Source organism: Squalius cephalus (genome assembly GCF_949319135.1).
Source record: "Squalius cephalus genome assembly, chromosome: 13".
NCBI classification, from domain to species: domain Eukaryota; kingdom Metazoa; phylum Chordata; class Actinopteri; order Cypriniformes; family Leuciscidae; genus Squalius; species Squalius cephalus.
The window spans coordinates 29,850,277-29,994,455 of NC_137134.1; the positions used below are offsets into that span (position 1 = coordinate 29,850,277).

The 144,179-nt window shown below is 40.3% G+C and overlaps 4 protein-coding genes and 3 long non-coding RNA genes across 11 annotated transcripts; 4 read left to right on the forward strand and 3 right to left on the reverse strand.

Annotated features, from left to right (window-relative positions):
- Positions 1–7,206: 7,206 nt before the first annotated feature.
- Positions 7,207–17,320, reverse strand: LOC307169864 (uncharacterized protein). Its single transcript, XM_079890740.1, has 5 exons — positions 16,902–17,320; positions 11,864–12,193; positions 10,723–11,055; positions 10,252–10,409; positions 7,207–9,446 (listed from the first exon to the last, which is right to left on the reverse strand). Exons 1-5 carry the CDS (start codon positions 16,951–16,953, stop codon positions 9,429–9,431), a joined length of 891 nt encoding a protein of 296 aa, XP_079746866.1. The 5' UTR covers positions 16,954–17,320; the 3' UTR covers positions 7,207–9,428.
- Positions 17,321–19,387: 2,067 nt separating this feature from the next.
- Positions 19,388–26,761, forward strand: LOC307169860 (SLAM family member 5-like). Of its 2 annotated transcripts, none has more exons than XM_079890704.1 (6): positions 19,388–19,742; positions 20,426–20,746; positions 23,464–23,757; positions 23,856–23,993; positions 24,116–24,177; positions 24,981–26,761. In XM_079890704.1, exons 1-6 carry the CDS (start codon positions 19,694–19,696, stop codon positions 25,020–25,022), a joined length of 906 nt encoding a protein of 301 aa, XP_079746830.1. In that variant the 5' UTR covers positions 19,388–19,693; the 3' UTR covers positions 25,023–26,761. The 2 variants fall into 2 exon arrangements, with proteins under 2 accessions (XP_079746830.1, XP_079746831.1); XM_079890705.1 differs by having other exon boundaries at positions 23,889–23,993.
- Positions 23,840–46,967, reverse strand: LOC307169911. Its single transcript, XR_013823246.1, has 4 exons — positions 46,842–46,967; positions 42,865–42,983; positions 33,369–33,533; positions 23,840–23,970 (listed from the first exon to the last, which is right to left on the reverse strand). It is a non-coding gene; the product is annotated as an uncharacterized lncRNA (long non-coding RNA).
- Positions 42,584–82,317, forward strand: LOC307169868 (CD48 antigen-like). 2 transcript variants are annotated; one of them, XM_079890750.1, is made up of 6 exons: positions 42,584–42,695; positions 77,209–77,526; positions 78,322–78,615; positions 78,684–78,794; positions 78,914–78,975; positions 81,531–81,873. In XM_079890750.1, the coding sequence occupies exons 1-6, from the start codon at positions 42,671–42,673 to the stop codon at positions 81,573–81,575; spliced, it is 855 nt and encodes a 284-aa protein (XP_079746876.1). In that variant the 5' UTR covers positions 42,584–42,670; the 3' UTR covers positions 81,576–81,873. The 2 variants fall into 2 exon arrangements, with proteins under 2 accessions (XP_079746876.1, XP_079746875.1); XM_079890749.1 differs by lacking the exon at positions 42,584–42,695 and adding an exon at positions 76,271–76,331 and having other exon boundaries at positions 81,531–82,317.
- LOC307169904 lies at positions 78,511–79,316 on the reverse strand. The gene is made up of 3 exons (XR_013823238.1): positions 79,149–79,316; positions 78,663–78,777; positions 78,511–78,581 (listed from the first exon to the last, which is right to left on the reverse strand). It is a non-coding gene; the product is annotated as an uncharacterized lncRNA (long non-coding RNA).
- A 6,860-nt stretch (positions 82,318–89,177) lies between the features above and the next one.
- On the forward strand, positions 89,178–98,168 carry LOC307169848 (CD48 antigen-like). 2 transcript variants are annotated; one of them, XM_079890691.1, is made up of 6 exons: positions 89,178–89,295; positions 91,027–91,347; positions 91,547–91,846; positions 91,961–92,071; positions 92,655–92,725; positions 96,656–98,168. In XM_079890691.1, the coding sequence occupies exons 1-6, from the start codon at positions 89,247–89,249 to the stop codon at positions 96,707–96,709; spliced, it is 906 nt and encodes a 301-aa protein (XP_079746817.1). In that variant the 5' UTR covers positions 89,178–89,246; the 3' UTR covers positions 96,710–98,168. The 2 variants fall into 2 exon arrangements, with proteins under 2 accessions (XP_079746817.1, XP_079746816.1); XM_079890690.1 differs by having other exon boundaries at positions 89,214–89,295; positions 92,625–92,725; positions 96,656–98,162.
- An 11,261-nt stretch (positions 98,169–109,429) lies between these two features.
- On the forward strand, positions 109,430–110,608 carry LOC307169905. 2 transcript variants are annotated; one of them, XR_013823239.1, is made up of 4 exons: positions 109,430–109,541; positions 109,724–109,786; positions 109,953–110,047; positions 110,428–110,608. It is a non-coding gene; the product is annotated as an uncharacterized lncRNA (long non-coding RNA). The 2 variants fall into 2 exon arrangements; XR_013823240.1 differs by lacking the exon at positions 109,430–109,541 and having other exon boundaries at positions 109,773–109,790.
- The last annotated feature ends 33,571 nt before the right edge of the window (positions 110,609–144,179 follow it).

A 144,179-nucleotide genomic window follows, 5' to 3' on the forward strand; every position in this document is an offset into this window, starting at 1 on the left:
GGAGTCCTCTCGACTTCTTTTAAGCTGTCCCAGGCTTAGGTGCTACTTTTAGGGCTAAAATGCTTCGTGAATTACTCCTAGTCAAAAAAATTAGGAGTCCTAAAGTTACGAGTGACACGTCCATTATTTTTAGGAGTTGCTCCTAAATTCGCCAGTTAGGAGCTACTTTTAGCCTTAAAATTCTTTGTGAATACGGCCCCTGGTGAACAATACATACATCAAAACACCATTACTGACATTTGACTTATAAAGTAGGTTGTAATTAAGAAAATACTGTTGAGTATCACCTTTTTTTTACTTGCACATATATTAGTTACTTTAACCCAGCTGTGCACTGTTTCGTACACACACAGTTCCGGTTCCTTTTGTTTTTCTGTATTTGTGTTAAAAAATAAAATATTGTATATCTTGCTGAGTAAAGCTCTTAAGCCCTTACCTTGTTGTTGTGGGTAAATTAATATTTTGTTGTCTTATTTTGCCTGAAGGCTTTACGGTAATCAACATTACGGTAATGAACAAACCTTAGAAAATACCGATGAAACTTGCTCCAAACACAAGTTTAGACTCCACTGTTGTCTGTCAGTATTGCTGGAGTTCTTATTTCAAACCCAATGTGACCTTTAAACACTGGACAGGGCAAACATGATCTTGATTGATGGGAATTTCATCACCATTATTTGTTATTTGCAAATATTCAAAAAGGAAAACATAACAAGTCCAGTTTCTACCACACCTGAGCTCCTTTATTCAGTTTTTTAAAATTATGTCAAATATTGTGTCGTGATTCACAGTGTTGATTTGATTGTTTTACTCTAGATTGGTGGTTGTCAGATCGGGTTTGTCACAGGGTAAGCCTGTGACTATGCACGGACTGAATACGCACACACACACGCACATTTCATACATACACCGGCGTCATGTTAACACGATCTGTTTGCTGGCACTGACAATCATGTATACACGGACTTGTGTAGAATTTGATGTTATTGTATGTTTAAAGGTGTGTTGTGGTACGTCCTGTATGTTGGTACCTGGTTTACGTGAGTTATATGGGGAATCAGTGGCTGTAACATCAGTGTATAACATGATAGGATGTTGTCTTATGTACAGAAATAAATCACCTCACCATTATTATTTGGTTTATATGGTTTATTAAGTACATAATAGTGTACTTTTAACTGTACACAGGTTTTTGTACTTTTGTTACTTTTAACACAGTTAAAAGTACACAGGTTCGTCCTGTATGTTGGTACCTGGTTTACATGAGTTATATGGGGAATCAGTGGCTGTAACATCAGTGTATATAACATGATAGGATGTTGTCTTATGTACAGAAATAAATCACCTCACCATTTTTATTTGGTTTATTAAGTACAGTGTTAAGAGTGATACAAATATACTTACGACATTTGACGAGTCATTTGCCAAACCTGTTCAGTTAAAAATCCGGTCTATTTATACATGGTGTTTGCGCCATCTTGGTAGTCCGTGTGTGTGACGTCACCGGGGGTTCCATCCGTCATAGCTGTACAAAAGAAATGTTTTATGAGTTATTTGTTTTATTATTTGTGTGTACATAATGTGTGTGTTATGTGTGTATCTGCAGATATGAGTTGTTGTATGTATTATTGTTATTATTATATGTATATGTGATTTATGTGAAACAATTACTTTTTCAAATGGTATGTCCTGGACCAGGGGAGGAGTTAGGCCTATAAAAAGGCTCCAGAAATTTAGTATGGAAATGGGAAGTGCTGTTTGTGTCGTGCGGCCAGTGGCGGTCTTAACATAGAGGCATAGGTAGGCGGCTGCTTGGGGCCCCCTACCAGCGGTCGTAGTAGGGGGGCCCCCAACCAACCTCAAAAAAAAAAAAAAAAAAGCCCCTTATCATCATAAATGCTTCAAAAGCATGGTACATTTTATTAATATTCTTAAGAAATACGTTGAAACGTTGAAGTAGTAGTTAAAATGTCCAGTTCATGGTTATCTGTCCCTACACATGCACCCCCTACTTTCACAATGAAATGGACTAGTCCGTAATCATGCGCGGCGCGAAAGATAAACACGCAGTGACAGGAGGACTGGGAAACAAACAGATACAAAGCAAGATGAGTCTAAACGCTAAAATGAAACGAAGTCAGAGCTGCCAACTCACACGCATTCACCATGAGACACACGCAATTGACACTTTTCACACGCTCTCATGCCACACATCCATTTTCTCACGCACAGAAAAATCGCGAAGAAAAAGGACACGGAGACCGACAGACTAGACAGAGCAGGTTACTTATGATAAAAAAAAATCTCAGCTCTCAGATTCTGTCAATTTTATTACGAAATTCAAACAAAAAATACCGTTTTGGCGCTTGTAAATGTTACGTGACAGATCCCTAGCGCACGTGAACCGATCATCTCTACTAGCTAATAGTTATAAAGACCAATGAACACTGTTGAAAGATACAGTCCAACTTACCAAATTGTATATTCCTCATACATAATATCGACCAATCAGTGTTTTTCAACTGCGGAAAGGGGTGAATAAAACAGCTGGAGAACAATAATTATTGAATGACAATATTGTCACATATAACATTTACCTCAGAAAAGCCAAAAAATGACCATAATATAGACTATAGCATGTTTGTTGGCTATAAAAAAAAAGAGCTATAGAGTATTTTGCTAAATATGTGTAGGCCTACTATATTACATATTTAGTATATTTTTACTTAAATCAGTAAATAAAAGTTGTTGTTATAATAAAAACGCATTGTTTAATTTGAGTTATTTTTAACCTTAAATAATACTAAAAGCTGATAGGCCTCTCTGTATGTTTACAGCATTGTGAGGTTTTTTTTTTTTTCTTGAGAAAAAATTACGCCTATCTTGTGTACCTAATATTTATCCAAATGAGTCAATATTGAATCAAATCACAAGCATTGAATTGAAATCGTGAAATTTGTGTCAAGCAATAATAAAAAGACGTAGCTCAAGAGAGGAGATCCATGGGGGCAGGGTAGCTAGATTTGCCAACTGGACACAAGCTGGGGTCTGATCAGCCACAGTTGGGTCACCTGGATGAGGGTGTATGATGTTGAAAGACCCGAAACACCCAATGATTCCAGGAACATCACTGAAGATGTGTCCAGTAACATCAGTAGATGTATTTGCACAGCTGATGCAAGATTTTTCAGGTGACGTGTTATCTGAAACCTTATTCTCTGTTGGGTTCCATCGTAACTAGTTTGTGTAGTGCTACACTTCGTGTGTTATCTGCTTTCCATCTTCATTTTGGAGTAATGAAGTGCATGCAGGGTTTAAAGGGGAAATTTTTTTTTTCCTCTCCAACCTTTACTTCCCCGTAGATTAGCTTTACCTGCCTATCCACCATTCATTCTGTAATTTTTTTTTTTCCTGTTCTCTTTTAAATGTACAGGTCAGAGTTTGTCTTGTTAATATAATTTATTTTGATTATGTGTCTGGTGCAGTTTGTATTTTGTTGTATTAAGTTTTGTTTTGTTTTTGTGTTTTTTTTTTTCCAATTATTGAGTGACTCATCGTGTGGCAAATAAAATGTAATCTTGAACCTGACCAACGGCTTCCTCTGTCACTTTGGGCCTCCATCTGCTACTGCTATCTTAACAGGGTTGGATCAAATTGAATTGTCACTCGCATGTAGACCATCAATTCTTGCTGTTCACAATCAATGTAAGAATGCAGAAAATGCAGTAGGGTCTAATGATTAGACACACAAGGCTATAATAAAACTTTGTCAGAAAGGAGATTTAGAACATCCCAAATGTAAAATATTATTTACACAGTGGGGTGATGTACCACATGAGGGCGCTCCACATTATGAGAACCATTTGCTCTAAATACACAAAATGTGATTCTTAGTTATAAAACAATTCTGTTCATGAATATTGATTTATCCATGATTTATTGATCTCAATGTATGGACATGAAAATGAAACAAAATATCTAAGTGCTGGCATGACTGTACTTCTCACTTACACTTTTAAAGGGATACTCCACTTTTTTCGGAAATAAGCTCATTTTACAACTCCCCCAGAGTTAAACAGATGAGTTTTACCGTTTTAGAATCCATTCAGCCAAACTCCGGGTCTGACGGTACCACTTTTAGCATAGCTTAGCACAGATCATTGATTCTGATGAGTCCAGTAGCATTTCTTTCAAAATGACCAAAGAGTTTCAATATTTTTCCTATTTAAAACTTGACTCTTCTGTAGTTAAACCGTGTACTAAGATCGACGGAAAATGAAAAGTTGCGATTTTCTAAGCCTATATGACTAGGAACTACTCTCATTCCGGCGTAATAATCAAGGAACTGTGCGGCTGTACCATGAGTGCAGCAGGCGTAATGATATGACGCAGCGCCTGAAAATAGTCCCCAGCTCGGTAACTTCTTCCAACGTGACCGGGACTAAGTTTGTCTAACCTATTAGACCTATTTTCAGGCGCTGCGTCATATCACTACGCCTGCTGCACCCATGGTACAGCCACACAGTTCCTTGATTATTACGCCGGAATGAGAGTAGTTCCTAGTCATATAGGCTTAGAAAATCGCAACTTTTCATTTTCCGTCGATCTTAGTACACGGTTTAACTACAGAAGAGTCAAGTTTTAAATAGGAAAAATATTGAAACTCTTTGGTCATTTTGAAAGAAATGCTACTGGACTCATCAGAATCAATGATCTGTGCTAAGCTATGCTAAAAGTGGTACCGTCAGACCCGGAGTTCGGCTGAATGGATTCTAAAACGGTAAAACTCAACTGTTTAACTCTGGGGGAGATGTAAAATGAGCATATTTCCGAAAAAAGTGGAGTATCCCTTTAATTATAATAAAACTAAACAAAATGATTTTCAGTGTGGATGGATGTCCTTCTTACCTCTGTTAAGTGAGACGAAAGTCACTGTGCGGTCCCGTGGTGAAATGATGTCCAACCTAGTGGTCCTGGAGCGAACCGTTCCTATGCTTTGCATTCGGGGACGGTCACAGCTTCCCATTTGGGCTGTCCATGTCGCCCTGCCACCCTTACCCCTCTGTGGGAAGTGGGTGTTCGCATCCTCAACTATATTGATGACTGGCTCACCCTGGCCCACTTGCGAGATCAGTTGTGTGAACACAGGGACCTGGTGCTCAGTGCTGAGTTCATTCAAAAGCAGGACAGCGGTCCCACTGAAACAATTTCAGAGGCTCCTGGGGCATATGGCATCCGAAGCCACGGACACACTGCTCGGATTGCTTCATTCAAGACCATTTCAACAGTGGCTACACAACCGAGTCCCACGAGATGGGCATGGCACTGTGGCACAATCCGGATGACTATCACTTTCAGCCTGCGGTCAGACCTTGCTTTACTACGGGCCAGAGTTTCTCTACAAGTGTCCAGGAATGTTGTTGTCTCAACAGATGCCTCCACCACCGGCTGGGGTGCCGTGGTTAACTTGCATGCAGCCTCGGCCTCCTGGGCGGGACCTCGACTGCAGTGGCATATAGATTGCCTCGAGTTAATAGCAGTATTCCTTGCCCTCGGTCGGTTTCTCCCATTGCTGCAGGATGCATATACTGGTCCGGACGGACAACACAATGACCATTGCGTACATCATTCTCGAAGGTTGTCTACGCTCCCGTCGCATGTTGTAACTCGCCCACCATCTCCTCTTCTGGCTTTTGAGCTCAAATGTGCAGCTGACGCGCTCACAGCAGCTCACACTCCCAGGAGAGTGGAGGCTCCACCCCCAGTAAGGTCGCTTAAAGGCGCTTTGGAGTTGCTCAGGTGGACCTGTTTGCCACTACGGACACGTCCCACTGCCAGTTGTTCTATTCCCTGACTGAGGGGATCCTCAGCAAGAATGCACTGGCACACAGTGGCTCCCAGTTAGCCTATACTCGCACAGACCCTGTGCAAGATCAGGGAGGATTGAAGAGCAGGTCTTGATGGTTGCACCATACTGGCCCACCCGGACCTGGTTCCCAGAACTCAAGCTCCTTGCGACAGACCTTCCTTGGTGGATTCCCCTTTCTCAGGAACGGAGCATCATAAGGTGCCCACGTTAAGACTTCTAGAACCTCTACGTGTGGTCTCTGGAAAGGACGCTGAGGTTTTTAGTGACCTACCCTCAGTGGCAGTAGACACTCTCACTTCAGCTAGAGCCCCCTCTACGAGGCGTGCTTATGCTTGGAAGTGGAACCTGTTTGTTGAATCGGGCTCTTCTCACCAGGAGGACCCCCGTAAATGTCCAATCAGAGTCATTCTTTCCTTTCTGCAAGAAGGGTTGGAGTGAAGGCTGTCTCCCTCCACCCTGAAAATGTATGTTACTGCTATCATCTTACATCACAACGCAGTAGAAGGTGAGTCGGTGGGAAAGCACGACCTGTTAATCAGGTTCCTGAGAGGAGCGAGAAGGTTGAACCCTCATTGACCTCGCCTCATCCCCTCTTGGGACCTCTGTCTTACCGGCCCTGCAGAGAGCTACCTTTGCAGTCAATTGAGATTCATATCCAAAATATAAGTAATACAAATGTTAGTAGTTAACTGCATGAAACAAGTTGACTGTTGATTAACCAAGCTCTCCATTAAACGACCCTAACAGCCCTAAAATTGAATAAAATATAAAATATTATAGACACTTCATATTTGATAGTTTTAGATGATAATTGCATTTAACAGATTACACCTTCAATAAAACATTTGCAATTGTTTTGTAAAAAGTGTTTTTTTATGCATGTTTGGACTGAGTTTTCCCTGCATTTACACTGTTCTGACCAGCAGGGGTCACCAACAGTGAATCATTTTGTGAAGCAAAATGAAAAGCTTTGTTTCTCCCATCATAGCAACAGATGGCAAACTGTCTGAGGCAGGACATTGTGAGAAGAGAAACCTCCAAATCTCTGCTTGCTGTGCTTCTTTGGCAGCAGCACAGAGGAAAACAGAATAGAGAGGGAGAGAACAGACAATAAAATAAACTCAGCCGCCCATCGATCATGACATTACAACATGTTGTTGACGTAACAACAACCATTATAAAGTTGCTATAAAGTAGCATCAGTGTTGAAATCATTTATAACGCAATGTATTATATATTATATATATTATATATTATAACTTATATTATATCAATATTATCAACAAAAATATTTTAAATACATACAGATTCCAGCCATTATGAATGAATTATGTTTTAAATAAAATGTATCACATATTCATGCAAAGATTTTCAAGGTCATTTCCTTGTTTCAGAAAAGAAAACCATCCTCTATTAATTCTATTTACATATTTACAATGAGCACCAGAAAAAAGAAAAAAAAAAAATCTAAAATTTGGGACAAGAATGTTGCCAAAAGAAAGAACCAAGAAAAACTTTAAGTCTAAAGCTAAATGCTAGACTGAACAGAGTATTTAAGTGAAGGCAATCGTCTCAAAACAGGGATAATAGTCTAGAAGACAAACACAAAATACAATATTTAAAAAAAAACAATCACATGTCAATCTTAACACAATAAAACAGCACCTCATAAAATTTCACGTTATTTTCACAACTTCAGGTATAGGAAAACGGAACGTTGCACATTTCAACGAACAAGTCTATATTTCTACCAAATAAAGACTTTAATTTAATTACAATCTTTTATCAAGTATACAAACATTTGTATGTTACTATATTGCTGTAACACTCCCGACAAACGTCACATCAAGTAGGCCTATGTTTCAGGTTTAATGCCAAAGACATTAAACTTTTAACAGTCTGTATCATATATGCATTCAATTACAGGCATTTATCAGAATAAATACATTTAGTGTTTTACCAACTTTTAAATAAACCAATGAATTTCAAAGCTTATTAAGTCTGTTTTTTGGTTCCAGTTTAGCTGCTGGAGAGTGTTTTCTGATGAAGTTAGATAAGTACGAGTTAATGTTAGTGTTTAAAACATAAATATTAGCAACATTTTACGTCAGTCTTTTCCAGGAACAGCAACAATACCAGTAAAAACACCTACAGAATCAGTTGAGAATGTCCTTGTGTTATCCTGGTCATAATGCCCGCCTTGAGGTAATTGTAAAAAAACATATGCAAATAGCCCCGCCTCCACTCATTCACACCAGCTCACAGATTCTCTCTGCCAACTTACTGAGGTAAACGCTGCACAATGATATCGCTCTCTACGTCGGACACATAAGAGTCATTTATATGATTCGCCTTTTGCTTGACTCTGTTATCAAACAGCTAATAATGTGTTGCTAATGCTACACAAACCATGTTCCCGTTTCAAACTGCATTTTTGAGACTGTCTTCACTGCAGTTTTAAGCAGAAAATACTCAGCAATCCTGTTGACTTATGAATTTACACGTTTTTTTCTTTTTCTTAAAGCATATTAAAAACACCATATAGACATATTGACAAAATTAAAAGCTGGATTTTCAAAACAAAGGTACTTTAAATCTTTTTTTTTTTCTTTTTTTTTATTCTAACAAATCATTTTTGGATGTGATATTTAAATTGGTATGTAGGTGAAATTTGACTGGTATTGGTACGGACTGCTGAAATCCTGGAATCGTGACAATTACTCCATGAGCGACAAGAGTTTCAGCTGATCCTCTTTACTTTACTAGTAGGAAGTTTAGGAACTCTTTACAAGTGAAGTTGTGGAATCTTTGACGGCTAACATTGCAAGGATGATTCTAAACTAGAACTGATTTTGGAGAAAATTCAGGATGTTACAAAAGAAGTGCAGCGTACTAATAACTGAGTGAAAGAAGCGGAGCAAATAATCCTAGTTCTTGAAAATGCGGCTACTGGGACTGAGAGTCGAGCTATACAGATTGAAAAGACAATCGATTCCCAAACCAAGCGATTAGATGGTCAGGAAACAGAGGGCACGTCGTAATTTGAGGATCATTGGCCTTCCAGAGAAGATCTGGCTGTGGTTAACTTTACGGAAAAATGGATTTAGCAAGATTTTAGGAAATTTTAGGATAGCACGCATTGCAATTTATGCGCGAAAATGAGTTTAGTAGTGTTTAGGTTTAGTAGTGGTGTACTGTATGTATCTAATCTACGCTTGGCTAGGATTAGTGGTGTGGAGTGCGTGTGTAATAAAGTGCTTATCATACGCACGCAAAAACTCATTTTCGTTTATAAATTGCACGGAAAACAATGCATGCTATGCATTTTCATGCGATCAGGCTGGGAGACAAAGCACAGGCAAGTTAAACTGGAACAAGCACACAGGATTGGCACCATAGGGCCAAGAGGTATAACTTTACTCATTTCCTAATTCTCTTCAGTGTCCCTTTCAATGAAAGTATTAACCAGCTAAACTATGTTTTACTAGCAGCCTCAGCCTGAATCTGAAGTATGTGTCCTCCTCCTCACAGATCAGGTGGTAAGCAATCAGGAATCAGATCAGGTATCATCACCCTCCTGTAAGAAAACAGATTCACAGAAGGTTAAAGTGATGAGATACACAACAAACACAAACACACTACAGACTGAATTTTGTTTTTTCCTGTTGCTTGTAAGAGGTTTAAATTTCCTAAATATTGTGTCAAAACACTGTCATAAGATGCATTACATATTTTGTTCTACAGTAATATAAACCTGAAGTATTATGATTTCAATATCACATTGAAAATGCTTAAAAAATTCTGTCATCCTATACTCACCCTCATGTTGTTTCAAACCTGTATGATTTTCTTTCTTCTGCTGAACAGATAAGAAGATATTTAGAAGAATATCAGTAACCAGACAGTTTCTGGTCTCATTGACTTCCATAGTATATATATTTTTTTTAGTATATGTTTTTCCTACTATGGAAGTCAATGAGACCAGACACTGTCTGGTTACTGACATTCTTCTAAATATCTTCCTTTCTGTTCAGCAGAAGAAAGAAAATCATACAGGTTTGAAACAACATGAGGGTGAGTATATGATGACAGAATTTTCATTTTAAAGTGGAGTATCCCTTTAAACTGTTGTATTGGCGTTTTATAATAAGACTGAATAAAAATAATAACTTTGGTAGTTATTGGTGTTTTTGATTGTTTAGTTGTTTCACTAGTGAATATTTGCTTCTGTACTATTAAAAAAGATCACTTTTCAGTGTACATTTCTGCTACACATATAATTCTAATAATATAAAAATATATTCATACCACTGTTCTTTTAAAGGCATTTTTGCCCAGTAAATTTCTTATATCTTGTTAAATCAGCTGTATGTAATACTTACACTCTGTGGTACTGCTGCATGGCTCTTGCGGTGACGATAGTAAATCACAGCAGCAGTTACAGCAGCAGCAGCAAACACCAGCAGAACAGCAACAACTATTCCTGCTACAGCTCCTGAAGACAGACCTGAATCTGAAGATAAACCTGAACCTGGAACAGCTACAGAGAAACAGACATTATTACGAGAGTGAATGATACTACATCCAGTATTTAACAAAACAGTAATGATTTAATTGATAAATGACACCATAGCAACAGCAGTTAAAACAGCATCAGCACTGAGAGATCAACTGGAAACACTGTTCACAGGAAAACTGCATTTTCATGGTAATAACATTAGTTAAAGTGCCATTGAGTCAAAACTTCAGGTTTTTAAACAGTCCAAATTTATTGGGTTGACTTAAAAATACTGAACTGTTTTTTTAAACTCCTCCAAGGAAAAATGCATTGAAAGATTGAATTATACACTCACAAGTGACAGTACGATTGAATCTCTTCACACTAGTGATGCTGAAGCTGCTGTTGTTGATGATGATCTGTAGTTTATAGAGTCCAGAGTCTGTGTTTGTGGTGTTTGTGATGGTCAGAGATCCAGTCTGAAGATCCAGCTTCAGTCTGTCTCTGAATCTCTCTTTACACTGAACATCTGTACAGATCTCACTCTGATTTCCAGTGATTTCAGCGACGAGAATGTCATTAAAATACCACGTCATCACATCATGTGTGTTTTTTATTACACCAGGATCTAAAGTAACAGATTCTCCCTCGTTTCTCTTCACTTCATCTATTTCAGCAGCAGGAACACCTGAAACACAAACCAACAGATGCTGGAGGATCTTTTGCTGATGAAAAAAACAACAACAAACCCTCCACAACATGAAAGAACTGTGATCATGAATGCGAATGCACAAGCTCTTTCTTGACTTTCACTCTGAAATAGAAAGTTTGTGCTTTTAAAACAGATTTTACATCCTTATTTGATACCAAATCCTCATTTAAACATATAATAATAGAAGTCAGAGATGGCATGATTATACCTGACATCTCTATTTGAACTCAACTGAAGCTTCCTGTGAAAGCTAATATATTTATCATCATAGGTCTTTATAGTTATTGTTCTTGTGAGAATGGGCCTTTAGTTTTATATCAAACTAAGCTATTTAATGATGTAAAGTGAGATAATTCTATAAACTGCACTTGTATGTGTCCAAGAGTGTGAAGAATGTGTAGAATGTGAAGTTTTAGCTCAAAATACCCCACAGATATGTTTATATAGCATGTTAAAATTGTCACTTTTTGAGTGAGTAAAAACACACCATTTTGTGTCTGTCCTATAAATGCAAATGAGCTTCAATAACGCAGACACACACTGAAACCTGGAGGAATGTCGTGTAGTCCCTACCAGCTGTTTGTTGTATTCCTTAAAAAGCCATTTCTTCAAAAGAAAATATCTCCAGCATTTGCTTTGAACTTTGAGCGCTGGAACTTTGCAGATGTTGTTTGTGCTCACACAGCAACATTACACACTAACTAAAGTTAGAAAAGTGAAATCATAATCAACCACCCCTTTAAACATTTATAAACTGTATTTAAACATTCATTAAATGACTCACCAGTGACAGAAAGACTGAAGATCTTGTCACTGCTGCTTTTGCTGCTGATGATCTTCAGTTCATAAAGTCCAGAGTCTGTGATATTTGTGATGGTCAGAGATCCAGTCTGATGATCCAGCTTCAGTCTGTCTCTGAATCTCTCAGTACCTTCATTACACTGAACATCTGTACAGATAAAACTGAGATCTCCACTGATTTGAGCTATACGAGTGTCCTTAAAGTACCATTTAATATCATCTTGTAGGCTTGTTTGAACACCAGTGTGAAGAGTGACTGAATCTCCCTCTATCACTGACACTGACACTTCATCTGATCCAACACCGAAAACACCTGAAGAAGAAACACAAGCCACACAAAAATATACAATAGTGCTGTGAATTTTTTCTACATATGACGATTTTGATTTAAGAAATATGTCTGAATAACTTTCTGACTGTATCTTCCTAACCCTTAAAGGTCCCGTTCTACGTGATCCCATGTTTCAAACTTTAGTTAGTGTGTAATGTTGTTGTTAGAGTATAAATAATATCTGTAAAATTATAAAGCTCAAAGTTCAATGCCAAGCGAGATATTTTATTTAACAGAAGTTGACTACAAAAAACGGCTGGATTGGACTACACCCCTCTACTTCCTTCATTAGTGACATCACCAGAACCATGTTTAGACTAACCTCCGCCCACAGGAACACAGGCGTATTGATGGCGAAATGTCAACAGATGGTTGATGTTTATCTATAATCGGATACCGCAAAAGTTTAATTCGAAGTTGTTAGTTTGCTCTGTCCATTTCACCACGGACTGTTTTTCTAACCTGGGATAATATCAAGCAGGCTTCTCTCAGTGTTTCATACTGACGAAGGGGACAATTTCAACTATATTCCAGCAAGCGGTAAGTACAAGTAGTGATTTAATATGGAAGTAGCAATCAACTTCACATCGTTTCTCTTAGTAGGATGAAAATAATCTAACTTAAACTGTGATTAATATACAGAAAGCGATCAAAGAACAATCCCTTTCCAAACGTCCAAGCTGTCAATCACACAGCCCGAGTTTATGGACACTTGCCAACACTCGTTATGAAATCAATGACGCTGTTACACTGCACAACGAAGCTCTTACTGTATTTATATGCCTCATGTTTGCATTGGTGAAATCATTAGTGAGTGCAGAAACTGCGTTGCAATGATAAGATCTTTTTTCACGCGATCAACAGGCTGTCATCTGCTCAATGCTCATCACTGCAATTTTTTATGTGATTGAAAGAGATCTAAATACTTAAAAAACTTCTCACGATTCGTTAATCCCGATAGCTGTAATAGTAAAAACGTATAATAGCTGTAATAGTAAAAGTTTTCCAGATAGTTCCACATGTAATGCCAGATATTTCATATGCAAGCATTTCAGCCAATCACAGCAGAGGGCGTTTACACTGAAGTCTCACAGCAGACACGCCCCTTCAAACAGAGTGTTCAAACCAGGGAATGAAATCAGGCTAGGAAATATGCCTTTTATTTCTAAATTATAAAAAAATTTGATCTAAAAAACATACTAACATTATAAGGGCACCCCTGGAAACATGATAAAATAATAAAAATAATCCATGGAATGGGACCTTTAAGACCATGATTAGCTTGTTCAGGTGTGTTTTATTAGGGTTAGAAACCTTAGTGTTTACACAACACCTTTTTCAACTAAAATCATAAAACCTTTTATGCGTTTTGGACGTTAGTTTACACTACAACTGCGTTTTGGGTGCCTAAAAAACACAAAGTTTTGAAAACGGTATCCGTGTAAACAGCAAACATACGAATCTCTGAAGATGATGACGTCATGCACATGCGTATTACGTGTTCAGATAGTGTTTCATCGCCATCTAATGGCCTGGTAGCAGAGTACTTAATCGGTTTCACGGATCCGTGTGAATGGGGATTGTTTAGACAATGGTTTCGTCTGGCAAAGACTGAGCTTCTCGTCCTCCCTGCCAATTCATCTCTACAGCACGACTTCACTATCCAGCTAGATTCATCATCAATCACCCCATCAAGGTCGGTCAGAAATCTTGGAGCAACATTTAATGACCAGCTGAACTTCACAGATCACATTTCAAAGACAGCTCGATCATGCAGGTTTGCACTGCACAACATCAGGAAGATCAGGCCTTTCCTAACTGAGCATGCAACACAACTTCTCGTCCAGGCCCTGGTCATTTCTAGGCTTGACTACTGCAATGTTCTTCTGGCTGGACTTCCATCATGTGCAACTAAACCTCTGCAAATGATCCAGAACGCTGCAGCTCGTCTTGTCTTCAACGAGCCCAAGAGGGCCCATGTCACTCCTCTGTTCATCTCTCTGCACTGGCTACCTCTCGCTGCTCGCGTCAAGTTCAAGGCATTGACGCCTGCTTACAGATCTGTCACAGGCTCAGCTCCCTCCTACTTTCACTCACTCCTACGAGCCTACATCCCTACCAGAAGCCTACGATCGGTCAACGAGCGACGTCTCATGGTTCCATCACAGAAAGCCACAAAATCACTTTCCAGAACATTCTCATTCACAGTTCAATGCTGGTGGAATGATCTCCCTACAGCCATCCAGAATGCAGAATCCCTGACATTCAAAAGACAGCTGAAAACCCATCTCTTCCGTGAGCACTTAACCTTATGAAGGGGGTGAATTGGAATCCACTGCTGCTTCAATGTATATGTAATGAGTGATTACAATCAAGGTATTAATCAATATTTTTCCTTCTAAATATCAAATGAGCTGAATTACTTCTCTGGAGATTTTATTTTGTTATTGAAATTACCAGTGTGATAACTGAAATGTTATTTTCATGTATTATTTTTGATGTCAGTATTTGATATCTGAATGCAGTAACATTGCTTGCCTATTTATCCCAGCTTCCAGAAATTAAATAGGAACTGATTTTGTGTTTGAGAAAGGTCTTCAACATGTTAAAACACATAGGGGTCATTGAAGTCTATAGTTTAAGGGACCATTTGTCAGTTAAAGCCTATATTTTCCATTTAGACCAAAGTGTCCTATCCTGAGAGAAAGAACTTGTTATCTTGATGTTTTGAGATGAGACTCTTGTTTATAGTTAGAGTCTGGCCAAATCCAACCTTGGAAAAGATGTGTGTCGGTGTGTGTGTTAGTCTTCTTGCTTACAGGTTAAAGGGATACTTCACTTTTTTTGGAAATAGGCTCATTTTACAACTCCCCCAGAGTTAAACAGTTGAGTTTTACCATTTTCGAATCCATTCAGCCGATCTCCGGGTCTGGCAGTACCACTTTTAGCATAGCTTAGCATAGATCATTGAATCGGACAGGACCATTAGCATCTCTCTCAAAAAAATGACCAAAGAGTTTCGATATTTTTCCTATTTTAAACTTGACTCTTCCGTAGTTACATCGTGTACTAAGACCGACGGAAAATGTAAAGTTGTGATTTTCTAGGCTGATATGGCTAGGAACTATACTCTCATTCCTTCATAATAATCTGCTCCCATACCATGAGTCCAGCAGGCGTAATGATATGACACAGCGCCTGAAAATAGGTCTAATAGGTTAGACAAACTTAGTCCCGGTCTCTCGTAAATCTCATAAATCTCTCGTCTCAGGGGGATATGAGGGTGGAAAGCATGGTACTTTCTACATGGTATTTTCTACTAATACAAAGCTTAATGCTATATCCTGAAGTATCCCTTTAATATTGTGTGTTGCTACCTGGATGATCAAAAGCTGCAAATGTTCACTGATGCTCTAGGCAAAAAAATAAAAATAAAACCACAATAAAGGGATAATTCACCCAAAAAGTCAAAATTAGCCCATGATTTACTCACCTTCAAGCCATTCTAGGTGTATATGACATTCTTATTTCAGATGAAAACAATTGTAGTTATATTAAAAATGTCCTGGCTCTTCCAAGCTTTAAAATGGCAGTGATCGGGCTGTATATTTTTTGAAGTCCATCAAAGTGCTAGGCTGGATGGCAGTCGAACTTAGCCCCGCCCACAACACTTTTAGGTCGGGAAGTTCGGTCTGGACTTGATCCGTTGTGGTGCTATTATGTCCGAACAAAAGCTGTTCGGACCAATCAAATTAACAGGGTGGGCTTTATACGATGATGGACAGATGATCAACAGTAACATAATCATCCATGTCACCAACGAGTGCTTGGGTTGAATTCGTTTACAACTAAGATGACTGCCGCTGGAGAATTGAGATTTCACGAGTTCACACTTACAAATAAGTCAGATAGGATAAATGCATATTTGGCGTGCTGTCCGAGGAGAGGCTGCGGGCTCGGTATTCGGCCCTAAGCCAAAGTGGATGGATGCAAAACAGAAACAACCACTGCCATTTTAAACCTTGTTTTTAATATAACTCAGATTGTATTCGTCTCAAAGAAGAATGTCATATACACATAGGACGACTTGAGGGTGAGTAGATCATAGGCTAATTTTCATTTTTGGCTGAACTATCCCTTTAAAAGCCAGTGGGTGAAAACCTTTGAATAGGAGGATTGGAAATTGTTCTTATTTAATTTAAAGATCTTATTTTTTAGTACTGCCCAGCAGAAGTTACATAAAGTACTTACAGATTTTACAGAAGACAAAATAAGAACAATTTAACCCCCTACCCTGAAAAGTTTACTGTAAAATTTTGACCTATATGTAAACATCTGTTATTTAATAAAACATTTGTTGCCGTGCTAAAATAAACACAACATGTAATCTATGATGTCTCATTTATTTATTTTTTAAATTATTTATATTTTTCAGATTCTGCAAGGTGTAACTTATGACTTCAGCTATTAAGAGAAACAAAGTGCTATATGCTGATAAAATATTATAGAGCTGAGCATGTATAAGCAAAACAGGAGAGAGATCAGTTAACAGGTGTTACACCCCATTCTGTGACTTTAGGCGATAGTAACCAGATCCATAATCCCAACAATAACCTGAATCCCTCCATCTCTCCAACGTCTACATTCACACAAACACCGGAAGAAAGATTGTAACAAGCAAAGGTCTTACCATTGTCGAGTAAAAACAAGATCACTGCGAGCAAATTAAAGAGAAACTTCATTTTCCCAACTTTTTCCCTCAGAAAATGAATGCAGATTCTGATTCATTGGAGACGTAGTTCTTTCGCTGTGTATTCCATTGCTTATTCCTAACTATCAGGAAGGCAGAACTCAGATGAAGAAGAAGAGGGAAAACCATGAACAGAGTCCTGATGGAAAAAAGATAGAGTCTCCTTTTGTCCCATGCGCATCTAGTGATAGATATTTAACTATACTCAATGTTTTAACTACACACTCTCACTTTGGGAAGCATCATTCTTATTTAATTTCACGATTCACTAGTTCGACTGCCCATTCAGACTTGAAGGTTAATAGTAAACTAACCTGTTTAGGCTAGGCTACTATTAGTCTCCCTCCCCACCCCCACTGTTTAACTCCACACACAGAGAGAGAGAGAACACAAAACAAACGCCACCTGTCAACCAATGCAAATAGGGGAATAAAAGCTAGGCTTTGTGTTGCTTAAGATAGGCAGGATATTTCGGACCCTTTGGATACTTTTGCACTGAACTCCAAAAGATCTCCAAACCGATATTCTGATAAATAGGCTGCACAAATGAAAGAAGCATACATAATTGCAAGTGCAAACAGCAAATCTAGTGAAACGGGGGAAAAATATTCCGATCATCAGTCAAAAGGAATTGTTGTCCAAACCGGTTGACCAGAAAAACTTCAGGATAGTAATTCATAATAAAGATGAAACATTACTAATATCAGCAGTACAGGCTTAATTCAGTTATTTCTTGTAGGGGAAGATATTTTTTCATGTAAAAAATACATTACTTGGGTTTATCTTCCACAAAAGTGTAAACATTGAGCCTCCCCCAGCACCATCTGTGCTGCGCTTCGCATAGATCTATCAGCCGATAGCATGATTTTGTGGTGTGTGTGCTTTAACAGGCGGAGCCAGACAGTGTCAGCCTCTGTGGTTACAGACGTGCAAGACAAAATTAGCTGCATTTAGAGCTTCAAAGATTAAACAGGTCATAAACATGTTAAAGCAAATGCAGCATTATGATGAAATGTGCAATAAATGGATGCTTCAGTATCAAACCGCATCATCCTGTTCATAGTGTTTTGACGTGTACAGTGTAGATAGACTCAAATAGTTGTGGTGCCTATGCAATGTTTGAGTTGGAGGTGCAGTGTGTTAAGTCAACTAAACTGAAACTGAGTTATTAGATAAATCTGCTACACCTTGTAAATGAGTCCTGTTGTCCTATACTGTACCTGCTCGATCACTGGTAGATGCCAACTGAAGCAGGAAAGAGGAAGAACAGAAGGAGAGAGAGGTACTTCAGTGAACAGCGATATTTCAACTTGTTTATGAATACTGTTGTTTAAAGCCAGAGACACACCAACACACAAAGCTGAGTGTGTTGTTGCCTCTCGTCGGCTGCGTCTCGGCTAGAAAGCTGTGTTTGAACACACCAAAAGAACTAAAGGCCCTGATATACTCACAGCGAAACTCTTTCGAAATACGTGACCAGAGATATACTGTAATCGAACATCTGATGCAACCCACACTGCTGAGAATGATGGTTAGATGAATATGCAAATATGTGCTGCGCGCTTCTCTCTAGATAACATAAACATACATACAACAAAACTCAGAGAATAAAAGCACCTGATTATCATAGCTTTCATGTAGCTTAAACAGCAGAGTGTTGGTGCTTGCAACACCAAGGTCATGGGTTCAATTCCCAGGGAAAGCAAGAATTGATAATAATGTAAATGTGTACCTTAAAATGCAATGGAAGTCGCTTTGGATAAAAGCGTCTGCCAAATGCCAAATAAATGTAAACGTATAGCAACGTGGATATGTTTGCACAAGCGCTGCAATTCACCACCCCGGTAAAGTCACGTCACGTTTTTTTATTTAGCACTTAAAAACGAACTCCAAACGAAGATAGTTTTGGCCTGATTTTGTTCGAAATGACCTGATTTCGTTTGAAGTATATCGGGGCCTTAAAGGCAAATATACTTGTGTATAAATGTCTATATCAGCAGGTAACAATAGTCTATATTCACCACTCAGAAAGGTAACCTGACACTAGGTCTGCAGATATACAAACCTTAAACAAAGCAGTACTTGCTAATCATTTTGACTATCAATCATGCAGATTTTTTTAGCCGACTGACTGTGCTACTAGTCCAATAACAATCTGATTATTATGGTCCATGTGAATACAGCTACTGTCTCTCTCTCTTTCACTCACTGCTTACAGCTCACAGCCAAAAAAAAGGTCTGGTGTATTATTTAGCGTTTTGTTTAGCTGTCAATATGTGTATACTGTAGCAAAGCTACGTGATTGTTAAGAGTCTAGTTTAAGAGTCTCTGACACTGATTTGACTGTTTTTGATGGATTCAGCACTTTGGCCAACCAAGGTTGATTTTAATTTGGTCAACCATGATCAACCAAGGTTGATAATAAAACTTGATTTAATTTTTTAATTTTTTTTGTGACTAAAAAGCTATTTTGTGAAAGCATTAACTGTGAGATTCTTTGTGAAGGCAGTAACCGTGAGATTCATTAAGCAGGACAGGAAGAAGCTCTTTCACCTAGAAAATAAACACACGTGCACTGAATACCCACACTTCATCTCGGAAGAAAACCCACCACAGCAGGTTTCAGTTTAACTTAGAAGATGAGCTGCTAGAGTCACAATGTGATGTAGCAGACATTAACTAGACTTTAACTAGACTTTTTTATCAGACTTTTCACTGAACAATTGAAGAAAATGATTCACATGTTTGTTTTGTTCTGTTTGTGCTGGTGGCCTCTGACTGGTGAGTTATTTATTTATTTATTTTTTTGCTTAATATCAGTAACATTCTTCACAGATGTTAATTAAAAGTCATGGGAAATATTGTAAATGGCTGTGATGAATGTAGCTTCATCCAGTGGAGACTTCTCCATTATGGCACTTTTAAATCTCTGGCCAGGCCCAGCTTGCATGACTTGGGATGGGGCCCGGAAATCGCAATGTTTAAATTACCTGATATTTGCAGGTTTTCCCTGATAGTGTATCAATGCATCAGTGATGCTTTGACTAGAGCCTCAAGCTAAATTTTGAGCCAGTTGCTTCGTGTGAGAGTCAGTGGCCGTTCTGAGAAGCGATCAGACACGAGGTGATCGGAAAGCCTTAGAAAACTGTTTAAAAAAGAGACATGAATGTAGAGCGGAAGCAAACCGTAAAGAACGATGAAAAGTGCGAAGCATGAGAGGGAGAGTTGTGAAGACACACGCCACAAGGCAGGCTAAAGAAATGTGCCTTTTATATATATAATTAAAGATATTTTTAATATATTTAAAATATTGTATGCTATCAAAAATTAAGCATCCTACGAATGCTTGAGCATCATATGAAGCTCATAGCTTCATACAATTATTGTGATCTAGATAGCAGATGTTTAAAACTCAAGTTCATATATCAGAAGTATCAATCTGTGTAAATCTGTTTGTTCTCCAGGTGTGTTTGGTGATTCATTGTCAGTGATGGAGGGAGATTCTGTTACTCTAAACACTGATCTTACTGAAATACGTGAAGATGATGATATACTGTGGAAATTTGGAGCTGAAAAATCTCTAATAGCTAAAATGAATAAAAAGAAGCAAATCTTCTCCACATATGATGATGTTCCTGATGGGAGATTCAGAGACAGACTGAAGCTGGACGATCAAACTGGATCTCTGACCATCACAAACACCAGAACTGAACATGCTGGAGTTTATCAACAAGATATAAGTGGAGCGAAAAAATCATCAAAAACATTCAGTGTTTCTGTCTATGGTGAGTAGAGACGTCATTTTGTCCAAACATTCATATTCTTGTTTTATTAAATAAATATTCAGCATGAATTAAATTCAATCAACAGCATTTATGGCACTGATTATAAAAAAATGTAAATACAAAAAAATTCCTTTAATTTTTTTTTAAAGCAAAACTCAAGGTTACGTCAATGGGATTTTTGGAGGACTTAAAAAAAGGCCCTTCCATTAATTCTTGTGTTAAGCGTTGTGCATCAGGTCTCTTATGAGGCTGCTGAGAGCGACGAGCCGGTCCCCAATCTTAGCGAGGGGGAGCGTGACTCGCCACACTCTGATTCTGCGCCTCATGTCTCTGAGCAGGACTGGGTTTGGGCCGGGTGGTCGACAGCCCCTCCCCTTGAGTGGGGCGAGAAAGGAACTGGAAAAACGCTTACTCATGTCTCTTCACCTCTCATAATCTGATGGCAACTGTGTTAACCGATTCGTCAAACATCCCAGAAGGTGAAAGAGGGGCATTGAGCAGAAGCGTCCTTTCTCAGTCTTTGATGCCGATCGGTTCAACCACAGATGTCTCACTGTGGCGACCAGACCACCATTAAACGGTCGCTTTAGTTGCATGGAGAGACAAATCTGTGGCTCAGAGAATGACTCTTCGTCGATCGAACCACCCGCTCTCAAATCCTTCAACAGGTCAGCCTGGTACAACTGTAACTGTGCAGTGCAGCACCAGCCTGACCTGCCACCTGACCCGTCTTTCCCCACCAGTGTAGAGGTTGTTCAGCACGGCTTAAGTGGGGAGGTGGTTTCTTTGATGATACTGCAGACTCTACTACCTGAGGCATCATCATATAACCGCGTGCATTCACACCCACGCTAACCGAATATGTCGACTTCGAAGGCACAAAGACACGCGATGTGTAAGGTTTCCCCCAATAGTGAGTTAACTCACTATGAAGGTCCTCAAAGAAGGGAGAAGCTGCTGAGCTGGATGTCTAGCGAGGAGCCACAACTCCATCCCTCCACCCCATTGGACGTGCACTCTGCAGTGAGTACCATGTGAAAGAAGGGGAGAGCCCGAAGTTGAGGTCCCTCCTCCTGGCCACCAGACAGAAATCTGTTCTCCAGTCTAGAGTGTTTGGGGGGCTCTTGTTCCCATGGCTTGTCTAAAGGTGTGTTCACACTTGTAGTTCGGTTCGATTGGTTCACTTGGTCCAGACCAAAAAAGGCAAAGGGATTCATTCATAACCTGATTGGTCGGCTTTTATTACTAATTGCCTATTTTAAGACGGAACTTACCGGACATCCAAAACTATGCTGTGTGCTGGGATAAACGCACTCTTTGTTTGTGCGTGGCCTGCATATGATGGTATTCTGACCAGCTGAGAACTCGTGAAGAGCTTATAAAATGTGTAAAGGAGTCAAAACAGCAGCAGGAATCCCTCCGTCACACACAAACGAAGATCTGCTGCGAGGATGCCTGTACCGAACTGTGGTGGGAAACATCGCAACTATGACGGGAAAAAACAGGTATTCTTGAGCATTCTGTCCTTTTGGGGTCTCATCTTCCTGTTTTTGGTTTGTTTACATGTATCTGGTCCATGTTGCGTTGATATTTCAGTCGAACCGAACCAGGGTTTGTTTGGAAGCTGATCGAGACCCATCTTTTCGATGGCCTCGGTCCGCTTGTTTGGTGGCACCAGGATTCAGATGGCAGCGTTCACACTTATTTAAATGAACAGCACTAACAGAGCAATCGCACCAGGTTTCTTTTAAATCCAACCAAACACAACCTAATGGACACTGCATGAGTCACAACCTCAAGTCATTCCTTTTGCACTTTATCACATGAGAAACAAGAGATTTCTCCAGTGTCCTCCCTCTGAGCCGATGAGGTGCCAGGGCATGCTTTGGAGTCCGGCAAAGGGACATCCCGATCTGGAGAGAGAGAGCGGGCAAAAGGGACAGACCCGTCTATTCGCCTCTCGCCCAGAATGACACACAATCGCATTGTGGGTGCTAGCACTTGGAAATAAGCAAATCGAGCACGAAGCACTTTAACTGTAAACGACAACGTTTCACAACGCAACCTTGCTCAAACGCAAGGGCAGCATGCTCTTCTCCCAAAGAAACTAATTTATTTAAAACTGGTGTGTGTCGTATTCAGGCATTAGCCGTTAACACGGAAGCACACACCGTTTACCTTGAGTGACGCTCATTTTTTGTCTTCATGCTGTAGATGCAAATAAATTTCTGCACACTGCAAGCTGGAAACTAACTCCTGTCAAGAGAGTGACAGAATGAGTGTAACAAACACACACACTCACAGGACAGTCTATGAAGACAAACAAACCTGAAAGCCGCACATGTTTCACATCTATTTGTAGCCTCTGATGAGCAACGCATTCCAATGGCGTCACCGTCAGAGGTTCAAGCTCAAGGCTGATTTCATTGGTGTGTTTGAACACACTCTTCATAGCCGGTCACACACAAAGTGTTCCCATAGCGCTACAATCAGCACAGCATAGAGATACGTTTTTGAAAGGGAATCGCTCCGTTGTTTTGATGTGCGGCTCGCTTAAAATTGTAGAAATGGCGCAATCATGTCCCACGGTTTGGATGGAACCATGGCGATCTAACATTTGAATATCACTGCCCTAAACACTCACTCAAAACATTGAGTTGGAAATAAGACTTGTGTAGATTTATCAATACTCCTCTTTATTCTCTCATGTTTTCCAGCTCGTCTGCCTGTTCCTGTCATCAGCAGTAACTCTTCACAATGTTCCTCATCCTCTTCATCAAATTGTTCATTGGTGTGTTCATCAGTGTTGAAAGTGTGTGATGCGACTCTCTCCTGGTACGCAGGAATCAGTGTATTGTCCAGCATCAGTGTGTGTGATCTCAGCATCAGTCTCTCTCTACCTCTGGAGGTGGAATATCAGGATAAAAACACCTACAGCTGTGTGCTGAACAATCCCATCAGCAACCAGACCACACATCTGGACATCAACACACTCTGTCACACATGTGCAGGTACCACAGCACTGATGATATATGTGTGTATTTACTGACCTGATCTCTGGCTTCTGTTGTAGATCTGATTCAAGTCACTTACATTAATCTCTCTCTAGACATTACAACACAGTCTCCTTCTCCTCCTCCAGTGTCAGTGTCTCTGATAGTGTTGATCTCTGCTGCTGCTGCTGGATCTCTGATGATTGTAGTTGCAGTCGTGATCTGCTGCATCTACAGGAAACATAAAAAATTAGGTCAGGAGATCAAACACTTAATGCAAATGCTAAAATATTTAACTTTTATAAGGCAACAATTTCAATATAGATTGGAAAATGTGTTGTTTTAACATGCATGCATTATGTTATTGTTAATGCAGTTCAGACCCGGGAGAAAAACATGAATGATTCTGCATTGTGTAAACCAACAAGACGAAAAAAGGTAAGATCATTCTGTGTTGCAAGAAGTTGTTCCAGTCAGTTAATCTGTTAGAATTTTTGTGTTCCATTATGCATCACGGTCAGTGAATAGATGTGGATGGTCAACCGTGTTAATTATTACTTTCAGTAATTTTCCTCCATAACAATAAAATATTATTATATTCAATGATTTTAAAAAAAGTCTTAATTTACTCACCGTACTGTTATGAGTTTCTTTTTGGCAATATGACAGCTTTAGTCACGATTAACTTTCATTGCATATTTTATTCCATACAAAGAAAGTGTACATTACTCCGTTTGCAGTGCGTATATGCGGTGCGTTTTGCAGTGCTTGTGTTGTTGCAGGAGCAGCACGTGCTCTTTCACATATGCTGCGTTTGCAGCGCGCAACCGATTCGCGGCTGTACCACAAACATTTATTCACTACTTTTATTTAAAATCCAAAAGTTTTTTATCAGCAAAAAAAAAAAAAAAAAAAGTTGTCACCATTGCGATTCTCTTTGTACAGACGTAGGCCTATTTAAACACAATTTCAACAACACATTTAAAGCAGCTTCTTTATATTAAGTTTATCTCCAAACTTATGCAAATGATGGGCGATACCCAAAGGTTAGGTCACCTTGGCTACAATCAATTAAAATGTTCAAAACTTAAAAACTGCCCAGTCAAACAAATAATTTTACAGAAACTTTATAGGGTCTTGTGAAGCCTACATAAAATTGTATTATAATAATAATAATAATAATAAATAAAAAAAAGTATTTAAACTGTTGCTCTTGATTGACTGTCTATTGTTCCTTGCAGAAATCAAAGGAGCACGTGTATGGAAATTTCACCTCACAATAGTGATCAAATTCAACATCTCTGCCAGGATGTTTTTCTTCGGACTCTGTTTTGCTTGCTTCACTCTCATAAGCACTAATGTTATGTCTGAAATTGTGTTGTTGTGTATTAGTTTAATTTAGTGGTGCACAAAAAGCACAGCATTCAGAAACTTAACTAAATGTTCTATTTTTAGCTTAACACACATAGAAACTTTATTACATTTTGATCTCAAGATTCGCTGTTCTGAACCACTTGGTCTACTCATATGGAATACATATAGTTTACAGTATCACAGATAATAACACACATGTTCTGGATATTCAAATTCAGCACAAGCACATCATCGCTCTCTGGTGTCCAATTCATAAAATCACTTCTCTCTTATAATAGTGCTACTTTTACCCGAGAGAGTGCGGCTGAGTGCGCTATAAATAAATGTTTCTGTTCTCACAGAGGAAGATCTGAAAATATGAACTAGTGATGGGAGCTTTCGAAACACGCTTCATGAAACTTCGAAACCTTTGTGAATCATTTGTTCCGTATAATCAGGATGCCAGTCTGTCACCTTTTTTTTTTCTTTTTTTTTTTTTTTTGCTGCCAAAGTCACATGATTTCAGTCAACGGGATTCCGTGACGTCATAACTGTTCGGAAATTTCAGTGGTTGTCTACATGATTTTTACCTGATCACGGATCGATTTTATACATTTCTATACATTTAATTACACATATGTATAATAAAAAGAAAGAGTTGTAGTTAAAAGTCTCATTGCTCTGATTAACCAATCTCTCCATAAAACAAACAAAACAAGTTTAATAAAATAACACATATTATAAAGACTCTTTTTATTGAATGCTACTATATAATTTGTTAATTGCCTTTAATAGATTACACCTTCAATAAAACGTTTACAATGGGGTTGTAAAATGTGTTTTTATGGATGTTTGGACTGAGATTGTGTTGCATTTCCACAGTTCTGACCAGCAGGGGTCGCCAGCGTGTGGAGATTCGAGCGATTCGAAACAGTGAATCATTATTTCGAAGCAATGGTTCAATTGATTCAAAGTTTCGAAAAGCTTCGTTTCTCCCAACACTATACCGAACTAAATAAGACATCTAACTGATCACTGCGCTGACTCATGATGCCTGTTTATAATAATAACTCACTCAATTAAACACAGATTGCTTTGGTTTATTAGGATAAAAATAGCCTATTTCCACATGTTGCTGCAGTGATAGTCAATCACCCCAGAAGAACAGCAACACATTCCAGCTATAGGACCAGAAGACAGACCTGAAGCTGTAATGATAAATACATACAATTATTGTTATAACAGATTGACTGTCTTTGACTCATATTTTACTGTCATCACTTTCATTCTCGATATTGAGTGGCGCCATCTGGTGGGTTGTGAAATACAGCAGCTAAAACAGCACAATGCTACAGTTTATTTTAAGATCTAGAGTCATGTGACATAATGTGAAAATTGTGTCACTTGATGTACATGTGAAGGTGATAGAGATGATCTCAGTTATGCTTTAATACTGAGTCAGAGCTCACGTTTTCATTTAGTGGGCCGATTTAACTAAATATTAAACTGTATTTTAACATCCTCAAAGGAAAATGCTGTGAATTACTAAATTATAGCCTACTCACTATGACAGAAACACTGAAGCACTTAAAAAACTGTGAAATATTTTGTTTTCTACATAAAGATTGTGAGTAAAGAAATATGTCTGGAATCACAATGTAACATACAACCAAATAAAAAGAACATTAGTGATTCACACATTCACTCATCAGACAAACTTAAATTAACCTAATGGATGATCTTGTGAAATGTAATGAACGTCATATAAACCACATCCTGATTCACACCCCCATACAATCAGATGTTCAATAAACCACAATAACAGTTTTTTTTTTCAACAGACTGTAAGAAATTAAAATGGCTGACAGTCGAAAACAGGGTGAGACAGTTAAAACTGAGATTAACACGAAAGATTTTGTATAGGAATGAGCCAAGGTATTTTAAAGATTATTAGGAACTCTCATAGTTCCTTGTAGATTTAAGAGCTGTTCTGGGCAAAACACCTTTTTGTACATGGCAGCAATGGAATGGAACAAACTCCCAGTTGAGATTAAGTTAAGCCAGTCAGATTGCTGTTTTAATAGAGCATGTAGTGAATGGTTGCTAAATGAAAATTAGATTTAATTTTTTTATGTGATCTTAAGGAATATTTATTATTGCAGTGTATGTATTTGTGTTTATTTTATTTTGTATTTGGATGTGGTTGAATGTACAAGGTACCTTTAGTCATCTGTAGCTTGCTGCCTGGCCATCTTTATCAGACTACAACGAGGACCACAATGGAAATAAGTTTGTAACTTTCTTGTGTTATCGTCGACAGTTCTGATAAATGTATAATGTCACTGTGATGGCTTCTTGTTATGCATTTATTTTTGATACTGTCTAATAAATCAAATAAAAAAAAATAAATAAAAAAACAGCAGGCTCCAGCTGTGTGTGTTCTGTTGCATTCAGGACTATTATGTTGAAGTTACTCAAGGACTTTTAGTTTGAAATTTCTCTCTTCCTGTGTTTTCTTCCTGTTAATCTGTTCCTTTCTTACCCATTTCACTCACTGGTGTCTTGTTTATTCTGTGTGTAAATATAGTTTTAGTCCTGTAGTTTGTCACATGGTGTTTCCTTTTTTTTTTTTTTTAACCAGTTTGATAAATACCATTTTGAAAATGGATTCACGCTTCAACTTTCTCCCTCCAACCAAGCTCTGACAAACATTTTTTTTTTTTTTTAGGTGGAAGTCTGAAAGAAAGAAACACATTCTAAACTGTTGAGCAGTTAAATGTGATAATTGTGTTACTGTTTCTCTCCCTCTGTGTCAAACAGTTGCTCATCTTGTTTGTAAAGTGTCTAAAATCTATCAGGACAGGAAGAAGCTCTTCACCTACAAGCTAAACACTCATGCACTAAAAACACATTCTCACCTGCAAGATGTTTGTCCACCCAACAGACAAAACCACATTTCTGTACAAAACCGGCCGCAGGAGTTTCAGTCTGACTCAGAAGATGAACTTCAGTGAAACTGGCACTGTTAAGTGGCAGACGATTTTATCTATGTACTTTGGGTTTTTCCATTCACTAAAAAATTAGAAAAAATGTACATAATTTTAAAATCACTAGTTAGGCTTTCTGGCATTTCCAGGAAAGTTGCAAATAAAGTCAAGAATCTGTGATTTGTTAATTCTCCAGTCAGATGATTTTTTTTTTTTTTTTTTTTTTTGTCAAATTCTATTTCTTAACAGCATACAATTAAATAATAAATGAAGAGTAAAATTAAATCATCCATATTCCATAAACAGGATTACAATTTTAATAAAGAAACAGCGTAAAATGAACAGTTACAATTACTTTTCAGTTCCTCTTTCCTCTCATATCGAGCAGGCACTAAAGACACAAACATACTGTATGTTTTCACACTCTGAGGTGTTAGCCCGTACAATGCAAGATGTTCAATAAACCATGCAATACAATGCATTTGTGGTCTGCCTATTGGAAACTTACTGTCTTTTGCCCTCATCTAAACAGCAAGAGCAAAAGTGCACCCTAAGCCAATCAGCTATATTCGAGGCATAAAGATTAATAAAATAAAAGTATGAAACATACATTTCAAATGATAATAATGGTAAACACATCAAAATGGTAGTAATGATTTCTTAAAATATGATGATATTTGATTAAATGGTAAAACATAAGCAACTGATAAAACACAAATATATATATTTTTCTTTTTCTGATTCATCAACCTTCATTTTAACTGACAAAAGTACAAAGAAAAGATTTCCAATGCTTTCATTGAACAACTTAATATTTATTTTGTAAATAAGATTTTTTTTTTTTTTTTTTTTTTTTTTTTGATGGTTGCAACAAACTCCAAAAAAAGTTAGGACAGACGCATGTTTACCACTGTCACATCACCTTTCATTTCTTGATGCATTAGCAGATCAGGGGTCAAAGGTCACACACATTCAACAGAGGTCTCATGCATTGCACTACGCGGACTGAGATTTCTCTGTATCTTTTCACAGTATTATGTATGGTAGATGCTGAAACACCAAAACACTTTGTAATCCTGCATTGAGAAATGTGATTTTTGAATTGTTAAGAGAATTCTCTTATGATATTTGGCACAAAGTGGTGAACCATGACCCATCTTTTGCGAACACTTCTTTTTATACCTAAATACGATACCCTCACCAATTACCAGTTCACCTACTTATTGTGGGCTGTTTTTAAAACCATTTAACTTTTGTTGCTGCTGGAAGAGGTGTTAGTGAGGTCAGCAGGGGCGCTCACCCTGTGGTCTGTGTCGGTCCTAATGCAAAGCATGTAGAGGACTGTAATTTTTATCATAGGTACACTTCAACTGTGAGTGACGGAATCTAAAACAAAAATACAGAAAATCACATTGATTTTTAAATAATTAATTTGCATTTTATTGCATGACATAAGTAATTGATCACCTACCAACCAGTAAGAATTCCGGCTCTCACAGACCTGTTAGTTTTTCTTTAAGAAGCCCTCCTGTTCTCCACTCATTACCTGTATTAACTGCACCTGTTTGAACTCGTTACCTGTATAAAAAACCTGTCCACACACTCAATCAAACAGACTCCAACCTCTCCACAATGGCCAAGACCAGAGAGCTGTGTAAGGACATCAGGGATAAAATTGTAGACCTGCACAAGGCTGGGATGGGCTACAGGACAATAGGCAAGCAGCTTGGTGAGAAGGCAACAACTGTTGGTGCAATTATTAGAAAATGGAAGAAGTTCAAGATGACGGTCACTCTTCCTCGGTCTGGGGCACCATGCGAGATCTCACCTCGTGGGGCATCAATGATCATGAGGAAGGTGAGGGATCAGCCCAGAAATACACGGCAGGACCTGGTCAATGACCTGAAGAGAGCTGCGACCACAGTCTCAAAGAAAACCTTTAGTAACACACTACGCTGTCATGGATTAAAATCCTGCAGCGCACGCAAGGTCCCCCTGCTCAAGCCAGCGCATGTCCAGGCCCGTCTGAAGTTTGCCAATGACCATCTGGATGATCCAGAGGAGGAATGGGAGAAGGTCATTGTGGCGAGGGGGGCGTGGTTTCGCATGGTGGCGATGATCTTCCTCCTTCCCGGGTTTCGGCACCACTGTAATAAGGTTCGTAATGATGTAGATGTAGGAAGGAAGAAGACAGGGGTCGGCTGACTGGGACGCTCACTTTATTAACTCTTTTCAAACAAACAAAAAGATGCGCACAAAGCGCCTTCACCGTGTCACAGCACAGCTTTCAGACAAAACAATATTCTCAGCACAATTCTCTTTCCACTCTCCAGCAGCGTCCTTGTGAGGTCCCAGTCCAAACTCTCTCTCGCTCTCTCTCGCTCTCCTCGGTTATATGCGGTCTCTCCACGCCAATTACTGCAATCAGACACAGGTGTTCATCATCTGCACTTGACCTACTTACTCACCGCTCGGCCCCCACCTTTCTCTCCCGCTCCAGACTTCGCGAAACCACGCCCCCCTCGCCACAGTCATGTGGTCTGATGAGACAAAAATAGAGCTTTTTGGTCTAAACTCCACGTGTTTGGAGGAAGAAGAAGGATGAGTACAACTCCAAGAACACCATCCCAACCGTGAAGCATGGAGGAGGAAACATCATTCTTTGGGGATGCTTTTCTGCAAAGGGGACAGGACGACTGCACTGTATTGAGGGGAGGATTGATGGGGCCATGTATTGTGAGATCTTGGCCAACAACCTCCTTCCCTCAGTAAGAGCATTGAAGATGGGTCGTGGCTGGGTCTTCCAGCATGACAACGACCCGAAACACACAGCCAGGGCAACTAAGGAGTGGCTCCGTAAGAAGCATCTCAAGGTCCTGGAGTGGCCTAGCCAGTCTCCAGACCTGAACCCAATAGAAAATCTTTGGAGGGGGCTGAAAGTCCGTATTGCCAAGCGACAGCCCCGAAACCTGAAGGATCTGGAGAAGGTCTGTATGGAGGACTGGGCTAAAATCCCTCATGCAGTGTGTGCAAACCTGGTCAAGAACTACAGGAAACGTATGATCTCTGTAATTGCAAACAAAGGTTTTTGTACCAAATATTAAGTTCTGCTTTTCTGATGTATCAAATACTTATGTCATGCAATAAAATGCTAATGAATTACTTAAAAACCATACAATGTGATTTTCTGGATTATAGTTTTAGATTCCGTCACTCACAGTTGAAGAGTACCTATGATAAAAATGACAGACCTCTACATGCTTTGTAAGTGGGAAAACCTGCAAAATCGCCAGTGTATCAAATACTTGTTCTCCCCACTGTACCATTTCGGTAGTAATATGTACACTTTGGGCACTTACATGTACATGTACGATACTAATATGCACCCTTAAAGGAATAATTAACTTTAAAATCAGACAGTTGATATACCCCATTGACTTCCATAGTCTGAAGAAAAAAAAAAAAAAAAAAAAAAAAAAACCCTAATAATATATATATATATATATATTATTATTATTATTATTATTTTACTACTATGGAAGTCAATGGGGTCCATCAGCTGTTTGGTTACTGATATTCTTCAAAATATCTTCCTTTGTGTTCAGCAAAAGAAAAGGAATTCATACAGCTTTGAAACAACTTGAGGGGGAGTAAATGATAACAGAATTTTCATTTTTAAGTGAACTATTCCTTTAATGGGTTAATAAGGTACCTTTTGAAAGCGTACCACCCCAGTGACAGCTTTTGTGCCTTTTTTCTGAGAGTATCTTACAAAAAGCAAGTTCAATGACAAGAATAAGGAATATTTCACCCATTAAGAACAGTTAAAGTCTTAATATCAGCAAGATGAACTAGTATAGTATATAATGCAAATGCAGGGTTATGAAACTAGGAGGGTCAGACTGTGTCGTGGGAGGATTCACAGAATACATAACACTTCTGCTGTATGTTTAGCAGGAAGTTTCATTAGATCAGACTCAAGAACATGTTTCACATGTTTGTTTTCTGTCCATGCTGGTGGAATCTGATCGGTGAGTTATAAAAACATTTATTTCAGAGTAAAACTTTTCAAATGAGATTATTTTCAACTGCTGTTATGTATTGATGAATCATGAATATTGTGAAATCTACTAACTTTGAATTCAGTCTCAGGTAATCCGTAAGCGCTTCTGCAATGTTTTCTCTGTCTGCTTGATCTGTCGGTCTCTCTGTTACAGTAGCATTTGGCAGTTTACAGGAGCAGTTTATGAATACATTTTACACATTTTATTTTTCTTTATCTGAATCAAAGGAATGTCCATATTGCCGTGATATACAGCTATAAGATATATATTTAATTTAGTTCTTATTGGTGCAATATTTAAGTGATCCAATCAGTGCTAAGTATATTTGAATATAACCATCAGAAACCTTAATCTGTGTAAATCTGTTTGTTCATCAGGTGTGTTTGGTGATTCAGTGTCAGTGATGGAGGGAGATTCAGTCACTCTAAACACTGATGTTACTGAAATACGTAAAGACGATGATATACTGTGGAAATTTGGAGCTGAAAAGTCTCTAATAGCTAAAATGAATAAAAAGAAGCAAATCTTCTCCACATATGATGATGTTCCTGATGGGAGATTCAGAGACAGACTGAAGCTGGACGATCAAACTGGATCTCTGACCATCACAAACACCACAACTGAACATGCTGGAGTTTATCAACTAGATATAAGTGGAGCGAAAAAATCATCAAAAACATTCAATGTTTCTGTCTATGGTGAGACGTCATTTATCTAAACATGTACATATTCTATTTACATACATTCATACATAGATAAAAAAAAAATTATAGTTTGAGCTCACAGAAACATTTAGTGACTGTTAACACACTTAACACTCACTCCACACAAACTACAATTCACAACACCTAAAATAGACTGATTGTTGTGTTCATATTTCTGTTTATTCTGTCATGTTTTCCAGCTCGTCTGCCTGTTCCTGTCATCATCAGAAACTGTTCATCATCATCATCAAATTGTTCATTGGTGTGTTCATCAGTGTTGAATGTGAGTGATGTGACTCTCTCCTGGTACGCAGGAATCAGTGTATTGTCCAGCATCAGTGTGTGTGATCTCAGCATCAGTCTCTCTCTACCTCTGGAGGTGGAATATCAGGATAAAAACACCTACAGCTGTGTGCTGAACAATCCCATCAGCAACCAGACCACACATCTGGACATCAACACACTCTGTCACACATGTGCAGGTACCACAGCACTGATGATATATGTGTGTATTTACTGACCTGATCTCTGTCTTCTGTTGTAGATCACACTGATGCATACACTTCTTTCTTTATCATTACAGCACCAGTCGGACCGTCTTCTGCTCCTTCAGTCTCAGTGTCTCTGATAGTGTTGATCTCTGCTGGATCTCTGATGATTGTTGCTGGATTTGGGATCTTCTGGATCTGCAGGAAAAGTAGATCAATTGAGAAAGAAGGCAAGTATTACTGCTTTTAAATAAGTAATATAACAAATACTATTGTTGCCTTTGGCTTGCTCAGTTGGGGATATTTTGGGGATATTTAATTTGATTTTATCAATCAATAAATTCCACTAGAAACAAACCTTGTTGTATTATTTTAATTTAATACTGTGAAGCTGCTTTGATACAATCTGTATTGTGAAAAGCGCTATACAAATATACTTGACTTGACTTGACTATTTTGAAAATATGCTCTAAACCAGTCAACTGATTTGATCATTTAATTAAAAGTATTCTCGTAATTTTGTAGTTGAACTTTATACAAAACCAAACTAATATGTGTAGTTATTCTCTGTAGATTACACTCATAACATAATGTCTATTTCTATATAATGACACGGAACGTCTTTCATCTCACTCGAACAAAAAGAGATTTCTCAAACTGCATCAACACAGCATTAAAAAACTTAAAAAAATCTTTCTCAATTGTATTAACTATCTTACATGCTGGTGCTCAAATTAAAATCTAAATGAATGATGACTTTTGTTGTGCTTGTTGAGCCTAAAAGCTGATCAAACACAAATAATGTAAAAGACTTTACTTTTGTCAAACATCCCATAATTTTATGACGAACACATTTTTTTTAAATAACTTTTTGTGTGTGGAAAAAGTTATAGGCCTAATGGTAAATTCAATTTGGTAATGCCGATTTTAAAAACTGCAATGTTAAACATTTATTTATTTAAGTTTGAAAGCCCTAATAATAACATAAATATTGTGAAGAACCATCTTTTTTAGATTGAATTTTGCGATTTTAATGCATCGATTATTGTTTAAACAGTTGAGACAGTTGAAGATGAGTCCATCATTTATGCTGAGACGACATTCGACAACAAAAGCGCACAGAAATTGGTGAGACCATTTATGAGACCATTTATTGTTCATTTGTTGAGTATTTGTATAATTTCAGCAGAGAGTCAGATGTAGATCAGTGCGTGTGTTTGATTTTGTCTTTATAAAGCCCATTGCCACCACATAAGAAAAAAATGTATGATCTGGTTATTCATAATTATGACAAAAAGCCGAAATTATGACATACTAAATCGAAATTATGATATGAAAAATAAAATTAATGAATTAAAAGGGTAAAAAATATCACATACAAAGTTGAAATTGTGGCCTTTTTTGTCGAAATTACAGTATGACATACTAATTTTGACTAAGTATATCATAATTTTACATTTTTAATGTCATGATATCGACTTTCTATGTCACAATTTTGACTTGTGTTTTAACTATGATTTACCAGAGCATTTTTTTTCTTATGTGGAGGAAATGGGCTTCCATATAATGATGATATAAATCTCAAACACAACAGCACCATCAGATGTTTATAAAAGTCTTGTTACTTTGAAAAAAAATACGTATTATTATTATATCTTGTCTAATGCATTTTTTCACAGAAAGTTGAAGAGGAGGAATGTGTGGATTATGCACCAATCGCAATAAGATGATCAAACTTCAGTCTTTTTCTGAGTACAAGACCCAGATTGTGATCATTTCACAAGGAAACTCCTACAACGGCCTCAGACTCTAAGGGCCCTATTTTAATGATCTAAGCGCATTGGTTAAAGCGCACGGCGCAAGTGCACTTAGGTTGTCCAAATTCACTTTTGCTAGTTTAACGAGGGGAAAAATGGTTGCCGCTCCCGGCGCATGGTCTAAAAGGATTGTCCCTATTATCTCAATGAGTAATGGGTGTGTTTTGAGTGTAACGGGCAATAAACCAATTAGAGTCTCATGCATCTCCCATTCCCTTTAAAAGCCAGTTGCGCTCGCAATTTGCAAGTGGAAAGACTGAAGCTTGTCCAGAGAAGAAAGAGATCGGCTCGTGCGCAAGGTTAAAGTGCAAGCAGACCATCTAAGGGGAAAAAAAGTGTACGCACGTTGTGGACCCGCCTATAGGCACACATTACTAAAGCGCTCTATAAATAACAAAACAAATTATATTTTAGTCTATTTCAGTTGCCACAAAATAGCAACGCGCCAACAGACCAGACCAGCACGTCCATGGGCGCACAAATAGGCTCAAATGCATTTGCTATTTAAACAACGTGGCGCAGCACGTGTAAATGATAACTGCATCGGGCTGAAACTAGCAAAACACACTTGCGTCGCGCCTGGAGTTGCATTGTGTCGGGTGTATGATGGGGCCCTTAGTCAATGGTTGAGTTTTGGGATTTGGGATGTTTCATCAGGAAATCACAGCAGACGTGCAGTAGCATCAAAAGGGCTTTAAAGAAGGGCTTTAAATAATGACTAACCCTTCTTTCCAGAAGGGCTTTAAAGAATGACTAACAGTGGATTAATTAAAAGATCTCATAAAAACTTCAAAGGTGAAGGGTCATTTTGTGTTACTGCTCCTATGGAACTCACTACCCCTCACTCTCCATAACATTTAGTGTACTTTCAAGACCCAGCTAAAAACATAACATCTGTTTGATATGTATTTTAAATAATGTGGCTACATGTGGCCTTATGTATGTGCATTATATGCATATTCGTAATGTACTAAGTAACCTTGAGCAATGTAAAGGCGCTATATAAATTAAACTTAACCTTGAAATGCAAGGACTTTAAACAAATTATGTTATCATAAGTATCCAATAGTGTGTTTTCATTTTTTACTCTTCCAGTGCAAAATGTAGATGAAACTAAAGGAACGGACACCTTGCTGGGACCTCAATTATTTATGTCTGTACAGAAATGTGGTTTGATCTGCTGGATAGGTGAACAGGTTGTGCACGAGCACATTTCTGCTGCTGGACATTTGTGTTTGATGTCAGCTTGTGATCGTCTCTCTCTGAGGTGTGAAAAGTGTGTCTGTGAATAGCATGTGGTTGAAGGTTTTTTTTCCATTCGTGCGTACATGAAACCATTTGATTTCTGCTCAACAGAGAAACCACTTTGCAACACACCAGTGATACTGATCCCATCCATGCTGATGTTTGACATAAAGATCTCAAATCAAACAGAGACATTGAAATATGAAAATATATACCTTGTGTGCATATGCATTATGATCTTATATACTCATGCAGTGATCGTGCAGTTCAGCAGTGCCAGTTTCAGTAGTTTTTCCAGCTGTGACACTTCCTTCTAAGAACTATTCTTGATACCTTTTTTTTTTCGTTTTTTTTTAGAACCATAATTTTTTTTTTATGCTTTCATAAACTTTTTTTTTGTCCACAGGTAAACAAATAAGGTCAAAACTTAGATTAAATAGTTTTGTTTGATGTAATATGACACTGGTGGGTGTGGCCACACGTCAAAGCAAAATTCGCTCAAGGTTAAATATAGAAAAACCCTTTGAGATTCAGATGTTCATTTCTAACTTGAACACTAAATGTAAACTGTACACACTATAACACTGCAAATAATAAAAAGTTTTAAAATTTGTCTTTTTTTGTGTATGGTGTTTAAATATTGCTGGCTCACTTTGGCTGAATGTGTTTGATAAAGTGGGATTCAGGTAAAGTGGGCGACCTTTAACCTCAAATTTATTAAATAAATGGACATTTACTGGTCATTCAGATTAAAAAAAAAAAAAAATTGTATATGTGTTGTACTCATATTTTAATGTTGTAGGGATCTTTTTCATCCCACAAAATGTTCTATCAGCTGTTTTGAATTTTACACATGAATTGAGTGATATAATGAATTTCACTCATGTTTTCGGTTTACATGTAGAAATAGGCCTTGTCCTATACATAATGGTGTAGTTAAATCTAACAGCCTCTGTATAGAGCGCCATCTAGTGTTCAAAATAAGACTTCACATCTGGAACAATAATACTAGGGTTCTTTCTGTGTTTGTTTATCAGTCAAACGAGCCGACCTCGAGTCTCTGTGATCTTCTGTCTCTATATAGCTCAGGTCCCTCCTTTAATGCAAGTTTGTGGGATTTTTTCCCCCCACCTGTTTATCATCCAGTAAGTGAAAATGGTGAGAAGTACACACAATGGATGATAAATAATATATAGTATAGCACAAGCCATATGCATACAGCATGATCTAGAATCATAACCAGGAATCAGCTCCACCATCTAATATAAATATGTTAAAAAAAAAGCTTTTAAAGTGACAGTTATAATACAAGCTGCTGCTCTCAGACTGGCAACTGGGGGAAAGTGGACCTCGACTGAGGCCATACAGCAAGCGAAATCTGCTCTCAGGCATGGAGACATTGTAGGACAGGTGCAGCAGGGAAGAGGGGTTTTTGGACTCGGGACAAGCTGACCCATATGGTACAAGGCAACATCAGCCCAGAGAAGAAAGCTGGTAGTAGCCGAGGTCTGGCAGCAAGAGGAGGCAGAGATGCACAAAGCCAGTCTTGCAGTCCAAACAGGGACAGTGGAATAACTGGGAAAACCTGGAGAAACGTAAGCTCACCTGGAAGGATCTTTGGGAAATGGAAGGGAACAGACTGAGCTTCATCATCAGAGCAACCTATGATGTTCTTCCCACATCCAAGAACATAAACCAGTGGACTGAAGAAGATCCATTATGTCCTCTCTGTTAAACCCCAGCAACGCTAAGGCAGATCCTCACCAGCTGCAAAACCAGTCTTTCCCAGCCTTACACCTGGAGGCACAATCAGGTCCTGGGACAACTGGCGATTATCCTGAAAGGAAGGAGAACCACCACCAATGCCCTTCCTCCTCCAAAGCATGGATACTCAAAATCCACTGCCTTCATAAGAGCAGGACAACTACCAGTGAAGCCAACAAGCATGCCGCACAAGTCCTAAAAAGTGAAGCCAAAGTGTCTCGATCGCCCCCAGGTGGCTGGTCCCAGTATAGGTCATAAACCCCGCCCTCCCCATGAAGTCTAATGGACGCGATGGAAACTAAACAATCTAATTACACTTCAAATAAATGTTGTTTATTTAATAAAATAAAATGTTTTCTGTCATTTTAGGTAGTTTTTATCATGCAGATTTAACTTTAAGTGATCGTTTTTTTAAATAAGTTTGGTCTTAGTCAGTTATTTGATGCTATAAAAAGGGGAATGTGACGTCATGATTGACAGCTTCTCTAAATGAAGTAGTCCAACAGACTTTTTGGGGGATTTTAAGGAGGAGATTGGAGCTTCAACTTTAATTTCTACATCTCCATAACTGTTTATTTCACACTGGCACAACAAGTTGCTCTGCAATAAACTTTGTACTAACCGTTTCTGTGGGAGTGAGAGCGGGACCTTGATATCACGGCTAAACTTCACGCTCACTACTGAGCAGAATCAGGTTGAAAAAATAAGTGCAAGATGTCAGCGCTATATTAGGACTTTGGCAGCTTCACTTTTCACCTGTGGTCAACCTTGTAAAAGTCCCTGTTCACTGTGGAATAAACTGTGCCATGGGAGGCTACAATTGATAAGAAACCATGAACATGTCGGGAAACAGTAACCCAACAGTTTAATCCAGGTGAGCATTAGTCAGGTGAGCTGCTTTACTTCCTCATTAATTTCAAGGTTCAAGGTATTTTATTGTCATTCTGTACATGTTGACACGAGAACGAAATATGTACTCAGGACCAGCAGCGTAATAAAAAAAAAAAAATATATACAATATACATTCAATAAGTAAAACATAGTTTAATGGCCCAATTTTAGAAATAACTTAGTAAACTAAAAATACCTGAAGAGTATAACCTATATAATAAATAACTAAACAGCAAGTTTTTAAAAGCAGTGCGTCAAATTCACATATAAGCCAGAGCATACTTATGACACAGTGAATAAGAGGTGTAAATGATAAGGAGAGATCAACCCCTAAGGCAGGGAATTCATGAGTCTCACAGCTTCTGGGAAGAAGCTGCATTTTGAGTCTTTTAGTTCTGGCTTTAATACTTCCTGAGGGGAGGGGATCGAAGAGTTTGTTTGCCGGATGAGTGGGATCATTCATAATACAGGATGCTCTGCTTCTGCACCTGCTGGTGTAAATGTCCTCAACACAGGGAAGGCTGCTAGAAGTAATTTTTTGGGCAGATTTGACCACCCTCTGCAATTTCCTCTTGACAGCAGCAGAACAGTTTCCGTACCAGGCAGTGATGGAAAAGGTGAGTGTACTCTCCACCAAACATCGGTAAAAAGCGAACAGAACAGGAGTGCTGAGACCAGCCCGCTTCAACCTCCTAAGAAAATAAAGGCGTTGTTGGGCCTTTTTTATAATGCTGGCTGTGTTGATGACCCATGTTAAATCAGTGGAAATGTGTATTCCAAGATGCTTGAAGCTCGATGCCATTTCCACAGCCACTCCTCCGATGAAGAGGGGAGAGAGGAGGTGTAACCTCTCCTCCTAAAGTCCATGACCATTTCCTTGGTCTTCCCACATTAATGCAGAGGTTGTTTGCTCTGCACCAGTCCTCAAATTCTTCAACCTCCTGTCTGTAAAATAACTCGTCGTCGTAGGATATCAATCCCACCACAGTCGTGTCATCAGCAAACTTCACAATATGACTGCCCAGATATTTAGCCGAGCAGTCATTTGTTAATAGCGTGTACAGCAGCGGTCTCAGGACACATCCCTGGGGGGAGCCGGTGTTAAGGATGATAGACGAAGATGAAATGCCATGGACTTTGACAGTCTGTGGCCTGTTCGTTAAAAAGTCATGGACCCAGTTACAAAGTGATGGTTTAAATCCAAGTAGCAGCAGTTTATTAACTAGAGTCTGTGGAAAAATTGTATTAAAGGCCGAACTGAAGTCCAGGAAGAGCAGCCTGACATAGGAGTCCCTGCTCTCCAGATGAGCGAGAGAAGAGTGGATGACCGATGAAACTGCATCCGATGCAGACCGGTTCTCCCTGTAAGCACACTGATGGGGGTCCACATTAATGTCAATGGTATCCTTCATGTGGGCCATAACCAGCCTTTCAAAGCATTTCATAATTATCGGAGTGAGAGCCTATCGGTAGTTATTCATGCACGTCACGGCCGAGCTTTTGGGTAGGGGGATGATAGTAGATGTCTTGAGACACACAGGCGCCACAGCCTGGGAGAGAGAGGTGTTAAAGATGTCAGTCAGCACCCCATCCAGTTCATGAGCACAGTCTTTCAGAGCCCTGACCGGGATATTATCCGGACCTACTGCTTTGCGTGTGTTAATTCTCAGCAATGTCCACCTCACATCCTCAGGGGACACACTGAAAGGCAGTTCACCTGGATGGAGTGTGAGTCCAGAGAAGATAGAGGGATTGGATGTCTCAAAGCAGGCATAAAATGTATTCAGGGCATCGAGAAGCGATGGATCCTGAGGGTAAACAGCATCTCCTTTGCTGTACTCACGGATGCTCTTGATGCCCTTCCACATGCTCCGGGGGTCATTGGTGGAAAAGTGACCCTGTATTTTGTGTGCATACTTAGCCTTTGCCCTCTTGATCCCCACCTCTAAATCTCTCCTCGCCATTCTCAGTGAAAGTGCGTCTCCTGTCCTAAAGGCTAAGCCCCGTGCCTTCAGAAGACACTGCACCTCTCCATCAGACCAGGGTTTCTGATTTGGACAGATGGTGATCTTCCTGTTAGTAGTGACACCATCAATACATTTACTTATGTAGCCACAAACAGATGATGTATATTCCTCCAGGGCCACCCCACCAACGCTGGTTGCCGCTTCTCTGAAGATCTGACAGTTGGTGCGCTCAAAGCAGTCCTGGAGCATGAAGTCAGCTCCACTTGGCAACACCGTGATGGCTTGGTGTCTTTCAGCAAAGGACGACGAGCAGGATCCAGCAGGATGGAAATGTGGTCGGGGCACTGCTCTGCATGCTTCCCGTCTGCTAGTATACACACGGTCCAGCATATTGTTTCCCCGGGTTGCTATGGAGACTTGCTGGTGGAACCGGGGCAGAATATCCATCAAATTAACATGGTTAAAATCACCTGCTACCACAAAGAAAGCCTCTGGATGTTTGTTCTGTAACGCATAGATATGGTCATGAAGTTCCCCGAGAGCCATGCTAGCATTAGCACTCGGGGAGATGTAAACAGCCACAATAAACAACTGTGAACTCCAGAGGCAAGTAGTATGGTCGGCATTTCAATGTCAAGTATTCCACCGCTTCAGAACAGTGGCTGCTTACCGGAGAGCAGTTTGTGCACCAGTCTTTGTTTATGTAAACACAGAGTCCTCCTCCGCGAATATTCCCCGAGAGATGGTTTTGATCGGCTTGGAAGAGGAGTAACCCGTCAATATGGTAAACTGAGCCTGGGATGTTGTTACATAGCCAAGTCTCCGTTAACAGAAGTACACAACAGTTTCTCATTTCCTTATAGCTGCTTAGTCTGAGTCGCATTAAGTCCATCTTGTTGTCAAGCGAGCGGATGTTTGCTTGTTTGTTATTAGCCTTTAGCCTGGCTATCAGACCCGCCCGCTTACCCCTCTTCTGCCTTCATGCACACCGCTTCCTCCTTCCCTTTAGCCGGTGTGTATCGCTCCTCCACCTCGCTGTGCTCAGAAGCCTTAACTTGCCCAACGTTGCTTTAATCACTGTGTTACGATTTTTAAGTGTAAAGCGGGCCACACACCGGACGCGCAGCTCAGCGCCGCGCCGCGCCACGTCTAGGACAACTCTCACCTGAAAATCCATTAGCATCAGCAATTTTCTGATTTCTGTAAATAAATTTAAAACTAAATGTACATTGCAGCACGGGGTTAAGTCCGTATATACATTAACTACGATTTGAGACACATAAATGTAAATTTAATATAAAACTATGTAAATGGCGCTCTGTGGCGCGGCAGGATTTTGAACACAGTCCTGAGCCATTGCTGGGCGCCGCGGACAGACGCCGCCGGTGTGTGTACTCTCATAGAGAATAATGTGTTCGAATTTAAAAGATGTGGCGCTGCGCGGCGCGGCGCTGAGCTGCGCGTCCGGTGTGCGACCCCCTTAAGAAGTCCAGATAAACTGTTCTTTAACTGTACTTGTTGCCACAGCAACAACCAGGGTACTGAAGGGGTTGGGGGTCAGAGGACAGGCCTTCCGACAAGCTGTTGGGTCACTGTCAGAGACTGATGAGCAAAGCAGAAACTGGCTGTGGCTAAATCGGAAGAATCCCAAATGGGCCACAAAATGACCAAGAGGGGTAAGAGTAGAGGGGAGCGCACCTGGGACACCAGTTGTTGCTTTTGAGCCCTTTGGAGGAGTCATGGGCCTATCAACGAAAACCCCAAGGAAGGAGGGTGAATCTTGTGAAAAGGGGCAAAAAATATCACCTTTAAAGAAAATGCAGTGAAAGACTAAATTACACTTACTAATGACAGAAACACTGAAGCTCTTTATAATTCTGATGATCTGTAGTTTATAGAGTCCAGAGTCTGTGTTTCTGGTGTTTGTGATGGTCAGAGATCCAGTCTGATGATCCAGCTTCAGTCTGTAAATGTAACACAAGCAAACAAACAGCAGAAGATCATCATTGATTCATACTTTCACTCTCAGACAAACATGTCTCATGATCTTGAACAACTTAATGCACATTCAACACATCCTGATTTCTAAGCATCCCAGTACAATCTCTAGAATGTGAATGTTTGTTTTTTTTTAAACAAAAGGATAAATAACTTTTACAGACTAAACTTGTGAATGGTAGTGTTAAATATCACTGTGTTTCAATTGTTTTCCTGTCTCTGTGTGAAACAGTTTCTCATCAAGTTTAAAGCTGTTCATAGCAGGACAGGAAGAAACTCTTTATCTACAAACTACCACAAACACACACGCACTGACTGCCCAGTCTCACATATAAGATGTCCGTCCAACCAAATGATCAAACCACAAAAAAAAAGACAGAAATAACCCGCAGCAGGTTTCAGCTTGACTCAGAAGATGAACGTCAGTAAAACTATGAGATCAGATACGCTTTTAACTTTGTACTTTATTTTTATTCATACACTAAATTTAAGAACTGAATAAATATACGCAACCATTTTAAAATCAGTTATGCTCTTAGCCATTTAACACAGTTACAACTACTTTTCAAAAAGTATGTTAAATGATAAAAATAAAGAATATCTCACCCATTAAGAACAGTTTAATTCTTGATAAGGTCAGATGAACTATAACATTACGTCATGTGCAAATGCAGCGAGTGAAACTAGGAGGGTCGAACTGTGTCATGGGAGGATTCACATATAGACTGAGTGTTTTCAGTGGATAGATTCATCAGACACTGAACTACTGAATAAAATGTTTCACATGTTTTTCACATGCGTCTTGTTCTGTCTGTGCTGGTGCCGTTTGATTGGTAAGTTATAAAAAATATTTTATGGTTTATTTTTTGATGGTGATACAGTGGCTGCTACACACTTTTTTTTAAAAAAAAAAGCTGTCACTGAGGTGACACACTTTCAAAAGTAATACACTAATTTAAGTACTAATATGTACCTTTATGATACTAATATGTATCCAGGAGGGATTAATAAGTGAAAGGGTCTCGCTCCAGTGACAGCTTTTGTACCTTTTTTCCTGACAGTATCTGTTCATTACTTTCATCTACAGTTATGTGTGAAATTAAGTTATGTGTGTGTGGGGGGGGGGATTCAGGAGAGAGACAGGAAGGTCGCCAAGATCACTTGGTGCAAACACACAGGCTGCATCCGAAATTTGAAAAATTACAGACAGGATACGGAGGTAGGAAGGTAACAAGGCCCGAATCCAATGACCGTGTGACATCCATCAGGAGACCTTCATCTGATTGATTTTTGAAGGCAGCATAGATGTATCCTTCACTGCCTTTGATATCCCACAATCCTGTGCATTCCTTTCAGTTAAATAAAGATGGCGTTTGAAATTTGAGGTCGGGGGTCAGTTTGTGTGTAAAGTGTACATTTTGACCAACTTTTCCCTCTTTTGATGACATTTCTAGTGAGAAGGTCGTATTGTAGTAATCAAAATATTCAATGTGTTGTCACCAAAGCTCTCTCTATTTTGTCATCAATCATTAAATCGTTACGCTGCCTCAGAAGTCTGTCTGAAATCAGTTTGGTGAGGTATCTTTATACATAAACGCCGTCTACTAAGTCATTGTCTGACAGGGCAGGGAGCCAACAAGTCACTGTCTAGGTTTTCAGATGCAGCCACAGTTTATAGCCTATATATTTACAACACTAACTAACTTTATGAACATGGAAAACAGTGATAAATCAACCTCTCAACCTTATAACTAAGGAGGAAATCCAACGCAACTTTGAGGAGACCAAGCGAAACATGATCAGCTAGCGACACTGGATATCAACCACACAGCAAACCCTAATAATTTTTCATATACTGTCTACTTTCTTTGTATAACAGTTCTATCTAATAACGTATTAGACATGTCTGTTAAACAGATTGTAAACTATAGAGGGAGAATAAGAGTGCTGTGTTATCAGGCTCTGGTGTTCTCAGCACTGTCAAAATAAAAGTCACAACAACAAGCACGGCTTACGTCACTTCAGAGTTCCTAATGGCGTTGCAACCAGGAAAATGGCCATAGCTTTGGGAACATTTAGTTCTCGGGGAACCACCCTGGTGGCTAGTTTCTAGAACTACCCCGTGCGAAAGCACCTAATATGTGCCATTTCGGGAGTAATAAGTACACTTTATGTAGTAAAGTATGATAAATAATTATCATGTATTTGTTTTTAATAAATATGTAACGTCATACATTGATACTGAATTCCGTTCCTTCACATTTAAGAGCAGGGTCAAAGTTATTCTTAAAAGTAAACTCCTTATTAAAGTCGTATATGATGGAAAACGTTTTTGTTGTTTTTGGAAACCTGTCTGCTTTGAGTTCATATCTGGAATTAAGCATTTATGTTTTTTACTATATTAAATAGCCTGTAATATTTAGAATGACAATCCAATGTATTATGGCTTGTTGGATCATTTGCTTGTTTAATATTTATGGTACATCTGTACAAGTATGAATACAAGTATGTACAAGTATGAATACAAGTATGTACAAGTATGAATAATGATCATGATAATAATAATAATAATAATAATAATAATAATAATAAATATTGCATAAGAATAGTAGCATTAAGCCATTATCTCTAGCCTGGCTCCGCCCTCTTACGTACTTCCGCTCAATTTTAATTTTCCTTCAGTATGATTTATGTACTCAATGTACGAGAGTCTGGTTGACCAGGCTAATCATCTCCTTTTTTCCATAAATGATGCTGCTGTATTAGTCCATTAATTGATACTGTAAATATTTTTCTTTTTTAACATATTTATATTAATTTATAAGCAATTCATAAGCACTGCTGCAATGTTTTCTCTCACTGCTTGATTCAGACAATCTCTCTTTAACGGTAGCGGTTAGAGGTTTACAGTAGCACATGTAAAGACAGTTGATATTTCAGGCTTTGTAAACCATCAGAAACCTTAATCTGTGTAAATTTGTCTGTTCTCCAGGTGTGTTTGGTGATTCAGTGTCAGTGATGGAGGGAGATTCTGTTACTCTAAACACTGACGATACTGAAATACGTGAAGATGAAGATATACGGTGGACATTTGGAGCTGAAAACGATCTTTTAGCTATAATTAAAAAAAAGAAGCAAATCTTCTCCACATATGATGGTCCTGATGGGAGATTCAGAGACAGACTGAAGCTGGACGATCAAACTGGATCTCTGACCATCACAAACACCACAACTGAACATGCTGGAGTTTATCAACTACTGATAACTAGAGCTGAAAAAGGATCAAAAACATTCAACGTTTCTGTCTATGGTGAGCAGAGATAATTTGTCCAAATGTTCACATGTTAATTTTATAGTTAGGACTGAAAGACACATTCAGTGACCGTTAACATCTAACAAACACCAACTTAACACAAAATTCACAATAACTAAAATAGACTGATTGTTAATATTTCTCTCTATTCTCTCATGTTTTTCAGCTCGTCTGCCTGTTCCTGTCATCAGCAGTAACTCTTCACAATGTTCTTCATCATCATCATCATCATCATCATGTTCATTGGTGTGTTCATCAGTGTTGAATGTGTGTGATGCGACTCTCTCCTGGTACGCAGGAATCAGTGTATTGTCCAGCATCAGTGTGTGTGATCTCAGCATCAGTCTCTCTCTACCTCTGGAGGTGGAATATCAGGATAAAAACACCTACAGCTGTGTGCTGAACAATCCCATCAGCAACCAGACCACACATCTGGACATCAACACACTCTGTCACACATGTGCAGGTACCACAGCACTGATGATATATGTTTATATACAGATTCACTCACACTAATGACTCTCTCCTCCTCCTCCTCCAGTCTCAGTGTCTCTGATAGTGTTGATCTCTGCTGCTGCTGCTGGATCTCTGTTGATTGTAGCTGCAGTCATTGGGATCTTCTGTATCTGCAGGAAAAAATTAGGTTACGAGATCAAACAATTAATGCATATGTTGAAATATTTATCTTTTATAAGGCCAATTTCAATAGATTGAATGTTGTTTTTAACTTGTATGCATTATGTTATTGTTTATGCAGTTCAGACCCAGGAGAAAGACATGAATTATTCTGCATTTTATAAACCAAAAAGACGAAAAAAGGTAAGACCATTCATGACTTTGTTGCAAGAAGTTGTTGTCTGTTTGAATTTTTGTAACACAATATGCATCAGACGGTCAGTAAACAGATGTATTGTATTTTTCCTCAATAACAATAAAATATGATTATATTCAATGATTAGTTCATCCAACAACAACAACAAAAAATATCTTCTTTTGTATTCAACAGAAGACAGTAGCTCATACAGGTTTAGAACAATTTGAAGGTGTTCAATTAAATGATAGAATTTTCATTTGTGGGGTGAACTAACTCTTTAAAGCTAGTGTGCTCCAAAACAATGACAAGATTCACATTTAGACAATATAAGTTCAAAACTAACCATCTCTCACTTCTGCCAATATTTATCAATGATTTTTGAAGACATCACTCTGCACTTCAGCTTCACATCAGATTTACTGTCCTATCAAATGCTAGAATCTGAAGTCCCGCCCCCAACATTAGTAACTGGGCTGAAATCAGTCACTTATTCACACAAGTATTATTTTCTACATGGTGAATGGCATACAGTGCAATTGGGTCAAATTAAGTCTGGTTTCAGCACAAAACCACAAAGTATCCTTTCACCACACATAAGTGTTGCAGATTTATTAGTAAATAAGATTCTCATAGATGCAAAGCTCTGAATAAGCCTACTAGTTACAAGTGTGTGATTATCAGTGACAAAGCGATCGGACATCATTCACTTGGATAGGCTGATGACTTCTGCCGATACGGGACAGTGACCGTGATCAACAAGAGATCAAACTTATGCAATTGATGGGCAATACCCAGGTTAGGCCACCTAGGCTACAATCAATTAAAATGACTGTATATTGATTGACTGTATATTTTTTCTTGCAGAAATCAGAGGAGCCCGTGTATGAAAATTGATCAAAACAGTGATCAAATACAGCATCTCTGCCAGGATGTTTTTCTTCCGACTCATCTAATGTTTTTTTTTTTCGTTTTTTTTTTTCTTTTCTTTTACACATGCAATATCATAAGAACTATTGTTAAGTCTGCAATTTTGTTGCTGTGTATTAGTTTAATTTAATGGTGCACAAATAACACAGCATCCAGAAGCTTAAAGGCACAATATGTAACTTTTTTGCTTTAAAAATAACAAAAATCACTATATCTATGTTATATATATATTTTTTACTTGTGTACTTACATTATCCCGACTGTTTCCAACAACTTTCAAACCAGGAGAAATTTGTAATTTAATTCGAGAAACGTCCCGTTTCTTTATTTCCGTTTTGTCGCCGTCAATGGCGTCATATCCGCATTGTCCCTGGTTTCCGCTCGTACTGCCATAGCAACCAGAGCTATGAACCAGAGCTGATAGTAACCAAAGCGAATGACGCGGACAACTGTGTAGTTCGCAATGTTTATTTGCACGCTGTTGTTGTTTCGTTCAAACATTATGGACCATGGCAAGCAGACTTTGGATAAAAAAATGAGAACTAAAACGAGAGTCAATATCAGCGCAGTGTTTTCGAGATGCCGAGAGCTCCCATAGACAGTAACGTTATATAAACGAGAGCTCCACGTCCGAGACTTCGACCTCTCCTACATGTACTTTATTAAACAGGTGAGCCCATTTACATAAAACTAATCAATGTTATATAGTTCAACAATGATAAAATGTCAGAATATGATCTGTATGTTATTCTAATGATGATCTAGCTTACTGCTAGTCTCATACAGACAAACTAACACATACATTTCAACACATTCAGATGCAGTTTAATGTGATAAGTGTAATGTTAGACCAAGTGAAACAGCGCTGCGTTACCTCACAAGTTTAATTTGTCTAATAAACTGACCTGTGAGTAGTAATTCTGCACGTGTAGTTCGGTAGAATGAAATGTCCATATTCCTTTTATATCCGCGGGAGCTCGCGTCGCGTGTGGAGCTGATAGCTGTCTCTTAGCAATCCCGAACTGCTTCATATAGGCGGCGAGCTACATAGGCCTACCGTGCACCCCCCCCACCTCCCAACAAAACCATACTTTTTTGAAAGGTCTGGATGTGTAGAATATGAATCTGAATGTTAACATTGAAAATTTTGGGTTGCACTACCTGTTTTAGCCCTGTGAATAGGGAAACCCTAAAAAACGATTTTAAGCGATTTTAACACATCGAGATTGTCCTAGTCAATCAGAACAGCTTTTAGGTGACCCAATACACACTCAAACTTAACATATGATGACTTAGGTCAAATACCTACCATGCTGCTTATTGGTAGGTGTCTAAAATTAACATAGGTAAGGCTTTATGTCGATATAATGAGCCCATTTCAAGGCCACGACCTAGATTCGCCTATCATGCACCCCAACCCCCTCCCCTTAAAAAAAATCATGCTTTTCTGAAAGGTCTGTATGTGTAGAATATGAATCTGAATGTTAACATTGACATTGTTGGGATACACTAACTGTTTTAGCCCTGTGAATAGGGAAACCCTAATAAACGATTTTAACACGTCGAGATTGGCCTAGTCAATCAGAGCAGCTTTTAGGTGACCCAATACTCTTACTACACTAAATTGATAATTACTTTAAATAGTTGTTTTTAATTATTTTTAATTTAATATAGTTAAGGCCTTGTATGGATATAATCGATCAAGGACCATTTCCATAGCATCAGTTAATATGCTAACGTGCTAACATTCCAACATCCCAACATTCAAACTCCTCACCCTCCCCATCTTTATTTAATATAATTGACCCCTCTTACTACATTGATAGTTACTTTAAATAGTTGTTTTTAATTATTTTTAATTTAATATAGTTAAGGCCTTGTATGGATATAAAATAATATCCTTTATAAAATATATTATGGATATAATGCAAGATTAGCCAGAATGAAAGAAATACGTGACAAGAGATTAACTGAACCACTGGAATCTGCTCACAGAATGAATGTAACCTGTGAACTTATACCAGACACCATTACAGAAGGTGATGGATATCACAGAGAATGCTACCAAATATTTGATACAGAAAATAAATACAGTGGGGCAAAAAAGTAATTAGTCAGCCACCAATTGTGCAAGTTCTCCCACTTAAAAAGATGAGAGAGGCATGTAATTTTCATCATAGATACACTTCAACTATGAGAGACAAAATGAGAGAAAAAAAGTCCAGAAAATCACATTGTAGGATTTTTAAAGAATTTATTTGCAAATTATGGTGGAAAATAAGTATTTGGTCAATAACAAAAGTTAATCTCAATACTTTGTTATATACCCTTTGTTGGCAATGACAGAGGTCAAACGTTTTCTGTAAGTCTTCACAAGGTTTTCACACACTGTTGCTGGTATTTTGGCCCATTTCTCCATACAGATCTCCTCAGCAGTGATGTTTTGGGGCAGTCTCTGGGCAACACGGACTTTCAACTCCCTCCAAAGATTTTTTTATGGGGTTGAGATCTGGAGACTGGCTAGGCCACTCCAGGACCTTTAAATGCTTCTTACAAAACCACTCCTTTGTTGCCCGGGCGGTGTGTTTGGGATCATTGTCTTGCTGAAAGACCCAGCCACGTTTCATCTTCAATGCCCTTGATGATGGAAGGATGTTTTCACTCAAAATCTCACGATACATGGCCCCATTCATTCTTTCCTTTACATGGATCAGTCGTCCTGGTACCTTTGCAGAAAAACAGCCCCAAAGCATGATGTTTCCACCCCCATGCTTCACAGTAGGTATGGTGTTCTTTCTCCTCCAAACACGACTTGAGTTTTTACCAAAAAGTTCTATTTTGGTTTCATCTGACCATATGACATTCTCTCAATCCTCTTCTGGATCATCCAAATGCTCTCTAGCAAACTTCAGACTGGCCTGGACATGTACTGGCTTAAGCAGGGGGACACGTCTGGCACTGCAGGATTTGAGTCCCTGGCGGCGTAGTGTGTTACTGATGGTAGCCTTTGTTACTTTGGTCCCAGCTCTCTGCAGGTCATTCACTAGGTCCCCCCGTGTGGTTCTGGAATTTTTGCTCACCGTTCTTGTGATAATTTTGACCCCACGGGGTGAGATCTTGCGTGGAGCCCCAGATCGAGGGAGATTATCAGTGGTCTTGTATGTCTTCCATTTTCTAATATTTGCTCCCACAGTTGATTTCTTCACACCAAGCTGCTTACCTATTGCAGATTCCGTCTTCCCAGCCTGGTGCAGGTCTACAATTTTGTTTCTGGTGTCCTTTGACAGCTCTTTGGTCTTGGCCATAGTGGAGTTTGGAGTGTGACTGTTTGAGGTTGTGGACAGGTGTCTTTTATACTGATAACAAGTTCAAACAGGTGCCATTAATACAGGTAACGAGTGGAGGACAGAGGAGCCTCTTAAAGAAGAAGTTACAGGTCTGTGAGAACCAGAAATCTTGCTTGTTTGTAGGTGACCAAATACTTATTTTACAGAGGAATTTACCAATTAATTCATTAAAAATCCTACTATGTGATTTTCTGGATTTTTTTTCTCATTTTGTCTCTCATAGTTGAAGTGTACCTATGATGAAAATTACAGGCCTCTCTCATCTTTTTAAGTGGGAGAACTTGGACAATTGGTGGCTGACTAAATACTTTTTTGCCCCACTGTACCACAAATCCTGTAGAGTCCAATATACACAAAATTTAGAAAAATTGAGAAGTGCAAGCACAGAAAACAAGGCCAAACAAATCCAAATAGTAGAAGCTCACGGTGAGACATTTGGTGCTGTATCTCGAGTTATTGACAAGGAAATCATCGGCAGCAACAAAATGATGAAATTGACTGATCTGACCAAAATCTACATAGCTCATCTAGGATGCACAAACTTGCCTCAGCACCAAATGCCTCACCGTGAGCTTCTACTAGTTGGATTTGTTTGCTTGCACTTCTCCATTTTTCTAAATTTTGTGTATATTGGACTCTACAGGATTTGTGGTATTTAGCTTCTGTAGCAAATAGATCCTTTCCTCTAATTCTGCGAAGCAAATTTTCATCAAATTTTTGTTCTGCAACTTTGAGGACTGTTCTCCACCCATCACACTCAAACTCTCTTAACCCCTCATTCGTCCATATCCCTTTCTTTTGTACCTTCTTCCGTGTAATTGAGTTGCAGAATATACAGTCAGGTGTGAAGAGCACCTTGTCACCAGTTGAGGCCCTCTGACTTTGCCTTGAACTTGCTGCTAATAGTTCAGGCTTCTGGTCGAGTCTTTTGAGATTCATGGTGAATCTTTGGTAGCATTCTCTGTGATATCCATCACCTTCTGTAATAGTGTCTGGTATAAGTTCACAGGTTACAGTCATTCTGTGAGCAGATTCCAGTGGTTCAGCTAATCTCTTGTCACGTATTTCTTTCATTCTGGCTAATCTTGCATCAGAATCTACGTTTGCCCATAATTGCAAGAGTGGTCTATATACAAGACCAGGGACATGCACAATGCATCTGGACTTTGGTTTTGTCCCATGACATACCCTATGCCTTGAAGGACCTGCAGTCACTTGGCCCACTGACTCATGTCTTTACTCAGGCATAACTGAGCAGTTCAACTATGTTGAAGAAACCAACTACATAACCGACTAGATTATCTATGTGTGTGAGGTGTGTGTGTGTGTGTGTGTGTGTGTGTGTGTGTGTGTGTGTGTGTGTATAAGCTACTGGACGTCTAAAATTTCCCTTTGGGATGAATAAAGTATATATCTATCAATCTATCAAATGTAATCTAAAATAATTAAAAACAAATATTTAAAGTAAGCATCAATGTAGTGTAGTAAGAGGGGTCAATTATATTAAATTGTAAACTAAAATATTCAAACATCGAGCAATTCAGTGAAACAAATTTCTTGCTGTATAGGCAGAGGATGCAGACTTGGGGTATCTGTCTGTGTGAGTAAGAACAGTCTTTCAGGACAGTCTGCCTGACACAGAGGAAACTGTTAATGAAAATTAAAAAAATATCTTATTTTGTCATTGGATGAACAACCCAGACAGGTTTCTGATTTGTCAATGAAATTACTTCGATGGAAAGGGTAATGAGGGTTGGAATGTTAGCACGTTAGCATATTAACTGATGCTATGGAAATGGTCCTTGATTGATTATATCCATACAAGGCCTTAACCATATTAAATTAAAAATAATTAAAAACAACTATTTAAAGTAATTATCAATTTAGTGTAGTAAGAGTATTGGGTCACCTAAAAGCTGTTCTGATTGACTAGGCCAATCTCGACGTGTTAAAATCGTTTATTAGGGTTTCCCTATTCACAGGGCTAAAACAGTTAGTGTATCCCAACAATGTCAATGTTAACATTCAGATTCATATTCTACACATACAGACCTTTCAGAAAAGCATGATTTTTTTTCAGGGGAGGGGGTTGGGGTGCATGATAGGCGAATCTAGGTCGTGGCCTATACATGAAATGGGCTCATTATATCGACATAAAGCCTTACCTATGTTAATTTTAGACACCTACCAATAAGCAGCATGGTAGGTATTTGACCTAAGTCATCATATGTTAAGTTTGAGTGTGTATTGGGTCACCTAAAAGCTGTTCTGATTGACTAGGACAATCTCGATGTGTTAAAATTGCTTAAAATCGTTTTTTTAGGGTTTCCCTATTCACAGGGCTAAAACAGGTAGTGCAACCCAAAATTTTCAATGTTAACATTCAGATTCATATTCTACACATCCAGACCTTTTAAAAAAGTATGGTTTTGTTGGGAGGTGGGGGGGGTGCACGGTAGGCCTATGTAGCTCGCCGCCTAATATCACAGTCATGATAAAAGCATCGATGTATTCAGTCATCCATAAACATTATTAGATCGGTCGGCTTGACGTTGACGACAAGATCCATAATTCTTAGCAAATATTGCGTCATCAAACTACGCCTTTGTTATTGTAAATAGGTTAGCGACCCCTAGTGGCGAAAAATGCTATACTGTACGTTTAACTAAATGTTTTATATTTAGCTTAACATTAACACATGGAAACTTTATAAAAGTTTGATATCACCCTTCACTGTTCTCGATCACTTGGTCTACACCTGTTTAAATAAATAGAACATTCTCTCTAGTGTCTAAAGCAGAAAATCACATCTCTAATACGTGCTACTTTTACCCGAGACAGTGCGCTATAAATACAGCTGCTGGTCTCACAGAGGATGAGCTGAAGAACAAATATGAAATAATGATGGGCACTTTCGAAACATTTTTTCATTTGTTTTGAAACAATCAGAAAGCCAAATTCGATTTTTTTTCTGCCAAAGTCACATGATTTCAGTAAAAGAGGTTCCGTTACGTCATTACTGCTCGGAAATGTCGATGGTTTGCTGCCTAGGGGGCGATGATCTCTGTGAACCCATGAACCAGTGGTTGTCTACATGATTTTTACCTGATCTTGGATTTTTTATACATTTCATAAATTTCTTATACATTTTATTTGATAAAATTCTATAAAAATTTTCTATTACAATTTTACACATTTCTAGACATTTAATGACACATTTGTGCAATAAAAAGGAAGAGCTTCAGTTAAAAGTCTCTAATTGTTCTGATTAACCAACAATCCAACAATTTAATAAAATTACAAAAACACTTTTTATTTAATGCTATTGTATGATTTGTTAATTGCCTTTAATAGATTACACCTTCAATAAAACCTTTACAATGGGCTTGTAAAAGGTGTTTTATTCATGTTTGGACTGAGTTTGTGTTGCATTTCCACAGTTCTGACCAGCAGGGGTCGCCAGCGTGTGGAGATTCGAGCGATTCGAAACAGTGCTTTTTTTTTTCTTTTTTTTTTTTTGAAGCAATGTTTCAATTGATTCAAAGTTTCGAAAAGCTTTGTTTCTCCCATTACTAATAAACTAAATAAAAAAGACATCTTACTGATTACTGCGCTGCCTCATGATGCTTGTTTATCACAGATTACTTTGGTCTATTAGAATAAAAACACATTTTCACAGAGTTATTAGCCTAGCCTACTACTTTTATTACTTAGCCTATATAGTAAAACACACCAGCAGTCAGAAGAACAACAACATATATATTCCTGCTATATGAACTGAAGACAGACCTGAAGCTGTAATGATAAATAGATACAGTTATTGTTATAACAGATTGACTGTCTTTGACTCATATTTACTGTCATCACTTTCATTCTCGATATTAAATGGCGCCATCTGGTGGGTTGTGAATTACAGCAGCTTAAACAGTATTACAGCACAATGCAACAGGTTATTTTAGGACTAAGAGTCATGTGACATAATGTGAAAATGGTGTCACTTGATGTGCATGTGAAGGTGATAGAGATGATTCAGTTATGCTTTAATACTGAGTCAGAGCTCACGTTTTCATTTATTAGATCGATGTAACTAAATATTCAACTGTATGTTAAAGGGGGGGTGAAATGCTCATTTTCACTCAATCTCCTGTTAATCTTGAGTACCTATAGAGTAGTATTGCATCCTTCATATCTCCAAAACGTCTTTAGTTTTATTATATTTATAAGTTAAAGATTGGCTGTACCGAGTCTTTCCGGAAAAAAACGAGCGGCTGGGGGCGGGCCGTGTGGGCGGTGTGCTATAGCTGTGCTAACTGATCTAACAACAACACAGAGAGACATTTGAAGTAGTTTACTCACCGTGACTGCTCGATCCTTAAGCATTAGACGATCTGCAAATAAGTCGATCTGGGCTTTGTTTATAAAACAATCATCGTCGAAATGCAGGGAACAAAGAGTCGTGCACAACCTCCGTTGATGCTTCGAAAAAACAAACTCCATCCACTATTCCCTTAACGCTGGGTTCTTTGGGAATCTGTGCAGGGTTGTCTTGCCCTGCCAACCAAAAACCCACTTCTTTGGTGACATTGACTTCCCTAAAGCCGAGCAGAGTGCTTTGAGGTAACGTACTGCTTTTGCTCTCTTCTCTCTCTGGTCTGCGAATGCGCGCGCGGCCGCGGAGAAGTGCCCTTAGGACCCATATAAGGAAATTCCGCTCTATCTTACGTAAGACAGAGCCATACTCGAAAAAAACTTTCCGAAACTTGTGACAAACCGGAAGGAGTATTTTTGGAACAAAAATACTCCTTCAAACGTACAACTTAACTTTTGAAACTTTGTCCATGTTTAGCATGGGAATCCAACTCTTTAACAGTGTAAAAAACTCAGTATGCATGAAACAGCAATTCACCCCCCCTTTAACATCCTCAAAGGAAAATGCTGTGAATTACTAAATTATACTCACTAATGACAGAAACATTGAAGCACTTAAAACTGTTAAATAGTTTTTTTCTACATAAAGAGTGTGGGTAAGAAAAATGACTGGAATCATATCAACTTTCTCCTTCCAACCAACCCATTTGAAACAAAGAAAAGAAAAAGAAACACATTCTAAACTGTTGAGCAGTTAAATATGATAATTGTGTTACTGTTTCTCTCCCTCTGTGTCAAACAGTTGCTCATCTTGTTTGTTTTTTCTCCAGTAGATTAGGCCTAAAGAGTTTTAACAAATCTGATAGTATCAGGACAGGAAGAAGCTCTTCACCTACAAGCTAAACACTCATGCACTGAAAACACACTCTCACCTGCAAGATGTTTGTCCACCAACAGACAAAACCACACTTCTGTAGAAAACCGACCGCAGGAGTTTCAGTCTGACTCAGAAGATGAACTTCAGTAAAACTGCACTGTGAGGTGGCAGACGATTTTATGGACTTTGGGTTTTTCCATTCTCTAAAAATTTAGACAAAATATACATCATTTTAAAATCACTAGAGTTTGGCTTTCTAGCAATCTCGCCTGATATAAGACAGCCACTCAACAGTCTGTGGTCGTCATTGTCTGATTCTCCTTTTCATGATGGGCCATATATTATCAGCAATAGACAGATCTGGACTGCAGGTGTAGAGTGTGTAAGAAACCACTCTGTTGTAACACGTGCAGAATGATTGTCTAACCATAGACTTCCCAGGAACAATGTCATCTTGATGGCTGTATGTGCAATACCAACACCTCTCCTCCACGTCAATGATACCGTCACGAATATGCACTGATGCACCACAGTACCATTACAGATGTTTGCTTTTGCCTCTGTCTCTGATGAAAGTCTGGATCGTCACTTTTGTCTTTGGGACTGAGAACTCAATGTTGTTTTTTTCTAAACATCTTTGCAATTTAGCCATGACAGTAATCTTTTCACTTTCATTTTGCCTCTGTCCCAACTTTTTTTGGAATGTGTTACAGCCATCAAAATCAAAATGTGTTTATATTTACCAAATACAATTAAGTTGGTCAGTGGAAACATTGGAAATCTTTTCTTTTTGGCAGTTAAATAAAGGTTCAAGAGAATTAATAAAATCACATATTTTGTTTTTACTGCATTTTACAAAATGTCCCATCTTTTCTGGAAATGGGGTCACTGAGGTGGTATCTTTTCAAAAGGTACTAATAACTTCAGAAATTGAAGTAAAATAGTATTCTTATGATTGCTTTGAACAATTTAGACTGAGTTCAACAAACAATAAATTACTTTTTCATAAACTTAAAAACATAAACAAACAAAAACTCTCGGTTACTAACGTAACCTCGGTTCCCTGAGAGAAGAGAAGTTTTCCCATAGCGTAAGCTACTTATGCAATACGAGAGACCTCTTGAAAGGGAAATGTTGGTGTGACAGGTTTGAGACTAGGGTAACAGGGTGGAAGATGTTAACGGGGTTGAAGAGACAAATACAGCTTAACATATAAATAGTTGTTTTTTTAACTCAAATTCACAGTAAGATTTTCAATAAGCACTGTATTTCATTATGTAACAAAGAAAGACAACAGATATAAATTGCAATTGCAACGGAGTTTTATTGAGCCGATTGCAGGAAAAACAGCAATAACACAGTATACATTAGAACATTATAAAATGACTGAATAGGACCTCAAAATAAAACATAACTTGTGTGCTTTTTTGATGTGTATGTGTGTGTGTGTGTTTTTCCCATGTACGCTCGCTTCGTGGCAAAGAAGTAATGGGGTTGAGTATGACGGGGTTGTTATTTTTTGCTCAGAATGGCCACTGCTCTACATGTAGTGAATAACAGGAGAGCACATGGCATGCATGATATTAAGAAATCATGTATATTGTTAAAATAAAGATAATTCACAAGTAATAGATTTATATGTTTATTTGATGTAACAGGGTTAAGTCGTTGAGCTTGACAAACACAATATCCCAATTCTAAATAAGTTATAGTTACAAAAGAAGGTGGTAACTTGCCTGTGTCTACACACAATGTTGTTCAGAAGACTTCTATGATGTTAATTCCTGTTATTGAAGTCACACAAGGATATACGTTCATTATTTTTATGGGGGGAGAATGATTTGTTTAACGGGGTTGAGGGGTTACTGAGGTACAGAACTAAATAATGTGATTTTAATTAATAATCATGAATTTAATTAGAGAAAAAAAAAAACATTACCCGCAAAAAAGCACAGACAGATATTCATGGGAAAGGCAAAATGTATGGACTTTTTTATTATTACTAATTTTATTATTCATATCCCAAGTACACTTTCAGAAGGCCATGAGGGACATGACAAAGTAGGTGGTGTCAACTGAAAAAAACAAGATCATTTAATATAAAGATATGTATGTCATTATTTTTAACCCTTTCACACGTAAGTTTAAAATATTCTGGCTGACCCCCCAGTGTGAGTTTTTCAAGGCGACCGTTATTTAGAGTGTATCACTTTATGGTTTCCATGGTCATTGCTTGTCACGTGACACACCGCAGCAACAAAAGAGCTGAATTAATGATGATCTGCTTTTAATGTCATTTTCCCTTTTTTATTCAAAATATTCACAAATTTGTTAGATGTGGCATGAAATATCTGATATTCCGATGTGTTTTGTTGTTTGACCTGCCCAACATTGCTTTAATCTCTGGTTTAATCACTGTGTGTTGTGATTATTTAGTGTAAGAAGTCCAGATAAACTGTATTTAACTGTACTTGTTGCCACAGCAACAACCAGGGTACTGAAGGGGTTGGGGGTCAGAGGACAGGCCTTCCGACAAGTTGGGTCACTCTCAGAGACTGATGAGCAAAGCAGAAACTGGCTGTGGATAATCGGAAGAATCTCAAATGGGCCACAAAATGACCAAGAGAGGTAAAAGTAGAGGGGAGCGCACCCGGGACACCAGTTGTTGTTTTTGAGCCCTTTGGAGGTGCCGTGGGCAAATCAACGAAAACATCAAGGAATGAGGGTGCCAACCTGATGACCCAAATGAAGTGATTACCCCTACCCCCCACTCAAGATGTTAAGAAAGTGCTGATTATTCTAAGGGATTGAACTACAGTATAAAGTCCTATACGCTCAACACACAGTTGAATGGCTAGTTGGTTTGAGTTAAGGTCAAAAGTTGAGGTCCATTGATATGTTTGATACTTGATATTTTTCTGGATTAATCATTAGTTGTATGATATTGTTTTACGGTGTATACTTTACTCTTAACACCTTTTACCTATTTATTTATTATTCTCAGGTAAGTTAAAGAAAGTCTAATCTGACCTAAACCGTAAGCATTCAAAAGGTACTTACAATTTGGTCAGAAGACTCCTCTGTGGTATGTTCTCATTAAAAGTCTTCCAGCATCATAAATCTCAGTAGGCAGATTTTGTAATTAATTAAATTTCTTTTAATTGGTTACTTTTCTTTTTATTATAAACAAAAATATAAAGGCAAATAGAACTTCATCGTTTAAGTATAAAATACAATAATCACGTCTTGAATCAAAGGTGTAGTAAGCTCTGGGCTTCTTCTCTTCTGCTTGGGGTTTCTTGTCCTCAGCTCTGGGCTTCTAGGCGTTGGGTGCACTGGCGTATCAGTATCCCCAGAAGCAGTCAGTTCATCAGTCTTTTATACTCCTGTTGTTTACAACAGGCGTTAGGTTGACACTCCTCCAAACTCCTCCAAAGCTTCCCAGATCCTTCTCCAGGCAGGTGCAAGCGGTCCACCTCTTCATGTCCTTCAACTACAGTAAACTCAACTAAGATTGCTGAGTTCATTTACAGTTCTAGGAGTCCTCTAGCGCACACACATAATCACACTTTTCTGCTCCTCTCAACATGGGTTGGCACAGTCACATATACATACATAACCAATTACTGTACATCTATGCCAAAACAATATAAGCCATCTTTTACAAACAAAATAAATAACAACATTGAATGCAATGCATTATATCCAATACATTGGCTAAATATGTGTAACAAAAAGGCATCTACAATAAACAAGGAGGCAGGTAATTGCATTTTCTTGATATTATACAACAATATTGATATGATATTGAACTGATTAATGGCTCATCTGGTGTGTTGTGGAAGAACAGCATCATCATCACTGTGAACTCAACAGGAAACACTATTATAGTGATGATATGGGTGACCCATCACGATGTGCGTCCAACACTATATTGTTGGATTTTAACATTCCTTAAAGGGTACATCTAAAGGGTACCGGTGCATCTACCAACCCAGAAAACGTGAAAATTGACGTCAACTTGTGTAAAAGTTAAACATGACGGTACATGCAAGTCGATGAGATGAATCAATGTAACTCCACAACAACTACATAAATGTATCCACTAACCATTCAGAAATGTCCAGGTGTGTCTAAAAGTTAAACCTCTTCCTGAGTCTCTCTGTAAGGCTGCACTCGCAACTGGTTATCTCTGAGATTTTGGAAAAGTGAGATTATTTGCGTGTTTTGTCATTGCTGGAGTATCCGAAGCTTGTGTAAAGGATCGGCATTCTTCTGAACGGAGGCGAGGAGCAGCAGCTCATTTACATTTAAAGGGACACACGCGAAAATGGCGCGTTTTTGCTCACACCCAAAAAAGGGCAAATGTAATCAGCTATAATACGTGACCTGTGGGGTATTTTGAGCTCAAATTTCAAAGACACATTCTGGGAACACAGTAGATTTATATTACATCTTGTGAAAAGGGGCAAAAAATTTCACCTTTAAAGAAAATGCAGTGAAAGACTAAATTACACTTACTAATGACAGAAACACTGAAGCTCTTTATAATTCTGATGATCTGTAGTTTATAGAGTCCAGAGTCTGTGTTTCTGGTGTTTGTGATGGTCAGAGATCTAGTCTGATGATCCAGCTTCAGTAAATGTAACATATGCAAACAAACAGCAGAAGATCATCATTGATTCATACTTTCACTCTCAGACAACCATGACTCTTGAACAACTTAATGCACATTCAACTCACATCCTGATATCTAAGCATCCCAGTACAATCTCTAGAATGTAAATGTTTTATTCTTTACCCAATTGATATAAAAATATATATTTTTTAAAACAAAAGAATAAATAACTTTTACAGACTAAATGTGAATGGCAGTGTTAAATATCATTGTGTTTCAATTGTTTTCCTGTCTCTGTGTGAAACAGTTTCTCATCATGTTTCTGTAGATTCAAGTTTAAAGCTGTTCATAGCAGGGCAGGAAGAAACTCTTTATCTACAAACTACCACAAACACACACGCACTGAATGCATAGTCTCACATATAAAATGTCCATCCACCCAAATTATCAAACCACAAAAAAAAGAAAAAAAGAAATAACCCGCAGCAGGTTTCAGTTTGACTCAGAAGATGAACGTCAGTAAAACTATGAGATACGCTTTAAACTTTGCACTTTATTATTTTTTCATACACTAAATTTAAGAACTGAATAATTATATGCAACCATTTAAAAAACAGTTATGCTCTTAGCCATTTAATACAGTTAAAACTACTTTTCAAAAAGTATGTTAAATGATAAAAATAAAGAATATTTCACCCATTACGAACAGTTTAAGTCTCAATAAAGGCTTGAAGTACTATAAGATTATATGATATGCAAATGCAGCGTGTGAAACAGCGTGTGAAACTGTGTTGTGGGAGGGTTCACGTATAAACTGAGTGTTTTCAGTGGATAGTTTCATCAGACACTGAACTACTGAATAAAATGTTTCACACGTTTTTCACATGCGTTTTGTTCTGTCTGTACTGGTGCCGTTTGATTGGTAAGTTATAAAAACATTTTTATGGTTTATTTTTTTTCCCCATTTCAGAGTAATACAGTGGCTGCTACAAACTCAGAAAAAAAAAGGTACAAAAGCTGTCACTGGGGTGACACTTTCAAAAGTAATATAATAATTTATGTAACGAATTAGCTCTATGAAATATTAATAATCAATAATAACTGGTTTTTATTGATTATAAATATTTGGATCCCTTAATATAATTAACTTAATGTAGTAAAATTAATATTACAATCAAACCACCTGTTCATCTTGTGAACAATCAGCGTTAATTGTTTATTCATTCTAAGAAATTTGTATTTCCGGGGAAGGGAAATGTCTTTCTTACTGTACAGTACTAAGAGCCTGTAGTCAAAATCTAAATCGTAAAGTAAACTTTGTTGCAAGCAGAGAATCCGAACCAAATACTTAGTGTGCACAAATTTTATTAACTAAATCACAAACATAACTAATCTAAACACACACATACAGTGGGGAGAACAAGTATTTGATACATTGCCGATTTCGCAGGTTTTCCCACTTACAAAGCATGTAGAAGTCTGTCATTTTTATCATAGGTACTCTTCAACTGTGAGTGACGGAATCTAAAACAAATCTATGATTTTTAAGTAATTAATTTGCATTTTATTGCATGACATAAATATTTGATACATCCAAAAAGTGGAACTTAATATTTGGCATTGAAACCTTTGTTTGCAATTACCGAGATCATACGTTTCCTGTAGTTCTTGACCAGGTTTGCACACACTGCAGCAGGGATTTTGGCCCACTTCTCCATACAGACCTTCTCCAGATCCTTCAGGTTTCGGGGCTGTCACTGGGCAATACGGACTTTCAGCTCCCTCCAAAGATTTTCTATTGGGTTCAGGTCTGGAGACTGGCTAGGCCACTCCAGGACCTTGAGATGCTTCTTACGGAGCCACTCCTTAGTTGCCCTGGCTGTGTGTTTCGGGTCGTTGTCATGCTGGAAGACCCAGCCACGACCCATCTTCAATGCTCTTACTGAGGAAAGGAGGTTGTTGGCCAAGATCGCATGATACATGGCCCCATCCATCCTCCCCTCAATACGGTGCAGTCGTCCTGTCCCCTTTGCAGAAAAGCATCCCCAAAGAATGATGTTTCTACCTCCATGCTTCACAGTTGGGATGGTGTTCTTGGGGTTGTACTCATCCTTCTTCTTCCTCCAAACACGGCGAGTGGAGTTTAGACCAAAAAGCTCTATTTTTGTCTCATCAAACCACATGACCTTCACCCATTCCTCCTCTGGATCATCCAGATGGTCATTGGCAAACTTCAGACGGGCCCGGACATGCGCTGGCTTGAGCAGGGGGACCTTGCGTGCGCTGCAGGATTTTAATCCATGACGGCGTAGTGTGTTAGTAATGGTTTTCTTTGAGACTGTGGTCCCAGCTCTCTTCAGGTCATTGACCAGGTCCTGCTGTGTAGTTCTGGGCTGATCCCTCACCTTCCTCATGATCACTGATGCCCCACGAGGTGAGATCTTGCATGGTGCCCCAGACCGAAGGAGATTGACCGTCATCTTGAACTTCTTCCATTTTCTAATAATTGCGCCAACAGTTGTTGCCTTCTCACCAAGCTGCTTGCCTATTGTCCTATTGCCTAGCCCATCCCAGCCTTGTGCAGGTCTACAATTGTATCCCTGATGTCCTTACACAGCTCTCTCCTGGCCATTGTGGAGAGGTTGGAGTCTGTTTGATTGAGTGTGTGGACAGGTGTCTTTTATACAGGTAACGAGTTCAAACAGGTGCAGTTAACCCTCTGGGGTCTGAGCTGTTTTCTGGGCCCTGGAGGTGTTCTGACATGCTCTGACATTTGTGCTTATTTCTGTTACTTGTGACATTTTCATGGCTAAAGTCTGATTACACTGTATTCAGCACAAACTCTGCTACAATAATATATCAGCAGCATGTGTGTAAAAGTTTGTTGTTTTGAGATAATGACATTTATGCGTGGTTTGTGAAAATACAAAAAAAAATTCTCACTGAAATAAGGTCATGAAATCCATACTGATTATTTCTTCACAAGACTTTTGAAAATTGTATGACGTAGCCTAGAATATTTGCTCTAAAACTATGTGAAAATCACCCTGACTGCTCATTCAGATAAGACAATATATTGATTTAAAATTTTTACGACGTGTTTTGTGTGAAAAAGCTTTATGCGGAAGCTCATTAATATGTACTCAGGTGTGTAATTTTCACACCTGAGAAAGACAAAGACCCTCCCCTAACGGCCCTATTAGGAGCTATCAGGCCCTATCATTCTGAGCAATCTTGCACAAAGAATGAGGAGATTTAAAAAATAATGGCTTTTAGATTTTTTGGATTTATTTACAACACAACATAATCCAAAGATACACAACAAATGACAAAAAAGCACTCATTGAAAACAATGATCCAAAGACAGAGACCTTTGTGCCATTCCTAAAAACATTGTACATACCTTTCATTTCTAAGGTGTTTGATTTTCACTTTACCATGTTCATGTACAGAGACTCATGTGAATGTTGAATTCAGCAGTACTCAGTGGCATCTGGGCCCTGAAAGAAAAAAAAGTGAACATACTGATATCAAGAGAAAGGCCTGCACGATTTTGGGAATAAATTTTAGATTTTTCTGGTTAAAATTGCTTTTTAAAATTCACAGAATACACACACACATAAATGTTTCCAACAATATATAATATAATGAACACCAGGTTTGTTGTGCCTTGTAGGCATAGGCTATGCGCAGTGCTGCATAAAATAATAATAACAATAACCTATAGCAGCCTATAAATCTTCCAAAATATTTCAGTAACAACTAAGCTAGAGAAAAATATATTGATTATCATGTTACTTCAAATGTTTCCATTCGTTATGATGATATGAAATGAGATAATAGTAAAAACATGAAGCCGTTTGGTGCTTTTCAAACGCGATCGCGATCCAAAATATGATACATTCAAACGCGATCGCGCTCAAATATAAAACATTATGGTTACCATATACATATCTACATTTGAGCAGATATCCACAAACACAGTAACAGTAAACACGGGTCTAAATATTATAATATTCACCATATATCTAGCAACAGTTCAACTGCAATGTGAAATTTATGCAACAATAACAAACTAATATGTAAGAATTTCTTACCTTACATCTTTCTTGTCTTCAAATCGCGTTCTTCTTCTTCTGAGGTAATTCCAATGTAAGCTCAAGGCGCGTCTTTCAAACTCGACGAAAAGGCAGAGACTTGTGAAGTGTTTTGGTGTTTTGTTTTTGAGGTAATGAGCGCGTTCGCGTTCCATGTGGAGATTTGCATGTCAATCTCTTTTGCGCGAGTGGGCGTGTTCAAATTAAAAATAATTAGGAAGCGTTTGAGAAGCTGGGCATCTTGTTGGTTTTATACAAATTACTTAAACAGAGAATCCGATCATTTAAAAGTACACACTTAAATGTTTATAAAGGTATATGGCTCATAAATGTGTGACAAGTATTCGCTAAGTTTTGTTTCAGTTTATAGACGTGCTCAAGAAAAAAAAGTTCACCGCGACGGAGAGGCAGAACGCACACCCTGTTTATTTTCTTTATTTTACAAAAGCACAATGTTTTGATTTGATTGTAAGTGGACACATACAAAAGTAAAAATATCACAGATTCTTTTTTTATATTTCTTTTTTCTATATGACCATAAATGACGGAGTAATTTATGTTTATAGTGCTACAATGTGAAGAAAATCCAGCAAAACGCGCCGGCGCAGGAATCGGAAGCAGGAAATGGAACTATGGGAAAGATCCATTTAACTATGAAAAGAACCATCAGCTTATCTCACCTCATTAAATTGATACTTGCATGTCTGTGCAGTGGACACAATTCTTAAAGTTGTTGAAAAGGATGTTGATGGTTTGGTAAGTGTCAAATGTTAAAGTGCAATCGTTTTCTTCTCCGTTGGATGAAGAAGATATGATGAACTTGCATGGTTAGTTCGACTCTGTTATCATGGCTGGAGTGCAGATTGTGGCCTGCAGGCCCTGGGCCAGAGAGGACACGCAGAGCAAATGGTGGGAGTTGCGATGGACTTCTTCTGCATTGAATGAAGACGTTGTCCAGAGGTTGTCCTTGATTCTGTTGTGGTTGAGAGAGTCCTCTCTCTCCTGAATGAGCACATGGCTGGTTGTGAGTCGAGGCCTGCTGCCCTAGGGCCTGCTGAGGCCACGCTGGACAGCACGGCACCCTGAACGTACCGAGAAGGCCAAGAGTGGATCGTTGCCCATTCAGTGATGGTAAGGTTACAGTTTTCTTCTGAGTTGGATTGAAGAAAATACAGTCTGACTCCTTTGGGAGAGTGAAAGGGTCGCAGGCGGTGGTCATGGCCTGCTGGGGCCCTCTGGAAGCAGCAACCTGAAGAAGCAGCAGTAGAGGTCAGAAGAGAAGAGGGGGGGGGGGGGGGGGGGTCTCTGTGAATTTGTCTCTAATAAAGCCTGAGAAAGGCCCCACCTCTCCGGGTTTGCTTGACCAATGAGAAGGGTGGAATTTCCAAACGGGAAAATCAGATCCCAGAGTGAGTTTTAAATATAATTTGTTAAACTGTAACAAACACTTGTGTCTGACTTGTCTCAGTCGTTACATTTAAGTACTAATACAGGGATGGGCAACTTCGGTCCTGGAGGGCCACTGTCCAACAGAGTTTAGCTCCAACCATGAAAAAATCACCTGCCTGTTATTTTCTAGTAATCCTGAGGACCTTGATTAGCTTGTTCAGGTGTATTTGATTAGGGTTGAAGCTAAACTCTGTAGGACAGTGGCCCATCCCGGTACTAATATATACCTTTAAAGGGGTCATATAATGCCATTTTTGTACAAGTTAATATGATTCTTTAGCGTCTAAATGAAAAGTTTGTAATATACTTTAATTAAAAATTCCCATTAGTATTGTAAGAAAACACGAATTTTACCTGGTCAAAAACAGCTCTGTTTTCAGCACACCATTTAAGTGCATGTGTCTTTAAATGATAATGAGCTTTGCTCACCCCGCCCCTCTGTTCTGTGGGGCTTTTTGAAACAACACACTCCACGTGACAACTCCATGACAACAGTTGAGGGTGTATTTTGGAGAAAGAATGGCAGCGGGAGTCTCTGAGGAAACATCTGTGCAACCGTATCTGTGCAACAGTATCAATTTGAACTGGAGTCGGACCCAGAATAAGATGATGACCCCGAAAAAGTTTGACAATTAAGGCTCGAACAGGACGTTTCTGAATGGTTGGTTAACGTAATGTCACTTTGATCTATCTTTGTATGTACTGGCAGGGTAGAGTAGTGAGATACGAACGTTATGTGTTTACTGATGTATACATTAGTTCATTGACAGATTGATGTTACAGCTAATGGTCATGAAAAACTTTTTTTCGGTAAATGTAGGCTTGTCAGTGATGCGTAACGTTATCTATGCAGTGTTAGGTACAACTGTCAGGGCTGAAGAACTGACATGAGGTCACGGCAGGAATGTTTCTTAGCAAAACCAGCTTTATACTGACCCTCGTTTATAAAGCAGTCTGGTGAGAAATGATTTGTGCAAACATGAAAGCATTGACGTTGATCGTGGGGAATATTCCCTTCGAAGACAAAACTCAGCCACTGCGTCTTCAGCGGTTCGGATTTAGGAACATCAAAATGACTGCTGTGTTCGTTATTACACCCAAGAACAGAAGAGCACAATCGCTTAGACGCCATTCTGCTCCAGCGTATCAACAATGCGGACTATGATGACAGCTCGCTCAGGGCGGGTCTGTGTTGAAACGCTGCTGTCAATTAACAATCGTGGGAGGGGCGTCCGACCGTGTGACGTCACACGGTCAGACGGCTCGATTTGAGACAGTGGAAAATCTATAAGGAGATTAAAAAAAAAACACTGGATGTTTTTTTTATCATTATATGATGGTTGTGTACAGGCACTGCCAACACACACTTCAGTACAATCAACTTAAAAAGTAAAAGTGCATGTACCATTATATGACCCCTTTAAGATACTAATATGCATCCATTAGGGATTAATAAGTGAAACGGTCCCGCTCCACGGCTCCAGTCACATCTTTTGTACCTTTTTTCCTGACAGTATCTGTTCAAATGATATTATTTTCATCTACTGTTATGTGTGAAATGAATCATGAATATTGTGAAATCTACTAACTTTGTATTCAGTCTCTGTTCAGAATTTTAAACTGAAATTTTCAGGTCTGGGAAGGTCATGAAAATAATGGTAATTATTGATTGTTTATTGGTGTTTTTAATACTTCTGCAGTGATCATAAACATCTAGAAAGGTCATACAAATTCATTAATCAAAATGTGCACAGAGAATGTGCACTTAAACACACATTTTGTATTAACACAGATTAAATATTAAGGATCTGTTGCACCATATGTATTAAGCTTTAATTTATATTAAATCAAAGTTTATCTAATAATAATGCTGCACCAAACATTAAACTTTCTTTAAAAAGTACAGACTTACAGACTAAACCATCATTTTTATCCAGGTTTTACTTTATTTAAAATATATATTCTTTACACATAAGAAACACTTTCTTTACATAAAAATCCATAAGCTGTTTTCTCTCTCTGCTTGATTCTGACAGTCTCTCTGTAACGGTAGAGTTTTAAAGACATTTTACATATTTATTTCCTTTATCAAGAGCTACTGATATAAGAGAGAAGTTTCTGGTAGTCAGTCAAAAAGGAAAAAAGCTGTACAAACCATAGAGTAGACTGTAAAAAAATGAAATGTTATGTATTGTATAGTTAGTATTGTAGTAATTAAATATTCAATTTGTTGTCACCAAAGATCTCTTTATTTTGTCATCAATCATTAAATCGTTACGCTGCCTCAGAAGTCTGTCTGAAATCGTTTGGTGAGGCATCTTTATACATAAACGCTGTCTGCTAAGTCATTGCCTGACAGGGCAGGGAGGCAACAAGTCACTGTCTAGGTTTTCGGATGCAGCCACAGATTACAGCCTATATATTTACAACACTAACTAACTCTATGAACATGGAAATCAGTGATAAATCAACCTCTCAACCTTATAACTAAGGAGGAAATCCAACGCAACTTTGAGGCGACCAAGTGAAACATGATTATGTATTTCAGCTCAGCTAGCGACACTGGATTTCAACCACACAGCAAATGCTAATACTTTTTAATATACTGTCTACTTGTTCCCCGGCATGTGGCTGACAGACACACACTGTGTGCCGCCTGCCTCTGTCCTGAGCTCGCTGAGGCAGCGCTCACTAAAGGCGGCTGTCCTTCTTGTGACAGTATGCTCATCTCAGCGCTTCGTTCCAGACTCGCTCTCGCTACGTCAGAGGGTAAGCCCGCCCATCTTCCGTCTCCGGCACCTCTCAAGCCCCGAAGGAAGAAGCGGCGTGAACAGACACTTCACGAGTGCAGTGATCTGAGTGCGGGTGCCTCGCCCATACCAGAATCTGACACTTCACCGGTGCTGTTTATTAAGAGCGATCAGCGCCCCTCTCTTGAAGCGGCCAGCCTCGTATCTTTCTGCGGATCGGTGGAGGAACTGGATGATAGTGTTTCTGTGGCGGCATCCAAGGGTGAGGATTGGTCGGGCTCCGCGGACCCCGCCCCTCCCTTTCAACCAGAACAAGTTGACACTAGAGCGAAAATTGACGCCGAACTTCTTCGTGTCATTATTCGCGCTGTCGACGAACTGGGACTTGACTGGTTACCACCAGAAGAGCCCACCAGAAGCCGCAGCGATGAGTGGTTCCTGCCGGGGCGCCAGCAAGCCCCTCGCCATTGTTCGCCTCCATTTTTCCCAGAGGTTCACAAGGAGCTCACAAAATCATGGCGTGCGCTCTTTTCAGCACACACACGCTCTTCTGCTTCTCTGACGCTCTCATCTGTTGACGATGCTGAGGAGAAAGATTATGTGAAGCTCCCGCCACTGGAAAAAGCAGTCGCCGCCCATTTGTGTCCTCCCACTGCTGGCAGTTGGAGAGAAAAGGCCACACACCCTTCTAAGCCGTGCAGAACGTCCTCAGCACTCGCGGACCGTGCATACTCCACCGCTGGACAGGCTGCTTCTGCTCTACACACCATTGCTGTTCTCCAGATGTTTCAGGCAAAACTCCTCCGCGCTTGGACAAGTCAGGACCTGATCCGGATGCCTTCAGAGACCTCCGCAGCGCCACAGACCTGGCTCTGCGGGCTACAAAGTCCACCGCTCAGGCTATCGGCCGCAACATGGCCAGCCTAGTGGTGCTGGAGCGCCACTTATGGCTAAATCTGACGGAGATCAGGGACACGGACAGAACCGCCTTCCTCAACTCGCCAGTCTCCACTTCCGGTCTCTTCGGCCCTTCTGTTAAAGGGTTTGCGGAACGCTTCACGGAGGCTCACAAGGCATCTACTGCTACTGTATGAAGCACTTCCTCCCCAAGTGCTCCGGTTCTGCTTCACGGTGCCCCAAGAGCACACCTCAGCCAGAGAAACCAGCGCCATAGGTTCCCCAGCCCCGCCCAGTGGCTGAGACCAGTCAGCGCTTCAGACCAGCTAAGCGTTACCCGCTTCCCAAACGCCAGGGCCCACGGCCAAAGCTCACGCTGGACCATGAGCCTAGGAAGCCATCCTAGCCAGCGGGAAAAGGGGGCCATTTCTCACTGCGACCGGACCACCCCCTAAGATCACTCGAATGCCTCTTACAGCTCCCTCTTCAGTTCAGGCGGCTGGAGATTGTTAATTGCAGAACATGGGCCCGTCTCTCGTTATGCACCCCTGCACCCAAACACTGTTTTAACAGTGACCCACACAGAGCACAAATCGAGCAAATTTCTTCACAAAAACATCTGGGAGGTCGGGCCCCCAAGTCTTGGCATTACGCCTCCAAATGCAATCTGACCCCTGGCCTTTCGGGCCCAGGCCTGGCAGGCCATCCCCGAAGTGTCAGGCTGGGTTATGAAAATCATAAAGCAGGGTTATTCGCTTCAGTTCGCCCGCAGACCCCCGCGCTTTCGCGCTATAGTATACACTTCGGTAAGGAGCAGTGTGTCTCATGTCCTCCGCTCCGAAGTGATAAGTCTGCTGGCGAAAGGGGCTATCGAGATAGTTCCCACATCTCAAAGCGAGTCAGGCTTCTACAGCCAATATTTTCTCATTCCGAAGAAACGGCGGCCTGAGACCCATTTTAGATCTCAGACACCTGAACAAGGCCCTCATGGTACAGCCATTCAGGATGCTCACGACCAGACACATTCTGGAGAAGATTCGCCCAGGAGACTGGTTCTTCTCAGTAGATCTGAAAGACGCTTGCTTTCATATCCAAGTAAACCCCCGTCACAGGCCATTCTTGAGATTCGCCTTCGAAGGGCAGACATATCAATACACAGTCCTACCATTTGGACTGTCCCTAGCGACTCGTAAGTTCACAAAGTGCATGGATGCTGCTCTCTCCCCCCTAAGACAGTGGGGAATGCGCATTCTGAATTACCTCGAGGACTGGCTCATACTGGCCCAGTCGGAGGCGGAGTCTCTTACTCACAAAGCCTGGCTCCTTGGCCATCTGGAACGCCTTGGGTTCAGAGTGAACTTTACCAAGAGTATGCTGTCCCCCAGCCAACGAATCACGATCCTGGGAACAGTTCTCGACTCCATGCATATGAGAGCATGGCCCACACCAGACCGGGCTCTCTCAATTCAGCGTCTTGCTGCTTCGTTCAAAGTGGGCTCTCTCACGCCCCTCAGTTTCAAAGGGCCCTGGGCCTCATGGCCTCTGCATCGTCAGTACTCCAACAAGGCCTACTGCGTATGCGCACAGGTTCCAGCTCATGCGTGGCGCTCGGGCCACTTACACATAAGGGTAAAGCAGTGCTGTATCAAAGCCCTGGCCCCATGGAAAGACACCAACTGGAACCAGCTGGGTGTGAGCATGGGTCTGGTTTCGAAAAGGAAGGCTATTTCAACAGATGCTTCCAACCTCGATTGGGGAGCCCTGTACCAGGGCAGGCCTGCCTCCGGCCTCTGGTTGAGCTCGGAGAGACGCCTACACATCAACTGACTCGAATTGAGAGCGTTTTTTCTAGCCCTAAAAACCTTCCTTCCACATCTGGTGGGACACCACGTCTTGGTCCGAACGGACAACATGGCAGTGGAGTCCTACATAAATTGCCAGGGCGGTCTCAGGTCTCTCAACCTGTACACCATGGCCGAGCAGCTCCTGTTATGGGCTCACATCAACCTACGCTCACTCAGGGCGGCTCATGTGCCGCTGAACCAAGGGGCAGATATGTTATCTCGAGACAATGTTCGGTCAATGGTCAATGAACGGATCAGGGACACCACGGTGCAGTCCTTCTTGTAGCCCCCCTCTGGCGAACCCAGATCTGGTTCCCAGAGCTGATGCAGCTGTCAGAGACAGCTACGTGGCCTATCCCACTGAGGAAGGATCTCCTCACGCCGGCAAACAGGACAATCTGGCACCCCCGTCCCGACTTGTGGGCCCTCCACGCATGGCCCCTCAACGGGTACCCCAGGACCTCGCAGAGGGAGTCATGAACACTATAATGGAGGCTAGAGCACCGTCTACCAGTGATGCGCAGGTCAATGTATAAACAAACCGCACCCGACCGACATTTTCAACTAACCTGCCCGCAACTCGGACCGCAAAAAAGAAAAAGAAAATATTGTACCAGCGCCTCTGCCTCTCAGCGCCTCTGCCTCGCGAGTGGATGATAGCCCTGAAGACGCATAGCAATGATATACCTTTAGTGGTAGTATACCTTTAGTTAAGTTATACCTTAAGAGTCTTCGTAGCGCGCTAAGAGACAATGTTATCGGAAAATGCAGCCCAGGTATGATGCGTATGATGCGTAATGGAAATTCCAAAGCGCTCTTCTTTGGTCAGAACCATGGAGAGCGATCGCGGATTTACTTTTAACAATGCAACAAAATATTTAAAAAGCATCAAGCTATTTAAATCTATATTATGTATACGCACAGATAATATAACAGTAGGCTATATTAGTCAATATTTTTTTATTAGGTTAAGCAGTGATTGGATAACGTTTTTTTTGTTTCATTTAATGTTTTTAATTTAAGGCCCACCCACTGGCCCATCCAAAACTGGAATCCTGGCGCCGTGCCTGGTTGGTCGTGCCAGTTTTGTGGTTATCAAATGTGTAAATAGCATCGCAAGAAGTACACATGACAAAGCCAGCACTTTGGTCATCATCTTTCATTATTTCGGCAAATGTCTCCCACACTTTGCTCTTTCTATTTGTGTATTTGCGGAGCTTCCACTCCCCAGTCTTCACCTTTACTCTTGCCGCCTCCATCTCTACCTGCAGACTGAGCTTGTGCGTCATCTTCATGCCAATTATTCAGCCAATACAGTGTAGGCCTATGTACTTCATAGAAAATTGTGTCTAGTACTATATAAATTACAAAGGTTTAATTGGCATCTTTATTTCAAACGGCCCGACCGACCGCGACCCGAATATCATTAAAAATATTTTTGGATGACTCGTAACCGCGGGTAACCGCGGGTGACCGCAGGCGCCCACTCATTTTGGATCAACCCGCACATCACTGCCGTCTACTAGACACCTCTACCATCTCAAATGGTCAGTGTTCACAAGCTGGTGCTCAGCTCGGAACCTGGACCCACATAACTGTGACGTAACAAGGGTACTTACGTTTCTCCAAGAGGTGCTGGACGCGGGCCGTTCCCCCTCCATGCTCAAAGTGTATGTAGCAGCTATAGCAACTTTCCACTCCCCGGTGGCTGGTTCTTCCCTGGGTAAGCGACCTGATTGTTCGTTTCCTAAGAGGAGCCAGAATAAGGCTTAACCCACCTCGACCACCTTCGGTGCCGGCTTGGGACCTGTCCACGGCCCTTCGGGGCCTGAAAGGACCTCCCTTCGAGCCACTCCAGTCGGCTGATCTGAAGCCCATCTCTCTCAAAACCGCTCTCCTGCTAGCACTAGCGGTGGTTAAAAAAATTGGGGACTTACAAGCACTCTCCACGAGCGCTTCCTGTCTTGAGTTCGGGCCTAATGACTCCAGAGTCGTCTTTAAACCAAGGCATGGATATGTACCTAAAGTGCTCTCAACTCCGTTCAGAGCCCAGGTTATCTCCCTATCTGCTCTTCCCTCTTCAGAAGACAATAGTGATGCATACATGCTCTGCCCCGTTAGGGCTTTGAGAATTTATCTGGAGCGTTCTGCCCCATTCAGGCAGTCGGAACAGCTCTTTGTCTGTTTTGGTGGCCACACCAAGGGTTCTCCAGTCACGAAACATAGACCGTCAAGATGGATAGTGGATGCTATCTATCTGGCCTGCGCTTCCATGGGCCTTCCGTGGCCCATAGGTGTAAGAGCCCACTCCACAAGAAGCATGGCTTCCTCTCGGGCATGGTCCAGTGGAGTTCCTATAGAAGACATTTGTGCGGTGGGTGGCTGGTCTGCTCTAGGGCTTCACTTTTGTGAAAAAATCCTGTTTGATTTTTGAGACATAAGTGTTCATTGAATCGATTGTTGTTTCCATTTTAAACGCCAAATATGGGCAAATCCACGAACAACTACAGGCATTAGGACAAACATAAAGAGGGCGCTTGAGTTAGCAATATTCCTGATGATTTATTGGCGTGAAGTTTCGTGCACAATGACAAACAGGAGTGCAACATTCTCGAAAAACAATAAGCAGAGTGGACTGCCATAACATCAATGAAAAACATTAATTTGGCTGTGTTTACGATTATAAATGTCAAACAAATTTTGCCTACGTAGGCGATTGTAGACCGTAGCCCGAATCTGTATCTTTATGCATGAGACTGTCTGAATACCGGCAGAATTCACATTTTTGTAGTAAAAAGAGAAACATTATGCAGAAGTATAATTTGCTGTTATGTGTGTTTGTCAGAGCCTGCAGTTGCTGTGTGACGCGCGTTCGCTGCGGGCGTATCATGACGAGCTGGACGCGCTCCAAAAAAAGACTGTTAAAGTCGATTCCCTATTTTCGTTTTCGAAACTTGTGTTGGTTGGTTCGATCGATTGTGCAATCGATTTTCGAATGTAAAGTGACATCCCTAGTCTGCTCCGTCCACATTTGCAAAATTCTACAACTTAGAGGTTCCTGCCTTGCAGGCACGAGTCCTCTCCATTTAGGGCCCAAGCACCAACGGGTCCAGACCTATGTATATCTGAGGCTCCCCCACGGTGGCCCTCTGCACAAGTATGCAGTATATAACATTCTAGGACCCGACACTTCTGGTCTACGATGATTTGGACTACTCTGTTATAAGTCTCGGGCCTCCCTGGACAACTTCAGAGCAGTCATCTGCTAATAGCATGGCGTTTTAAAATGGGTTCCCATAGCGTTTGCAACGCCGTGCTATTTTGCTCATTTCAGGTGCTTCGCTTCAGACTATTTAACCTGTCTCTATGGCGAATTCTGTCGAATTCATACCCTTTAGCCACGCCCATATTGGCGCGCTCAAGGCGAGCAAGTGCTCTGATAGTATCTTTATCTCTCAGGGAACCGAGGTTACGCAAATAACTGAGTACGTTCTCAGCGCTGTCAAAATAAAAGTCACAACAACAAGGCGGCTTACGTCACTTCAGAGTTCCTAATGGCGTTGCAACCAGGAAAACAGCCCTAGCTTGGGGAACATTTAGTTCTCGGGGAATCACCCTGGTGGCTAGTTTCTAGAACTACCCTGTGCCAAAGCCCCTAATATGTACCATTTCAGCAGTAACATTTACAATACTAATCTTTCCCCCCTAAATAAGGTACCATTTAAAAGCTTTTGTACCTTACAAAAAGCTAGTTACATAACAGAAATAATTAATATGTTGCCTATTAAGAACAGTTAAAATTGAGATGAACAAAAATAGTAGGCGGCCTACATCATGCAAATGCGGGGTTGTGAAACTAGGAGGGTCAAACTGTGTCGTGGGAGGATTCACACACCACATCAACACTTCTGCTGTATGTTTAGCAGGAAGTTTTATAAGATCAGACACTGAACAACTGAAGAAAATGTTTCACATGTTAGTTTTGTTCTGTTTGTGCTGCTTGAGTCTAATCGGTAAGTTATAAAAACATTTTAATTTTAATTTTTCGTTTCCCATTTTAGAATAATAAAGCTGCTCAACTTTTTAGATGAAGTTAGATTCATCTGCTGTTATGTACCAGACGAATCACGAATATTGGGAAATCTACTAACTTTGAATTCAGACTTTGTTCAGAATTTTAAACTAAAATATGATGTTGAAAGACATGGAAATTAATGGAAATCTCTACAGTGAATCTACATATATTTCTGTAAATCTCTGTTTTCTTAATCTTCTAATACATTTTTAATGGATTCACATCAGAAGTGTATATATGCAAAAATAAATTTGCACATTCAATCTGCAATAGTTATCATGTATTTGTTTTTAATAAATATGTAACTTTATACATTAAACAGTTTAAAGTTTGAGGATCTGTTCCACCACACGGGTTCATCTTAAATAAAGGTTTTACTAATAAATCTGTTGCGCCAAACTTTAAACTTGAAAATAATCAGATTTACATTTAAACCATAATTTTGATCCTGAATCCTTTACATGAAAGAACAGGGTGAAAGTTAATCTTAAAAGTAAACTCCTTAAGGAAGTCATATATGATTGAAAATGTTTTTTTTTTTTTTTTTTTTTTTTTGGAAACCTGCCTTATATTCTTTAATATTAGTCCATTAATTGATATAATAGATATATTTATTTACATTTTTTAACATGTTTATATTTATTTATCAGCAATTAATAAGCGCTGCTGCAATGTTTTCTCTGTCTGCTTGATTCTGACAATCTCTCTTTAACGGTAGCGGTTAGAAGTTTACAGTAGCACATATTAAGACTGTCGATATTTTTGGCTTTGTAAACCATCAAAAACCTTAATCTGTAAATCTGTTTGTTCTCCAGGTGTGTTTGGTGATTCAGTGTCAGTTATGGAGGGAGATTCTGTTACTCTAAACACTAATGAAACTGAAATACATGAAGACGAAGATATACGGTGGACATTTGGAGATGAAAACTCTCTGATAGCTAAAATTAAAAAAAAGAAGCAAATCTTCTCCACATATGATGTTCCTGATGGAAGATTCAGAGACAGACTGAAGCTGGACGATCAAACTGGATCTCTGACCATCACAAACACCAGAACTGAACATACTGGAGTTTATCAACTACTGATAACTAGAGCTGGAAAAGGATCAAAAACATTCAACGTTTCTGTCTATGGTGAGCAGAGATAATTTGTCCAAAAGTTCACATTTTAATAATTTTATAGTTTGAACCAAGCGTGCCGCACAAGCCCTGAAAAGTGAAGCCAAAACGTCTCGATCGCCCCCCGGTGGCTGGTCCTAGTATAGGTCATAAGCCCCGCCTCCCCATGTTATTCAACGGGACTTGAGACCAACTAAACAATTAAATTACACTTCAAATATCTTTTTTCCAAAGGCGGTTTCTTTTATTTGCTGTCGTTTTTATCACGTGGATGTAAGTTCAAGTGTCTGTTTCAAAAAGTTGTTTTTTAGTTAGTTACGTGATGCGTTGGTGTAACGTCATGATTGACAGCTGTGATTGACAGGTTCTCGAGCGAAGTAGTCACTGAAGCTCCAACGGACATTTTTTTCGGGATCTTCGGAGGACTGAAGAGATTGTATTTACTTTATTGTTGTACTGCAATCATTTTTTTAAAAAGTGTGCAGAATCCACTCTCCCTGAGTGCATTCTGCGAGAGTGAGGGCGGAGTGTTGATTTTCGCGGCTTTACTTCCTGCTCACTACTGCGCATGTCTGGTCCCGAGATCGCTACTGCGCAGACTCAAGTTCCAATATGTCAGCGCCATATCGGGACTCTAGCGGCTTCAGTTCTCATCAATGGAAGAGAGCGAAGGGGCGTCGTCCATCTTTTTTTACAGTCTATGGTTTGAACTGAAAGACACATTCAGTGACCGTTAACACACTAAACACTCACTCAAAACTAAAATAGACTGATTGTTCATATTTCTCTCTATTCTGTCATGTTTTCCAGCTCGTCTGCCTGTTCCTGTCATCATCAGTAACTCTTCACAATGTTCTTCATCATCATCATCAAATTGTTCATTGGTGTGTTCATCAGTGTTGAATGTGTGTGATGCGACTCTCTCCTGGTACAAAGGAATCAGTGTATTGTCCAGCATCAGTGTGTGTGATCTCAGCATCAGTCTCTCTCTACCTCTGGAGGTGGAATATCAGGATAAAAACACCTACAGCTGTGTGCTGAACAATCCCATCAGCAACCAGACCACACATCTGGACATCAACACACTCTGTCACACATGTGCAGGTACCACAGCACTGATGATATATGGGATTGTGTATAAATTCACTCACACTAATGACTCTCTTCTTCAGTTCCTCCAGTCTCAGTGTCTCTGATAGTGTTGATCTCTGCGGCTGCTGCTGGATCTCTGTTGATTGTAGCTGCAGTCATTGGGATCTTCTGCATCTGCAGGAAAAAATTAGGTAACGAGATCAAACAATTAATGCATATGTTGAAATATTTATCTTTTATAAGGCCAATTTCAATAGATTAAAAAATATGTTGTTTTTAACATGTATGCATTATGTTAATGTTAATGCAGTTCAGACCCAGGAGAAAGACATGAATGATTCTGCATTGTGTAAACCAACCAGACGAAAAAGGGTAAGACCATTCATGACTTTGTTGCAAGAAGTTGTTGTCTGTTTGAATTTTTGTATTCAATATGCATCAGATGGTCAGTGAACAGATGTATTGTATTTTCCCTCAATAACAATAATATATTATTATATTCAATGATTAGTTCATCCAAAAAAAAAAGTCTTAAATTTACTCACCGCACTGTTATGAGTTTCTTTTAGGCAGTAGTATGTCAGCCTCAGTCACCATTCACTTTCATTGCATATTTTTTTTAAAAGTGAACTATAACTGCCAGTCTCTGCCTACCACCACCTTTTGTGTTTCCCGGAAGAAAGTTTATCTCTATCGTGGGTTGTAACGGTACGGTAGACTTTCGTGTTTGTCGTGGTCGGGGAGACTTGATGAGGAAGAGCTGCATTATTTGTCTGTCCACACTAGACAGCCAATCAGAACAGCGTGTGGGCGGAGTCTCGCGGCAAGTGCGCAGCACCAGTGAGTAATCTTGACGGCATTCGCAAAAAAATGGATGTAGGATGATCAAATTCACAAATATTACACCATTTAAACATTTTTCAAATACATAGGCTACTGAGTTACTAAAACAATCTTTGTCAAAGAATGCACTTGAACGTTCTTTACATTTGTTTAATTTCAAGATCTGAGGTGAATTATCCGTTGTTGGTTTACATCTACAAAGCTGGGAGCACTAAATGATATTCAAAGTCACATTACACGCTTTTAAATAAAGCACATAAACAGTTCCTAAGATTATCATTGCTGCACTTTATGTTTGTTGTTCCAGCGCGACGTCGCAGAAAAATATAACCGTTTCTAAAATAGAATCGTCTCGTCGTCGCGGTTGGTTATTTATAATTCTATTTTAGAAACGGTTTATTTTTCTGCGACGTCGCGCTGGAACAACAAACACAAAGTGCGGCAATAATCTCGGGTACTGCTTGTGCTTTATTTAATGTTAAAAGCATGTAATGTGACTTTGAATATCATTTAGTGCTCCAGCTTTGTAAACAACAAAACACATCCACTTGCATATTTGACAATCGGAATATACTTCATGCCATAGCTAACAAATTTTTTAATATTTTGAATAAAAAAGACATAAAAGCAGATCATCATTCATTCAGCCAGAGAATGTCTAATAAGGGGAGAACTTCCACTCTCAGTACACTTCCGGCTTCTGAACTGGTTGCAGTTCCACTCTGATTCCATATGAGGGCGCTCACAGGACGAGTGCAGAATGAATGGAGGTCTATGGCGCTATACCCATCAAAATCCACTTTTCTCAGGATATAATTTTTTGTCTAGTAATTTGAATATTGTATTCGAAAGGAGATGCAAAGAAATTACACATTGCTGGGTGTTAGATTTTTTAGAGTCACTTATTTGCTTTAAAAAGTCTTTTAAAGTGTCAATGGTGTCATACATGTACGTACGACCAGAGATACTGCTTTACAACAATCCTTAAGTCACTCTGGTGCTTTCGTGCTGCACTTTCTTTTCTCTCGAGGCATCGACAACACAGCTGACACAGGTAAACACACGTGCTAGAAGAGATTTTGTTTTGTTTGTTTCTGGTCCCGCTTCGGATGCAATTGATGCCATCAAGCGGTAGGCCTATCTCTGGTCGTAATCAGTCCTTCACTGACCAATCAGCGTTCATTAGCAGAATGCTAGCGTGTTATGCAACAACAACTCAACCTGTAAGAAATCGAAAGGACATAAGTGCTCGTTCATTCAACTTTCAACCTATAACCCATGTTGAACTTGCAAAACCTACTATCGAATCTGAGATTTCTCAACAGCAATCGGGTGAAAGAAACAAATTTAGCCGTCTAGCTCCATAGACTCCCATTCATTTTGCACTCATGGCGATCGCCCCCAGTGGAACTCTGGTGGAACTACAACCAAAATTCGGTACAATAGGACTTAATAGGGAGTGGGCAGGCTCTCCGTAGATGGGCTCTGATTCAGCGCTGTTGTAGCTGCGGTGTGTCACGTGACAAACAATGACGCGTCACCATGGAAACCATAGTGACCCGTTCTAAATAACGGTCGCCTTGAAAAACTCACGCTGGGGGGTCAGCCAGAATATTTTAAACTTACGTGTGAAAGGGTTAAGGTTATCTATAAGCTAGTGTGCTCTAAAACAATGACAAGATTCACGTTTAGAAGATATAAGTTCAAAACTAACCATCTCTCACTTCTGCCAATATTAATCAATGATTTTTGAAGACATCACTCTGCACTTCAGCTTCACATCAGATTTACTGTCCTATCAAATGCTTTCTAGAATCTGAAGTCCCGCCCCCAACATTAAAAATAGTTACTGGGCTGAAATCAGTCACTTATTCACACAAGTATTATGTTACAAGTGTGTGATTATCAGTGACAAAGCGATCGGACATCATTCATTTGGATAGGCTGATGACTTCTGCCGATACGGGACAGTGATCAACAAGAGATTAAACTTGTACAGATGATGGGCAATACCCAGGTTAGGCCATAGGCTACAATCAATTACAATGACTGTATATTGATTGACTGTATATTTTTCCTTGCAGAAATCAAAGGAGGCCGTGTATGGAAATATCACACCAAAATGGTGATCAAATACAACATCTCTGCCAGGATGGTTTTCTTCTGACTCATGAAATGTTTTTATTTGATTTTTTTTTTTATGTGTATTTTATTTACACATGCACTCTCATAAGCACTATTGTTAAGTCTGCAATTGTGTTGCTGTGTATTAGTATAATTTAATGGCGCACAAATAAGACAGCATCCAGAAACAACTAAATGTTTTTTGTTTTTTTTTTAGCACATGGAAACTTTATAAAATTGTATCACCCTTCACTGTTCTCGATCACTTTACTCCTGTTTGAATAAAAAGAAAATTCTCTGTCCAATGCATAAAATCACATCTCTCTAGCCTACTGCTACTTTTACCCGAGACAGTGCCCTATAAATACAGCTGCTGGTCTCACAGAGGATGAGCTGAAGAACAAATATGAAATAATGATGGGCACTTTCGAAACATTTTTTAATTTGTTTTGAAACAATCAGAAAGCCAAATTCTTTTTTTTTTTTCTGCCAAAGTCACATGAGTTCAGTAGAAGAGGTTCCGTTACGTCATTACTGCTCGGAAATGTCGATGGTTTGCCGCTAGGGGGCGATGATCTCTGTGAACCCATGAACCAGTGGTTGTCTACATGATTTTGACCTTATCTTGGATTTTTTATACATTTCATACATTTCTTATACATTTTATTTTATACATTTCTATACAATTTTTCTATTACAATTTTATACATTTCTAGACACATTTGTACAATAAAAAGGAAGAGCTTCAGTTAAAAGTCTCTAATTGGTCTGATTAACCAACAATCCTACAATTTAATAAAATGACAAAAACACTTTTTATTTAATGCTATTATATGATTTGTTAATTACCTTTAATAGATTACACCTTCAATAAAACCTTTACAATGGGCTTGTAAAAGGTGTTTTATTCATGTTTGGACTGAGTTTTCGCTGCATTTCCAAAGTTCTGACCAGCAGGGGTCGCCAGCGTGTGGAGATTCGAGCGATTCGAAAGAAGCTATCTTTTTTTTTAAGCAATGGTTCAATTGATTCAAAGTTTCGAAAAGCTTTGTTTCTCCCATTACTAATAAACTAAATAAAAAAGACATCTTACTAATTACTGCGCTGCCTCATGATGCTTGTTTATCACAGATTACTTTGGTCTATTAGAATAAAAACACATTTTCACAGAGTTATTAGCCTAGCCTACTACTTTTATTACTTATATAGTAAAACACACCAGCAGTCAGCAGAACAACAACATATATTCCTGCTATATGAACTGAAGACAGACCTGAAGCTATAAAGATAAATAGACACAGTTATTGTTATTACAGATTGACTGTCTTTGACTCATATTTACTGTCATCACTTTCATTTTCGATATTGAGTGGCGCCATCTGGTGGGTTTTGAATAACAGCAGCTAAAACAGCATTAGGCTACAGCACAATGCAACAGGTTATTTTAGGACTAAGAGTCATGTGACAATGTGAAAATGGTGTCACTTGATGTGCATGTGAAGGTGATAGAGATGATCTCAGTTATGTTTTAATACTGAGTCAGAGCTCACGTTTTCATTTATTAGATCGATGTAACTAAATATTAAACTGTATTTTAACATCCTCAAAGGAAAATGCTGTGAATTACTAAATTATGCTTACTAATGACAGAAACATTGAAGCACTTAAAACTGTTAAATAGTTTTTTTCTACATAAAGATTGTGGGTAAGAAAAATGACTGGAATCATAATGTATAAACTTTCTCCTTCCAACCAACCAATTTTTTTTAAAAAAGAAAGAAAAGTAAAAGAAACACATTCTAAACTGTTGAGCAGTTAAATATGATAATTGTGTTACCGTTTCTCTCCCTCTGTGTCAAACAGTTGCTCATCTTGTTTGTTTTTTCTCCAGTAGATTAGGCCTAAAGAGTTTTAACAAATCTGATAGTATCAGGACAGGAAGAAGCTCTTCACCTACACACTAAACACTCATGCACTGAAAACACACTCTCACCTGCAAGATGTTTGTCCACCAACAGACAAAACCACATTTCTGTAGAAAACCGACCGCAGGAGTTTCAGTCTGACTCAGAAGATGAACTTCAGTAAAACTGGCACTGTGAGGTGGCAGACGATTTTATGTACTTTGGGTTTTTCCATTCTCTAAAAATTTAGACAAAATATACATCATTTTAAAATCACTAGAGTTAGGCTTTCTAGCAATCTCGCCTGATATAAGACAGCCACTCAACAGTCTGTGGTCGTCATTGTCTGATTCTCCTTTTCATGATGGGCCATATATTATCAGCAATAAACAGATCTGGACTGCAGGTGTAGAGTGTGTAAGAAACCACTCTGTTGTAACACGTGCAGAATGATTGTCTAACCATAGACTTCCCAGGAACAATGTCATCTTGATGGCTGTATGTGCAATACCAACACCTCTCCTCCACGTCAATGATACCGTCACGAATATGCACTGATGCACCACCATTACAGATGTTTGCTTTTGCATCTGTCTCTGATGAAAGTCTGGATGGTCCCTTTCGTCTTTGGGACTGAGAACTCAATGTTGTTTTTTTCGAAATATCTTTGCAATTTAGCCATGACAGTAATCTTTTCACTTTCATTTTGCCTCTGTCCCAACTTTTTTGGAATGTGTTACAGCCATCAAAATCAAAATGTGTTCATATTTACCAAATACAATTAAGTTGGTCAGTGGAAACATTGGAAATCTTTTCTTTTTGGCAGTTAAATAAAGGTTCAAGAGAATTAATAAAAATCACATATTCTTGATTTTACTGCATTTCACAAATATCCCATCTTTTCTGGAAATGAGGTCACTGAGGTGGTATCTTTTCAAAAGGTACTAATAGGGGCTTTTGCACCAGAGAAACCTTTTCACAGCTCCTAGAACTATTGGCAGTAGTACCCAGTTTTTGGTGTGGTCACACCTCAAGAACTTTCACCACCACTCAAAACCAAAATAAATAGTGTTCCAACCAATCACCGACAGGGATGGATGTTGTGAGGTTTTGCGCTCATGCACGGCTGCCTATGACGGCTGCACGCGAAAACCTCACAACATCCATCCCTGTCGGTGATTGGTTCATGCTTATGGGGCGGGCAGCTAGCGGTTCGTTAGGAAAGATAAGATGAATGTGATCATTTATGTTTGGGCCTGAAATCGCTGATACAACCTTTAACCCCTACTTCAGATTAGGGTCAAAACCAGCGCTACAGAGTGGTGAAGGTATGACGTCACCTTGTAGGCCAACCAGTGTGGTGAAGAGATGAATCCAGTTAGCATCACACTGGTTCCCTCGACAAATCCCACAATCCTGTGCATTCCAATCCCTGAAAAATAAAGATGGCATTTGAAATTTGAGGTCGGAGGTCAGTTTGTGTGTAAAGTGAATTTGACCAACTTTTCCCTCTTTTGATGACATTTCTAGCGAGAAGTTCGTATTGTAGTAATTAAATATTCTTTTTTTTTGTCACCAAAGCTCTCTCTATTTTGTCATCAATCATCAAATCGTTACGCTGCTTCAGAAGTCTTTCTGAAATCAGTTTGGTGAGGTATCTTTATGCGTAAACGCTATCTGCTAAGTCATAGTCTGACAGGGCAGGGAGGCAACAAGTCACTGTCTAGGTTTTCAGATGCAGCCACAGTTTGTAGCCTATATATTTACAACACTAACTATAGATATCTAATCTATATCTAACTATAGATACTAATAAATCGACCTCTCGACCTTATAACTAAGGAGGAAATCTAACGAAACTTTGAGGAGACCAAGAGAAACATAATTCTGTATTCCTGCTCAGCTAGCGACACTGGATATCAACCACACAGCAAATGCTAAGACTTTTCATATACTGTCTACTTTCTTTGTATAACAGTTCTATCTAATAGCGTATTAGACAGGGCTGTTAAACAGATTGTATACTAAAGGAGTCATTCCACGAAACCAGTACGATTTGGTCATTCCACGAAGCCGGTTCGTTTTAATATCTATAAACTAGGACCAGATATATGCATTGGCCTTATAGTTATGTGCTTAACACTTATTATATTGAAAGAATCTTTGCTTGCAAAGCGGGAACTTCCATGTTATAATATCACGAGGAGGCCCAGCCGGCTTTCAATCTTCAATTGGTATTCCACTCGACCATCCCCAAGATGAGACCATACCTCTCGTGGAATGAGCTCTGACGCTTATGGGACACTGGAGGCCCTTAGACTCATAAGCCAGCAAGATAGCGTCCACTATCCAGCATGATAATCTCTGCTTTGTGACCGCGAGTCCTTTGGAGTGGCCGCCAAAACATACGAAGAGCTGTTCTGACTGACTGAACGGGGCAGAACACTCTAAATAAACTCTAATGGCCCTGACAGGGCAGAGCAAATTCGCATCTCTTTCATCCTCTGACGAGGGAAGAGCTGGCAGTGAAATGACCTGTACTCCTGTGGAGAGCACTTTAGGAACTCTGGAGTTGTTAGGCCCGAATTCAAGGCAGGAGGCACTTACTGAAAGCGCTTGCAAATCACCTACTCACTTGACTGACGCTAGCGCCAGCAAGAGAGCAGTTTTGAGTGAAAGAGGCTTCAGGTCAGCGAGCTGAAGTGGCTCAGATGAGGCTCCTTTCATGGCCTCCAGGACCATGGAGAGGTCTCAGACAGGCACGGAGGGGGGGTCGAGGTGGGTTTAGCCTTCTGGGCCCTTTGAGGAAGCGCACAACCAGGTCCCTTCTTCCCACTGATTGCCCAGCCACATGAGCGTGAAATGCTGCTATTGCCGCTATAGAGACAGAGCGCCACACGGGAAAACAGTCCAACGTTCTCCATTGACTTTGCGTTGCGAGAGGCTGCCTCCTTGTCATTTCTTGCTTCTAACAAAAGACAGAAAAATGCCTAAAAGCTGCTGTGTGACAAGGTGTACAGCAAACAAAACCCAGAAATAAGTTTTCATAAGCTGTCGACCCCAAAAAACGAGCGTTTGAAGACATAAAAGTGGATACAGGCTGGAACGAATGGGTAAATTGTGGGATCCTGACACTCAATATGCACTAAAAATACACTACATGTGCAGTAAGTTAAACATTTGGTCACTGGTGAGTCAAATATCCAAATGTCAGTTTTATATATTATATTTCTGTAAGATAAACTATCCTGTGTTGTCGATTACGGTTTCCTCCAGCGGGCGTACGTTAGTTCTCAGAGTAATGAGACACGTGACGCTCTGTCTCAACTGCCTGTATCCACTTTTATGTCCTAAACACTCGTTTTTTGGGGTCGAGAGCTAATAAAAACGTATTTCGGGTTTTTTTTAGCTTGTTTGCTGTACACCTTGTCACACAGCAGCTTTTAGGCATTTTTATGTCTTCTGTTAGAAGCAAGAAATGACAAGGAGGCAGCCTCTCGCAATGCAAAGTCAATGGAGACGGTTGGATTGTTTTCCCCCCGGGTGTGGGCATGGCCTAAATACGCTATGTCTCTATATATACTTTGAGCGTGGCGGGGAACGCCCCGCGTTTAAAGAGCTCTTGTAAAAAGGAGAGAATTTTCTGTACTCCACATAATAAGGTGGGCAAGTTCCGAGCTGTGTACCAAGCAACAAAGTGAGATGCAGCTGTTCATCTGACTTGCAATGGTCGAACTTCAGGTCTTATACATTTTCTTATCACTAGGTAGCCAATCAGCAATCTTTCTCTTTTTGCTCCGCCTCGAGATCTCGCTACCTTTAGAATCATCTTTCCCGGATACATCTTTTAATAGGTGGAAAAATCTTTTTAAAATCATTTTTAAAAAAATCTCAGGAAACATGACTTTCTGCACCTGCAGTGTTCTAGTGCAATCCATCATTTTTAATTAACATTTTTAGTACCATCTTATCAACTAACTATACACATCTTCTCTCTGAGCTAGTTAGGTACTTTTCCATCCTCACAGACCCTTTGACCTGATTTAACCTGATTTATCCTGATTTAACCCGGTTTCTGACTGAGACACAGCAATACAGACTTTTATATGAGGCAAAGGAAATTCTCCAACACATGTAAAAGGATATAGCGCGGCAAATGGCACGGCAGAACAGCGGGCTGAAGGTGGCGTCGAGTTGAAACAGGAGCCGGCATCCTCAGACTGCTTTGCAGGTGCTTGTTCGAGGCGGCGAAGAAGGTTTCTAATACGGAAGTCAGCGAAGTGGAGACTTGCTGAAGAGATTAAATCTGTTTTTATGGCGAAAATAGGGCCTTATATAAGCCATGCCCATTCTGGCGGGCTATGACACGCCAGGGCGCGAAGCAGCCTGATTGGTTTGCGTGCATGAGCTGCCTCGCCATAGGTTCGTGAAGTTGTTGCAGCACAGCCAATGACCGCTCTAGTGCTCAGCTAGGTGTCTGCTGTGCAGCTGCACTGCGTTTTAAAAACCTCTTGAAAGGGAAATGTAGGTGTGACAGGGTTGAGACTATAGGGTAACAGGGTTGAAGAGACAAATACAGCTTAACATATAAATAGTTGTTTTTTTTAGTGTGTGTGTGTTTTTGTGTTTTTTTTCATGTACGCACGGTTTGTGGCAAAGAAGTAATGGGGTTAAGTGTGACGGGGTTGTGATTTTTTGCTCAAAATGGCCACTGCTCTACATGAAGTGAACAACAGGAGAGCACATGGCATGCATGATGTTAAGAAATCATGTATATTGTTGAAATAAAGATAATTTTCACAAGTAATAGATTATACCTTTATTTGATGTAACAGGGTTGAGTCGTTGAGCTTGACAACCACAATATCACAATTCTAAATAAGTTATAGTTACAAAAGAAGGTGGTAACTTGCCTGTGTCTACACACAATGTTGTTCAGAAGACTTATATGTTACTTCCTGTTATTGAAGTCACACAAGGATACGTTCATTATTTTTATGGGGGGAGAATGATTTGTGTAACGGGGTTGAGGGGTTACTGAGGTACAGAACTAAATAATGTGATTTTAATTAATAATTATAAATTTAATTAGAGAAAAACAAAACATTACCAGCAAAAAAGCACAGACAGATATTCATGGGAAGGGCAAAATGTATGGACTTTTTTCTAATTTTAGTATTCATATCCCAAGTACACTTTCAGAAGGGACATGACAAAGTAGGTGGTGTCAACTGAAAAAAACAAGATCATTTCTAATAAAGATAAAATGTATGTCTATACTATATTTCTATACTTTATCAAAGTAGACATTTATAGATTTTGGTGACCCAATAGGTAAAATGCATTCAGAGTTCCTAATGGCGATGCAAATTCAACCAGGAAAATGGCCCTAGCTTTCGAAACATTTAGTTCTCACCCTGGTGGCTAGTTTATAGAACTACCCGGTGCGAAAGCCCCAATGTTCCATTTCAGCAGTAACGTACACTTTATGTACATACATTTACAATACTAATATGCACCCCCTAAATAAGGTACCATTTGAAAGCTTTTGTACCTTACAAAAAGCAAGTTAAATGACAAAAATAAGGAATATATTGACTATTAAGAACAGTTAAAGTTGAGATAAACTATAATAGTACATCATGCAAATTCAGGGTTGTGAAACTAGGAGGGTCAAACTGTGTCGTGGGAGGATTCACACATCACATCAACACTTCTGCTGTATGTTTAGCAGGAAGTTTTATTAGATCAGACACTGAACAACTGAAGGAAATGTTTCACATGTTAGTTTTGTTCTGTTTGTGCTGCTTGAGTCTAATAGGTAAGTTATAAAAACATTTTCTTTTCCCATATTAGAGTAATAAAGCTGCTCTGCTGTTCAAATGAAATTATTTTCATCTGCTGTTATGTACCAGACGAATCACGAATATTAGGAAATCTACTAACTTTGAATTCAGTCTCTGTTCAGAATTTTAAACTGAAATACAATGTTGAAAGGCATGGAAATTAATGGAAATCTCTAGAGAAAATGTAAATTTCTGATATTTTCTGTAAATCTGTTTTCTTAATCTTCGAATACATTTTTAATGGGTTCACATCAGAAGTGTATATGTGACCCTGGACCACAAAACCAGTCACATGGGTCAATTTTTTAAAATTGAGATTTATACACCATCTGAAAGCAGAATATGATGTATGGTTTGTTATGATATGACAATATTTGGCAGTGATACAACTATTTGAACATCTGTAATTTGAGGGTGCAAAAAAATCATAACATTGAGAAATTGCCTTTAAAGTTGTCCATTTATGTTCGCGATTGTGCTGCATTCACTCACAAAAATATTTTTTATATATTTACGGTAGGAAATTTACTAAATATCTTAATGGAACATGATCTTTATTTAATATCCTAATGATTTTTGGCATAAAAGAAAAAACAATAATTTTGATCCACACAACCTATTGTTGGCCATTGCCACAAATATACCCGTGCGACTTATGACTGGTTTAGTGGGTCACACATATATGCACAATTAACTTGCATGTTCAATCTGTAATAATTATCATGTATTTGTTTTTAATAAATATGTAACTTTATACATTGATATTCCTCAACAGCAGATCATTTTAAAACAATTTAAAGTTTGAGGATGTGTTGCACCATATTAAATTAAGGTTTAACTAATAAATCTCTTGTGCCAAACTTTAAACTGTGAAATAATCAGATTTACATTTAAACCATAATTTTGAGCCTGAATTGCGTTCCTTTACATTAAAGAACAGGGTCAAAGTTAATCTTAAAAGTAAACTCATATATGATGGGAAAAGTTTTTGTTGTTTTTGGAAACCTGTCCGCTTTGAGTTCATATCTGGAATTAATGCATTTATGTTTTTTACTATATTAAATAGCCTGTAATATTTAGTACGACACTCTAAAGTATTACGGCTTGTTGAATAATTTGCTTGTTAAAAATTTACATTTTTAAAAGTATTAATAAAAATAATAATAATAATAATAATTCTTGCATAAGAATAGTAGCATTAAGCTATTATCTTGCCTTTTTTCCACAAATGATGCTGCCGTATTAGTCCATTAATTGATACTGTAAATATATTTCCTAGCAACCTGTAAGCGCTGCTGCAATGTTTCACTGCTTGATTCAGAAAATCTCTCTTTAACGGTAGCGGTTAGAAGTTTACAGTAGCACATATAAAGACTATTGATATTTCAGGCTTTGTAAACCATCAGAAACCTTAATCTGTGAATTTGTTTGGTTCCACTTTATTCTGATAGTCCACTTTAGACATTCTACTAACTATAAGTAACTTTGCAACTACATGTCAACTAACTCTCATTAGAGTATTAGATTGTTAGGTTATGGTTAGTTGCCAAATTACTAATAGTCAGTAGAATATCTGTTGAGGAGCATCAAAATAAAGTGTTAGCAGATATAGAGCAGACAGTCTACTAATACTCTAATGACAGTTAATTAGAGATAACTTCTAATTGTTTATTGAAAAAAAGTGTTGCCATCTGTTTGTTCATCAGGTGTGTTTAGTGATTCAGTGTCAGTGATGGAGGGAGATTCTGTTACTCTAAAAACTGATGATACTGAAATACGTGAAGATGAAGATATACGGTGGACATTTGGAGCTGAAAAGTCTCTTATAGCTAAAATTAAAAAAAAGAAGCAAATCTTCTCCACATATGATGGTGTTCCTGATGGGAGATTCAGAGACAGACTGAAGCTGGACGATCAAACTGGATCTCTGACCATCACAAACACCAGAACTGAACATACTGGAGTTTATCAACTAGAGATAATTAGAGCTGAAAATTCATCAAAAACATTCAATGTTTCTGTATATGGTGAGTAGAGATCATTTGTCCAAACGTTCACAAATTCTATTTACATATTCAAATGTTTAATCATTTTATAGTTTGAGATTACAGATACATTTAGTGACCATGAACACACTAAACACTCACTCAACAAAAAATGTATTACTATTCACTTAATTGTTGATTGTTGTGTTCATATTTCTGCTCATTCTCGGATGTTTTCCAGCTCGTCTGCCTGTTCCTGTCATCATCAGTAACTCTTCACACTGTTCTTCATCATCATCATCACACCAGAATTGTTCATTGGTGTGTTCATCAGTGTTGAATGTGTGTGATGCGACTCTCTCCTGGTACGCAGGAATCAGTGTATTGTCCAGCATCAGTGTGTGTGATCTCAGCATCAGTCTCTCTCTACCTCTGGAGGTGGAATATCAGGATAAAAACACCTACAGCTGTGTGCTGAACAATCCCATCAGCAACCAGACCACACATCTGGACATCAACACACTCTGTCACACATGTGCAGGTACCACAGCACTGATGATAGATGTGTGTATTTACTGACCTGATCTCTGTCTTCTGTTGTAGATCAGACTGATGCGTTCACTCACACTAATGTCTCTCTTTTCCTCTCCTTCAGTTCCTCCAGTCTCAGTGTCTCTGATAGTGTTGATCTCTGCTGGATCTCTGATGATTGTTGCTGGATTCGGGATCTTCTGGATCTGCAGGAAATGTAGAAAAATTGACAAAGGCAAGTGTTACATACAACTTTTAAACAAGTATTATAACAAATAATACATTGAAAATATGCTTTAAACAAGTCAACTGATAGCCCTATTTTATCATTTAATTAAAATGATTAATTTTGTAGTTAACCTTTATATGAAACCAAACTAATATGTGTAGTTATTTTCTGTACAATGCAGTCATTTTGGAATTTGTGTCTTTATAATGGTCCTCAACATCGCTCTTTACTCGTCTCACTCGCACACAGCACTGAAAATTCATAAACAGAAATGAAAAAAAAAAAAAAAAAAAAAAAAAAACTTTCATGCAGCTGGTGCTCAAATTAAAATCTAAATGAATGATGACTTTTGTTAATACAAATAAACAACCCAATTGGTTTGATTTATGTTTAAATGTCTCTCTAAATATGACAAACACATATTTGTTTAAGAACTGTGTGTGGTGAAAGTTAATGCTATTTTTAAAATCGGCAGTGTTAAGTTTATTTCTTTACGTTTGAAAGCCCTAATAATAACAAATATTGTGAAGAACCATATTTGTATGATTGAATTTTGCAGGTTTTAATGGATCTATTATTGTTCAAGCAGCTGAGACGTCTTGTTCAGAAGAGATCATTTATGCTGAGACAACATTCGACAAAAGAAACACACAGGAATCGGTGAGACAATACATTGTTATTGAGTATTTTTATCATTTCAGATGTAGATAAGTGTGCGTTTGTTTCTTCTGTATAATATGGAAGCCCATTTCCACCACACAAGAAAAAAAAATAATGGTCTGTTAATTTATAATAATAATAATAAAAAAAAAAATGTATGACAGTCAAAATGCTGATAATAAAAAGTCAATTATGACTTAAAAGTTGAAAATATCAACTTTTGTTATGAATATCAACAAAGTTTTGAAATTGTGACTTTTTGTCGAAATTACAGTATGACATACTAATAGACTTAGTATGCCATAATTTTGTTACGACCCTCCTTTGGCTCTTAACAATCTAGGGGTTGAGAAGGGGAACATTAAACCAGTTCGGCCCCGGTCACCAATAATCACTGTGAATGGGTTGAGAATAACGAGAGACACAAGACAAAAATTCGAATGAACTTAATTTAATAAACGTAAAGGGATAACTATTTTACATATGAATAAAGAAAATCTATATTTACACAAAGATAAATAAACCAACCACAAAAAGAAAACTAAACACACCGGCAAATTTGTGCCAAATAAAAGACAATCAAAAAGGAACTTACTAAACCATTTCAATCTAACCATAAACTAAAAAGAAAATTTCAAAGAAAAAGTCTTCAACGACCATGACGTCGTAACTTTACTCTAACCAAACAAAAATAAAGAGAGTAGCACAAATCCCTAACCTAGTGTGTATAGACAAAATTCAAGCTAAATGTTTGCCATGCATGTCACGTGACATTCTTACCTAACCCCTCTCCTCCATCCAGCTTAACCCAGCTTTGAAGAGCTGCTTAAAGGTGCTCTAAGCGATGTTGGGTGACGACGTCACTTCTTGTTGACGTTCAAAGTATTGTCAAACAAAATGGAGGCTAGCTCGACCCTCCATCCTCCTCATCCCGTCCCCTCCCCCTCCCCCTCCCTTCCATGCTTCCTGAAATAGTCATGAACCATTTAGAAAAACTAAACTGGATTTACCCACCTGTCCAGAAAAACAGAGCCACCTGATTGGATTGGAAGCCCTTCTGCCGGCGGAGTTCTCGCCACCTTTTGGACGCTTTTCCGATGTAAATTCGGGACTTTGCGTGTTCCTTCTCCTTTTCCCTATTCTTTGTTATTTGTTCATCAGAACATCGTCTCTTTGGTCGTGTGTCGGCCATATCAAAATTCTCAAGAATATAAATTTTTAACGTTAGTCATTGTCCAGGACATCTCTCCTCTAGCTAACCTCCCTCTTCATGCTTCTCTCTCCTCCACTCTCCACACCCCCCTTCATGTGCACGCGCACTATCCCCCTAAACCCCACCCCCAAATCATTCTTGTCGGTTATTGGCTGGTTATGTTTCGTGGTCCAGGCTGGGCCAGTTTGTGGAGCCTGGGCTGTCTACAGAGACCATGTTTTTTTACAGTGTGTTCAGGACACAGGCAGCTAGCAGATAGTGAGGAGATGTTTGCTGGATGTGACAAAAAACGCTTAGAGCACACACACGAGAAGTTTTTAGGGCAGTCAAAATAGGAAAGATTAAAGGGGTGGTTCGGGATTTTTGACATCGGACCTCATTTTTAAGTCAGCCTGGTTGTTATTCATCAGTGGAGAATTTTTTTTTTTTAAATGATCCAGTCCTTATATTTGCATAGTTAGCCGATGCTAGGCTAGCGCGAGTCAATGGTATATATGTTAGCCAGCCATTAAAAACCGTTTTACCCACTCCACAGTGCACCAAACGCAAATCAATTATAACACTAGACTATCGATGTATATGTCCGTTGAGAGAATAATGTTAGAAATCAAACTTACCTTTCATCACATTGCATTAGTTATAATTTGTTCCCTGTAATCATAAGCCTTTTCTACAGCAGCAGCGGAGTGATATTGATTACCTAGGCCAGGGGTTTTCAAACTGTGGGTCGCGACCCATTTGTGGGTCGCAGATTGGCAAGAGGTGGGTCGCGCAGTCATTGGCTGCAGCTAAATTTACGTTTCATGAAGGACACACACACAAACATTTTGCACGATGTACCAAGTTACATAGAAATCACTATGAGATCGCATTACACAGGAGAATTCAAATGTCACGAAAGGCGCTGCGTTTCCCAAAAGCATCGTATGCCTAAGTAGATCATAAAACCGTTGCCACTTATGGTCTCTACGATCAGCTTAGCTCCCGATGCTTTTGGGAAACGCAGCGGAGACCTGAATCAGCCTTTCGTGGCATTTGAATTATCCGGTGTAATGCGATCTCATGCAGAATGCAGAGCAGTGATTGGAGTAAACGAGTTCAGCGTTTCCCACAGATTTTAGTTATTAGTTATCATTAATCAATAATCATTAGTTCGCGAATCGGACGTGTCATAAGCGGACTTGTACAACGCGTGTGATTATCCTGGCACTGGCAGTTAGGACATCGCACAAGATTTGTCAACACAGAAAACATTTCATCATTGGATAGGTTTTGTTTTGTTTATTTAAAGGGTTTTTTATGTCAGCTGAATGTGCGGAACGCTTTTCAGAGAAGATAAGGCAACGGTTTTTTTTTTTTTTTTTTTTTTAGCACAACACCCAGCAGTAATTCAGGAAAAAAATACCCGAATGCTCCACGTGAAACTTCGGTCTTCCGATATTTTACCATCGTGTCAATTCTCAATTGATTTTGATTAATATGCGCAAAGGAAGCGAGAGAGAGCGCGCAAGACAGTTTGAAGACGGTAAGGGTGCGCGCGCGCGACCAGGGCTCTCTCTCTACTCTTTCTTTCCGTTTATATACTGTCTATGGTTCTTTCAGTAATATTCGCCCTATCGCAAGCGCAGCTCTCATGTACATCACTCAGCGATCAAATAAGGCTTTGGCGAGACACAAAATTGCTTGTGAGAAAGACGCGTGAGTGACAGAGAGACGGAGGGAGAGCAGGGAAAGGAAATGCAGCTGAATGAATACGCTGCGTGTTTTAAATTGCGTATTTTTTTTTTTTTTTTATATAACGAAACGCTTATGTGGGCGGCCGGTGTTGATTCTGTTGCGCACCGCCACGAATTAGTCTATGTGTGGGAAACAATGGAGTTTCTTCTTGTTAATAATGCGCACCGCAAATGAACCGCGCCGCTCTGAGGCTCTGAAATTGTTAACACAACATGTCGCAAGCGCGCGCTTCATGAAACAAATCGCACTGATTTCTCTGTCGTCTGTTCAACACAGCACTGTTGTCTTTCAGAGATATGGTCGTTGTACTCATTGATAATAGTAAGAACAAGAAGTTTCTTAAGTACTATGTAGCCTACAGTTTTTTCTTATTTGAGGAGGCAGTTATTTATTTATTTTATTATTATTATTATTATTTATTTTATTTTTTTAATGTTTTCAATGCAGTGCTGTATATTGTATTTCTTTGTTAAAGGAATTTCAATTAAAAAAAAAAAAAAAAGAGAAGCTGCGCTGGCTGAGTTCTCCGGCTACTCTCGAATCGCTCTCGCGGTATTGATGGCACACGTCACAGTCACGTGGCATCGGCGCTGCATCAAGTCGGACAAAATTTCTAACCGGCATGCACTGCTTCAAGTCAGCCGCCGATCGGTCTGCGCAGAGCTGCATGAAGTCGAACAAGCCTATGAGACACAATTAAGGAACCGAAAAGAGAAACACACCCAAAAACACTCAAACGTCCCTAAGGACGAAACACTTTCTATGTCACAATTATGACTTGTTATGTCTTAACAATGATCTACCAGAGCATTTTATTCTTATGTGGTGGAAATGGGCTTCCATATTATAATGATCTATCACATAAATCACGAAACACAACAGCACCATCAGATATTTATTAAAGTATTGTTACTTAGAAAAAACTATATATCACATTTAATATTATATCTTGTCCTATGCATTTTTTTTTTTTTTTACAGAGAGTTGAAGAGGAGGAATGTGTAGATTATGCACCAATCGCAATGAGAAGATGATTAAACTTCAGTCTTTTTCTGAGTACAAGACCCAGATTGTGAACATTTCACCTCCAACGTCCTCAGACTCCGAGTCAATGGTTGAGTTTTGGGATTGTGATAATCATGACGTTTCATCAGGAAATCACAGCAGTGTAACGACTGAGACAAATCAGACACAATTATTTGTTGTATTTAACAAATAATCTTTAAAACTCACTCTGGGGTCTATGGACCCATCCGCCAAAGGACCAACTAGGGCAAGAAGGGCCTCAGTTATCATGACTACCAACTGATAAGAGTTTATTGCTCTAAAAATGTGGTCATGTGGAAAAGCAGAGGCCATAGGAAAGACCCACAGACTTTCCTGCATTCATTTATGGACGAACTGATCTGTACAGTAAATGAGCATGGACCCCAGGACATTGTACAAATGATTACTACTGTCTTGTGTAATGTCTTTTGATACTATTATTTTTTGATACTATGTATTTTATGATTTAACCTCACCTATACCATGTTTGGTCTCTATAAATTGGTACTTTGAAGATCGAAATTGTCGTGTATATGATATGTCGATGGCTGCGCAACATATTAGTATTACAAAAATCTTTAATAGTTTCTTCCTCAGCAACCAATCATTGGCCATTGGTCAAGCAAACCCAGAGAGGTGGGACTTTTCTCAGGCTTTATTAGAGCCAAATTCACAGTGACCCCCTCTCTTCTGGCTTCAACTGTGGCTTCTTCGGGTTGACGTCTGTGGGGACCCTCACCGGGGCCCTTGGGCAATGGCAGGCTTTGAGCTCAGCCTGCTATATCTTCACTCACCCAACAGAGTCAAGCTGTATTTCTTCAGAGCTTCATTCCCTGTTTACGGTTTCATTCTGTCACTTTGCATTTTACCCGTGTATGTGTGATTGTGTGATTGTGTGTATGTGTTTATGTTTAGATTAGTTGTGTTCGTGATTTAGTTAATAAACTTGTGCACAATACATATTTGGTTCTGAATCTCTGCTTGCAACAAGTTTCAGTGTCAGTTTGTGATCGTCTCTCTCTGAGGTGTGAAGTGCGTGTCTGTGAATAACATGTGGTTGAAGGTGTTTTTTCCATTCCTGCTTACATGAAACCATTTGATTTCTGCTCAACAGAGAAACGACTTTACAACACACCGGTGATACTGAACCCATCAATGCTGATGTTTGACAAAAAGTCTCAAATAACAGTTTCAGTAGTTTTTTCCAGCTGTGACACTTCCTTCTAAGAAGAACTATTCTTGATACCTTTTTTTCGTTCTATCAGTTGTTTTGAATTTTACACATGAATTGAGTGATCTGATGAATTTTACTTATGTTTTTGGGTTTGTTAAATATGTTGTTGAAAATGTTTGTTTAATATATGTTACAAATGATGTGTTTTTAATTGCAGGTGAATCACTGATGAAACATCTGCTATAATACTATAAATAAATAGTTTTAAATGTAGAAATAGGCCTTTTCCTATACATAATGGTGTAGTTAAATCTAACAGCCTCTGTATAGAGCGCCATCTAGAGTTCAAAATAAGACTTCACATCTGGAACAATAACACTAGGGTTCTTTCTGTGTTTGTTTATCGGTCAAACGAGCTGACCTCGAGTCTCTGTGATCTTCTGTCTCTACATAGCTCAGGTCCCTCCTTTAATGCAAGTCTGGGGGATTTTTTCCCACCTGTTTATCATCCAGTAAGTGAAAATGGTGAGAAGTACACACAATGGATGATAAATAATATATATTATGCATACTACAAGCCATATGCATACAGCATGATCCAGTATCATAACCAGGAATAAGCTCCACCATCTAATATAAGTATGTTAAAAAGCTTTTAAAGTGACAGTTATAATACAAGCTGCTGCTCTCAGACTGGCAACTGGGAGAAAGTGGACATCGACTGAGGCCATACAGCAAGCAAAATCTGTTGGGGGTATTTTGTAGGACAGGTGGAGGGGTTTTTGGACTCGGGACAAGCCGACCCATACGGTACAAGGCAACATCAGCCCAGAGAAGAAAGCTGGTAGTAGCCGAGGTCCGGCAGCAAGAGGAGGAAGAGATGCACAAAGGCAGTCTCGCAGTCCAAACAGGGACTAACTGGGAAAACCTGGAGAAACGTAAGCTCACCTGGAAGGATATTTGGGAGATGGAAGGAAACAGACTGAGCTTCATCATCAGAGCAACCTACAATGTTCTTCCCACACCCAAGAACATAAACCAGTGGACTGGAGAAGATCCATTATGTCCTCTCTGTTAAACCCCAGCAACGCTAAGGCAGATCCTCATCAGCTGCAAAACCAGTCTTTCCCAGCCTTACACCTGGAGGCACAATCAGGTCCTGGGACAACAGGCGATTATCCTGGAAGGAAGGAGAACCACCACCAATGCCCTTCCTCCTCCAAAGCATGGATTCTCAAAATCCACTGCCTTCATAAGAGCAGGACAACTTCCAGTGAAGCCAACAAGCGTGCCGCGCAAGTCCTAAAAAGTGAAGCCAAAGCCCCTCGATCGCCCCCAGGTGGCTGGTCCCAGTATAGGTCATAAACCCCGCCCTCCCCATGAAGTCTAATGGACGCAATGGAAACTAAACAATCAAATTACAATTTAATTTTTTTTTCAAAATATATTTTCTGCCATTTTAAGTAGTATTTATCATGCTGATGTAAGTTTAAGTGTTCATTTTGTTTAAAATAAGTTTGGTCTTAGTTAGTTATTTGATGCTATAAAAACGGGAATGTGACGTCATGATTGACAGCTGTGATTGACAGCTTCTCTAAATGAAGTAGTCCAACAGACTTTTTGGAGAATTTTCGGGAGGAGATTGGAGCTTCAACTTTAATTTCTACATGTCCATAACTGTTTATTTCACACTGACACAATGAGTTTCTCTCCAATAAACTTTGTACTAACCGTTTTTGCGGGAGTGAGAGCGGGACCTTGATATCACGGCTAAACTTCACGCTCACTACTGAGCAGAATCAGGTCCCAAATCAGTGCAAGATGTCAGCGCTATATTAGGATTATGGCGGCTTCACTTTTCACCAATGAAAGAGAGTGAAGGGGCATCGTCCATCTTTTTTTACAGTCTATGGAAGCCAGCAACAAAAATGTCTTTTGACCCTGCTGGACGCTGTCCGGGAATGGAAAATGAAAGTTGACCTAGACTGGAAGCTCAGTTAATCACAACTAACCTCAGGCCGGACCTGATCCTGTGGTTAACCTCGCAAAAGTCCTTGTTCATTGTGGAATTAGCTGTGCCATGGGAGGCTACAGTTAGTGAAGCGAATGAAAGAGGCTGAAGTACTCAGACCTAGCAGCCGAAGCAGGACAACAGGGCTGGAAAACCCAGTTGCTCCCAGTAGAGGTTGGTTGCAGAGGTTTTGTAGCCACAGGGTACTGAAGGGGTTCAGTCAGAGGACAGGCCTTCCGACAAGCTATTAGGTCACTGTCAGAGACTGATGAGCAAAGCAGAAACTGGCTGTGGATAAATCGGAAGGATCATGTGGATCATACAAAATGACCAAGAGAGGTAAAAGTAGAGGGGAGCGCACCTGGGACGCCAGTGTTGCTTTTGACCCCCCTTGGAGGTATCGTGGGCCTATCAGCGAAAACACCAAGGAATGAGGGTTCTGACCTGATGACCCCAATGAAGTGATTACCCCTAATGAAGTGATTACTCCTACCCCCCACTCAAGGTGTTAAGAAAGTGCCGATTTTTCAAAAGGGATTGTACTATTGTTATGATGAGACAAGGACGAAGCAGAGAGAGAATCCATACGCAAAACTAATTTAATGAAACAAACAGGAACTCCAGGGCAAACAAAGGAACACAGAACTCAGGACAGGAACATGGAAACAGCTACAACGACCGACAAACAACAACTGAAGCACAGAGGTTTATATACACAGGCAAACAAGATAAACAAGATAACAAGGGGGTGTGGTTGATGGGAAACACCTGGGATGACTAATAGACAGACACAGAACCACTAAACATGACAGGACACAAAACCACATCGTGACAACTATCAAGTTCTAAACGCTCAACACACTGGGTTGAGTTTGGACTGAGTTTAACAGTTAGTGGCCTTTGTTTGTAAAGCCATCTAGTTGGCTTCTACATTGATCATCAATTGTATGATATCGCTTAAACTGATTAATGGCTCCATCTGGTGTGTTTTTGAAGAACAGCATCATCACTGTGAGCTCATCAGGAAACACTATTATACTGATGATATATGGGTGACCAATCAGGATGTGCGTCCAACACTATATTTACATGAGTTAGGGCTTGAGCTTTACACTTTGATGTACGATTTTGAATAAATTTTTACAAGAAATACTAATTCTGTCTTTTCTAATTTATATTTCTCTAAGTTATTTGCTGATTATTAGTTATTATTTGTGGCATTTACTAGCAATTTCTGAGTGAAATTAGTTTTAAAGACAGTTTCGGCAAAGACAACATTAAACAACATTAATCTGATTATCAAAATACTAAAGTGTATTTTAACATTCCTTAAAGAAAAATGCATGGAATGACTAAATTACATTTACTAACAACAGAAACACTGAAGCTCTTTATGATTCTGCTGTTGATCTGTAGTTTACAGAGTCCAGAGTCTGTGTTTCTGGTGTTTGTGATGGTCAGAGATCCAGTCTGAGAATGTAAAAATGTGTTTTTATGCAGTGTTTTTTTTTTTACTAATGTGACATAAAAGTATAATTTATTTGAAAACAAAAAAAAATAATAACTTTAACAAGCTAAACTATTGAATGGCAGTATAATATGATCATTGTGTATTTATTGCGTTTCTCTCTCAGTTTCTCAACATGCTCAACATGTTTGTGTGTAGATTAAAAGCATGACAGGAAGAAGCTCTTCACCTACAAACTAAACACACCAGATCTGAACGGCCATTTTCTCACCTAAGATGTTTGTCCACTAACAGATAAAACCACATTTCTGAAGAAAACGACAGCAGCAGTTTCAGTTTGACTCAGAAGATGAACGTCAATAAAACTGTGAGATCAGACACGCCCCAGCTGGCATTCGACTGACCTTAAACGTTTAAATGTGGTTGAAATAATGTCAGTTTATGGAAAAACATTAATTCAACGTCAAAACAATGTTAAACACCAAATGGTTGAAATGGTGTTGTTAACTCACTATGGATTCAACATAGAAATATAAATAAAATTTGAGTTGTACGTCAAATCAACATTATTTTTACAACCATGACTTTTAAACATTTTGTTGAAATATATCAGTAGAAAAATAACGTTGTTCCAACATCCAAACAATGCTGATCAATTAACTGTTGAAAAAGTGTTGATGCATGAATAATGATACAACGTTGAAAGATCAACTCTGAATTAAACGTTTGTTAAGTAACATTAATTCAACGTCAAAACAACGTTGAACACTAAATGGTTGAAGTGGTGTTGTTAACTCACTACGGATTCAACATAGAAATAAAAATATTTTTTTTAGTTGTACGTCAAATCAACATTATTTTTTTACAACCATGACTTTTAAACATTTTGTTGAAATATATCAATAGAAAAATAACGTTGTTCCAACATCCAAACAATGCTGATCAATTAACTGTTGAAAAAGTGTTGATACATGAATAATGATACAACGTTGAAAGATCAACTCTGAATTAAACGTTTGTTGAGTCGTGATAAAAGCGCTTTCTAACGTTACATCTTTTCTTTTTTTTTTTTTTTTATTGCATAACACATTTGTTACAATTTGCCGAAAAAAGAAATTGATCTTGTAATACATCATTTAGATACAATTCATGTTTTCATAAGGAATAAAAAATAAAAATAAATACACATCAGCCAAAAGAGAATTGAGACGCTTTCTACATCTCCTGGCGTACTTTGAGAGCAACTCCAGTCTGATTGATCATTTTGGAATATCGTTCAACACAAGAGCTTGATTGGAGGACGGCGGTTGTCCATCACACAACTGTGATTCTATTGGCTCTGACGGTTCCAGACAACACCCGATTGCGCATGCGCGAAGTGGGTCTGTGTTGTCATCGTCAGGCAGATTCTGACCTGGACGGGTTCGGAATGAATTTGGTGGTAACATCCCAGCAAACATGCCAGTGTGGGCCCACTGTGGGTAAGTGTGGGTTTTCTGTGGGACAGTGTGGGCAAGGGCAAACCCTTTCGGGCCCCATGTGGGCTTTCTGTGGGCAAGCCCACTGTGGGACTGCCCACAGAAAACCCACACGGGCCCCCAGTGGGTTAGCCCATGTGGGGCCCATAGCAGTTTTGCCCATTTGGGCCCCCATTAGGATTTACTGTGGGCAAGCCCACTGTGGGACTGCCCACAAAAAACCCACACGGGCCCCCAGTGGGTTAGCCCATGTGGGGCCCATAGCAGTTTTTCCCATTTGGGCCCCCATTAGGATTTACTGTGGGCAACCCACTGTGGGACTGCCCACAGAAAACCCACACGGGCCCCCAGTGGGTTAGCCCATGTGGGGCCCATAGCAGTTTTGCCCATTTGGGCCCCCATTAGGATTTACTGTGGGCAACCCACTGTGGGACTGCCCACAGAAAACCCACACGGGCCCCCAGTGGGTTAGCCCATGCGGGGCCCATAGCAGTTTTACCCATTTGGGCCCCCATTAGGATTTACTGTGGGCAACCCACTGTGGGACTGCCCACAGAAAAACCCACACAGGCCCCCAGTGGGTTAGCCCATGCGGGGCCCATAGCAGTTTTACCCATTTGGGCCCCCATTAGGATTTACTGTGGGCAACCCACTGTGGGACTGCCCACAGAAAAACCCACACAGGCCCCCAGTGGGTTAGCCCATGCGGGGCCCATAGCTGTTTTTCACTGTGGGGCCACCATGAGGGTTTACTGTGGGCAACCCACCATAACATACAGTTAAATCATTGTTTTAAGATTAGAAGCTCAGGGTTAATCAAACTATTTTAACGATCCTGTAATGCTGCGTTCACACCAAACGCGAAAATGCGTCTGGCGCGAGTGATTTCAATGTTAAGTCAATGGTAAGACGCGTTTACGCGCGTCTGGAGGTCTTGCGGCGCGAATGAGGCGTTTAGCGCGGCGCGGTAGACGCGAATTCGCCTCATTCGCGCGTCTAGTTCGCGCGAATGACGCGAATTGAGCGTCTGGCGCGTTTCGCGCGTCAAGCGCGAATTGTGCTTTTTGTGCATCACGCGTTTGACGCGAATTCGCGTCTGCCGCCTGAGTTGAAAAATCTGAACTTCTGCGTCAATTCGCGCCGCGTTAACCAATCAGGAGCCTGCCTGCTTGCTACTGTCACGTGGTGAACTGACAGTTTAATGTTATTTTATGTTTGGCCTCAATAAATTATTTAGTAATATGACTAAAATGCACAACAAAGCAAATCTTTCACATAAAAACTCGATTTCAATATGAGAGATAGCCTACTCATTTGTATTGAATGCTATTTATTCCATATCTATTCTAGATTAGCCTATATGAAACTTTATTAATCTAATGTAAAGACACCAAACACAATTAAGTGTATAAAAACTTTTCAAAAAAATCACAGGACAGGTTTCACTTTTGGAGGCTGGCTCCATTTATTATCAAAACAAAAATAAATGACAGATTAGGTGCGGGAGAGGGTGTACCTCGCACCGGACTGTACAGCGCGGGCTCGTCATGCAGAGACCACTCGAGGCCGAGGCTTTATATGGCCTACGCTGTCCTCGTCAGCGTCCTCACCGTTAGGTCCACCAAACCTACCTCCTGGAGCAAATTGTGAAACTCCTGAAACCCTCCGGAGGTTTTGGTGGACCCGAGTACAGCGACGATGTCCCCTACGCAGCTGTTTCTGCTCTTCAGAGCATATAAGAGCGGTGACTCTCTCGATTAATGCTAATGCTAATGCTCGATAAACATCTAAAAAAGATGGCTGCCAACAGCTTTCGAAACTTTCGTCCCCGGACTTCGCCTTTGACGCGCGTGACGCGCGTAAATTTCGCTTCAAACTTTTGATTTTACGCGCGTTAATTTCGCTCTTGACGCGCGAATGCACACAAAGTGGTCACGCGTATAACTAGACGCGGCAGGCGCGAATTTTGACGCATTTTCGCGTTTGGTGTGAACGCAGCATAAAATGTCATAAATGTTATTTCATTCAACAGTCAATCCCATACTTAACTAAAACTGCACACAGTCAACAAGACAGCAAGACAAGTACTATCTTTACCTGTTTGCTTGTTGCAGCTGTTCCCAGACAGACTGATAAAGTCAGACAGACCACCCAGTTAACACAGAACATTCCCCTAACGTTAGTGTTTGATTCCCGTTTGGTTATTTTTTTGGGAACCAAATACTAACGTTAGGGGAACATTCTTTTTTGGTTTTATTTTTATGTAACCATAAAATAGTGTTCCCAGAACGTTGCTGGGTACTTTTAAATAACCTAAAAATAACTTATAGAGAACGTTTCCTAATGGTTATTTTTAAGTTATTTTGCAACCATAAAATAACGTTCCCAGAACGTTGCAGGGTGGTTATTTTTTGAATAACCTTAAAGTAACTTATAGAGAACGTTCCCTAATGGATATTTTTAAGTTATTATGTTGCATAATTGATCTCTCTGAGGTTATAATTAAACAGGTTTTATTAAAATAGGAACAAATGGAACAAACCAAAGTTTTCAAGATATTTTATCTGATTATCAAATAATTCCCTCCATCAATTCTATGTTTATGTAAATGCTGCGTGACTTTTACGTGTTTTAATGGGCGCTCGCGCTGAACATTCGAGCCGCATTTGAACCGAACTGGAGCGGAGGCCGTTACCATGGAAACGGGACGACAGCTCAACTGACATAAGCAGTAACTCCGTCTCTCACTGTTGTTTTCACTACTTTCAGGTAAGTTTAGTCCCCAAACTTACACAAATAGTACATACAAATGCTTCTGACACATTCTTTCATGTAAATGACACGCTTCCGTTGAATATTTACTTTATAGAAATGATTTAGTGTCTTCAGGAAAAGTCCGCTAGCATCTCATCCGTTAAGTTAACAGTAGCAGCTAACTGTTACTAGCTAGAGGCAGGTTAACTTGTGCTGTAATTTAGGCTTTTAATCACATTGTACGTGTACAGTATATGAGAGATTTTGATAGTATTGTAAAGGTTTTGCTGACAATTTCCAAATGTGTGAATGAAAGTAAACTCATTTATTTAACTTAAAAATATTCACTGGACGGTTAATTCATTGATTTCACGTGACGTCACATGACTCACACCATTATAGGAACGCCCACCTGGAGGGCAAATGAAAGGAGTGCTATAATGCCATTTGTGCCTAGTATTAACATGAATATACAATACAGTAGCCTAGTTTGAACCAGTTTAAGATTCCTATTAATTCATTTTATACTCATATGGCCAACTCTCTCATTATTAATAAATGGTAACACTTTATAATAAGGTTTCATTTTGTTAGCTTTAGTTAACATGAAGCAACAATTAGTGAACAATTCTACAGCATTTATTAATCTTAAAGTTAAGATCAACATTAAATACTGTATTTGAAATGTTGTTTGTCCTCTCTCTTTTCAGTATTTATTGCAATCTAATCCTGATTGCAGAATTGAGCTCCAACCCCAGTTAAGCAGACCTGAACCAGTTGATCGAGGTCTTCAGGATCAGCAGACACTACAGACAGGCTGGAGCTAAACTCCTCCATGACCAGGACTGGACACCACTGCTGTAAGTGATCGATCTAGTCATGTTCCGAACATTTTGGGACCTCAGCTCTGGCCCTTGAGGACCACTGTCCTGCAGACTTTAGCACCAGCCCTGGTCCAGCACGCCTGGACAAGCTAATCAAGCTCTTTTGGTTAAAATAGCAAGTGAGATTGATCAGGTCTGAACATAAACTGCAAGACAGTGCACTTCGAGGACCAGAGATTAACTATTAATTAGTCAATAATCACTGATGAAAAAAGAATCATTTTTATTTGTATAGATTTATGTAATATTTGACTAATATTCAGTTGTCTTCTCTCTTTTTTCCTTAATTGTGATGTGTCTCAAACAGCTAAATAATAAACCCAAAAGAGCCACTCAGGCACAGGTCACTCTTTTTCTGTGTAAGTACTCGTTTGACCGTCAGACACATTCCCTCTATTTTTTTTTAATAAAAATAACATATTCAGGCTGCAAGTTAAATCTATCAATGATTTATTGATAAAGACATTAAAAGGTTTTTTCTTCATGTTGTTCCAAACATGTATTATTTACTTTTTTCTGTGGAATGTAAAAGAAGATATTTTGAATTATGTTTAATCTGTTTTGTTCATACAATGAAAATCCCATTGGATCCCATTGACTTTTTGAGTCATTTTTCAAAATATCATCTTCCACAGAAGAAATCATGCAGGTTTGGAATGACATGAGTGTGAGTACAAGTTGACAAAATTATTCTTTACGTTGTGTTGATCATTTTAATAAATTGTTCTCATGCTCTTATTTCATCATGCCCTCAGTTGGTTCACTCTCGGTATGTTTCTCTTTCAACAACACCGCCTAAATTTGTTTTTAATAATAATAAACACCTGTAACTATTTTTCCGGAACTCAAATTATTCTCAGGTTTCTCGAGTCATATATAAATTACACTTGGAACAACCCTTGTTTTTGTTTTTTGTAAAAAAATTTATGTTAACATTTCAATTGTTGTTTTTTTCTCACTTTAGAGAAAAAACTGACACAAAAAACAGCCTGGCCGCAGCATCCGAAGGGGTTGATCCTGATCCTGTTAAATCACAATGCAAGAGACTGGGATGGTGGAAGGAGCAGAAGAACCAGAAGACTTGAGGACTCTGAAGACAAAAGACTCAAAATCTATTTAAAATAAATGCTGCTCTTTTGACAGTTCTGTTCAAACGTTCCTGATTTTTTTTCCACGATTTACATGCTGACGACTGGATGCTGGCTACTGTAATAAATTATTAACATAATTTTTTAACATCCCAGGAATAATTACTTTGTAAAATAGATTAAAACAGAAAACAGTTATTTTAAGTTGCAACAATATTTCAGAATATTGCTCTTTTTAATGTATTTATTAAATAAATGCAGCTTTGATGAGATGAAGGGATTTCTTTCAAAAGTATTTAAAAAAAATTACTGACCCCAAACTTTTGAACGGTAATGTATGTGTATATATATATATTATATATATATATATATATATATATATATATATATACTTTTTTTTTTTTTTTTTTTTTTTACATGACTGTGAATAAATGAAATTATTTGAAACATATAACAAATAATGTACTACTTCAACTTTCAACAAGTGCAATTATTTTGCATGTATTGTGGCAAATGCAAAGTACAACCAAACTAATCTTGTTGTTTGTTAAGGCCACAGGTATATTACAATACATCTTTGCATTGTCCACAGTATGCCCACACGTTTCCCAGTGTACCCACAGTATGCCCACACTTTTCCCAGTGTACCCACAGTATGCCCACACTTTTTACAGTGTTCCCACAGTATGCCCACACTTAACCCAATGTACCCACAGTATACCCACACTTTGCCCACAGCGTGGGCTTGCTGTGGGCCCACAACTGGTCCCAATGGGGGCCCACTCTACTTAGTGTGGGCCAGCCCACAGTCAGCCCACACTTTGGGCTGTCCCGATGGGGCCCTACCTGGGCCCTATAGTGTGGGGCCCACATGTGCCCCGCATTTTACGCTGGTATCTGGGCCCACAGTGGGCTGCCCACAGTGGTCCCACACGGGTCCCTAAGGGGTTTGCTGTGGGCCCACAACTGGCCCCAATGGGGGCCCACTCTAGTGTGGGCCAGCCCACAGTCAGCCCACACTTTGGGCTGTCCCGATGGGGCCCCACCTGGGCCCCATAGTGTGGGGCCCACATGTGCCCCGCATTTCACGCCGGTATCTGGGCCCACAGTGGGCTGCCCGCAAGGGCCCCATTCGGGCCCCAAAGGAGCATGTTTGCTGGGATCTCAAACGGTAAGCAAAGTTTTTGAAGTCACATTTTATAACTAGAAAATTCCTAAATAAATGTTGTGTGTGCCTGACTCTGTCACATATATTAATATGGGCGTCGTGACGTCATACTTGGCGTGGCGGCCATGTTGATGGCCTCGCGAATGTAAACATACAGCAAGTCGAACGAGGAGAAACAGAGTAGGGAGAAGAAAAGAAAGAAAAAAGATGCTAGAATCCCGAAAAGTATGTGGAATTTACCGGGATACGTTAAATGGGGAAACCAGGGACCAGTATGTGGACAAATTTTCCTGTAAAATATCCCGTATTTTAATACCTTACTCTCATAACATTAATGTTAGCCCTTCCATCGGACCTGTCAGTCTCTGCACTGTTGTCCTGTTTCTACCCCCTTGCCCTTTCAGCGAAACAGATGTTTTCAAAGCATCGTTTTGCTTACTTGAAGTCAACCTTAGCGTGATATTGGCCTTTTTAAGATAACAGCGTGGTTGTTGTGAGAGCACGATTTCATGCCAATCTGTAAGCAAAGTCACGTTAGACCTAGCTTCACAACTCGCATAGTTAATGCTGCAGTTTTGTAGTACGAATTTTTGCTGTCAGCAGAGGGATAGCAACAGAAAGATGAATGTTGAAATTTTCATTTTTCGGGATATTTTATAGGAAAATACTATACGGGAAGACAGCGGGAAAAGAGCTCTGCTGGAACAAGTTATGAAGTGAAGCCGGCAAACACTGAAGAAGAGCTTGAAGCTTTAGAGAATCACTTGGAGGACAAGAATGAGGGAGTAGAACTGGTAAGTTTTAAATAATTAATCTTGTAAAGTGCTGGCAAAGTTTCATTATGACAATTGGCTTGTTCACTTTGGTGACCACTACAAACTCCTCGTCCTCATCATGTGCCTGCTTTGTGGAGGTCTGACTCTGACCACATTTTCTGGTTATAATTTTAATTTCTTGTTTCTTGTTCTTTTCCGAGTAAACAACTGAAGATGTTGGGAGGCGTTGATGCTGCAGACCATGTGAAGAAGTCAATGGCTGCGTAAGTAACTTTATGTTCCTTTTTTGCATTAGTTTACAGTGATGTTCCCTGTCATATACTGTCATGCACTCCCCCCACACACCCACTTACTCACTCTCTGCTACATTTTCATAATGAACTTGATTGCAATATAATATTCTAATATAAATCTGTTTAACCATGGCAGAACTATGACAAATAAAATGATGGCCATAATGAGCCTCAGAGGAAGAAGTGGGAAGGTTGCCTTCATGAAGACCCGTCTCTACAAGATAATCTGTGGTGAGTTTGCTTTAACATAGTAGTTTTGTAACAGTGTTTTAAATAATTGAATATAGTAAGCAGAATAATAATTCATAAGAAATGAAGAAATCATTTTAGTTGGAGGACTCTACAGAGCATGGTCAAATATTATATACAGTACTCCATTCTGGGCTCTAGACTAACTTCTCTACCAGCAGCACTGGTTACTACCAACTGCCTTTTGTTGCTTGCCCAAGCACATGATTATCAATGACCTTGCACATTGATCAATACTAATTTATATACTTGAAACATTGGCAATTCCACAAAAGTTGATATTTGCAAAATATTTTAATTTGAGAGGTTAACGTTTGCTAATACTGATCTGTTTCCCCCCCCCCCCCCCCCCCCCTCATCAGACGCTGTCTTGAGCTCATTTGATACAACTACAACAAAAGCAGACGAATACATGGCCAAATACTTGAAATATGCACCAGAGAGGATAGGTGGCGGTGGCAGAAAGAAGTAACAAGAAGGGAAGATTTAACCAGCCGTGTTCAATGTTGCCCAATGTTTGGGCCGTTTTTCTAAAGGTTAAAGTTCGACACGTGTAAAATGATGTTGTGTGAAATTTTGGCACACTTGCAGCCATGCAATAAAGCATGTTTCTTACGTCAGTGAAATGTCTTTATTAATCTTCTTCCTGGTCTTGCTTTGACCAATTGGCTTCTTCCTAGCTGACTGTTCAACGTTGATTAGATTGACGTTGTAATGACATTGCTATTTCAACGTTGATTAGATTTGCAAAATCTAAACTAAAATCAATATTGATTCAACGTTGGCAAATTCACCTATGTTGAGAAACGTGACGTTGTAATGACGTTGCTATTTCAACGTTGATTAGATTTTCAAAATCTAAACTAAAATCAATATTGATTCAACGTTGGCGAATTCACCTATGTTGAGAAACGTGACATTGGAATGACATTGCTATTTCAACGTTGATTAGATTTGCAAAATCTAAACTAAAATCAATATTGATTCAACGTTGGCAAATTCACCTATGTTGAGAAACGTGACGTTGTAATGACGTTGCTATTTCAACGTTGATTAGATTTTCAAAATCTAAACTAAAATCAATATTGATTCAACGTTGGCGAATTCACCTATGTTGAGAAACGTGACATTGGAATGACATTGCTATTTCAACGTTGATTAGATTTGCAAAATCTAAACTAAAATCAATATTGATTCAACGTTGGCGAATTCACCTATGTTGAGAAACGTGACGTTGTAATGACGTTGCTATTTCAACGTTGATTAGATTTTCAAAATCTAAACTAAAATCAATATTGATTCAACGTTGGCGAATTCACCTATGTTGAGAAACGTGACGTTGGAATGACATTGCTATTTCAACGTTGATTAGATTGACGTTGGAATGACGTTGCTATTTCAACGTTGATTAGATTGACGTTGGAATGACGTTTCTATTTCAACGTTGATTAGATTGACGTTGGAATGACGTTGCTATTTCAACGTTGATTAGATTTGCAAAATCTAAACAAAATCCAACGGTTATCCAACACTGACACCTGACGTTGATTCAACGCTGACTCTACGTTAAAATGCCAGCTGGGGCTTTTAACTCTACCTATATATACTAAAATTGAATAAAAAACAATTTTAAAATCCCTAGACTTAGTCTTTAATTTACCATGAAAAGTAATTAATCCAATATTGAGAAAATATTCTTCTATTTTTACATATTTAACACAGTCATGCAAGTAATTGTATGTAATTTGAATGCATAATTTAAAATCTATTAAAATAATTATTACAGTTTTTCTCAATTGCTTACACACAAATACTGGTACTTGAGACACAATGACCACAACATTCACCAACCCCCTGAACCAGTTCTGCTAAACTACAAGCACAATTCCTGCTTTACACTCAGATTGCAGATCTAAAACACACCTTTTTCAAAACACTACTACACACAATTCTCTGCTTTTGGCACAATTTTCATGCAGAAAATCTCTTGTTTTCACAAGGAACACACTGCCATTCAAATATGAACACTGACTCATCACATGGGCAAACACCCGTCACACAGTTTTACAATTAACGATCAGAGCTTTAGTATAAAAGGTCAACAGGAGAGCTCTTCAATGGAGCAATGGATGCCAACATTGGATTTTTTTTTTTTTTAACTGTAACTGTATACAGTCAATTCTTCTGTTGTTTAGTATGTAGACCACTGTATGTACAACTTTGTGTTGCTTGGGGATGTACACTGTGTACATTGTTTTTGTGGGAAAAAATAAAATATATTTGTTACCGTGTAGTTGTGTGTTCTGAGTATAAAAACAATATTCTCAAATATTTTACAACACACTTATGTATGTACTGTCTGAAGAAAGTGTAACACTGAACAAAAAAAAGGCCTAAGTCATTATGATGAATGGAGAAGAAGTGTTTTGCATTCATCATAGTGTTTTACATTGAGCACATCAGTGTTCAACTGGTTCTTATAAATGTCTATTCATGTGATCGTTTGTGTGTGTCATTTGAAATCAACATTTTTGAAACCATTTTGAGAAGAAATAACATTGTTTTGAATGTAAAGTTTCATTTTGCAGGAGAATTGAGGGGGTTTGCCCATTGTGTGTGTGTTTTTGGATTTGTGTGTAGAGTTCTGAGAATATGAGGCATGCTTTTAGAAAATGTGTGTAAACAATCGAGAAAAACTGTAAATTAAAGTTGGAATAACTCGACGAGGAGCTGCTCATAATGAGTAAACAACAACAACAACGAGATTCACTCACAGTAACTACATCATTCATTCCTGCAACATCGACTAACAAGGATTTTAAAATCTGTTTTAATCTTCTGTAAATGTAAATTGGGCATAGGAACATAGTTTACGTGTGTGTGTGTGTGTGTGTGTGTGAGAGAGAGAGAGAGAGAGAGAGAGTGTATCTCTGTGTGAGAGTGTGTTTGTGTGTGTCTTTGCGTGTGTGTGTGTGGGGGGGGGGGGGTGGTGTGTATGTGTGCAAGTGAGTGTGTGCGTGTGTATGTGTGTGTGTGTGTGTGTGCGCATTAGGAGGGTCAGACTCTGTCGGGGGAGGTCTTGCTCACATTACTTCTGTTGTGTTTGTTTAGATCAGTTGTGCTAGTGTTATTACATCAGAAAATGTTTCACATGTTTGTTTTGTTCTGTTTGTGCTTCTGCCGTCTGATCGGTAAGTTATGAACATATTTGTGACGTTTATTTACATCTCAGAGTAATAAACTCCTATGGCGGTTCAGATTAGATTATTTTCATCTTCTGTGATCAAAATCTCTTGATGTTTTAGGTATTTTAGTTACAATGATTACAAATGCAAATCCTACCAAGAAATGTCTTAATTTTTCAGTAATCATAAACAACGTCTCTGGTTACTTGCGTAACACCTATGTTCTCTGAATAGGGAACGAGACGCTGCGGATAGCGCAGTGAGCAGTGGGATATTCTCTGAATGTGCCAATTGTCTGAAGCCCTATAGAATCACGCCAATTCATTGGCTGATGGCGCTCGCGCAATCTGGCTCCGCCCCGACGCTCTTACGTCGCATCATCATGAATGCGCGCGCGCCATCTTCTCCTCAGATTTCTCTGCCGAAAAGAAAAACTGTCAGCAGCGCGAGGAGCTTGGCAGCTAACGCAGCATCTCGTTCCCTATTCAGAGAACATACAGATGGTGCCCAACCAGAATGAGACTTTTACCGCCGCCGTTCCCGCGGCGGCAAAATTGGGATGTGTATTTGCTGCCTTTTACCGCTGAGTGGCGCTGTAATCACAGACTTTGAAAAGTGTCAGTTTATTCTCCTTATGACGTAATCTGCCGCGGCAGTAATCTGAGCTGAGGTCACAGATAAATTCAAGATAAATATTGTGGTTAAACGAATTCAAATTCATTAAATTTAAACAAAGTAGACACACGGTAACATTGTGTGCCCAGTTTTTCTATAATTTAGAAAGGTTATGTCAATAGGTTACTTGTCATTTACTTTGTGTTATTTTAATGTGTTTGTAGATTTATTAACTGAAACATAACAGTGAAATAAATTAAAATAATTTACCGTAAAATTAAAACATTTTCAGGACTTGCAGTTACTAACCGATGTTAGTCGGTTTAAGCATTCTTTGTTATATTCAGAATTAAATAGGCTTACATGTTGTATCAATTGAATTCTTTAATAAATAATCAACCACAATGCCTATTACTGCCGCAGCAAAAATAAACCAGTCGAATTTCAAAGTCGTTCGCGAAATGACTAGGCTATACCGGGTGGCGCAAGTGACAGGGCAAAACAGCAGCAACTGCGGCATTTTAAAAGGTAAATTTCCTATCTGTTTATTTAAAAAAAAAAAAAAAAAAAAACATGGCGCAAGATCTTGTAAAAAAACAACAACCGTTTTTCATTATTTGAACAAAAATGAGACTGATTGAATATGTAAAAATATAAACAAACAAAGCAGAGAATAAAACAAACTTTTAGGGAAAAAATATAGGCCTATTATGCTACAACAGAATTGGTTAACATTAACGAAAGCAAAATATGTAAAAATACATTTCAAACAAATTAAAACAAAACAAATTCGTGGCTGAGTGGTAGGCTATAACTTACGTTTCAATAATTCAGATGACACGGGTTCTAATCCCGAACAAACATGGGCTACTTTTTTATTATTAATGCAGAGAGATTTGATAGTTCTAAAATATTGCTACACCATATTGTTTTTTTTTTCTCCTATAGCCTATATTAAATATTTTATATTTATAAAATAAAATTACCATTAATTTCCATTTTACATTAGGGACAATTTTTATCCAACAGAATGGCTGAATTAACATCTGCATAATAATAATAATAATAATAAATAAACAGCACAAGGTCTTGTAAAAACACTTTTTTTAATAATTTTTTCGACACATAATTTCGAGACAGTAAATTGCTAATGTTAAAAAACATAAGCAAATAAAAAAAGAATATAACAAACTTTTAAAACAGAGAAAATAGTAGACCTAGGCTATTCAGACGATAGCTCTGTGGTCAATGCATTAACAATAGTCTCTCGGAGCTTCAAACGATCTGAGATCGAATCTCAGTGTAGCCGACAGTGTTTGTGTTTTTCCATTCTTGATGCTTAAATATGCATCTGTTTATTAAAGTCAATCATCTTGTTTAATTATCAATTTACAACATAAATTTGCTACAGTTGAGCCGCTGCAAAGACGACACATCTGATGAGGAAGACTGTCAGCCGATTGCACCAGAAAATTAAGATGATGAAGCTCGTCTTTAATCTGCTAAAAAGAAATTTGTGTGTGAATCATTCACGAGATTGAGATGACTGACAGTGATACCCGGCCATAGCAACGGAAGACATTTTTCAAAACAGATCGAACAAATCAGAAAAATACTTTCAATACAGTATTGCTTTCAATTAAAAAATAAACAATGAAAATGTAAAAGAAAAAGAAAATTAATGAAGTTTGAAAACCCATCGCACATTTCAAGGTATGAATAAAGTGTCGGAACAGTTTATTTATTTAAACAGGGTTGCATCGATAGAGTTTATTCCCTTTGTGATGCAAAATAAGAAACACAATCTTATTCTTGCAACATTTTAAATTTCTATTGTCAAAGAATTTGCAGCTAAATTAAAAAATTAAAACGGTACAAAACGAAAAAAGTTCAAAGCAACATAAATTAAGAACAGGCGTTTTTCTTTGTCTCTCTCGCTCTGGATATTTTTTTAGTAAGTTTGGTCTCCCTCACTGCGCGCGGCGGGGCTTTCTCGAAATTAAGCATTTCAGCGTAAAAAAACACCATACAGCTGATAATACTGTATATGTCGCTGTGTGTCATCCACACAAATCACGAAAGAAAAAACTGTAACAAATAGCTTTTGTTCCTTCAAAGATAGCCTACAACATGCCTTGCTGAATTCACCTCACAATAAAACGAGGTGGGTCGCGAATTAAAGAGCTCTGTATCTGCTAAATTGAAATTGTGTGTGGAAAACCTTTAAATACAATCAATAAAACTACAATATATAATTTAATAAGATATAGGGCCTACTGTACATAGGCTATGGACTTTTGGAGATTTTGAGATTAATCCTTAAAATAATTTTGCCTTTGCCTGCTCATCAGGCTGGCTCCGACACTCTCCATATGAAAGACGGAACATTAACACCTCTGTCCTGCACCCCCACGATAAAGCAACTATTGCCTTCTCCAAACCCCCCACAGGCTAGCTGAGTTTGCAAAACAAAACAAAGAGTTTGCCACTCGTCGTGGTTTGCCAAAACACTTCATTATAAACTTCAATATTTCATTCAAAACAATCTCAAAACGCTTTGTGACATTTTGAAAAGCCGTGGATGCATTACTGCCACTGGAACCATGAACTGATTTTATTGTTTGTCGTTTAAAAGTCATATATATATATATATATATATATATATATATATATATATATATATTAACAGAACTGCTTTTGAAATTACGATTGGAATCATTATAGGTTACAGAAGTAAAGTCATTGTATAATAGGCTATTTGTTGCTTATTGTAAAATGGAAATGCATGGTGATTTTATTTTGTAAATAGGCTAAGCAAAAAACTATGTTTTAGAACTAGACAAATCTCTCTGCATCAACAATAGACTATAAAATGCATTAATAGGCTAATATAAAAATATCAGTAGTCCAAGTTAGTTCGGGATTCGAAACCGTGTCATCTAAATGATCGTAACGTAAGTTCAACCACTCGGCCACGATTCACTCATTGCGACATGGCCTAACGTTCCAGTGTGTCTTCATTCAAATGAACGCGCCGCCGCGTTTGTCGAACACTAATTCAACATGCCAGAAAAAAACCTGGCTTTGGAACAATGCATAGCGCCACTCGTCGTCGTGTGCCAAAAAAATTACAATAGTTTAGTTTAATTTATTTCAGTGTTAATGTTTGAGTTAAAAAAATCCTCTACAAATTAAATTAACACAAATTCGGCTACAAGAGTCCTTTATAGGCTAAGTAAAAAGCAAAGGGCTTACAGTCTTAATATTTAGGCTACTTTGCTTAAATTCGATACATTTATTTTCAGTAGGGCCTAATAAATTTGTAGGGATGTAATTTCAGTATGCTTCACCAACGCTATGTATTCAATTAAAGTTCCAAGAGGTCTGGTATATATTTCCTTCCCAGCTGACACAAAAAAATCACAACTTGTGCTTGCTGCGAACGCAAGTTATTTAAGGTGTCTCAACTGTACACAGTCTACCATACAGTGTGAATTCGTTACAAGGTTTTATTTAATTAAATTAATGTGCAGCAATTTGTACAAATAGAGTCTATAGGCCTACTATACTGTTGTAGCCATTAAATAATCTCATTTAGTATCATATTTGTTAAAATATTATAATGTTATTTTTTTCCATCTATGTTGAATATGAAAAGTGAACAGCACGAGTAAGATAGGATGCATTATATCGAGAGATGGATATGGAGTGGGTCAGACATGATTTTGACCACTTCATTAAATTTTGTTTAGTAGAAAACCTTTATTTAAAGTGAATTTCGTTTTCTATAAATTGTATCTTAATTTGAATAAATTTTTCATCAACCAATTGCCTGTATTTAATAAGTAAGAGAAGCAAATATAACAGACACTAATCATGGAGGTGCCGCGCGGTCACTTGCGTTGCACGTCAGCTGGAGCGCATCTCATCCTCCTAACTTAACGAAACTCAGCGTATGCCTCACACAGACATGATAAATACATCAAATACACAAAGCTTGAAATGTCTTCAAACGAAATAATTCAAAACGAAAAGAAAAAGGCTACTCTCTGATTATGTCTTTATGTGCATTTCTCTCTAGGTGCGTTCACTACAAATATGGCGATCGTCAACTTCATCGTTGCAGTCGACACTGTCAGAAAACACTAGTTTATTGATAAAAATCAATGCACGCATCACCGGATTTACAAATACACATCTTGCTTGTTGCACGCACACATATTATGTCGAAAAAACGAAATATTATGTTGAAATAACATTATTATTAATAATACATCTTTTAGAATATTTGATTAAATGCTAATTGTTGCGCTTGTTCAATTTAATAAAATTAAAACTTTAATTGTGATAATTAAAATAATTGAAAATTAAATATTTAGTGGCCAAGTTTTGCTAATTTAGGCTATTATATAGGCTAGTATATGCCTATTGCCTATATTAAGTAGGTCATATTAAGACAAGGCATATATTAAGTTATTTTAGCTGTTATGAGAAAAATAAATCTAACGAAATCTAAAATCTAAATCTAATAAATCAAAAAAAAAAAATTCTAACGCCAATTCAACATGTCAGAATAAAACTTGATTTTTGAACGATGCGTAACGCCACTCGGCCTGGTGTGCCAAAACACTACATTTTAAACTTCAATGTTTAATTCAAAACAATCTCGAAACGCGTTGTGACATTTTTTTAAAGCAGTAGCCTAGCCTATACATTAAGGGCATTGAAACCAGGATCTTAACTAAAACCCGTTCCGCGTAATCTCTGAAAAATTATACCACACTACTCCATGTATTTTTTTTTAAGGACTGCTTTTGAAATCACTATAAATTACTATGCAATTGTATCGCTCACGAGAGCTCTTCATTTATCTAATTCCTCAATAGAATAGTAAAAATATTCAGCGTCATTGCTCCTAATATCGTCTCTATTTTTAACTTTTGATTCTATTTTTTCAGTTCTAAAATTGATTCTATCTTTGGTTCTATTCTGTTGTAGCCTAATAGGCCTATTTATATATATGAAAAATATGCCTATCAGGCTTAGGGTTTTATATTTAACCCACTTACATTTTAAAATACGGCTATTGCTGCTGTTTTGCACAATGTCCCTTTGCGCCACCTGGCGGTCATTTCGGGAACGACTTTGAAATCACCGCGGCGGCTGGCGCGGCGGTAATAGGCATTCTGGTTGGGTACCATCTGTAGGTTACGCAAGTAACCAGAGACGTTCTCTTTCATAGGTTCACTCAACGCTGCGGATAGCGCAGTGGGAACGGAATACCAAACTCGCCAAGCTAGAGCGCTTTCCATGACTGGTACATAAATGAGACAACGACCAAGATGAGTTCAAACAGAAAGAACCTGGGAACCCGGGGTCATGTCAAGATCCAAATTATAGAACCTTACAAAAGTGTGCGGAGAGGACCAGCCTGCCGCAACACAAATGTCCTCCAAAAGTGCTCCTCTAAAAAGAGCTTGAGAAGATGCCACACTTCTGGTGGAATGTGCTCTAATGCTAAGAGGTGAAGGCAAGCCACGCACCTCGTAAGCCAACGAGATAGCTTCTGTGACCCAGTGAGAAATCCTCTGCTTTGATGCAGCAAGCCCACGGCGGCCAGCACCGAAGCAAACCAGAAGCTGGTTAGATTTCCTCCAACCGCCTGAGCGGTCTACATATATTTTAAGAGAACGAACTGGGCAGAGCAAGTTAAGCCTCCTATCTTCCTCAGAAGAAAATGGAGGAGGGTGGAAAGCGTTAAGGTTAACCACCTGCGAGCGGAAAGTTGTGGAAAGAACTTTGGGGACATACCCTGGTCTCGGCCTCAAGGAAACCTTGACCAAGCCAGGAGCAAAGTCCAAGCAAGACTCGCTAACAGAAAGAGCTTGTAAGTCTCCTACCCGCTTTAATGAAGACAAAGCCAACAAAAGAGAAACCTTGAGAGTCAGAATCCGCTCTGGAGCTGACTCCAAGGGCTCAAAGGGGGCCTTCATCAAACCTTCTAGGACAACAGAAAGGTCCCATGAGGGAACTCTAGGGGAGCGAGCCGGTTTCAGGCGCTTAACCCCACGCATGAAGGCCGAAACTAACCTTAGTTTTCCCAGGGGAATCTCGTCCGATTCCCTATGTGCTGCAATAGCTGCGACATAAACTCTGAGAGTGGTAGCAGCTGCTCCAGAAGCAAACTTCTCCTGCAGGAATTCCAGTACTGAACCAACAGGGCAGTTAACTGGGCTCCTATCATGCGCTAAGCACCATGTCTCAAAAACCTTCCATTTGGAAGAATATAGCCTCCTTGTAGAAGGGGCTCTAGCACTCGCAATGGTCTCCTGAACGTCAGTTGGGAGATCAGAACTTAAAGCTACACTGTGTGATTTTTTTCCCCCATCTAGCGGTGAAATTGTATATGACTACCCAGTGAATATTAGTTTCTGTTCCTTTCAATTCCGAGGGCGTTTAACTCCTACGGTGGCCGTATTATTCCAAGATGAACATGGCTTCCAGTTATCGACTACTTCGTCCATGACAATAATAAACAATAATACGTCTAAAATGAATAAAACTACAGGACAGATGTCAGGAGGTAAACGTCACCCTTGGAATCGGCTATCCCAGCATAATCAGATTAGGCTAACGTTACAATGTGTAAAATAACTACAATTTCCAGTGTCCTTTTTTTTATATAGCTTAAAAAATTGCACCTTTAAAACTATTCATCACCTGTGATCCGTCGCAGCACAGATTTATGTTACAAGGTAAACAATACTTTTTCACCATTGACGAGAGGATGAAGTTATACTAGAGGTCATTCGGGGTTATGCACAACCATGCTATGGTTAGACAAGCAACTATAAAACATAGAATTTACACAAATAGGCTGAATTACCTGTCGAGAAGAAAGCAGGCAACTTCGGCGTCCGTTTTAAAATCTTTGCTCCTCATGAGCTCTTTCCATCTGGGAAAAGTTACTCCAATATTGACTTTGGCGCGTTGCCTGTCGCGTTGACGTTTTAATTCTCTTTCAAATGTGAGTGAACGCACACACACACACACACACCACACTATCTTTCAAATCTGCCGGCAGTCGCGGCTCGCGAGCTCGCGAGTAATCTCCCCCTCACATTCGTCACGGTGTCACTGAGTGAAAAACGCAAAAGGCGAAGCTTGAATTTACCGGTATGTCCCTCTTTGGCGAATGTAGTTTCAAGATGGAGGGGCAACATGGCGACCGGCATTCTAACCACTCACCCGTATGTACTTTCAATGGCAGATTATAAACTTACGAGAATACTTTATTACCTGAAAGAAGTAAATATACATTAATGAGCACATATATTTTTGAAAAACTAAGTGTGTTTTGCTAAGAATCAACTAAAAAAGTTACACAGTGTAGCTTTAATGCTAACGGCCTCTGATCGGCCAAACATACAGCTTCCACATGTCTGGGCGAGGATGCCATATCCTGCCCTGCAGCTGGGACAGCAGGTCTTCCCTGACCGGGATCTTCCAGGGGGAAGATTCCAGCAGAGGAATTAGCTCCGAAAACCATTGCTGAGACGGCCAGAACGGAGCTACCAGGAGGAGGCGTACTCCGCTCTCTCTCACTCTGGCCAAGACCGCTTGGATCAGTTTGATGGGCGGGAAGGCATAGAGTTTCTGCGTTGGCCAAGGGTGAGCGAACGCATCTATCCCTAATGGAGCCGGGGGACTCAGGGAGAACCAAAGCGGGCATTGGGACGACTCTTGAGATGCAAAAAGGTCCACTTCCGCTTCTCCGAAAACCTCCCAGATCAGGGCCACCGTCTGGCGGTTCAACATCCATTCTCCCGATCTGAGTTTCTGCCTCGACAGAAAATCTGCTGCGAGGTTCAGAACCCCTGGGACATGAACTGCTCTTAGAGAAAGGAATCTGCTCTGAGACCACAGGAGAAGGTGACGCGCATGCCTGTCTAGGGTGCGCGACCGAGAACCCCCCTGCCGGTTCACATGAGACACCACTGCCATGTTGTCTGTTCTGACAATTACATGGTGTCCCTCCAGAAGAGGGAGAAAATGATGCAGAGCCAGAAAAACGGCTCTTAACTCCAGGCAGTTTATGTGCCAAGAGAGAGTCCCGCCAGTCCAGACCCCACACGCTGGTCTGCCCTCGAAAACTGCTCCCCAGCCAGTGAGAGAGGCATCCGTCGTAATCATCTGACGACAAGATACCGCACCCATGCTGACCCCTTTCCAAAGGAAAAGAGGGTCCCGCCAAACTGCCAGGGCTCGAAAGCAACTGCGCGATACCTTCAGTAGGCAAAGGGTTGGCCCGGAGGGCCGAACCCCTGAGAGCTTCATCCACCACATGAAGGGTCTCATGTGGAGCAGGCCCAGCGGTAGCACGGAGGAGGCCGCGGCCATTAGGCCCAGCGAAATGGCCTAGCGAAAAACGGGCCAAGCATGTCGTCAGACTGGAAATCCATGCAGGAGCCAAGCGGGCCTGCATGAGAACGGAATCCATGTTCACCCCCAAGAAGACAGTGCTTTGAGCCGAAGCAAGACCACTCTTCTCCGAGTTCAACCTCAAACCGAGAGACTGGATATGACTCAGGACAATGTCTCTGTGGTGGGTCACTAGCTCCCTGGACTGGGCTAAAATGAGCCAATCGTCCAGGTAATTTAGAATACGGATGCCCTGGAGCCACAATGGGGCCAGAGCTGCATCCATACACTTCGTGAATGTCCTCGGGGCCAGAGCGTGGCCGAAGGGAAGGACCCTGTACTGGAACGCTCTTTCTCCAAAGGTGAACCTGAGGAACTGCCTGTGTCGCCGTACAACCTGGATGTGAAAATAAGCATCCTTTAGGTCTACTGTCACGAACCAATCCCCTGGCCGAATCTGAGATATGATAGCCTTTAGCGTCCATCCATCCATCCATCCATTTTCTACCGCTTATCCGGGGCCGGGTCGCGGGGGCAGCAGTCTAAGCAGGGATGCCCAGACTTCCCTCTCCCTCGACACTTCCTCCAGCTCTTCCGGGGGGACACCGAGGCGTTCCCAGGCCAGCCGGGAGACATAGTCTCTCCAGCGTGTCCTAGGTCTTCCCCGGGGTCTCCTCCCGGTGGGACATGCCCGGAACGCCTTCCCAGGAAGGCATCCAGGAGGCATCCGGAAAAGATGCCCGAGCCACCTCAACTGACCCCTCTCGATGTGGAGGAGCAGCGGCTCTACTCTGAGCTCCTCCCGAGTGACCGAGCTTCTCACCCTATCTCTAAGGGAGCGCCCAGCCACCCTGCGGAGAAAGCTCATTTCGGCCGCTTGTATCCGGGATCTTGTCCTTTCGGTCATGACCCAAAGCTCATGACCATAGGTGAGAGTAGGAACGTAGATTGACCGGTAAATCGAGAGCTTCGCCTTGCGGCTCAGCTCCTTCTTCACCACGACAGACCGGTACAGCGACCGCATTACTGCAGAAGCTGCACCGATCCGTCTGTCAATCTCCCGTTCCATCCTTCCCTCACTCGTGAAACAAGACCCCGAGATACTTGAACTCCTCCACTTGAGGCAGGAACTCTCCACCAACCTGAAGCGGGCAAGCCACCCTTTTCCGACTGAGGACCATGGCCTCGGATTTGGAGGTGCCGATTCTCATCCCGGCCGCTTCACACTCGGCTGCAAACCGTCCCAGTGCATGCTGGAGGTCCTGGTTTGATGAGGCCAACACGACCACATCATCCGCAAAGAGCAGAGATGAAATCGTGTGGTCCCCAAACCTGACCCCCTCCGGCCCCTGGCTGCGCCTAGAAATTCTGTCCATAAAAATTATGAACAGAACCGGTGACAAAGGGCAGCCCTGCCGGAGTCCAACACGCACCGGGAACAAGTCTGACTTACTGCTGGCAATCCGAACCAAGCTCCTGCTCCGGTCGTACAGGGATCGGATAGCCCTTAGCAAAGGGCCCCGGACCCCATACTCCCGGAGCACCCTCCACAGGCTGCCGCGAGGGACACAGTCGAATGCCTTCTCCAAATCCACAAAGCACATGTGGATTGGTTGGGCAAACTCCCATGAACCCTCCAGCACCCTGTAGAGGGTATAGAGCTGATCCAGTGTTCCACGACCGGGACGAAAACCACACTGTTCCTCCTGAATCCGAGGTTCTACCATCGGCCGGATTCTCCTCTCCAGTACCCTGGCATAGACTTTCCCAGGGAGGCTGAGAAGTGTGATCCCCCTATAGTTGGAGCACACCCTCCGATCCCCCTTCTTGAAAAGAGGGACCACCACCCCGGTCTGCCAGTCCAAAGGTACTGTCCCCGACCGCCACGCGATGTTGCAGAGGCGTGTCAGCCAAGACAGCCCCACAACATCCAGAGACTTGAGGTACTCAGGGCGGATCTCATCCACCCCTGGTGCCTTGCCACCGAGGAGTTTCTTGACTACCTCGGTGACTTCAGCCCGGGTGATGGACGAGTCCGCCTCCGAGCCCTCAGCCTCTGCTTCCTCAATGGAAGACGTGATGGCGGGATTGACGGCGGGATTGAGGAGATCCTCGAAGTATTCCTTCCACCGTCTGGTGATATCCCCAGTCGAGGTCAACAGCTGCCCACCTCCACTGTAAACAGCATTGGTAGGGCACTGCTTCCTCCTCCTGAGGCACCGGACGGTTTGCCAGAATCTCTTCGAGGCCGACCGATAGTCCTTCTCCATGGCCTCACCGAACTCCTCCCAGGCCCAAGTTTTTGCCTCCACAACCACCCGGGCTGCAGTCCGCTTGGCCCGTCGGTACCCATCAGCTGCCTCAGGAGTCCCACAAGCCAGCCAGGCCCGGTAGGACTCCTTCTTCAGCTTGACGGCATTCCTTACTTCCGGTGTCCACCACCGGGTTCGGGGATTGCCGCCTCGACAGGCACCGGAGACCTTACGGCCACAGCTCCGAGTGGCTGCGTTGACAATGGAGGTGGAGAACATGGTCCACTCGGACTCAATATCTCCAGACTCCCTCGGGATCTGGTCGAAGCTCTGCCGGAGGTGGGAATTGAAGATCTCTCTGACAGGGGATTCGGCCAAGCGTTCCCAACAGACCCTCACAGTACGTTTGGGTCTGCCGAGTCTGTCCAGCTTCCTCCCCCGCCATCGGATCCAACTCACCACCAGGTGGTGATCAGTTGACAGCTCCGCCCCTCTCTTCACCCGAGTGTCCAAGACATACGGCCGGAGGTCGGATGAAACGACTACAAAGTCGATCATCGACCTCCGGCCTAGGGTGTCCTGGTGCCATGTGCACTGATGGACACCCTTATGCTTGAACATGGTGTTCGTTATGGACAAGCTGTAACTAGCACAGAAGTCCAATAACAGAACACCACTCGGGTTCAGATCAGGGGGGCCGTTCCTCCCAATCACGCCCCTCCAGGTGTCACTGTCGCCGCCCACGTGGGCGTTGAAGTCGCCCAGTAGAACGATGGAGTCCCCAGTCGGAGCACTTTCCAGCACCCCTCCCAGAGACTCCAAGAAGGCCGGGTACTCTGCACTGCCATTCGGCCCGTAAGCACAAACGACAGTGAGAGACCTATCCCCGACCCGAAGGCGCAGGGAAACGACCCTCTCGTTCACCGGGGTGAACTCCAACACATGGCGGCTGAGCTGGGGGGCTATAAGCAAACCCACACCAGCCCGCCGCCTCTCACCATGGGCAACTCCAGAGTGGTGAAGAGTCCATCCTCTCTCAAGGAGTGTGGTTCCAGAGCCCAAGCCGTGCGTAGAGGTGATCCCAACTATCTCTAGTCGGAATCTCTGAACCTCACGCACAACCTCAGGCTCCTTCCCCGCCAGAGAGGTGACATTCCATGTCCCTAGAGCTAGATTCCGCGTCCAGGGATCGGGTTGTCTATGCCCCCGCCTTCGACTGCCGCCCGATCCACTTTGCACCGGCCCCTTACGGTCCCTCCTGCAGGTGGTGGGTCCACGGGAGGGTGGCCCCACGTCGCTCCTTCGGGCTGAGCCCGGCCGGACCCCATGGGGGGAGGCCCGACCACCAGGCGCTCGCATACGAGCCCCAACCCCGGGCCTGGCTCCAGGGTGGGGCCCCGGCTGCGCCATACCGGGCGACGTCACGGTCCTCATTTTTTTTGGCATCATAAGGGGTTTTTGAACCGCTCTTAGTCTGACCCGTCGCCTAGGACCTGTTTGCCTTGGGAGACCCTACCAGGGGCATATAGCCCCAGACAACATAGCTCCTAGGGTCATTCGGGTACTCAAACCCCTCCACCACGATAAGGTGGCAGTTCAAGGAGGGGGCCTTTAGCGTCAACATCTTGAATTTCCCTTTGTAAAGGGCGAAGTTCAGTCGGCGGAGGTCGAGTATGGGACGCAAACCGCCGCCCTTCTTCGGGACCAGGAAATAACGGCTGTAAAAGCCCTGCTCGGTCTCCCCTGAAGGAACCTCCTCTATTGCTCCTTTGAGAAGGAGGGATGAAATTTCCTGCTGAAGCACAGAAGCCTGAGTGGCGCGGTCTACTACAGTAGGAAAGACCCCGTTGAAACAGGGGGGATTGCGGCAAAACTGAAGAGTGTAGCCGAACCGAACTGTGCGAAGAACCCAAGACGATACCCCTGGTAAGCGCTCCCATTCCTGAAAGAAATGAGAAAGAGGAAGAGGGATGTTGTAATGCAGACGACATACCTGAGTGAGGGTGCCGTGTTGAAGTTCGTAAGGTAGAGAAGTTGACTGTGCAGGAGGGCCCTTGGCGTCCTGGCACATGATGGGAGGTATAGAAGCTGGGGTCATGGTGACCAGGTCTGCCTGCCCTGGACGAAAACGGAAATTGCCTCCGAGGATGCGACCGGCAGTTATAGAGAGTGACGGGGGTGAGGGGAGAAAGCAAAAAGCGTCTCCTTCCTCCCGCGCCGGGCTGAGTAGAGATGGTGAAAAATGGCCTGCACTTCGAAACACTCTGAGTGGCGAAGGTGACAGGACAAGGAAAGGAGAGCTGGGAGGTGGGCAGAAACGCTTGCGCGGTCTGTCCCAACCTTGAGGAAGCAGAGGGGCTCTCCTTTTTCCGACAAGAGGGTCAGGAACGGCTCTGGGCCGCCGGAACGGTCAGTTTGTCGGACCGCTTCATCTGGAGGCGCTTGTGAGGCCGTTGACGTGGAAACGGGCGACCGCGGGCTCCCCAAACCGTGGTAAATGGGGGATGCACCGATTCGCTCCTCCTGGAAGAGAACTCCGGTCTATGAGAGGGACGTTCTCTGGGTCGAACAGGGGAGGGAGCAGAAGGTTCCCTAGCCCTCCTGGGCATGAACTGTCTGAACGCGGCCGATTGGGATTTGGAGGAGCGGAATTTCTCAACCACCGTGTTGACCGCCTCACCAAACAAACCTGTTTGAGAAATGGGGGCGTCCAAGAGGAAAACCTTTTCCTTGTCAGGGCTCTCTGTGAGATTAAGCCACAAATGGCGCTCCACCGCAATGGAACCGGCCATAGAGCGACCTAAAGCGCGTGCGGTATGTTTGGTGGCTCTTAAGGCTAAATCCGTAGCCTTACGAAGCTCCTTGATCGCTTCAGGGGTCACGCCGTCGCCTTCGTCCATTTCCTTCAGGACGTCCGCTTGGTAGGCCTGAAGAATGGCCATGGTGTGCAGACTCATGCCTGCCTGCCCAGCCGCCATGTAGTATTTCCCAATGAGAGAGGAAGTAGTCCTACATGCTTTAGAGGGGAGGAGGTGGCGCGACTTCCAAGACGGCGCAGACGACGGAGCAAGATGGTTGGCTAAAGTCTCCTCAATCGCCGGAATGGCGGAATAGCCCTGTTCCACAGAACCTACTAGGTTGGTGAAATCAGCAGCTGCCGCATTAGTGAGGCACGCAGAGAAAGGCTGCTTCCAGGATCTGGAAATCTCGTGATGCAGATCACTGAAAAATGGCAGCTTTCTCCGTTGAGGCCTAGAATTAGGGCCACTGAGAAGTCTCTCGTCGAGTTTCGACGACTGAGATTCGCGGGGCTCGTCGGGCCAATCAATAGCGAGCTTCTCTGTAGCGCGCGAAAGTACGTCAACGAGCTCCGCGTAGGCCGCAGTAGGCCGCGCTTCCTGGCCGCTCGGCGGGATAACCTCGTCGGCGAGAGTAGGCCCGAAATCCTCGGAGTCAGAAGCCTCGGTAAAAAGTACATCCTCCAGCCCGAAAGAGACCGCGTCGCGTGCTCCCGGGCTGGGGCGCAAATAATCGTGCGAAAATTCGACTGGCATGCCTCGCGCGTGCCGAGGGGAGGGAGGGAGAGAAAGAGCGGGGCTCGTCTGCTCGAACTCCACATCCTCAAGCTCTAGATCCGAACCCCAAGTCGCGGATCCTCGAGAGGCCTCGGGAGCGCGACAGGGGGAGACAAATTGATTCCCTCTCAAAAACAGCGAGCCGCGATTTGAGGGTTTTGAGCAACAAATTTTCACAGAATTTGCATTTAGACGATCCTAAGACTGCCTCGCGCGCATGAGAAAAGCCCAAACATTTAACACACTTACTGTGTGGGTCGTTGATAGCGATGTAACGAGCACATGGCAGAGGACAGCGTCGGTATTCCATGGCAGCTTCACCGTAAGGAGAAAACAGAGTTCCGCTTGAACAGTCGCAGAAGCGCAGAGAATAATCCAGAAGTATTAGAGTTCAGAAAAATCACGAGCGAAGGGCAAACGTGACCGCTTCGTTCTGAAGGCAGAGAAATCTGAGGAGAAGATGGCGCGCGCGCATTCATGATGATGCGATGTAAGAGCGTCGGGGCGGAGCCAGATTGCGCGAGCGCCATCAGCCAATGAATTGGCGTGATTCTATAGGGCTTCAGACAATCGGCACATTCAGAGAATATCCCACTGCTCACTGCGCTATCCGCAGCGTTGAGTGAACCTATGAAAGAGAACTACAAAAGTCATGGAAATCCATTAATAAAATATGTGTTGAATATTATATCCAGAATATTTAAACTTTCAAGCTATATTTAATTTATATTTATTTATAATTTCTATATTATACAATTTATATTAATTTATATATATATATATATATATATATATATATATATATATATATACTGTATATATATATATATATATATATATATATATATTTACAATAACAATTTTGAAACACATTTTAAAACTCATGATTTGATTCTCTCGAGTCTGCCTGTTCATATATGTGACTTTTCATTTAGTTTGTAGTCTCTGCTGATGTTAAAAGTTACAAACTGATCTCAGGCTTTCTAAACCAACATCAGCATTAATCTGAAAACCTGTTCATGTTCATCAGGAGTGTTTGTTGCCGAAACAAATGAAATACAGTCAGTGTCAGTGATGGAGGGAGATTCTGTCACTTTACACACTTCTTTTGATAAAATACATGAAGACGATGACATAGTGTGGAAATATGGAGCTGAAAGGTACATTATAGCTGAAAGCAGTAGAAATTATGGGATCTTATATAATGTTCCTGATGGGAGATTCAGAGACAGACTGAAGCTGGACAATCAAACTGGATCTCTGACCATCACAAACACCAGAACTGAACATACTGGAGTTTATCAACTACTGATAACTACAGCTAACCTGACATCAAAATCATTCAGTGTTTCTGTCTATGGTGAGTCGAGATGTAATTCCTCTTTTACTTCTTGTTTTATTAGATATTTACATATTGAAAAGTTTAATTATGTTATAGTTTGAGATGACAGACACAATCACTGCTCATCAACACAATGAAACAAAATTAACACTGTAGATTTATCCATATTTCTGTTTATTAATCTCATCTTTCTCAGCTCGTCTGCCTGTTCCTGTCATCAGTAACTCTTCACACTGTTCTTCATCATCATCATCATCAAATTGTTCATTGGTGTGTTCATCAGTGTTGAATGTGTGTGATGCGACTCTCTCCTGGTACGCAGGAATCAGTGTATTGTCCAGCATCAGTGTGTGTGATCTCAGCATCAGTCTCTCTCTACCTCTGGAGGTGGAATATCAGGATAAAAACACCTACAGCTGTGTGCTGAACAATCCCATCAGCAACCAGACCACACATCTGGACATCAACACACTCTGTCACACATGTGCAGGTACCACAGCACTGATGATAGATGTGTGTATGTACAAATTCACCAATGACTCTCTTCTTTAGTTCCTCCAGTCTCAGTGTCTCTGATAGTGTTGATCTCTGCTGGATCTCTGATGATTGTTGCAGGATTCGGGATCTTCTGGATCTGCAAGAAATACAGAAAAACTTATCAAAAAGGCAAGTACTTCCTACTGCTTTTAACAAGCATTATAACAAATAACAATAACAATTAAAGTAGACTCTTACAGCCCTAAAAACACGTTGTAAAAAAATAATTTGAGTTTTGTATTTTTATTCTCTTCCTGTTGTTCAAACAGTTCAGATTTGTGAGGATGAGAAAACTTCTGTTGTTATGTCACTTCATCCATCGTTCTATGAAAGAAACACACAAACATCGGTAAGATCATTTATACATTTTAAAGCAACTGAGAAACACTAAAAGATTGGAGGATATTTTAATATTATAATAAATAAATAAAATCTTCTAAAAGTGTTAATAAAAAACTGTATAATTGTGCAAAAGAAAGAACAATAAAAAAACACATTAACTGTGATGTGGAGTGCCCGTGTGAGCCACTGGAGGGCACTCTCTTGTGTTTGATGCTGAAATAAAGTGCTGCATATGGATCCGACCGCCTCTGTCCGTACGTTACAGAGGCGGTCGGATCCATATGCAGCACTTTATTTCAGCATCAAACACAAGCAGACATAAACTCCGGCATACAGTTAAACAAGGGGCAATCCAGTAACTCGTAGTGAAAACAGGCTTAGGTCGAGGCAGGCAGCACAGATTCATGAACAGTCCAGAAAGCAGGCAAGGGTCAAGAGTCCAGAGAAACACAACAGGGAACAAAGCTCAGAGATGTACGCTTACAGTGTAACAAGACTTCGCAAAGGACACAGGGAACACTCAGGCTTAAATAAGGAACTCAATAACCAGTAATCAAACACAACTGAAACATAATTAAACATAATGAGTACATGGTGAAACATAATACAGGGAGAGAGTGCCCTCCAGTGGCTCACACGGGCACTCCACATCACATTAACTTTTAAAGGGAGGAAGAAACTCAAACTCTTCTGTATTCAGACACAAATTCATTCATGAAACTCATCTCACCCTTGTATTGTTATTTATACATTTAAAAAATTGTCAATTTTCTCATTCATCTTGTGTTATGGTTATGATGTAACACAGTTAGGCCTGCGCTACGTTTCCCAAAAGCATTTTAAGAGTAAGTTTATCATAGAGACCATTGGTGGCAATTGTTCTACGATCAATAGGCTTACGATGCTTTCGGGAAACACAGACCTGTGCAGTTCATGCTAATATTATTATATTTCAATATTTATTCATTTATTTATTTTTTAAACATAGCCTGACTTAGACATAGCCTGATTATTTTATTTTTTCATTTAAATAATTTTATTATATCTTGTGTGATGTGTTTCACAGAGAGCTGAAGAGGAGAGTCATGTGGAGTATGTGTCTCTCAGCATGAGAAGATGATTCATTTTCAGCAGGATTGAGTCTTTCCCTCTAGTTTTCCTTTGAGAATAATCAGGAAATCCCAGCGGACAAACAGCCGGATCATTCTGACGGGTTTGAAGTGAGATATTCAGAGACTGATGAAATGATCTCCTAAAACTTCAGGAGACTTTGCATTGTAACACAAGGACTTAATATGTAAATTGTATGGCCCACTGGAGCATTTTCATGTTTGACTCAAATACAGGTGCTGGTCATAAAATTAGAATATCATCAAATAGTTGCTTTATTTCAAGAATTCAACTTAACAGGTGAAACTAATATATATATATATATATATATATATATATATATATATATATATATATATATATATACTCATTGCATGCAAAGTGAGATATTTCAAGCCTTTATTTGTTATAATTTTGATGATTATGGCTTACAGCTTATGAAACCCACGAAATCAAAATCCCAGAAAATTAGAATATTACATGAAATCACACAGTAATTACACAGTGATACCATGGTCATTGAACCAGGTTTTGGTTCTTTTGGCAGTGTGGGCAGGTGCAAATCCTGTTGGAAAATGAAGTCAGCATCTCCATAAAGCTTGTCTGCTGAAGGAAGCATGAAGTGCTCTGGAAATGTCCTGGTGGACGGCTGCGTTGAGTGGACAGCACAGTGGACCAACACCAGCCGATGACATGGCTCCCCAAACCAACACAGACTGTGGAAACTTCACACTGGACTTCAAGCATCTTGGATTGTGTGCCTCTCCATTCTTCCTCCAGACTCTGGGACCTTGGTTTCCAAATGAGATGCAAAATTTGCTCTCATCAGAAAAGAGGACTTTGGTCCACTGTGCTTTATTAAATCCAGAGTCAACGCAGCCGTCTACCAGGACATGTCCAGAGCACTTCATGCTTCCTTCATTTTCCAGCAGGATTTGCACCGGCCCACACTGCCAAAATAACCAAAACCTGGTTCAATGTCCATGGTATCACTGTGTAATTACTGTGTGATTTCATGTAATATTCTAATTTTATGGGATTTTGATTTTGTGGGTTTCATAAGCTGTAAACCATAATTATCAAAATTATAACAAATAAAGGCTTGAACATATCTCACTTTGCATGTAATGAGTCTATATAATATATTAGTTTCACCTGTTAAGTTGAATTAAATTAATTTTTTGATGATATTCTAATTTTATGACCAGCACCTGTACTCAAGAAGTGAAAGAGAGCCCTGGAAACCTTAAAAGGTGATCTGAAATCAAACTGTGATATTACTGCAAAATATGAAATTATTAGGCCTATTGATATTCAAGGGACACATATTCATGACCTTATACTCATGCTTTAATATGCCTGTAGTTTCAATAGTTATTTCCAGCAAGAGGAGCCAAAGCTTCATATATAGCACACTATTCTTATAAAGATTATATCCTGTTTTTCTGTCAGTCTCATTTTAAGAATAAATTCAATGTCTGACTTGCTGTTGTATTATTTATGGCATAATGCAGATGATCAGTGTTATAGCAGCGCTGTTATCCAAGGCAAAACACATGAACTACACACTTTGTCATTTAATTTAGTTATTTACGGCTCTGATCTGTTCTGTGACAGATGGGTTTGGTTCACATAACAAATCCACCAAAATTCAATAAAAAACATTATTTTTAACAACTTGAGCCATTTTTTTCACTTGCAGTTCTTAGCCTACCGTTTAGCCTTGGTGTGTGTGTGACTCCAGCAGTGAATGTCACGTGACTGATCACACTTTATTAAACCTCCGCATAAGACAAGGCCGACACTAGAGCATAACCAATTAACCTTTCAAAAATCAGATCCACTACAACTTAAGTAGGCTATATTAAATAAAAAGCTTTTAAAATTACAGTTGATAAGACACTCATATTGCTAAGGACTGAGAGAACTTTTAGTATGTGAAAGTGTGTGTATATATATATATATATATATCGATCAGTCACACCATTATGACCACTGACAGGTGAAGTGAATGACACTGATGATCTCTCCATCACAGCACATGTTAGTGGGTGGGATATATTAGGCATCAAGTGAACATTTTGTCCTCAAAGTTGATGTGTTAGAAGCAGGAACAATGGGCAAGCGTGAGGATTTGAGCGAGTTTGACGCCTGGGTCAGAGCATCTCCAGAACTGCAGCTCTTGTGGGGTGTTCCCGGTCTGCAGTGATCAGTATCTATCAGAAGTCACAACTTACAGGACTTAAAGGATCTGCTATTAACATCTTGGTGCCAGATCCCACAGCACACCTTCAGGGGTCTAGAGGAGTCCATGCCTCCACGGGTCAGGGCTGTTTCAGCAGCAAAACAGGGAGAAACACAATATTAGGATGGTGGTCATAATGTTATGCCTGATCGGTGTATATCAAATATCAAAATACCAATATGAAATAAAAAATAAAAACTTTTACAGACTAAACCTGTGAATGGCAGTGTTAAATATGATCATTGTGTTTCTATTGTTTTTCTGTTTCTGTGTCAAATGCAGTTTCTCATCATGTTTCTGTAGATTAAAGTTTAAAGCTGTTCCTGACAGGACAGAAATAAACTCCACACACGCACTGAATGCCCAGTCTCACATATAAGATGTCTGTCCACCCAACTGATCAAACCACACAAAAAAAAAAGAAGAAAGAAAGAAATAACCCACAGCAGGTTTCAGTTTGACTCAGAAGCTGAACTTCAGTAAACTATGAGATCATACACGGTTTTAAAGTTGTACTTTTCCCCATACACTATAACTGAGAACTGAATAAATATATACAACAATTTTAAATCACGAGTTACTCTCTATTTTACCATGAAATGTAGTGTTTATGTTACATGTGTATACGTGTGTGTGTGTGTGTGTGTGTGTGTGTGTGTGTGTGTGTGTGTGTGTGTGTGTGTGTGTGTGTGTGCATTAGGAGGGTCAGACTCTGTCGGGGGAGGATTCACAAGCTTGTGTTTGTTAAGATCTGTTGTGCGTTCATTGATAGTCTTATTAGATCAGGCGTTTCACTGAACAGCTGCAAATGTTTCACATGTTTGTTTTGTTCTGTTTGTGTTTCTGCCGTCTGATCGGTAAGTTATAAACATATTTGTGTTGTTTATTCACATATCAGAGTAATAAACTCCTGTGGCGGTTCAAATTAGATTATTTTCATCCACTGTGATCAAATCTCTCATGGTTTAGGTATTTTTTTTCAAATCCTCCCATGAAATGTCTAAAAAATCATTTACATAATTTTAAATACTTCTGCAGTAATCATAAACAAATACAAAAGTCATGGCAATTCAGTAATTAAAAATGTGTTGAAAATATAGCATATTTAAACTTGTACTTTCAAGCTGTATTTAATTTATCATATAATTTTTATTTGATTATTCAGCAGTTCATTTTAAAACACATTAAAAGACGAAATTATTGATTCTCTCGAGTCTGTCTGTTCATTTATGTGACTTTTCATTTAGTTTGTAGTTTCTGATGTTAAAGGTTACAAACTGATCTCAGACTTTCTAAACCATCATGAGCATTAATCTGAAAACCTGTTCATGTTCATCAGGAGTGTTTGCTGCCGAAACAAATGAAATACAGTCAGTGTCAGTGATGGAGGGAGATTCTGTCACGCTAAACACTGTTACTGAAATACATGAAGAATACAACAACATACTGTGGAAATATGGAGCTGAAAAGTATTTTATAGCTGAAATCAGTAGAAAACATGGGATCTCCACATATGATGGTCCTGATGGGAGATTCAGAGACAGACTGAAGCTGGACGATCAAACTGGATCTCTGACCATCACAAACACCAGAACTGAACATGCTGGAGTTTATCAACTAGAGACAATAGGACAGACACTGACATCAAAAACATTCAGTGTTTCTGTCTATGGTGAGTCGAGATGTAATTCCTCCTGCGCTTCTTGTTTTATTAGATATTTACATATTGAAATGTTTAATTATGTTATAGTTTAAGATGACAGACACAATCACTGCTCATCAACACAATGAACCAAAAATAACACTGTAGATTTATCCATATTTCTGTTTATTTATCTCATCTTTCTCAGCTCGTCTGCCTGTTCCTGTCATCATCAGTAACTCTTCACACTGTTCTTCATCATCATTTTCATCAAATTGTTCATTGGTGTGTTCATCAGTGTTGAATGTGTGTGATGCGACTCTCTCCTGGTACGCAGGAATCAGTGTATTGTCCAGCATCAGTGTGTGTGATCTCAGCATCAGTCTCTCTCTACCTCTGGAGGTGGAATATCAGGATAAAAACACCTACAGCTGTGTGCTGAACAATCCCATCAGCAACCAGACCACACATCTGGACATCAACACACTCTGCCACACATGTGCAGGTACCACAGCTCTGATGATATATGTGTGTGTTTACTGACCTGATCTCTGTCTTCTGTTGTAGATCACACTGATGCATTCACTCACACTAATGTCTCTCTTTTCCTCTCCTTCTCCTCCAGTCTCAGTGTCTCTGATAGTGTTGATCTCTGCTGGATCTCTGATGATTGTTGCTGGATTTTGGATCTTCTGGATCTGCAGGAAACACAGAAAAACTGATCGAGAAGGCAAGAATAACTGCTTTTAACAAGTGTTAACAAAACTGAAACTGAACTGAAACTGAACTTTACTCGTCTCACACACAAACACTGATTCTGTATTTACTTTTACTCTGGTAATAGTGATGTTTTGTGTGTGAAAAGTAATAATGTCAAATTCCATATTGCCATTTAAAAAAATCAGTATTAAATATATTTAATTAATTGTGTGCAATAGCTTTCACAGCCTAATAATCACACATATGTTGTAAAAAACAGATCTAGATTTGTATTTTTAATCTCTTCCTGTTGTTCAACAGTTCAGATTCGTGAAGATGAGAAAACTTCAGTTGTTATGTCACTTCATCCATCGTTCTATGAAAGAAACACACAAACATCGGTAAGATCATTTATCATTAGTTTCTGTTGTGTGTGTTTGTATCATTTAGCAGTGAGTCAGATGGAGATCAGTGTGTGATTGTGTTTCTATAATCATCATCACGCATCAGATATTTTAATGTAGTTTCAAAAGAAGCTATTTTACTGTTAACACTATTATGTAAAATATTTGAATAAAAGTCATCTATAGTTGATTTAGTGTCTTGTGGCTTTGATGTAAGAAATTAATATATATATATATATATATATATATATATATATATATATATATATATATATATATATACATTTCAAAGCAACTGAGAAACACTAAGAGATTGGAGGATATTTTAATATAATAAATATTAAAAAGTGTTGCAGAAAAAAATAAATAAAATGCAACTTTTAATTGTGCAAAAGAAAGAACAATAAAAAAAACACATTAACTTTTAAAGGGAGGAAGAAACTCAAACTCTTCTGTATTCAGACACAAATTCATTCATGAAACTCATCTCACCCTTGTATTGTTATTTATACATTTACAAAATTGTCAATTTTCTCATTCATCTTGTGTTATGGTTATGATGTAACACAGTTAGGCCTGCGCTGCGTTTCCCAAAAGCATTTTAAGAGTAAGTTTATCACAGAGACCATTGGTGGCAATTGTTCTACGATATTTGATCTTTTATTATTATTATTATTATTTAAAATATCTTATTATATCTTGTGTGATGTCTTTTACAGAGAGCTGAAGAGGAGAGTCATGTGGAGTATGTGTCTCTCAGCATGAGAAGATGATTCATTTTCAGCAGGATTGAGTCTTTCCCTCTAGTTTTCCTTTGAGAATAATCAGGAAATCCCAGCGGACAAACAGCCGGATCATTCTGACGGGTTTGAAGAGAGATATTCAGAGATTGATTAATGAAATGATCTCCTAAAACTTCAACAGACTTTGCATTGTAACACAAAATCTTTTACCAAATTATGTAAATGTTCTGTCCCACAGGAGCATTTTCATGTTTGACTCTTAAAGGGACACTTCACCCATTTGCATTAAGCTTTGTATTGTTAGAAACCCAGTCATATATTATAATAAACGTGGATTTTTCATAATTTTTTTCCTGAGATGAGAGAAATAAGGATTTAAGTGTTTTACTTCCTGCTTATTATGACGTAAAAATCATCATTTTGCGTCATAATAAGCAGGAAGTCACATTTCATTGAAAAGTGTAGAGACTACAAACACTAGCTCCTCATTATTCCAGGGGGCGGGACCCGCTCACGCTACAGACCTATTACAGATCAGTGGGTGGGACTTCACTTTCTGAAACTAAAAGCAATATCCTCCATCTTGTTTGGAAGCTAAGCTAACAGGCACTGTGGAGCCAGCTGTGAAGATATGACAATAGCGGAGGGTAACGTTACTCAATATGATGTAGAAGAAGAGGATTTCGGAAGTCTGATGCTCGAATCAGGTGTTTGTGGCTACCTTTACAAGCCGCATAGCGAAGAGCAGCCGAGGCAGAAGACCTGCCTGTCGCGGACGAGAAGCCCAGACTGGCTCGAGCTGGGGGCGGACTGGTGGCGCCGGTGATCTCACTATGCAACTACGAACACAGAGATAGAGTCCGTCTGCTGCAAAGAATTTAAACGATGCCAATTTCTCCTGGACGAAATCTCTGAATCAGACGAGGACACGGACGTTTGTGTTGTGAACCATCCTAGTTTCGCACCGCATCTGACTGAACATCCCGGTAACGTTACCATGCAATAATTCACCACTTCGAAAGAAATACAAATGAGGAGTAATTCACTAATGAGTTCGCCAACTAACTAACGTTAGACATTTTGTGTGAAATGGATTTCAAGCTCCGGTGGTAGCTAGCCTTATAGAGCTGGTAAGTCCCGCCCCTTCCGTAAAACCCCGCTGGACCTCAAAGTTGAAAAACCGTCAATGCAAGTGAATGGGAGAAAATAATTATTTTCTGGTTCCATTTGAATTGTGCCATGAATGTGAACATATGTTGTCTGTGAATTTTTTATATAACTTTTCATGTTACGAGTTTGACTATATATGGTATGATTCTTCGACTAGCAGTTGTGGAAAAGACATAACGAGAAAGACTACATGTCGCCTATGTGACGTCACCCCATAAAGTTGACTTACCCGTGGTTTTCACCAACTTCAACGATTTTGTCCTCTCCCTGAAAAAAGTTGGTGAAGTGCACCAAAGACAGCCATGTTTAGCGGGATCCGTGAGCTAGTGTCCGTGTGCTAGTGGTGTTGAATGATACAATTTAGCGGGTAGAAGTTTGATACGGTTAGACTTTGTGTGAGAGCACTTTGTGGACTACAACTCTCGACGCGTTTGAAACGTCACCACCACTAGCACACGGACACTAGCTCACGGATCCCGCTAAACATGGCTGTGTCTTTGGTGCACTTCACCGCCTTATTTCAGGGAGAGGACAAAATCGTTGAGGTTGGCGAAAACCACGGGTAAGTCAACTTTATGGGGTGACGTCACTTAGGCGACATGTAGTCTTTCTCGTTATGTCTTTTCCACAACTGCTAGCCGAAGAATCACACCATATACTGTCAAACTCGTAACATGAAAAGTTATATAAAAAATTCACAGACAACATATGTTCACATTCATGGCACAATTCAAACGGGACCAGAAAATAATTATTTTCTCCCATTCACTTGCATTGACGGTTTTTCAACTTTGAGGTCCAGCGGGGTTTTACGGAAGGGGCGGGACTTACCAGCTCTATAGACGGATGAGTGATTCATATGCTGTTCTGGATTAGTGGGAGTGGCTTGCGCAGCTGTGCAATGTGGTGCATTGTGGGAGTTGTTGTCTTTCATACAAATGCGTCCTGAAGTTACTTTCTTTCTTTCCTCGGTCAAGAAGGCACCAAATTCAAAATTTATTTTACATTTCGACTACATATATGACCCACTTTCAATAAAGATCAATGTTCCCATGGGTGAAATGTTCCTTTAATTCAGACCATGTGCGCAAAATACTCATTTTACCCGTGTATGTGTGATTGTGTGTAAGTGTTTATGTTTAGATTAGCTGTGTTCATGATTTAGTTAATAAACTTGAGCACAATACATATTTGGTTCTGATTCTCTGCTTGCAACAAAGTTTCAGTGTCAGTTTGTGATCGTCTCTCTCTCTGAGGTGTGAAGTGCGTGTCTGTGAATAACATGCGGTTGATGGTGTTTTTTCCATTACTGCGTACATGAAACCATTTGACTTCTGCTCAACAGAGAAACGACTTTGCAACACACCAGTGATACTGAACCCATCAATGCTGATGTTTGACAAAAAGGTCTCAAATAACAGATATTGAAATATGAAAATATATACCTTGTGTGCATATGCATCATGATCTTATATACTCATGCAGTGATCGTGCAGTTCAGCAGTGCCAGTTTCAGTAGTTTTTTTTACAGCTGGAACACTTCCTTCTAAGAAGAACTATTCTTGATACCTTTGTTTCTTATAAAGGTCATCCTGTTTTTTACTGCCAATGTTTTGGTCATTATTTTAAGAATAAATGCAATGTATGATTTACAATTTATGTTTAATAGTTAAAACTAACACTGCTAAGAAATGTTTTTTAGTAGCATTACAGTGCTCCTGTCCACAGATAAACAAATAAGGTAAAAACTTAAATTAAATAGTTCTGTTTGATGCAATATGACACTGGTGGGTGTGGCCACATGTCAAAGCAAAACTCACTCAAGGTGAAATATAGAAAAATATTTTAATTCCTAACTTAAACACTAAATGTAAACTGTACACACTATGAACATCACTGTACACACTGTAAACAGAAAGAAACTGCAAAGAATAAAATGTTTAAAAATGTTAAAAATTGTAAGGTGTTTTATTATTGCTGGCCCACTTTGGCTGAATGTGTTTGATAAAGTGGGATTCAGGTAAAGTTGGCGACCTTTAACCTTCAGTAATTATACTCAAATGCATTAAATAAATTGAGATTCACTGGTCATTCAGTTTTTTTTTTTTTAGCCTATTTGTTATTATATGCGTTGTGATTTTATTTTGATTATCATTTTAATGTTGTAGAGTTCAAATGCCATCAAATTTATGTTCTATCAGTCATTTAGAATTTTAAGATCTGATGAATTTTCCTCATGGTTTTGGGTTTGTTAAATATGTTGTTGAATATGTTTGTTTAATATATGTTACAAATGATGTGTTTTGAATTGCAGGTGAGTCACTGATGAAACATCTGCTATAATACTATAAATAAATAGTTTTAAATGTAGAAATAGGCCTTTGTCTATACATAATGGTGTAGTTAAATCTAACAGCCTCTGTATAGAGCGCCATCTAGTGTTCAAAATAAGACTTCACATCTGGAACAATAATACTAGGGTTCCCTTACGAGAACGTTCTCTCGTACTGCGTTGCAAACGCTGTGGGAAAACTCCTTTTCTCGAGAATATTGAAGCCTTTATTTTAAAACGCATTGCTGCAGCACAGGCGAGAGCACCAGGCTCGCACGAGCGAGCTGATAGGCTGTGCTGTGGGCAACTGCACGAACCAATGGCGGATCGGCAGAGGCGCGCGAACCAATCAGGGCGCTTGGCACACTGCCAGTGTCAAGCGCGCGAAACTGCACGTGACCGTAGAATATAAATATAGAGAATAATCCGCCATTTGACAGATTTAATCTCCTTCAGCTCCGGATAAAGAAGCCGCTCGTCGTCGAACAGCCGTCCAGCGGAACAGCTTCGCATCCCGGCATCTGCCAGCTGAGCGTTTCCCTGTGGCATCCGACGAGTATCCTTTTTCTCTCTCTTTCTAAAGAGCTAAATCGCTGTTTTCACAGCGCGCGGCGTTGTTGCAAATGCCGCTCTCTATCTGCGAATCCTGCGGGGTTCCCCTGCATGTGTCTGATAGACACACACAGTGTGCTGCCTGTCTCGGCCCTGAGCACGCCGAGTCAGCGCTCACTAAAGGCGGCTGCCTTCTCTGCGACGGGATGCCTGTTTCTACTCTCCGCTCGAGACTCGCGCTCGCTTCGTCGGTGAGTGATTCCACCCATCTTCCATCTTCGGCGCCCCGCGAGCCCCGTCGGAAGAAGCGGCGCGATCAGAGGCGTCCTGAACGCGGTGAGTTTAGCGAATGCACGCCGGGCCTTTCTCCACGTGCTTCGCCCACGCCCTCTTCTCCAGTTCTGTTCTCTCAGAGCGACCAACGCCCCTCGTCTGAAGCGGCGGGACTCGTCTCTTTTGGTGGATCTGCTGAAGATATGGACGACGCAGTTTCTGTGGCGGCATCTGAGAGTGAGGATTGGTCGGGCTCCGCGGACCCCGCCCCCCCTCTCAGTTAGATCCTTCTGACACTCGAGCGAACATCGACGCCGAACTCTTCCGTGTCATGTCTCGCGCTGTCAACGAGTTGGGACTCGACTGGCTTTCCCCAGCCGAGCCTGCCAGAAGCCGCCTCGACGAGTGGTACCTACCGGGGCGCCAACAGGCCCCTCGTCAGCGCGCCGCTCCATTTCTGCCTGAGGTCCACGAGGAGCTCACTAAAAGCTGGCGCGCGCCCTTTTCAGTGCGAACGCGCTCATCTGCTTCTTCAACGCTCTCCACTGTTGACGGCGCTGACGAAAAAGGTTATGTGTGTCTCCCCCCACTGGAGGAAGCGGTCGCTGCACACTTATGCCCTCCCACTGCAGGAAGTTGGAGGTCTAAGACTGTGCACCCATCCAAGCCGTGCAGAACCACTTCGGCCATTGCCAGCCGCGCTTATGCTGCCGCCGGTCAAGCCGCCTCTGCTCTTCACGCCATGGCGACCCTTCAAGTGTTTCAGGCGAAGCTCCTCCGCTCCATGGACGAGTCAGGCCCTGACCCAGACACTTTTAAGGACCTCAGAAGTGCGACGGATTTGGCGCTACGGGCCACAAAGACCACCGCTCAAGCCCTGGGCCGCAACATGGCCAGCCTGGTTGTTTTAGAGCGCCACCTGTGGCTGACTTTGACTGAAATCAGGGACGCAGACAAGACCGCCTTCCTCGATTCTCCAGTCACAGCATCTGGTCTATTCGGCCCATCTGTCAGCGGCTTCGCAGAACGCTTCACTGAGGCTCAAAAAGCTTCCAGCGCTATGAAGCATTTTCTACCAAAACGCTCCAGTTCGGTCCAACGGCGCCCCAAGAGTACGCCGCGACCTGAGAGGGTAGCTTCACAGGTCCTCCAGCCCCGCCCAGTGGCTGAGACCAGCCAGTGCCTGAAGCATGCAAAGCGGTTCCCGTTCCCTAAGCGCCAGGGCCCGCGGCCGAAGCTCACGCTCGATTACGAGCCCAAGAAGCCGTCCTAACCGGCATAAAGAGGGGTCATTGTCCCGCCGCGGCCGGACCAGCCCTGAAGATCGCTCGAGTGCTACTCTCAGCCCCCTCTTCAGTTCAGGCGGTTGGAGCAGTTTTAAATGCAGTACATGGGCCCGTCACCTGTCACGCACCCCTGCACACAAACGCTGTTTTAACAGCGACCCACAAAAAGCACAAATCGAGCAAAATTTCTCCCTCACATGCATGTCAGTTCGAACCCCCAACTCCGGGCGTTCCAGATATGATAATGCCTCTGGCTCTGCGGGCTCTAGCTTGGCAAGCTATCCCCGGAGTTTCAGAATGGGTAATGAACATCATAAAGCGCGGTTACTCGCTTCAGTTCACCCGCAGACCACCGCGTTTTCGCGCGGTTATACAAACCACGGTAAGGAGCACACTGAGTCATGTCCTCCGCACCGAAGTGTTAAGTCTGCTGGCCAAAGGGGTCATCGAGAAGATCCCCCCTTCTCAGAGCGAGTCAGGTTTTTACAGCCGTTACTTTCTTGTTCCAAAGAAAGACGGCGGCCTGAGACCCATTTTAGATCTCAGACATCTGAACAAGGCTCTCATGTCACGGCCGTTCAGAATGCTCACGACCAGACACATCCTGGCGTAAATTCGCCCAGGCGACTGGTTTTTCTCAATAGATCTAAAAGACGCTTACTTTCACATTCAAGTGAACCCCCACCACAGGCCATTCTTGAGATTCGCCTTCGAGGGGCAGACATACCAGTACACAGTCCTACCATTTAGACTGGCACTGGCACCTCGTACATTCACGAAGTGCATGGATGCAGCTCTCTCCCCCCTGAGACAGCGGGGCATGCGCATCCTGAACTACCTCGACGACTGGCTCATATTGACTCAGTCAGAGGCGGAGTCACATACTCACAGAGCCTGGCTCCTCAGACATCTGGAATGTCTAGGGCTCAGGGTCAATTTTGCCAAGAGTATTCTGTTGCCCAGCCAATGTATCACGTTCCTGGGAACAGTTCTCGACTCCGTACTTATGAGAGCATGGCCCACACCGGCCCGTGCTCTAACGATTCAGCAGCTCGCAGCATCGTTCACAGAGGGCTCTTATGTACCCCTCAGAACGTTTCAGAGGATCCTTGGCCTGATGGCCTCTGCATCATCAGTACTCCAACTCGGCCTACTGCGTATGCGTCCTCTTCAGCTGTGGCTAGCACCTCTGGTGCCACCCCACGCCTGGCACTCAGGCCACTTGATTATCAAGGTGGACCAGCGCTGTGTTCAAGCCCTGGCCCCTTGGAAAGACGCCAGCTGGTACCAGAAGGGCGTAAGCATGGGGGTGGTCTCAGAGAGGAGGGTGATTTCAACAGACGCTTCCAACTCGGGTTGGGGAGCTCTGTACGAGGACAGGCCTGCCTC

Bases quoted from the DNA above. Each gene is read 5' to 3' on its own strand.
- LOC307169848 (XM_079890690.1), top strand. From the start codon at position 89,247: ATGTTTCACATGTTAGTTTTGTTCTGTTTGTGCTGCTTGAGTCTAATA. The intron at 89,296-91,026 runs GTAAGTTATAAA...TTTGTTCATCAG, and splicing joins GTGCTGCTTGAGTCTAATAG to GTGTGTTTAGTGATTCAGTG. The intron at 92,072-92,624 runs GCAAGTGTTACA...TGAATTTTGCAG, and splicing joins ATGTAGAAAAATTGACAAAG to GTTTTAATGGATCTATTATT.
- LOC307169868 (XM_079890749.1), top strand. From the start codon at position 76,283: ATGTTTCACATGTTAGTTTTGTTCTGTTTGTGCTGCTTGAGTCTAATC. The intron at 77,527-78,321 runs GTGAGCAGAGAT...CATGTTTTCCAG, and splicing joins ATTCAACGTTTCTGTCTATG to CTCGTCTGCCTGTTCCTGTC. The intron at 78,616-78,683 runs GTACCACAGCAC...TCTCTTCTTCAG, and splicing joins ACTCTGTCACACATGTGCAG to TTCCTCCAGTCTCAGTGTCT.
- LOC307169860 (XM_079890704.1), top strand. From the start codon at position 19,694: ATGATTCACATGTTTGTTTTGTTCTGTTTGTGCTGGTGGCCTCTGACT. The intron at 19,743-20,425 runs GTGAGTTATTTA...TTTGTTCTCCAG, and splicing joins GTGCTGGTGGCCTCTGACTG to GTGTGTTTGGTGATTCATTG. The intron at 20,747-23,463 runs GTGAGTAGAGAC...CATGTTTTCCAG, and splicing joins ATTCAGTGTTTCTGTCTATG to CTCGTCTGCCTGTTCCTGTC.
- LOC307169864 (XM_079890740.1), bottom strand. From the start codon at position 16,953: ATGAAGTTTCTCTTTAATTTGCTCGCAGTGATCTTGTTTTTACTCGAC. The intron at 12,194-16,901 runs GTAAGACCTTTG...TTTCTTCTTCAG, and splicing joins CTTGTTTTTACTCGACAATG to GTGTTTTCGGTGTTGGATCA. The intron at 10,410-10,722 runs GTGAGTGTATAA...GTTTCTCTGTAG, and splicing joins ATTCAATCGTACTGTCACTT to CTGTTCCAGGTTCAGGTTTA.